The sequence below is a fragment of the Symphalangus syndactylus genome, chromosome X, assembly GCF_028878055.3.
Source record: "Symphalangus syndactylus isolate Jambi chromosome X, NHGRI_mSymSyn1-v2.1_pri, whole genome shotgun sequence".
Lineage (NCBI taxonomy): Eukaryota > Metazoa > Chordata > Mammalia > Primates > Hylobatidae > Symphalangus > Symphalangus syndactylus.
In genome coordinates this window covers 44,684,225-44,828,403 of record NC_072447.2, presented here as the reverse complement: position 1 = coordinate 44,828,403, position 144,179 = coordinate 44,684,225, and the positions used below count along the sequence as shown (strand labels likewise).

The 144,179-nt window shown below is 40.5% G+C and overlaps 2 protein-coding genes and 1 pseudogene across 10 annotated transcripts; all 3 read right to left on the bottom strand.

The window, feature by feature from the left end:
* Positions 1-29,403: 29,403 nt before the first annotated feature.
* GK (glycerol kinase) lies at positions 29,404-107,025 on the bottom strand. 9 transcript variants are annotated; one of them, XM_055267665.2, is made up of 21 exons: positions 106,763-107,006; positions 95,303-95,376; positions 92,761-92,867; positions 83,413-83,490; positions 70,003-70,079; positions 66,658-66,795; positions 65,044-65,153; positions 64,489-64,555; positions 63,429-63,446; positions 60,743-60,778; positions 60,283-60,350; positions 53,609-53,651; positions 53,125-53,205; positions 42,360-42,438; positions 41,468-41,564; positions 40,888-40,972; positions 40,241-40,361; positions 39,987-40,130; positions 36,509-36,589; positions 33,160-33,246; positions 29,404-31,275 (listed from the first exon to the last, which is right to left on the bottom strand). In XM_055267665.2, exons 1-21 carry the CDS (start codon positions 106,838-106,840, stop codon positions 31,265-31,267), a joined length of 1,680 nt encoding a protein of 559 aa, XP_055123640.1. In that variant the 5' UTR covers positions 106,841-107,006; the 3' UTR covers positions 29,404-31,264. The 9 variants fall into 9 exon arrangements, with proteins under 9 accessions (XP_055123640.1, XP_055123639.1, XP_055123641.1 ...); XM_055267664.2 differs by lacking the exon at positions 63,429-63,446 and adding an exon at positions 73,608-73,691 and having other exon boundaries at positions 106,763-106,985; XM_055267666.2 differs by lacking the exon at positions 63,429-63,446 and having other exon boundaries at positions 106,763-107,025.
* Positions 107,026-131,205: 24,180 nt separating this feature from the next.
* Positions 131,206-132,044, bottom strand: LOC129475821 (ferritin light chain-like). Its single transcript, XM_055268207.2, has one exon. It carries the CDS (start codon positions 131,862-131,864, stop codon positions 131,370-131,372), a length of 495 nt encoding a protein of 164 aa, XP_055124182.1. The 5' UTR covers positions 131,865-132,044; the 3' UTR covers positions 131,206-131,369.
* Positions 132,045-143,111: 11,067 nt separating this feature from the next.
* Positions 143,112-143,884, bottom strand: LOC129476296 (cyclin-dependent kinases regulatory subunit 1-like; annotated as a pseudogene).
* Between the last annotated feature and the right edge of the window lie 295 nt (positions 143,885-144,179).

Below are 144,179 nucleotides of genomic sequence, written 5' to 3'. Positions count from 1 at the left end.
GTAGAGGCTGCAGTGAGCCAAGATCGTGCCACTGCGCTCTAGCTGGGCAAGAGACAGAGATCCTGTCTCAAAATGTTTTAACTAACAGTGAGGTATTTTGAGGTTCAGAGAGAGAATTAACTCACCCTGTTCAAGAAGATAAAAATTTGGCCTGGTTGGCTTAGATGAAATTTTTGGATAACTTCTCTAGAATACAAATTGATATGCACAGTTTTACTGAAAAAAAAAAACTTAATTTGTTTCATAAGAATATATCAGCTTATATATGAGGCAAGGCAAATACAGCTGACCCAAATCTGCTTCCTTGCCTCTCCTGAGACCCTTGGTTAGTCCCTGTTCCCCCGGTGGCTGAACATCCATACCTGAGTGCTTTTCAGTGCCTCACATGCAGCAGGCTTCAAGCTCAACTTAACTCTTCCACCAGACTTGTCCCAGGTTTGTTCGTTTGTTTGTGATGCCACTAGCCACCCTCCCCACCGAACTAGAGGTCATACACATTTGGGTTCAAGTTGTGACTTTGCCACCCCTTTAAGTTTGGCGTATTTTTCAAACTGTCTCAAGCTTCAGTTTTCTCTTTTGCGCAATGTGGAGAACAACAATTATCTCATTAAGGATTGGTGTAAAAATTAAAGGAGACACTGAGTATAAAGTGCTCGGCAGACAGTAGGTATAAAAAGTTTCTTCTGGGCCGGGCGTGGTGGCTCATGTCTATAATCCCAGCACTTTGGGAGGCTGAGGTGAATGGATTATTTGTGGCCAGGAGTTCGAGACCAGGTTGGGCAACATGGCGAGACCCCAGCTCTACTAAAAATACAAAAACAAAAAAAAAATAGCCGGGTGTGATGGTGCACACCTGTGGTCCCAGCTACTCATGAGGCTGAGGTGGGAGGATTGCTTGAGCCCAGCAGGTGGAGGTTGCAGTGGGTCAAGATCACCCCACTGCACTCTAGCCTGGGTGACAGAGTGAGACCTTGTCTCAAAAAAAGAAAAAAAAAAACTTTCTTCTGGCCAGGCCCAGTGGTTCATACCTGTAATTCCAGCACTTTGGGAGGCCGCAGCTGGAGGAAAGCTTGAGGTCAGGAGCTGGAGACCAGCCTGGGCAACATAAAGACCCCATCTCTACGAAAAGTTTAAAAATAATAATAATTAGCAGGGCATAGTGGTATGTACCTGTAATCCCAGCTACTAAAGGAAAAAGGCTCACTTGAGCCCTGGAAGTTGAGGCTACAGAGAGCCACTATCATATCACTATACTCCAACCTGGGCAACAGAGTGAGACCCTGTCTCAAAAAAAAAAAGATTTCTTCTATACGCTTTTTTTTTTTTTTTTTTTTGAGATATGAGACAGGGTCTTGCTCTGTCCCCCCAGGCTCAAGTGATCCTCCCACCTCAGCCTCCCAAGTAGCCAAGAAACTACAGGTATGCACCACTATGCCCAGTTAACTTTTTAAAATTTTTTGTAAAGACAGGATTTCCCTATGCTGCCCAGGCTGGTTCCTGAACCCAAGCAATCTCCCCACTTCAGCCTCCCAAAGTGCTGGGATTACAGGCGTGAGCCACTGCGTTCAACATATACACTTTTTGAAATGTTAGTCACTCATGTTCTTTTCTTGGATTTTGCACTCCACATCTACTTAGTCAATAACTGCTGTGATTCAGCTTCTGCAGCAGGCTTTGATTCCAGCGCATCCTTTCCATCAATGTGGCCATTCCCTTGTTTCTTCCCTGAATGGCTGCAATTATTCCCCATCTCTTCTTCCTTCCTCTAACTGCTTGCTTTCTGAGCCATCTTACTACAATTTTGCTCAGAAACCTGCATCTGCTGTATTTTGTTAAATCTATTAAAATCCCACTCAGTTGGTTGTGTTTGTTGATCAAGGCTTTTCAGTCTTGGGCTGCAGGGCCCTGCTACCTCTCTAAGCCCATCTTCTACTTCCCTCATGGCCTTTATACTTGCTGTTTTCTCTGCCTGGACCTAAGGTGTTTCCAAAGGTAATTTTGACTCTACATAATTTCGCCTCATAAGTTGACTTCCCTTTTTGCCAATTATATCTAGTGGAATATAAGTTATACATGTGTATGACATGGCCCCTTTGTGTCCAGTTATTTGGGTCATTATCCCTTCCATCTGTTTGAAAGCTGGCAGGAATGGGTAGTCAGTGGCATACAATAGGAAAGATCAGAGTTTCCAAAGGAGAAAGATCAAATTCAGGTTTGGTCACTGCGTAACATAACCTTTCTGTGTAATAGACTCCAAAACTTAGTGGCTTAAAACAATAAGCATTTATCATTTCTCACAATTCTGTGGGTCTGCTGGGCAGTTCTGGTCCCGGTTAGCTCATTTGACTCCTGAAATCATTTGGAGCCTCTGTTCAGACTGGATATTTAGTACGGCCTTAGGTGTGTGGCAGTGGTGAGGCTAGTATGTCTCATGTGCCTCAGCTGTGAGGGCTTATTTCTGCTCCACATGGTGTCTTATCTTGCAATAGGCTAGCCCTGTCTTCTTCACATGGTCGACTCAGGATTACAAAGAACAGTAAGAGGGCCAGACGTGGTGCCTAATGCCTGTAATCCCAACACTTTGGGAGGCCAAGGCAGGCAGATCACTTAAGGTCAGGAGTTTGAGACCAGCCTGGTCAACATGGCGAAACCCCGTTTCTACTAAAAATACAGAAATTAGCCGGGCGTGGTGACAGGCATCTGTAATCCCCGCTACTCAGGAGGCTGAGGCAGGAGAATCGCTTGAACCCAGGAGGCGGAGGTTGCACTGAGCCGAGATTGTGCCACTGTACTCCAGCCTGGGTGACAGAGCGAGACTCCGTCTCAAAAACAAACAAACAAAAAAACAACAACAGCAAGAGGACAACCGCCAGTGTTCGAGACCTTTTCAAGCCTCTGCTCATGTCCTATTTGCTAATGTCCCATTGGACACAGCAAACCACATAAGATTTGCTTTTTAAAGGGTCATTACTAACCAATCTAGCCCAGCCACTATGTAACATTGAGCAAGTCATTTGCCTCTCTGATACTTTATCTGTAAAATACAGAAACCATTTATATCATAAAGTTCCTTGTAAAGATGAGTAATTTTAAATTCTTTACATGTGTTTATGATAATTCCTTATCTCTTGCAATGCTTAGCATTGTGCCTTACACTTCAAACCTTTATGTGTGGTTTTTGTTTGTTTTGTCTTTGAGACAGGGTCTCTTTCTGTTGCCCAGGCTGGACTGCAGTGGCTCAATCACAGCTCACTGCAGCCTTGACCTCCTTGGGCTCAGATGATTCTTCCACCTCAGCCTCCCAAGTAGCTGGGGCTACAGGCACATGCCACCATGCTCGGCTAATTTTGTATGTTTTGTAGACACAGGGTTTTGCCATGTTGCCCAAGCTGGTCTCAAACTCCTGGGCTTAGTGATCCACCCGCCTCAGCCTCCCAAAGTGCTAGGATTGCAGGTGTAAACCACTAAACCTGGCTGTTTTTTTTAAACTAGGAGCTATGGAGGATACAAGGATAAATGACGGCAGTAAATATCTTCTGCTTTTATAGATTAAATGATTGTCTTGAGAAATGGAATGACTTTAAATGTCCTTTGCCATAAATGCTTTCTATTTTAGTGTCTTTTTTCCTTCTGATTTTGCAATTTATGTTCACAGTAGAAAAATAAGTTCAAAGAGGAAAGCAAAATTAACTAAAATTTCATTGCTAAGAGATAACTACTGTTAACATTTCAGCAAATTCCTCTTCAATCTTTTTTTTCTATGGATTTCAATCTTGTTAATAGCTTCCAAGCAAAGTTAAGACTTCGGAAAAGGAGAAATACATTTAACTATTCCCCACTTTGAAAACTTACTAAAAACATGTGCTAGAATAAAAACCAACTGACAGGCCATTTGACAACAGAGTACAAGAATGGTGACGGAAGGAGTCGCTAGGAGATACAGCACTTACTTGCTTGTTTGGCAGCAAATAAGAAGTCACAGCCATAAAACTCACAATTACTGACAAGTAATAAATAGTTCCCATTTGCTTTTTTTAAAAATCCATATAATAAACATTTCCTTTACTTCACTCATTACATTACTTGCCTTTTGACAAGAGTACCTCCGCTATGCAAGAATGTGCAGCAGATGCCCCAGGGCCTCCACCTTTTTGAAGAGGTTTTGGGTTTTGAATAGACTATATTTTGTTCTTTCAGCAGATTCTAATTTTTCATGTGCTCCTTATTCAGCTCGTGGCTGCCCTGATCAATTTCCAAATGACTTTCTAGTAGGAATTTTAGCAAGTATATTGGTTTTTCCATGGGGTCTTTCTCACCAAAATTGTTACAGATATACATGAGACACATAAATGTAGTTTAAGTTGTCTCCATTTACCAGATTTCTACTTCATTACTGAGACTATACACATGGTAAAAAAAAAAGTAATAACATGGACAAATAGAAAGAACATTACCCTAGTTACAGATCTGCTATTAATCTAACATGATGACTTCAGAGGCATCGAGTTTCTAACTCATTGGAAGAGGAGGAGGAAAAAAAGGATGAGAGAAGGAAGTAGTAAGTGAATTCTAACTTCCTTATGTAATGGTTTAGGCCATCTTTCTATGTCGATGTCTACGTGAATCTTCTTGGAATGAATTTTGGAAGGTAACCCAGTGAGCTAAGACTACTGTTTCAGTATCAGTCACGATGGAATGGGTTCTTGGCTGCTTATTTCTATTAAACATAATTGCATGGTTCAGATTGTCTATATCCTCAATTTTATTTTTTAGGTTTGGGGTACATGTGCAGATTTGTTATTTAGATAGACTCGTGTCACAGGGGTTTGGTGTACTGCCTATTTCATCACCCAGGTATTAAGTCTAGTATCTATTAGTTATTTTTTCTGCTGCTCTCCCTCCTCCCTGCCTCCACCCTCAGGCCCTCAGTGTCAGTTGTTCCCTCTATGTATCCATGTGTTCTCATAATTTAGCCCCATTTAAAGGTGAGAACATGTGGTATTTGGTTTTCTGTTCCTGCGTTAGTTTGCTAAAGATAACAGCCCCCAGCTCCATCTATATTCCTGCAAAGGACATGATCTCATTCCTTTCTATGGCTGCATAGTATTCCATGGTGTTTATGTACCACATTTTCTTTATCCAGTCTACCATTCACAGGCATTTAGATTCCATGTCTTTGCTATTGTGAATAGTGCTGCAGAGAACATACGTGTGCATGTGTCTTTATGACAGATTTCTATTCCTTTGGGTATATAGCCAGTAATGGGATTGCAGGGTCAAATGATAGTTCTGTTTTTTAGGGCTTTGAGGAGTCACCACACTGCTTTCCACAATGGTTGAACTAATTTAGACTCCCACTGATATGGTTTGGATTTGTAACCCAGGCCAAATCTCATGTTGAGTTGTAATTGCCACGTGTTGGAGGAGTGGCATGCTGGGAGGTGATTGCATCATAGGGGTGGAATTTCCCCTTACTGTTCATGTGATCATGAATTCTTACAAGATCTGGTTGTTTAAAAGTATGTCACACTTCCCATTCACTCACTCTCTCCTTCTCCACCATGTGAAGATGTACCTGCTTCCCCTTTGCTTTCTGCCATGATTGTAAATTTCCGTAGCCCTCCCCAGCCATGCTTCCTGTACAGCCTGTGGAACTGTAAGTCAATTAAACCTCTTTTCTTCATAAATTACCCAGTCTCAGGTAGGTCCTTATTGCAATGCAAGAACAGGCTAATACACTCACCAGCAGTGTATAAACAATCCTTTTTCTCTGCAACCTCACAAGTATCTGTTATTTTTTTACTTTTCCCCCACCCCCTGAGAAGGAGTCTTGCTCAGTTCCCCAGGCTGGAGTGCAGTGGCACGATCTCAGCTCACTGCAACCTCCACCTCCCGGGTTCAAGCGATTCTCCTGCCTCAGCCTCTGGAGTAGCTGGGATTACAGGCGCACACCACCTATGCCCAGCTAATTTTTGTATTTTTAGTTGAGACGGGGTTTCACCATGTTGGCCAGGCTGGTCTCGAACTCCTGACCTCGTGATCCACCTGCCTTGGCCTCCTAAAGTGCTAGGATAATGGGCGTGAGCCACTGCACCCAGCCTTGACTTTTTAATAATAGCCACTCTGATAGGCATGAGATGGTATCTCATTGTAGTTTTAATTTGCATTTCTCTAATCATCAGTGATACTGAGCTTTTTTTCATATGCTTGTTGGCCACATGTATGTCTTCTTCTGAAAAGTGTCTGTTCATGTCCTTTGCCCACTTTGTAATGGGGTTTTTTTCTTGTAAATTTGTTTAAGTTCCTTATAAATGCTGGATGTTAGACCTTTGTCAGATGCATAGTTTGCAAATATTTTCTCTCATTCTGTAGGCTGTCTGTTTACTCTGTTGTTAGTTTCCTTTGCTGTGCAGAAGCTCTTTGCTTTAATTAGATACCATTTGTGAGTTTTTGCTTTTGTTGCAATTGCTTTTGATGTCTTCCTCATGAAATCTTTGCCAGTTCCTATGTCCAGAATGGTAGTTCCTAGGTTGTCTTCCAGGGTTTTTATAGTTTGGGTTTTAAGTCTTTAATCCATCTTGAGTTGTTTTTTGTATATGGTATAAGGAGGGGGTCCAGTTTCAATCTTTTGCAGTTATCCCAGCACCATTTATTAAACAGGGAATTCTTTCCCCATTGCTTATTTTTGTCAGCTTTGTCAATGATCAGATGGTTGTAGGTCTGTGGCCTTATCTGAGTTCTCTATTCTGTTCCATTGCTCAATGTGTCTGTTTTTGTACCAGTACCATTCAGTTTTGGTTACTACATCCCTGTAATATAGTCTGAAGTTGGGTAGTGTGATGCCTCCAGCTTTGTTCTTTTTGCTTAGGTTGCCTTGGCTATTTGGGTTCTTTTTTGGTTCCATATAAATTTTAAAATAGGGTTTTTTTTTCTAGTTCTGTGAAGAATGCCATTGGTAGTTTGAACAGAATAGCAATGAATCTATAAATTGCTTTGGGCAGTATAGCCATATTAATGATATTGATTCTTCTTATCTATGGGCATCGAATGATTTTCCATTTGTGTCATTTTGATTTCACTGAACAGTGTTTTATAGTTCTCCTTATAGAGATCTTTCACCTCCCTGGTTAGCTGTATTCCTAGGTATTCTATTCTATTTGTGGCAATTGTGAACAGGATTGCATACTTGATTTGGCTTTCAGCTTGACTGTTGTTGGTGTACAGGAATGCTAGTGATTTTTGTATGTTGACTTTGTATCCCGAGACTTCGCTGAAGTTGCTTATCAGCTTAAAGAGCTTTCAGGCTGAGACCATGGGGTTTTCTAGATATAGAATCATGTCTGCAAACAGAGATACTTGACTTTCTCTTTACCGATTTGGATGCCATTTTTTTTTTTTTTTTTTTTTTTTGAGACTGAGTCTCACTCTGTTGCCCAGGCTGAAGTACAGTGGCACAATCTCAGCTCACTGCAACATCCACCTCCCAGGTTCAAGCAATTCTCCTGCCTCAGCCTCCCAAGTAGCTGGGACTACAGGAGCATGCCACCACACCCAGCTAATTTTTTGTATTTTTAGTAGAGATGGAGTTTCACCATGTTAGCCAGGTTGGTCTCGAGCTCCTGACCTCGTGATCCACCTGCCTCGACCTCCCAAAGTGCTGGGATTACAGGCATGAGCCGCCATGCCCGGCCGCCCTTTACTTTTTTCTCGTCTCAGTCATTGGCCAGGACTTCCAATACTCTGTTGAACGGGAATGGTGAGAGAGGGCATCCTTTTCTTGTGCCAGTTTTCAAGGGGAATGTTTCAAACTTTTGCCCACTCAGTATCATAGCTGGCTCTTATTATTTTGAGGTGTGTTCCTTCAATACCTAGTTTACTGAGAGTTTTTAACATGAAAGGGTGTTGAATTTTATCAAAAGCCTTTTCTGCATCTATTAAGATAATCATGTGATTTTTGTGTTTAGTTTTATGTGATGAATCACATTTATTGACTTGTGTATGTTGAACCAATCTTGCGTCCCAGAGATAAAGCCTACTTGATCGTGGTGAATAAGCTTTTTGATGTACTCCTGGATTCAGTTTGCTAATATTTTGTTGAAGACTTTTCCATTGATGTTCATAAAGGATACTGGCCTGAAGTTTTCTTTTTTTCTTGTGTCACTTTCAGGTCTTAGTATCATGATCATGCTAGCCTCACAGAATTAGTTAGGGAGGAGTCCCTCCTCCACAATTTTTAGGAGTAGTTTCAGTAGGAATGGTACCAGCTCTTCTTTGTACATCTGGTAGAATCCAGCTGTCAATCTATCTGGTCCTAGGCCTTTTTTGGTTGGTAAGTTATTACTGATTCAATTTATGAGCTTATTATTGGTCTGTTCAGGGATTCCATTTCTTCCTGGTACAGTCTTGGGAGGATGTATGTGTCCAGGAATTTATCCATTTCTTCTAGGTTTCCTAGTTTGTATGCATAAAGGTGTTCATAATATTCTCTGATGGTTATTTGTGTTTCTGTGGAGTCAGTGGTAATTACTGCCTCCCCCCTACCGCTTATTTTTGAGACAGAGTATTGCTCTGTCACCCAGGCTAGAGTGCAGTGGCATGATCTTGGCTCACTGTAGCCTCTGCCTCCCGGGTTCAAGTGATTCTCATGCCTCAGCCACCCAAGTAGCTGGGATTACAGGAATGCGCCACCACGCCCTGGCTACTTTTTGTATTTTTAATAGAGATGGGGTTTCACAATGTTGCCCAGGCTGGTCTCAAACTCCTGGCCCTAAGTGATCCACCTGCCTTGGCCTCTCAAATTGCTGGGATTACAGGCATGAGCAGCCATACCTCGCCCTTGGTTAGTATTTTTCTTCAAGAATGTTGAATATAGGCCAGGCCCACACCTGTGATCCCAACACTTTGGGAGGCCGAGATAGGCAGATCACTGAAGTCCAGGAGTTCAAGACCAGCCTGGACAACATGGCAAGACCCGTCTCTACTAAAAATACAAAAATTAGCTGGGCATGGTGGCATACACCTGTAGTCCCACCTACTCAGGAGGCTGAGGTGGGAAGATCACCTGAGCCCAGGAGTTTGAGGCTGCAGTGAGCTGAGATTGTACCACTGAACTGCAGCCTGGGCAACAGAAGTGAGATACTGTCTCAAAAAAAAGATTTGAATATTGGCCCCCAATCTCTTCTGGCTTGTAGGGTTTCTGAGAGGTCTGCTGTTAGTCTGATGGGTGACTTGGCTTTTCTCTCTAGCTGCCTTGAACATTTTTTCTTTTATTATGACCTTGGAGAATCTGATAATTATGTGTCTTGGGGATGATCTTGTGAAGTATCTTACTGGAGCTCTCTGCATTTCCTGAATTTGAATGCTGGTCTCTCTAGCTGGACTGGGAAGTTATCATGGATGATATCCTGAAATATGTTTTCCAAGGTGCTTACACTCTCCCCCTCTCTTTCAGAGACACAAATGCATGGTACATTTGGTCTCTTTTTATAATCCCATATTTTCAGAGGTTTTGTTTGTTCTTTGTCATTCTCTTCTCTATTCTTGACTGTCTTATTTCAGAAAGCCAGACTTTAAGCTCTGAGATTCTTTCCTTCACTTGGTCTATTCTGCTGTTAATACTTGCAATTGTGTTGGCCAGGCGTGGTGGCTCATGCTTGTAATCCCGGCACTTTGGGACGGCCAGACAGGTGGATTACTTGAGGCCAGGAGTTCAAGAACAACCTGGTCAACATGGTGAAACCCCATCTCTAATACAAAAGTTAGCCGAGCGTGGTGGTGCATACCTGTAATTGCAGCTACTCCGGAGGCTGAGGCACAAGAATCACTTGAGCCTGGGAGGCAGAGGTTGCAATTAGCCAAGATCACCCTGCTGCACTCCAGCCTGGGTGACAGAGCAAGACTCTGTCTCAAGAAGAAGAAAAAAAAATACTTGCAATTGCATTATAAAATGTTTGTGTTTTTCAGCTCTATTAGGTTATGTACTTTTATATTCTGGCTATGTTCTTCGTCAGCTCCTGTACTGTTTTACTGTGATTCTTGGACTGGGTTCCCATGTACTCCTGCATCTCAATGATCTTTGTTCTTATCCATATTTTGAATTCTATTTCTGACATTTCAGCCATCTCAGTCTGGTTAAGAACCCTTGCTGTAGAGGTGGTATAGCTCTTGATAACCTTGACGGTTTGATTGTGGTATAAGGTGAATTCAGTCAACTGGCTTCATTTCTAGAAGATTTTAGGAGCCATAGGTTCAGCTCCCAACTCCTAGACTGCATGCTCTAACTCTGGGGTACTGGTTTTGGGCCCCAACTTTGTTTTCTGGCTCCTCGAAGTTAGGAACCCACTGTTCTGGGTTGTGGGGCTGAGGTACTCCCAGACCACTGGTCACAACACTCTGATGGATGGTGCCAACCAAAGCGTTTCATAGGATGGTGGCAGTGGGATCCATTCCCGTTCATACATGCCAGCAGCAGCGGAGCTGTGTGCACCCTTGTTAGCTGCAGCAGGGTGCTAGCAGGTGCCAGACTACCAGCCTCTGTGTGGGCATTTGCAGCTGCAGTGGAGCTAACATGGCTCCAGGGGGTGGAAGAAGACCTGCTGGCAACCATGTGCACAGGTTGAGATAGTGGTGGTGTTAGCATGGCACGTGCAGGACTGTGTGCTTTCTCTGTGCATGTTCCCACAGGCAGAGGTAGCCGCTCAGGGTTGGGGAGGGTCCACTGTTCTCTGTGCCTAGTTTCAAGCGGGTGGCAGTGTCAGCACAGGGGTTGGGTGCTGGCGGGGGACAGCACTGGTGGGCTCTGTGCCCATCAAGGCTCCAACTGCAATGGTGATACGGCAGGAGGAAAGGATTGGAGTACACTCACTACATCAGCAGTGGCAGGGCAGGGTGCATGTACACACGCATGCTGGTGGGGCAGGAAGGCAAGATCTGCCCCTGCACACAGCAACTGCACTGGCAAAGCAATGTGGGGTTGGCTGGGCTGGTGCATGGCCAAGATGCCCTCTCTACTGGTCAAGCATAGTCTGCCAGTGCAGGAGCTATGATGTGGGCCCCCAGTGCACATGAGGCCTGCATCAAGTGGTACTCAAGTAGGACCAGCCCCATCTGATAAGCAAGACCATCCTACAGAGTTGAGATCTGACAGTTCTCCTAGGGCTAAAGTCTCCTATGGAATCAAGTTGAACCTAGGAGGATGGACCTCACTGGGGCCATGCTCCACTACAGATGCTCCCCTGTCAAACCCTCTGGCTCCACACCAGCTGGAGTGCTGCCCCTACTACTTCTCTAAGCAGGTTTCCCGGCCAACTCAAGTTTCCTTGGTGGTCGAGTGGCCTCCTCCTGCCAGGATTCCAGAGGCCCAGGGCGAGATCAGGTTTCTCCTTGCCTGTTCAACTCACCCATTCCTCCAGAGTCGTTGGGGGCCAGGTATGAATCCCAGTGTGCAGTAGCTCCAGCTTCCTCCTCCTTCAGCCCAGCTTCTCTATCTTCCCTCCTTCCAGTCTCAGTGCCTTCCCTCTGAAGATCGGCTAGGAGTACACCAGTTGTCCTGGTCTTTTGGTGGCAGCTGTTCTACCTGGCTGTGTTTAGCCAGCCATCTTATTTTCTTGATATAGTAAACTGAGCAAGTAGGTTAGTACCTCCCACTATAATTATGGGTTTGTCTATCCTCATATTTCTGTCAATTTTTGCTCTATATATTGGGGGTCTGTTATTAAGTACATAAGAGTTTGTTATAACTTCTCAGAAAACTGGAACTTAACAATGGCCATTTAAAAAGGAGTCTTTGGTAAGGCTTTGCATTGTATTCTGCCGTGTTTAGATAGCTTGGCTCACAACTGGATTATAGGCTTTATTTGGAGAATATTTGCTATCTATCTTGACAAAATGATCTTTAGGAGGCTGCTCCTACCTCACTTCATCCATGTGCTTCTGGAACTGCTGCTAACTGTAGTCTCTTCATCCCATTGTCACAGTAAGTCTGAGGGGTGGGCACGTGGCTCCAGTTGGGCCAAAGTTCTTCCCCAGACCTTTCTGGATTGCAGTTGGAAAGGAAGTCTTCCTTCTTCATTGGCCAGAACACTGTAGAGATGGGCACCCAGAGTTTTCAGGTCAGATACCCTTTTCTGGGGAGGATTCTCTCCGATTCCGTCTGCTGTGAGAAAGATCACTGATGCCTTTGTGGCCATGAATCTAGCTCTAAAGCTGATAGGTTACATGAGAAACTTCTGCTCCACATTTCTCCCCCTTTAAGGTGGTTTGCTCTATCCTTTGCAATACCCTAAATAACATGCTTTTAAGAGGTTTTAAATGTTCTCACCAGAAAACAGGATAAATATTTGTGAAGTACTTTAAATATTGCTCTGGAATTTTGGCCACAGAAGGTAGTATATTAGCCAATAGCTATCCTCATCATTATAATTTTCTAAAATGTTATTTGGAAAGAAAGTAGTGCTTTCCTGTTTGTAAGCATAAACATGCTTACAAGAATATTTTAAATATATGAATATACATAATTGGTACTTTTATAATATGCTGGGCAATGACTTAAACATATTTAGCCAAGAAGACAGTTTTTAAACTAGGGAGGGAGGGACAGGTTACCAGAGGCTGGGGGCTGGCGGAATGGGGAGATGATTGTCAAAGAGTAAAAAGCCTCAATCAGATAGGAGAAATAAGTTTGATTTTTTTTTGAGAGCTATTGCACAGTGTGGTGATTATAGCTAACAACTGAGTACTGAACATTTCACTGTCACTAAGAGTAAATCTCAAATGTTCTCATCACAAAAAATGTCAAACATTTGAGGCGATGGGTAGGTTAGCTTGACTTAATTATTCCACATTGTAGTTTTTTTAAATCATACCAGTTTGTACTCTATAAATATATACAACTATAATTTGCCAATATATAAAAGAAGGAATGTACCTCAACATAACAAAGGCCATATATGACAAGTCCATAGCTAATATACTGAATTGGAAAAGTTGAAAGCTTTTTCTGTAAAATAAATAAATAAATCAGGAACAAGACAATCATGCCCATTCTTGTCACTTCTGTTCTACTTTTCTTGACTGGAAGTCCTAGTCAAGAAATAAAAGGCATTCAAATTGGAAAGGAAGTTAAATTGTCCGTTTGAAGACAACATCATTTTATATATAGACAACTCCAAAGACTCTTAAGAACGGTTAGAACCAATAAATGAGTGTGGTAAAGTTGCAGGGTACTTATTTTAAAAACTCAATAACAGGCTGGGCATGGTGGCTCATGCCTGTAATCCCAGCACTTTGGGGGTCGGAGGCGGGCAGATCATGAGGTCAGGAGTTCGAGACCAGCCTGACCAACATGGTGAAACCCCGTCTCTACTAAAAATACAAAAATTAGCCAGGTGTGGTGGCATGCACCTGTAATCCCAGCTACTAAGAAAGCTGAGGCAAGAGAATCACTTGAACCTGGGAGGGGAGGTTGCAGTGAGCTGAGATCATGCCACTGCACTCCAGCCTGGACAACAGAGCAAGACGTTGTCTCAGAAAAAAAAAAAAAAAAAGAAAGAAAGAAAAAGAAAAACTCAACAACGAAGAAAAATCAGCAATGATTCTCTATACACTAGCAATGAACTATCTGTAAAAGAAATCAAGAAGACAATCCCACTTACAATAGCATTAAAAAATAGTTGGGAATATATTAAAACAAAAGTCAAAGGTCTGTACAGACAGAACTATAAAACATTGAAAGAGGCCAGGCATGGTGGCTCATGCCTATAATCCCACCACTTTTGGAGGCTGACGTGGGAGGATCACTTGAAGCCAGAAGTTTGAGACCAGCCTGGGAAACATAGTGAGGCCTGTTTCTAAAAAAAAAAAATTAACCACTAGCCAGGTGTGATGGTGCATGCCTGTAGTCACACCTGCTTAAATGCTTAAACCCAGGAGTTGGAGACTTCAGTGAGTCATGATTGTGTCACTACCCTCCAGCCTGGGAAACAGAGCAAGACTCTGCCTCAAAAAGAAAAAAAATTGAAGACACAAATAAATAGAATATTTTTCACAGATTGGAAAAACAGTTAAGATGTCTGTACTACCCAAAACAATCTATAGATTCAATGCAATTTGCATTGAATTAGATAGAAGGAGTTGAGCTTTTAATTTGTATTGCTATCAAAATTCCAATGTCTTTTTCACAAAAATAGAAATTATAAAATTCATAGGGAACCATGAAGACCCCAAACAGCCAAAGCAATCCTGAGCAGAAAGAACAATGCTGGAGGTATCACACTACCTGATTTCAAAATCTACTACACAAAGCTATTGTAACCAAAACATTATAGCACTGGCATAAACAGACACATAGATCAATGGAACACAATAGAAAAACCCAGCAGTAAACCCAGAATATATGGTCAACTAACTTTTGATAAGGGCACCAAGATGACACCGGGGGAAACAATAGTCTTTTCATTAAGTAAAACAAGGAAAACTGGATATCCACGTGTAAAAGAATGAAATTGAACCCTTATGCCACACACGCATGAAAAAACCCACCCAACCCAAAATGTCTTAAAAACCCAAACATAAAACCTGAAACCATAAAACTCAATACATAGGAAAAGAGTTTGACATGGGTCATAGCAATGATTTTTTTGATTATGACATATCAAAAGCACAGGCAACAAAAAACTAAACAAGTGGGATCACATCAAACAAAAAAGGCTTCTGAACAGCAAAGGAAACAGTTAACAAAATGAGAAAGCAATTTATAGGTTGGGAGAAAATATTTGCAAGCTACATGTAATAAGGGGTTATCAACGAAAATATATAAAGAGCTCACCTAACTCAATAGCAAAAAAAAAAAAAAAGATAAACTGGTTTAAAAATGGGCAAAAGACCTCAATAAACATCTGTCCAAGAGGACATAAAAATAGCCAGTATGCTAATTATCAGGGAAATGTAAACCAAAATTATGAGATCATCTCACATCTGTTAGGATGGCTTTTATCAAAAAAACAAGAAATTACAAATGTTAACAAGGGTACAGAGAAAAAGGAACACTAATACACTGTTGATGGGAATGTAGATTAGTGCAGCCACTGTGGAAAACAATAGGGAGGTTTCTAAATAAATTAAAAGTAGAACTGGCCAAGGCACAGTGGCTCACATTTGTAATCACAGCACTTTCGGAGGCTAAGGTGAGAGGATCTCTTGTGGCCAGGAATTTGAGACCAGCCTGGGCAACACAGGGAGACCCCATCTCTCTCTCTCTCTCTCTTTTTTTTTTTTTTTTGAGACAGAGTTTTCACTCTTGTCACCCAGGCTGAAGTCCAATCTCCGCTCACTGCAACCTCTACCTCCCGGGTTCAATCAATTCTCCTGTCTCAGCCTCCTAAGTACTTGGGATTACAGGGGCCTGCCACCACGCCCAGCTAATTTTTTTTTTTTTTTTTTTTTTTTTTTTTTTTTTTAGTAGAGACAGGGTTTCGCCACGTTGGCCAGGTTGGTCTTGAACTCCTTACCTCAAGTGATCTGCCCGCCTTGGCCTCCCAAAGTGCTGGGATTACAGGCGTGAGCCACTGCACCCAGCGGGAGACTCCATCTCTACAAAAAGTAAAAAAGTTAGCCAGGCATGGTGGGGCACACCTGTGGTCCCAGCTACTCTTGTGAGGCTGAGGACCACTTGAGCCCAGAAGGTCAAGGCCACAGTGAGCCATGATTGTGCCACTGCCCTACAATGTGGGCGACAGAGCAAGACCCTGTCTCAAAACAAACGAACAAAAAAAGAAGTACCATATAACTCAGCAATCCCACTTCTGCACTCCTGGGTATATATCAAAAGGAACTGAAACCAATATGGCGAAGGGACAGCTGCAATCCCGTGTTCATTGCAGCACTATTCACAACAGACAAATATGAAAACAAATGTCTGCTGACAGACAGACATAGAAACAGAGGGTAGGCCGGGCACGGGGTGGCTCACGCCTATAATCTCAGCACTTTGGGAGGCCAAGGCAGGAGAATCACTTAAGGTCAGGAGTTCAAGACCAGCCTGGCCAACATGGTGAAACCCCGTCTCTACTAAAACTACAAAAAATTGGCCGGGCTTGGTGGCCGGCGCCTGTAATCCCAGCTACTCTGGAGGCTGAGGCAGGGGAATCGCTTGAACCAGGGAGGCAGAAGTTGTGGTGAGCCGAGATCGCGCCACTGCGCTCCAGCGAGGCTCTGTCTCAAAAGAAAAAAAAAGAAAGAAAGAAAGAAACGGAGGATAAAATGGCGGCAGCGGCGAGCATAGGAAAAAAAAAAGTGGGAGAAAGTACTTCAAAGGGTTAAAAAAAAAAAAAAAAAAAAAAAACAGTGGATCCGAACTCCTGTTTTGGTCAACATTTGACTTTTTAATTGCTTACCAGATACAAGCCTTTAAAATATCTTCATCTTTTATTTTGTGCTGACATCCATATACTTAGTTCTGGTTGTTCCTGAGGCCCAAGTACATCCAATCGTTCTTCTACTTAGCTCAGTCTCAGAACACACAGGGTCGTCCAACAAATTTTCTTTGTTTTAAGTTTCGGAAAAAAACAACAACAGCTAAGTAGTTAGCTTTTACTGCGTCACTCCGTCCATTACGACAGTGGCGTAAAGCCAGCATTTATTATCTCCTGATAATGTGGGTCAGCTAGAGAACTCTGGGCTGGGCTGCCTTAGTTGATCTCACCCGTGCTAACTCATGCATTTGCGGTCAGCTGGCAGCTGGGTTATCCAGAGGATGAACTCACTTATGGGTCGGCAGGTGGTTGTCTATTGGCTGGGGTGCTGTGGAGGTGGGGGAGCCATGTTATTTGTTTTCAGTAGGCCAGTTCGCCTTCTCCACGCGGCAATTGCAGGATTCTGTTTGCTGCTAGAGAGGGCAAGCCTCAATGTGCAAGCACTTTTCAAGCTTCTGATTGCATCACATTTTTTAGTGTCCCATTGGCCAAAGCCAGCCACATGGTCAATCCAGGTGCAAAGGTTGGAGAAATAGACTACACCTTGGGAAGGGAGGAAAAGAATTTTGATAGTTTGCAATCTACTATAGCTAGTTCAATTTGGATTTCTGTCACTTGATCAACTACTGATAAAAGCTTTTTAAAAATTGTTAAAGTGGGTCAGGCGCCGTGGCGCAGGCCTGTAATCCCAGCACTTTGGAAGGCCGAGGTGGGCAGATCACCAGGTCAGGAGTTCGAGACCAACCTGGCCAACATGGTGAAACACCGTCTCTACTAAAAGTACAAAAATTAGCCAGGCGTGGTGGCGCATGCCTGTAATCCCAGCTACTCGGTAATCCCAGCTACTCAGGAGGCTGAGGCAGGAGAATAGCTTGAAACCGGAAACCAGAAGGCGGAGGTTGCAGTGAGCCGAGATCACGCTACTGCACTCCAGCCTCGGTGAAAGAGCGAAACTCCGTCTCAAAAAAAAAACAAAACCTGTTAAGGTGTTAGTATGGAATGTTTACAATCATATATCATTGCCACAGCAATCACTTACAACTAATCAGGCAAATTTTACGAGACATCTATTTCAAGTCTTCAACAGTAACTTCAAAGCAATCCCCTACTGGCATCCTACTGGCATTTTAGCTGGGTAATCCCATTTTTAAGGACGTTGGATAAGATATTTAATTAATGATCTCGGAGATGCACATTGTATATATTTCTTCTTTGTCCTGAAACTACATCCTTTGCAAATCCAGTTGGTAATACTCCAAAGTGCTTTTCTGCTAGTAGGCTGAGGGACAGTTCTATAAATTCTCAGTTGTGGAAAAGGCAGTAACAGTTCCCTGTTGCAATAGCAAGTGGTTCTGATTACTTTGTCACACTTCATGTGAGTTTTACCAGAAATTCTGTAGGCTTAAACTGAAAACTCCTCCCAAAGTGGTACAAGTGGCTCCACATATATTTAATCTCCCAGCTCAATAAAACATTCCTATTTCCTTAAGCATTGATGAAGCCATCTGGAGCCCAAAATGACCAGACAAATGGGCAACATTGGTTACTATTGCTTCTCCTCAAGGAACATTAACTAAAATATCCTTTTAAAGTAAAACATCTGGACCTATTTATCACTATTTAACAATGTGAAGGGGGTTGCATCCTAAACACAGTATTGCACTAAGATGCTAAGTATGCATCAAAAAAAAAATTCAAGGAGAGAATGAGTACAAACATTTATCTTTTCCTAAGACTTAGAACTCTGTCAATGTCATGTATGGCAAAAAGAAAAGAAAAGAAAAATCCCCAAAAGTCTAAGGTTAAAACTTGCCACTAGATTAGATTCTACAGCAACATATGTAATTTAATGGACACTGAGCCATTCTCTGCCCCAAACACGTGCACACACAGACACACACACACACACACCCCTTACCAAATTCCTGAATGAATCTTGACTTTTCTTCTGAGAGAGACCTCCTTGGCTAGTCCCTGGTTCCTAAGAGATGATGGTTCTTGAAGGCTTTTAAGTAATGGAATGACATATCGGATTCATGTGTAGAAAACTCTGCTACAGTGGCAACATTGGGGCAGTTAGTTTTTGCTGAGTAGCAAAATGAACCCCAAACATAAAGGCTTAAAAAAACAGTCATTTTATTGCTCATGATTCTGTGGGCAAAGCAAACCACATGGTCAAGCCCTGATTCAGTGCACTTGTGCACATGGAAACCAATCAAAGTCGTGGATACAGAGAGGTCTGACAAAACTGGGGCCCATCATTGCAGCAATCTATAGCAGAGGGTTTCATTGTATCACCTGTGGGTTATTTCAAACTTTGTGGGCAGATTTTCTGCAGCTCGGGTGACTTTTTAAACATCTGTGTACATTTGAGAGCTGATGAGGCTTTAAACAAGGTTAAGGGGGACAATTAGGGGGACAGGCTAACATGTATGTTCTATTTTGATTTTTATTTATGTTTAGGAAAAGTTGACTATAGTTTGTGCTCATTTCTCTACTGGGAAGATGTTAGTGTTGTACAAACCTAGAAAATTCATCCTGTAGACTGTATAGAAATGTAAGGTAATTATGATCCCAAGGTATTGTCCTATAGAAACCCATCACTGTTTCCAGCTCTACAGCCAGAGAGGTACCCATTTAAATTTACTTTTTGTTTGCAGATTAGTTTCATATCTACACAAAGGAGGCCACTTAATTCATGATTATTTCAAGTATAAGGGAAACAAATTATTGTTCTCTTGTTGTCCATATTCCTATTTATCCCTTCAAAATTTCCTAGTTAGTTGTTCATTCTGAAAATACTTATTTGGCTTATTATGTGCAAGGAGCAATGCTACATGTCATGTAAGATATGGTTTCTTAATTGCCAGCCCCTCCTCATTCCCGGCTTATTCACTCATTCCATATTCATTCAGCAAATATCTATTATGTTTTGTATGCCAAGTACTACAATTGCAACTCTGCATATCAAACCATCCATTCCATCAACAAATACATACTGAGTGTCAGTTATGTGTCAGGCACTAGGCTTGATAGGTACAATGCCTGATATTAGAACTCTACCGGTAAGCAAAATTCAGCATTCTTTGCTTTCTAGAGTTTATACTGTAGTTGGGAATACAGACATCAATCTTATGATTATACAAATGTAAGTATATCCAATAAAAAAAAAATTGAGATAAAAGTACAAATAAAGGAGAAGAATACAACCTGGACCTGGGGGCCAGAAAAGGCTTCCCTAAGTGATGCCTGAGATGAGATGAGAAGGTGGGAAGGAGAGTGGGGAGAAAGAGGTGCAGAATCCAAGGCAAAAGCAAAGCACACAAAAAGGCTCTATGGCAGGAGGAGCCACCACCCTTCAGCAGAACTGAAGGAAGGGCTTGAGGCTGGAGATGGGGAGCAGCATATCCTGGGAAGGGCTGTAGGTCCCGGAAAATAGAGGTTTTTATCCTAAGATAAATGAGAGTGAATGAAGGATCTTAAGTTGGGGGAGAGGGCATGGTCAGATTTGCTTTTAAAATGATTGTTCTGACTGTTGCATGGAGAAAAGATCTTCAAAGTGGAGCCAGGGTGGGTGCAGGGGGATGGGTTAAGAGGAATCCCTGGTTACTACTCCAGCTGAGAGCCTGGACTAGGATGGTGCCAGTGGACATGGAGAGAAGGAGTTCAGATGTATAGGAGATAAGAACAACAGACTTTGGTGATGGGTAGATGCAGGCTGAGGAAGGAGTCAAAGTTGACTCACATATCTCCCCAGATTTCAATCACATTTTTCAATCCCCATATTTCAATCACAGATTTCGATCCCCAGATTTCAATATTATCTTTATTACGGTTTCTACCAACTTCTTAAAGGTAAAAACAAGCTGCACTTTCTTTTGGATAAGAACTGCAAAGGCATTCACATGAGGTCACTCACACAGTGTATCAGGTAGCTTTTACTGTATAATCACCCCCCAAGATGTAATGGTTTAAAACAACAATAATCTATTCACTCACAATTCTGAGGCTTGCCAATTTGGGCTGCGCTCAGATGGGTAGTCTGCTCCACACGATCTGCTCATCTTCCAGGAGGCTAGCCTGCTGATATGGTTTGGCTGTGTCCCCACCCAAATCTTACCTAGAATTGTAATAATTCCCACATGTCAAGGGTGGGGCCAGGTGAAGATAATTAAATCATGGGGGCAGTTTCCGCCATACTGTTCTCATGGTAGTAAGTCTCATGAGATCTGATGGTTTTACAAAGGGCAGTTTCCTTGCACATGCTCTCTTTTGCCTGCTGCCATGTAAGACATGCCTTTGCTTCTCATTTGCCTTCCACCATGATTGTGAGGCCCCTCCACCCAGCCATGTGGAAATGTGAATCCATTAAACCTCTTAACTTTATAAATTACCCAGTTTTGGATATGTCTCTATTAGCAGCATGAGAACAGACTAATACACCTGCTCTCTTTTACATGATGGTATCAGAGCTCCAAAGACTAGCCAGCCCCAGAGTGCTGTCAGTTTCCCTGCTTTCATTTGCATCTCATTTACTGTTGTTCCATTGGACAAAAGTCACATAGTGAAGTCCACAATCATTGTACAAGCGGACCACTTAAGGACACAGATATAGAGAGCTGTGACCAAATTTGAGATAATTACTGAAACAATCTGCCACATATGTTTTTATTGTTTTAACAGTGAATGGCTTCAAAACTTGTAGGAGGATTTTCTACAATCCCAGTAATTTATTGACATTTATGTAGTCAATACATTAGCATATGCCCAACAATGATTTGATCTAGTGTTCTTGACCTGGTGTCCAGCTATGTTAACATTATTTGTGTCCTCAGTAGTCAAGACCAAAACATAGAATTGACTGATGCTCAGTCATTCCATGGCTTTGATGCACTGATTCCCTAGCAGGTTCTCCAGCCACTGCAGTATCACTTCTTGTGGCTTTTGTGATTCTGAGAAAACTTTGAATTGTATTTGGTCTGTCCAATGTCTTCTACTTGATTCAAAGTATTTCATGGGCCACTATACATTTGCTTATGTAAGCTTTTCATTTTTAAAAAATATCCTTTCTTTAGAACATTTAGAACAGATATAATTATTGTATCAGTCAGCTATCGGTAAGTAATGACAAAATGCAACGTTTCTATGGCATACAGCAATAAACGTTGATTTTGCTTACGTGTCTGCGGGTCAGCTGGGGGGTCTGATGGTTTAAGCTGGATTTTCATTAGCTCCATATGTCTCTCATCATCCTTGATTCAGAGAGTTAGCCAAGGCACTTCTTGTGATGATGCAGGGGGCACAAGAAGACACACTCAACTGCACAGGCACTTTTGAAGTCTCTGCTTGTGGCACATCTGTTAACATTCCACTGGCCCAACATGTAGCCAAGTTCGAAGTTAAGATGTGGTGAAATAGAGTCCTTCCACAGAAGTAGAGGAGAGGAGAGGGATGGAGTATTTTTGCACAATAATTTATCATATTGACTTTGACAGTGAGCTAATAAGGGTTTTTTCAACAATGACTTGTCTTTTCAATCTACTGGCCACATTGAGTTCCTGGGTTGGTTGGTTTGTTTTCTTTTTCTTTTTTTGAGATGGGGTCTCACTCTGTTGCCCAGGCTGGAGTGCAATGGCGTGATCACGTCTTACTGAAGCCTCAACCTTCTGGGCTCAAGTGATCCTCCAGCCTCAGCCTCCCAAGTAGCTAGGACCACAGGTGTACACCACCACACCCAGCTAATTTTCTAATTTTTTTGTAGAGATGAGGTCTCACTATATTACCTAGGCTGGTTTTGAACTCCTGGGCTCAAGCAATCCTCTTGCCTTGGCTTCCCAAAGTGCCAGCATCCACCATGCCTAGCCATTTGTTTTTTAATTTGCTTCTTTCTCCCTCTCTCCTCTTTCTCCTATCTTCCCCTGTTCCCCCTCCTCTCCCTCCTCCACCTCACATTTAAAATGTGGTTTTAAAAAGTTTTAAGGCGCAGAAGATGATTTATTTGACCTTTTATTTCCAATTTTTTCCCTAAATGATGGTTAGATTTATCTGAGATGCCTTCTCCTTTATTTTGTTTATAAAACATATACAAACCTTTTAATTTATCTATTATTTCTACATGTGTATATTGCCAGAACAGGTGGGTAAAAAGTTTGTTCATTAAACTGAGCTATCAAATATATCACTCACTGTGCCCCCTTTACCCCAACCATATAAAGAGATTATTTTCTTGTCTGGTTTTTAATTATTATTCACAGAGGAAGGATCACCTTTCATCCTTATCTTTAAATAAAAGTTGTAGACATTTATCAAACATCCAGCACTTTCAAAGACTGCTCAGTCTATTTCTCCAGTGAGCTGCGAAGCAATGGCCATGAAAAGCAGCTCTGGAATCCCCGCCCCCCACAGAGAATCAGTGATTACAAAATGAATTACTCCTGGAACAAATAAATCTTCTGTGGTTGATAGGATAGAAATTTGATAATTTAGGGTCACCTACTTTGGTACAGTCATGTAGGCTTTATGGATTAATAATAAATATTAATGGCAGAAGCTACTGAGGTAGAAAATAAAGGCTTGGAAGTAAATATACCTGCAAATATCGGTCATGGCAACTTTATTGAGTGGAAGTGGCCCATGTTCCTGGAAAGTCTGTGTGTGTCATAGACTAGAATGTGTAATCTAAGCTATCCTACTAGAATGTCAAGGTAGATGGCTGAATTGCACCTGACCATGTACTGTCCCACTACCATTTCTTGGTAACATTTTTGAACATATGCATCCCCCAACATATGCATATGGCAGAACAATAGTTGATCATGTTCAGAAGAGGGTCAATGATGCTAAGAAACTTGGGGGAGTGGTTAAGAGGTTTGGCTTTGGAGTCTGACACTTGGGGTTGACTCTCTGTCCTTTGCTTTTTTTTTTTTTTTTTTGAGACGGGGTCTCACTCTGTTGCTCAGGTTGGAGTGCAGTGGTGTGATCTTGGCTCACTGCAACCTCTGCCTCCTGGGTTCAAGCAACTCTCCTACCTCAGCCTCCCGAGTAACTGAGACTACAGGTGTGTGCCACCACACCAGGCTAATTTTTGTGTTTTTTTGTAGATACAGGGTTTCACCGTGTTGCCCAGGCTGGTCTCAAACTCCTGACCTCAAGTGATCCACCCATCTTGGCCTCCCAAAGTGCTGAGATTACAGGCCTGAGCCACCATGCCCAGCCTCCTTTGCATTTTTTAACAGTTTTATTACCTGTATATGCCTCCAGCCATTAGCGCCTGCAAGGCCCATGTCAGTTTTTGAACAGAGACTATGCTTTTCTCAGGGTGGCCCCTAGCCAATGACTGAGCGTGAGGTATATAAAGTATATAAAGAGATTATTTTCTTGTCTGGTTTTTAATTATTATTCACAGTTGTACTTTCATTGTTGTCTAAGGAAAATCAAAGATGCAAGAGCGTAAACAGATTGTTGGATTCAGTTAAGCCTCTGGTTTTTACGATCTTAGCATGAAAGCATTCTGTACATCTCCCACGGTCACTACAATGCTTTCACTTTACTATGATTACCAAAAGCCAGTACAGAAGCAACTTCTGCTGATAGGAAGAATGTCTAAGCCCGACTGTGGAAAGTAGCGCCACCTAGCGGCCGAATTTGTTTCTTACAAGAGACCAGCTTTTCAAAAGGTAACTGGGTCACTAGAGCCTATTCTATTTACATGGCCTTTAGCAAGCTGAGTTTAGGCTGAGTGTGGTGGCTCACACCTGTAGTCCCAGCATTTTGGGAGGCCGAGGTGGGATGATCTCTTAAGCCCAGGAGTTCAAGGTGAGCCTTGGCAATATAGTGAGCCCCCATCCCCACAAAAATTTTTTAAAAAATTAGCTGGGTGTGGTGGCACGTGCCTGTGGTCCCAGCTACTCAGCAGGCTAATCCTGGAGGATGGCTTGAGTCTGGGAGGTCGAGACTGCAGTGAACCGTGATTGTGCCACTACACTCTAGCCTGGGCAACAGAGCAACACCCCATCTCAAGGAAATAAATAAAACTTAAAATAGTTTAGACTACAAGTGATGGAGTTGGAAAATAAGGGAAATTTTTTTTTCTCTAAGCTTCTGATTCTCTGGTTGAAAAATAGGGGAATCTTGTATGGTACAATTCCTTAATAAATGTTGATTGGATATCTGAGACATTTCAGTAGAAATGGTTCAGCATCTGTCCACATTAAAATCACTTAATATTGACATTATGGTGTCTAAAATACAACTTAATAATAATAAACACAACCATTGAAGTCCTGTCCACTATGATCTAAATGTAAGAAACCTATGTTAACACTTGTAGCTTCACCAGTTCTTCGAGTTGGGCACAGAAATCCTTGGCTTGAGCTACATAAGCGCTTGGCTCAAGCCAAGAATCTGGGGCTGGATAATGGTGTGAATATTTTCTTTCCTTAGTTTTGAAGGGCAATCTTCTTTTGGGAAGGCTCAGGTGGCTAGCAGGGAGTGCAATTCAATTAGCCAAACACAGTTCTTGGAGCTAATTAGGAGTCAATAATAAACAGCTGCAGGCTTCAGCATATCCAAAGCCCTGTGTATGACAGGCACGACCCTGCCCACGCCTGCCATCCATGGGTGTCTCTCTCTGAGAGGGAGAGAAGGGGAACATGGTGTCTCTGATGAACACCTGTATACACGGGAGACCTGACAAAAAATCTCCTTCCAATAGTTTTTATTATTCCAGTCTTAATCCATAGAAGATAATAGCTCTGGTTTTGTTTATTCTAAATGAACCTGCTTAATAGCAAACATTAAGAATCTCTCTTATACACATTTCTGATTATCCTGAACAAAAATATGTACTCTGGCCGGGCACAGTAGCTCATACCTGTAACCCCAGTACTTTGGGAGGCTGAGGCGGACGGATCACGAGGTCAGGAGTTCGAGACAAGCCTGGCCCACATAGTGAAACCCCGTCTCTACTAAAAATACAAAAATACCAGGCATGGCTGCGTGCACCTGTAGTCCCAGCTACTCCAGAGGCAAGGCAGGAGAATCATTTGAACCCGGGAGGTGGAGTGCAGTGAGCTGAGATCGTGACACTGCACTCCAGCCTGGGCGACAGAGTGAGACTCTGTCTCAAAAAAGAAAAAAAAAATGGACTGTGTGTGTGTGTTGGGGGTGAGTGTATATCCTTGCAGGATACACATTTATTTAACATATAGAATTAAAGAATTAACTGAACCTGTGGGATGGAGACAGAGATAACATTGAAAAGTCATGGAAGAATCCTAATAACTTAGTTTTAGTCACTAGTTATGTCTCTTCCTTTAAAATCGGTTAGATAATGCAACTAACTAGCAGTAACGTCTCCCTGAGTGTGGGCAAGGAGAATTAAAATATCAAACCATACTGGGGGAAAAACCCAGCATAGGTGAAATTAGAGAATTGTTCCATTTTAGAGTCAAGTTTTCCCTTCAATAGCAGGTTTTAATCACTTTGATTATCACCCTACCGTTTTAACCACGTTTTTGTGGTCTTTTAAACACATATTATAAAGGAAACAAATGTCATTCCATTTTATTATTTAGTACTTTCTTTGGACTGTAATGAATTAGAACCCAGAATACAATAAAACAAGTCTCATGCGTAACTTAAAATCTAATACGATAATCACAATTATTTTCCCTTGGACATTATACTTAAATGTAGAGTCAAGACTTTTCTGTCTAGAAACTTTCTAGCCTTAACACATAATTACAAATATGGTGGTCTTACAGCTATGCAGTTATCTATTAAAATTCATGGAAGGTACTATATAGAAAACAAATGGGCATTTCTTTTTTGAGTCTTCTAAATTCTGTTCATAACAAGTGAATGGCTAAGTAAGGATGTAATTTCTTTTTTTTTGTTTGTTTGTTTGTGTGTTTTGTTGTTGTTAGAGATGGAGTCGCCCTGTCACCCAGGCTGGAGTGCAGGGGCGCCATCTTGGCTCACTGCAGCCTCCGCCTTCCAGGTTCAAGTGATTCTCTGGCCTCAGCCTCCCAAGTAGCTGGGATTACAGGCGTGTGCCACCATGCCCAGCTAATTTTTGTATTTTTAGTAGAGATGGGGTTTCACCATGTTGGCCAGGCTGCTTTCAAACTCCTGATCTCAAGTGATCCGCCCACCTTAGCCTCCCAAAGTGCTGGGATTACAGGCGTGAGCCACTGCGCCCGGCCAGGATGTAATTTCTAATACACATTATTTCTTCTCTATATTGATGCTTCGTAGGAGGTGCTTGAAATAATTCTGCCAGAAGATCAATAAAATTTCAATCCTTTTAATTGGGAAGGCTGTCAGTACTAACAAAACTACACTGATAGACAGACAGTGACTGATGAACTTAGATGCACACAATCAGGAGCAACACACCTTATATTTTTATTATGAAATATATGGAGCATACAGAAATGTAGAGGATATAATAAAGACATGTGTACCCACCGCTAAGCAGCGCCAAATCTGAAGGTATTGCTATATTTGTTTTAACTCTTAATTTTTTTAGAAACACAACTTTCCAGGTTTCAGCAAAGTCCCTTCCCCTGACCCCATTCTCCTCTTTCAGAGGTAACCACCACTAAACTTGGTATTTACCATCTCTATGCCTGTTTTATACTTTTAGTTCACCTGTGTCTACATACATGACAGCACTGACTTTTGCACGTTGAAATTTTTATAGAGTTTATGAACACTCAAGTTCTATGAAATATTCCCTTAAAGTCTGAGGAAAAATCAAAATAAGCACAGGGATCATTTTAGGACTATGGGTGACTTTCTTCTCTTCTTTCTAACCTCTTTCTTTTTCCCATTTTTATAAGAGGAGTAATATTCTCATTTCCAAGCAAACAGTTTTATCAAAGAAATAAAGTGGACAGACCGGGCATGGCAGCTCACGCCTGTCATCCCAGCACTTTGGAAGGCCAAGGGAGGGGGGGGGCGGGAGGCAGATCACAAGGTCAGGAGTTCAAGACCCACCTGGCCAACATGGTGAGACCCCCGTCTCTACTAAAAATACAAAAATTAGCTGGGCGTGGTGGCGTACACCTGTAGTTTCAGCTACTCAGGAGGCTGAGGCGGGAGAATTGCTTGAACCTGGGAGGTGGAGGTTGCAGTGATCCCAGATCACGCCACTGCACTCCAGCCTGGGCAAGAATGGGACTCCGTTTCAAAAAAAAAATAAATAAATATATATATATATACACACACACACATACACACACACACACATATATGTATAGTGAAATTTTTTCCCACCCCTTTCTCCCAAATGCCTAATTATCAACCCTTTCTGTCCCAGTGGATAAGCACTATTAACAGCTTTTCTGTCCTTCCAGCATAGGCAAACATTCTAGTTTCTCTCTGTCTCTCTCTCTCTCTCTAATAGAAGGGTAGCACACTTACATGCTACTCTGCACCTTGCTTTTTCACTTATCCCAAATACCATATCTTTCTAGACAGTGTCCTCATTCTTTTCTAAAGCTACACATTTTCTTTGTATGGCTGTACCAGAATTTATTTAACAAGTTTCTCTTTGATGGATATTTTGGTGATTACTTAAATGATTTCATATTTATGAAATCCACTTGTAAACTAGTCATACAATAATAAGAAACCTATGAGATAGATATTATCAAGTTCAATAATAAGGAATAAAATAAACTACTTAATTTTAATACTAAACAGGAAAATTGAAAGAGGCCTGAAGCTGCTTTTTAAAATAAAATATTGTCATCCTCTCAACTGCTATGCTGTCAGGTAGAACTAGTTATTTGAAATAGAATGAAAACTGGCAAGTAAAGATATTGGCCTAGTTGAGAAACTTGTTTTTAACCTAACTTCTCCTTCTCAGAATATTTATCTTTATGGTCCTCAAATTTAATTTAATGGGTCATTTTCATTAAATTTGATGACAGGGAAATCTCAGGAAATACCTGTGAGAGTTTTTTTGTCTACGATACTTGGCACAGGTTATATTTAATTATAAGGCCAGAATTAAGATATGTACCTATAAAGTATACACAAAGTAGAAATCAGATTGGCTTACAAATTCACTCAGTTTTCTACTAATTGTTTATTGTGTGAACTTATTATTAAAGTTGTTAGGTTGCAAAAGCAAAGGATCAAGGAAACTTCATTATTTAAATATTACTAGATAAAACGAGCTATTAAAGAGTTATAGTTAAAAAAATTTTTGTACTTCTATCTACTATGTTGTAAACACTACAGAGTAAATACTACCTACTACACTGTCAACGCCGTTAGGTTCTGTGCTATCACAGCTTTCATTTGTTGGTTTCTCCAAAAACTTTCATTCTTCACTCCCACATGATACCAGATACCCAAAAGACATCCCAAAGAATTGGGCTTTGCGCACTTCAAAAGAAGCATACTAAAAATTCTAAGATATCATTACAGAAGCAGAGATGCATTACTTATTTTACTGATCAGTTGGAGAACAAAGGATTGAGGTGTTGCCTATCAGGTTGAGAGAACAATGGTGGTCAAGGTTAGCCATGCAAGGCCCTGTTGATAATGGCTGCTGACCTTACCAGCATATTTTATGCAAATGCTGAGATGGGACAGTGTAGTTTCTTCTAATAGAATGATTAAGGTGTTCATCATTACAGAAATTACTTCTTTGGCCGTTGGTTAACTCTTCAGAGTGTGCCCTATCAAGTGCTAACAGCCAAGTTTCACATTTCCTGAAACATCTTTTTTTTTTTTTAGTACAGATAGGGTTTCTCCATGTCGGTTAGGCTAGTCCCGAACTCCTGACCTCAGGTGATCCGCCCACCTCGGCCTCCCAAAGTGCTGGGATTACAGGCGTGAGCCACTGTGCCCGGCCTCTGAAACATCTTTCTTAATTTAACTTTCAACTAAGTTCTAGTCTGTAAATGAGAAATGCAAGTAAGAACAAGGGGTCAATTTATTTTAAGTAAATTTGTCATTAAATATCAACGTGTACAATTTCAAACATTTATAAATCTTGCAATTCATAGAAAAATTAATGTAATCTTAAAATTATTTGAACAGTGGCTTTCACAATTATTTACAATGAACTCAACCTACTTTTGTAGAAACATTCATGTTTAAAAGTACCCCTGCCACAAAGTGATCATTTCACAGTAACTTTCTATAATATTTATGTCACTTAAGTGGTGGCTGCATCAATAAAACCTAGCAGATTCAATAATTTAGAAACAGCACAATCAGAACAGTAAATAAAGCTATCATTAATTCCAAACAAAACAGAACCTTTTATAGTAAGATATAAATGTTTTTCCATTCAGCACTCTTGAAAAAAATAATTAGGAGGCAATCTTTTCTTCACTGTTTACTACAAAACAAAGTAATTTTAAGATATTTTAAAAAATTGATGTTAAGAAGCTGGATTAGGTAACTTCTTATAATATGTGACATTAAATATTTTGAGAAATTCTTGATTTCATTGGAAGGCATTTGTAATGATAAACCTTTTTTTCAGTTATAATAAGATACTAAGCAGAGATAATTCTGTCATCCCAGATAGCAATTTCTTATTAACAATTGATAACATTTGAACTGAAAGAGATTCTTGGCTTTATTTCTATATTTTTTTCTACTTAGGTATTTAACTTTTTTGACATCCTCTTATCCCCTTAATAGGATCCAAAACATGTCTAAAATTAATTCAAAAGAAAAATAACTATTTGAATTATTGCTTGTGTTTGAAAATGATATTTACTGTAGTATTCCACAGTTTCTTCTTTTTTTAAGCTAAGACAATTAAATAAAAATGTAAGGGATAAGAAATATAGTTGAAGTCACAAAAAGTATATTTTCTTTTATTGCCATAAAACATAAATTTTAAATGTTGGCTCTTTAAGAAAAAAATTCTCCTGGTAAATATTATGCATAACCGTTGCCCAAAAATGTATACAGCTGTTTTCCAACATATTTATATACACAGTGGTTCACTTAAGACCAGCCCTGTTAGAACCTTCTGAATATAATGTGCTCTTAATTTATAAATGGGCTACCCTCAGTGTATAAAATATATAGGCATGTATGTTATACATACAAAGTAAAAAATATAAAAAGGAAAGATGGAAGAAAAAAGAAAGTATCCTTTCCTATAAGATCCAGACAGAAAGTCATTATAATTAGTGGGACCATGGAAAACATCTGAAGGATTTCAGTTTTGGCAAATAACTTTTCGGAAAAATATCCAAGCTGTAAGAACACTAAATGTCTATTTTAATAATTTAGTAGAGGTTTCTATTCAAACATTCAGTGAAGATGTTGCCATCTTCAACTATGTAGAAAAGAAGACTTTTAGGGTGTCTGTTAAAAGCAAAGAGCTGCTGATTTTTAACAGGTTAGTAATAACCTTTCAATCAAGTATATGTCATGCAGAGACTCAAATCCTGGTCCAATAGTGTTTGAGTATATTTGATGGAAGATTCCAATGGTGAGGATCCGAATTCTTCCTACATCTTAGAGGGAATGGAGCAGGATGTTATGGCAATGGAGGGGGTCAGCCCCAAAGGTAGCTGGCCCAACCTTAACTGTAGATGTTTAAAAAAAAAATCACCAAATATTTCTATAGCATTCTTTTTGCTGCATTTTCTTTATTTTAAGCCACAGGTCTACTTGGAGGGTCATGCAGCAAGTGGCTTATAAATAAAATCAAAGTCTATGAATAGTGTCATTGCATTAAGAGACAGAATTGCTGGGTTCTTTCATTATGTAAAAAGCTCACATCTTGGGAATCCATGAGTGGGTAGGTTTTATGGAATACCTGAAATGGGGAACAAAAACCATATATGTCAATAATACATGCATACAATTCAGGAGTTAAAGCAATGAAGATGATTCAATCATTTACTAAGCTAGAAAGTCCATATGATTTCTAAATTATGCCTCAAAATTAAAATGCAACAAACAGGGCCAATTCCAAAATTAACAAATATTGCCACTGTTGCTAATTGTTTACCAAGGCAAACAATTTCCAGCCCTCTCAAATTGCAGTGTATGTCACCAAAGAGAGAACCTAAATATAGTGACCACATGCATCTTAGAAGTCTAAGAATCTAGACACGTAGCCCATCTTTTAGCTTAGAGAGATGCAACATGTCTCAATTTTCATAGAAACAAGGCCTTTTCATGCTGTCATGATACCAAGGGGGAAACAAACAAACAAACAAAAATCAAAACTTCCAGCTGCAATGTTTCTTTACTTTTCCAGACCATTGTTATGCAGCCCAAAATACTCAGGATAATGAAAAGTAACAGAACTTTTTCTAAAACAATGTGTGTTTCTTTATAGATTTAAATTACAGTTCTCATGGGAATGTTTAGTCTTCCACCAAACATTCCTGAGAAGCAGAAAGAACAGATTCCATATAGATTTATGTATACAGAGGCCTTTTATAAGGTAATTCAAAGAAAAACTTTATTTGGACTAGTGGTTGTGTTTTTGGAAACACAGCATTTACTATAGCATTCCACAGTTTTTTCTTCTGTTACTGATACCAAATTAAGGTATTGTTAGTACAGAAGGAGACAATTTGAACAAATTTATTCTGAATATGCTTGAATATTCAGAATATGGAAAAAAGTAACATAATCTAGTTTTAAATTCTCATGCAAGTAACCCAAATTTTCTCATTAAAAGATAATCTAATGTTCTGCAAATAATTTTCTGTAAATAATTTTCATTCTACATTTATGTATAGCACTAAACTGATAATGACAAGCTAAATAAATATTTGTCAGATCTTGACAAACAGATGTTCCCTCTCATATCACTGAAGTTTAAATTTTACATCTTAAGCTCAGGTCATTATCTTATTAATTAAGAGAGAGAATTTAACTCTTTCCCTAATTGTGAAGTTTTTTTTTTAAAGTTTCACTTTCATGGGAACATACAGAATAAGAAGCATCATTTCCATTTAAGCAGTAATTTTAAGAAAAATTGAGCTATCATCAAGAGCAGCTTCCAAAAATGGCTATTATAAATTAATAAGATTATGCAATATATTTCATAACATGCTGAGCCATTTTACTTTTATTAAAAAAAGATTATTCAGTATAAATTAATGTGGAAAAATAATTCTGTTTTCATTTCAACCCCTTTATTTAAGGAATCATTTTTAAAACTTCAGTTCACAAAATTTTAACTAAAATCAAAGTGACTATAAATCTTCCCTGGCTTTAGGGTTTTACAGGAACTCTGCGGACATGCTCTGGCTGAAACTCTTGCCAGAATTGAAAAGTTAAGACTTGGTTAGCAAATTTTCAGGAGTATGAAAAATAATTTATATACATTTGAAAGGCAATTTAATTAAGGTCAAAAGTATACTTTAACTTTCAGCAGTCAGTATGAAAGTCCTTTCATTTAAATATTAGTATTTTCACTTTTGCTTATTGCTGCAGCTGACAGCAGAATGTAGTCCCTCTTAAAGAAGTCATCACATTAAAAATTTAAAAAGGTTAAGCAGAGTCACAGTTCTTACTTCTAACTGCCCCCAAAGATTAACTGGTCTAACTAATTAGACCTTTAATTGATTTTCCAGCTTCCTAGACACAGAAAGAATGAAAAACACTGAAAAATTTCTGCTAAGTTATACACGAAAACATTAAAGCTAACTAATAGAGTTGTCTAATTTAAAGAGTAACTAACCTGAGATGTACCTTGCTCCGATTAACATTACCATGCTACTCACTATAAAAAAGCCCAAGGGCAGACTACAGAAGATACTAGGGTCACCTGTGGTCATCCAAGCAGAAGAGAATTCCAGTCAAGCAAACCAAAAGAGAGACACATAATTACAATATTTGTGTTAAGAATCACAAGATAGCAAAACAAAATAAGCTATAAAAATAGTATATCCATAAAAGCTAGCAAAGAGTTATTACTTCAAATCAAAAATATAATCAATATTGAAGGCTTATGACAGTTAACAAACAATACAGATAGCATGCCACACAGCCAAGAACATAATACATATAGACTAACATTAGCCTTCCACTGGCAAAGCCAGAGACAGCCTATGGATAACTTTTTGGGAGGCTGTTAATTTTAGCTTTCTTGATTCTTCCCCCAAATATACTAAATGATCTATTTAATTCCACCCAAGTTCAAATTATAGTTCTCTTTTGGCTATGAGAGAAGAGTTATATTAGTGTCCTAAGATGAATTTAAAACCCTATTTTTGCTAAAATATTAGTTCAGTTTTATTTTTTTAATAGAATTTGGTGCGTAACAAAATGCACCTGACAATACATTTTAAACACGTATGAAAAGTATGTTAAAAATTGTTTACAAAGCATTCAAATATAGTCACAAACAAGAAAATAATTATGATTGCTTCAAAATTGGCAAATTGCTTTGAAACTTAAGCAAGCCTCATATTCTTCCCATAGGTTAAGATACAGGTAGCAATTATAATATCCTCTCAAGTTTATTAAAATAGGATTCTATCTATATTGCTATTATCATATAACTTATATAGTTATATAGCTTAGATTGCTTAAAGGAATACAACTAGCATTTTATTACTATTCCAAGTTTATTATACAGCTTAGAGAACCTCAAAATATTAACTATTAGAGTGTTTTTCATAAATCTATTCAAAAAACATTTTCAGGCCAGGCGCAGTGGCTCACGCCTGTAATCCCAGCACTTTGGGAGGCCGAGGTGGGCGGATCACCTGAGGTTGGGAGTTCAAGACCAGCCTGACCAACATGGAGAAACCCCATCTCTACTAAAAATACAAAATTAGCCGGGCGTGGTGGCGCATGCCTGTAATCCCAGCTACTCGGGAGGCTGAGGCAAGAGAATTGCTTGAACCCAGGAGGTGGAGGTTGCGGTAAGCAGAGATCGTGCCATTGCACTCCAGCTTGGGCAACAAGAGCGACACTCCATCTCAAAAAAAAAAAAAAATCAAACTGGCTTAAATCCACTGCAGCCTAACTGAAATAAAAACAAAGTTCTTTAAAATATAACTCTCAAAAGATCAAATTACTTTTATCATTAAGGCTGATAGCAGAAATTGGAGCAATCATATCATTTTTTTGTTTATCAACTTTTTCTTAGTATTTTAAATTCATTGATAGTAAAGTACACAAACAAGGAAAAAATGATCAGTTGATTTTGTGGGAATTTTGCAGTTAAAATTACATCCTCAACTGCTAGTGAGAACTGTGTATCTGTGTGTAAGGCATGGGGTTGGAGGCAGGGAGACAGGAGGACTAAAATGCCATTTTAAGGCCGGGCGCAGTGGCTCACGTCTGTAATCCCAGCACTTTGGGAGGCCGGGGCGGGTGGATCATGAGGTCAGGAGTTCAAGACCAGCCTGGCCAACATGGTGAAACCCCGTCTCTACTAAAAATACAAAAAATTAGCCGGGCACGGTGGCAGGCACCTGTAATCCCAGCTACTCAGGAGGCTGAGGCAGGAGACTCGCTTGAACTCGGAGGGCAGAGGTTGCAGTGAGCACAGATCCCACCAGTGCACTCCAGCCTGGGCAGCAGAGTGAGACTCCATCTCAAAAAACAAAAAACAAAACAAAATGCCATTTTAAACATGCCATTTAAAGTGCCATTTTAAAACATCCAGCTAGTTAAAGAAATCATGTAACTCACCTTCTTATAAGCAATAATTAAGGGCAACTAGAAAAGAAGTCAAGGCTTACGTCTGTTATATCTCACATAGCAACTAGCACTGTGCTAGAAAAGTACTTATGATTGAGAAGTTTAGTTGTAAAGGGTCTCTCAAAATTACAGTCTTAGCAAGAAAAACTTTGCCACCATCTTGGAAAAGGAAGCTGAGTCTCACAACAAAAGATATTAAGCTTATTTAGGAGAAAAACAAAAGGTTCAAATAGGAACATCCGGGACTGAAAATACAGACCACAGTTATCTGTGGCAGTAGATAGTTCTGGAAGCTTCTCCTAAAAAACAGATACATTAACTTCGGGGTTGGAAGGCAGGTATTATTTCATTTGTCAACTCTTCCCCATTAAAGTATATGCTCAAGCCAGGTGCAGTGGCTCACACCTGTAACCCTGGCACTTTGGGAAGCCAAGGCAGGCGGATCACTTGAGGTCAGGAGTTCCAGACCAGCCTGGCCAACATGGTGAAACCCCGTCTCTCCTAAAAATACAAAAAAATTAGCTGGGCATGGTGGTGGGTGCCTGTAATCCCAGCTACTTGGGAGGCTGAGGCAAGAAAATCATTTAAACCCAGGAGGCGGAGGTTGCAGTGGGCCAAGATCATGCCACTGCACTCTAGCCTGGGTGACAGAGCGAGACTCTGTCTCAAAAAAAAAAAAGTATATGCTTCAATAAATTATTTGCCATTGTTCCATTCATTATGCTCCACATCTTGCATTTAGCAAAAAATTATAATACTATGCATCTTAAGGCTGTTTAAATCTAAATGGTTTACTTGAGCTCTTGACCTTCCTAAGTGACTGAAAGGTAGAATAGTCCACTATTTTTTCTGCTAAGAGCACTTCCCAATCTATTTATAAGAGTTTGAATTTACTATGTTTGGTATATTTCTTTCTCTGATTCCAAAGGAATTCCCATTATGTACTTGGAATCAGCCTAGGAAGTAGCAGAATATATTCTGAAATCAATATAGCTTTCAGTTGCTTCAGGTCATAAAGACAGCCCCCCAAAAAGGTAAAGTAAGAGGAGAGGGGAAAAAAATGAAGACTCTAGTTGATTTTTTTTTCATTAAGAAGAAACTAGAAATAATTTTACTCTTGGAAGACTAAGTTGTCAATTGAAGCACCAAGAATAAACTAATAAGGAAAGATATGGCAGGATAAAGTTAAAGTATGTATATCAACCTGATAATTTACATTTTGTGTTTAGAACTTAAAAGTGTTTTCAAAATGTTAGACTCTCTGGACATATGATAATGCTTTTCTTCACAGCAGCCTGGCTATGTGTAAATGCCTAGATACTTAAATATTTAACATACTAAGAAAATGTGGCAATAATAAACAAAAACATTTTTACCACTTTCTGGAGACTGAGTTGTAACCCAACCCATTGACTTCATCACAGCTTTCTTCCATGTAGAATAACGAATTTCACTTTCTAGAATTAGAAGGTAGAAAAAACACATACGAAAGGTAGTTTGCTGAGATGTTCTAAGTACCATACTTATGATCACTCAACATTCTTGACAAATTATTGCACACATTAAACTGCAGTAGGGCTTTAGCAGGACTCAGATTTGAAAGCACATGGTTGCTGATGACTGCCAGTGACTGGAAGACATGCTTGCTTGGAAGTTGGAGTGAAACAGGACACAGGGAGGCTGGGTGCAGTGGCTCATGCCTGTAATCCCAGCATTTTGGGAGGGTGAGGAGGGAGGATGGCTTGACCTCAGGAGTTTGAGACCAGCCTGAGCAATGTGGTAAAACCCTGCCTGTAGTACCAGCTACCTGGGAGGCTGAAGCAGGAGGATCATTTGAGCCTGGGAGGCGGAGGTTGCAGTGAGCCAAGATCACACCACTGCACTCTAGCCTGGGTGACAGAGCAAGACGCGGTCCCAAAAACAAACAAACAAACAAACAAAAACAGGATAGGGGAAATTCAGCAGGGTAAAGGGAGATTGGCAGACAGACTGCCTGCTATGCAGACTGGGCCACTCACAAACAAGTGGTAATGAATTAGAAAGGGGAATCCTATTTGATCTGTTTTCTCTTCTTTTTGGGGGAAAGGGTTTGAGGAAAAGGGTATGCTGTAATGTGGGAAGACTAGAAGGAGACTTTTTTATTTCCTTTTTTTTTGAGACTGAGTCTCGCTCTGTCACCCAGGTTGGAATGCAGTGGTGCCATCTCGGCTCACTGCAAGCTCTGCCTCCCAGGTTCACGCCATTCTCCTGCCTCAGCCTCCCCGGTAGCTGGGACTACAGGCGCCCGCCACCATGCCCGGCTAATTTTTTGTATTTCTAGTAGAGGCGGGGTTTCACTGTGTTAGCCAGGATGGTCTTGATCTCCTGACCTCATGATCCGCCCGCCTCGGCCTCCCAAAGTGCTGGGATTACAGGTGTGAGCCACCGCGCCCCGCAGGAGACGTTTTTATTTCAGTCACAGGATTTAACAAATACTGATTTCTCATAAGATTTGAATTGCATTCCTCTGAGACAGCCCCATGCCCCCCAACCCCAGCATCTTAAAGCAAGATGTTTTAAAGGTGGAAATCCACAATAGAAAGTCTAAACAAAAATGAGCTTGATGCTGTACACTTCTAAGGGTGCTGAACCCCATGTGGGGCTACCTTTCTCTCAAGCCTCCCAGACTTTCCATAGCACCTGAGGCCTGCAACACCCGGGAGAGAAGACTCAAGAATCACTCACTTCAGAAAGCTTTCCAGTGCCCCATTTCTATCCCCCCTCTCTCTTCACACACACCCCAGGATGTCAGCTACCACAGTGAATTTTTATGGTTTTGTCTACTGCTCCCAATATACTCTAATCTTCTGAAGGGCAAAACAAGATAAGAAGATAAGGCCTTATTCATCTCTATATTCCCACATCAGTACAGTCTCTGGCCTGTGGTTGGCTATAAACAACTGTTTGCTGGCAAAATGTACTATCTATATCTAGGTGCCCATTCACTTATGGGGAGGAGTGAGGGCTGGTGAGAGGGAGGACAATAGGCCATGACTGATCAACCCCAGGCTAAGGCCTTCAACACCAGCAAAGATGGCTCTCCTAAGAATGGAGATGGCTCTCTTGGCACAGAACTTCCTTGCTTTAAGAGTGAGATTGGCATTTAGAGGCCATATACCTGCTCTGGACATTATTTGCATATTATAAAGTTGATTGTTTTTGAAAAGTAGAAAAATCTTTTGAACTTCATATTTTATCCAGTATTGCAAAAGTTAAAAATGACAGAATATCAGATGTTGAAATACATTTCTAAATCAAGGTACATGGTATAATCTGACTATAAAATTACTAGTATTATAATTCATTTTCTTATATGTTAAAAGAATGAATAAAATTGAGAAACACTGGCATATTCTCCCAGGAAACCAAACAAAAATGCATTTGAAAGCTTATTCCCAATACCTCAAAATCCACTTTGATGCTTTTTTATTTTTTCTTTTGTTTTTTTAGAGACAGGGGTCTCATTATGTTGCCTAGGCTGGACTCGAACTCCTGCGCCCAAGCCAAGAGATCCTCCTGGGTAGCTGGGACTATAGGCACAAATTACCATTCCCAGCTGATGCTATTTTATGCATAGGTTTCTAAAGGGTTATAAAACCAATTCTAATATATAAAACCTTATTTTTCTACATTTATTTAAATTTAAGAACTACATCACTACATTTTAGTAAAAGTGCTGATCACAGCTTGTGGCTTAGCTTAGTTAGCACAGTGAATCAGATATCTAATGTTCACTTACTTAAACTGTTGCTGCCTTCATCAGGTTAGTCCTGCTGTGACTAAAAGTTACCAGAGTGTCTCTTAACCCAGATAATTATGTCCTAAAACTGGGCCACTGGCCCCAAAGATGATCTGGTGTAGACATTAGGGATGAGTGACTGATATACCTTCCTTCTCACTTTAAAAAAGGCTATGGCCGGGCACGGTGGCTCACGCCTGTAATCCCAGCACTTTGGGAGGCCAAGGCGGGCGGATCACAAAGTCAGGAGATCGAGACCATCCTGGCTAATGTGGTGAAATGCTGTCTCTACTAAAAATACAAAAAAAAAAATTAGGCGGGCGTAGTGGCGGGCACCTGTAGTCCCAGCTACTCGGGAGGCTGAGGCGGGAGAATGGCGTGAACCCGGGAGGCAGAGCTTGCAGTGAGCTGAGATTGCGCCACTGCACTCCAGCCTGGGCAACAAAGTGAGACTCCGTCTCAAAAAAAAAAAAAAAAGGCTATTCTAACTAGCTATACCTGACAGTGTGGTTGTATTATTATCCTAAACTAAAGGACCATAAACAGTAAAAGCAAACGGTTTTTAAAAAGTGATTTTTTTTTTTTTTTTGAGACGAAGTCTTGCTCTGTCGCCCAGGCTGGAGTGCAGTGGCGCAATCTCGGCTCACTGCAAGCTCCGCCTCCCAGGTTCACGCCATTCTCCTGCCTCAGCCTCTCCGAGTAGCTGGGACTACAGGCGCCTGCCACCACGCCCGGCTAGTTTTTTGTATTTTTAGTAGAGACGGGGTTTCACCGTGGTCTCGATCTCCTGACCTCGTGATCCTCCCTCCTCGGCCTCCCAAAGTGCTGGGATTACAAGCGTGAGCCACTGCGCCCAGCCACTAAAAAGTGATTTTAGAAGTTCTTTTGATAAGCAACGATTTCTTTCATTCACATTTATTCAGTAAAGCCCAATATGCTTGGTAGCTGAATCTGCAATGACAACATTTACTATTTTACTTGGTTCCTTAACTTTTAACTAAACAGAAAAACAAAACTCCCGTGCACTAAAGTCGTTTTCACAGTATATCACTGAACATTTCATTCTTTAAATGTACCCTCAGCATTAATCTGAGGTTCAAACCGCTCCATCGTGACGGCAGACAAATCCTCGGGTTCGAGACTCCATACGCCGACTCCTTCTGCAGCCCCTGCTGCCATGGCAGCACCCAGTGCAGTGGTTTCGGGCATTGAGGGCTTCACTGAGGAGAGAGAGTTCCATCAATATCTTTGTGGTTACATATGCCCAAAGAACTAGTTCTTCCACAAGAAACATTACTCCAGGAGTTTAAAGGAATGAAGACTTACTAACCGACTGGTATATACAGAATGTCTGCTTGTAGCTGCATAAGAATTTTGTTGCTGGTCATTCCTCCATCTACCTGCAAATGACTGAGTGGAATTCCACAGTCTCGATTCATGGCATCCAAAATCTTAAACAAACCAGTGCAATTAATGTTATACATCTATTTCATAGTAACATCTCTGACAATGGCAATCCTCCACTCAAAAACTCTCAAGAGCTTCCAAGAGCCTATGGAATAAATTGAGACTTCTTATTCTGGTCTTCTAAGCCCTCTTTGATCTGGGTCACAGCCAATCTTTTCTCTCACTACACCTCTGCATTCACCTTGATATTCAGCTAAGCTATACAACTCTATTTTGCACCCTGTTTTTCTGCCTTGATGCCTATGTTTGTGCTGTTTCCTTTGCCTAATGTGTGCCACTCAGCCTCCCCACAACCATAAAATTCCCAGTGCCTGACAGGGAACAGGAACTTAGAAGGTAATGACAGCTGGAAAAAGAGGAAAAACCCTGCTTATATTTAGATTAGTATTTAGGCAGCCTTAATATTTGATTAACTACATTTTCAGTACTGAATAAATCTCGGGTGTTAACATATAACTTAAGAGTGACAAAAGTGAACTAAGTACAAGAAAACAGGCCCATATATGTTACCTCTCGAGTTTGGAAACAAACAGCTTCTAATGCAGCAAAAGCAATATGGCATTTATTGGTGAACTGAGTGAGTCCACAGATTATCCTAAAAATATACACAAAGATTTTCAGATTAGAATGGTATAAACCAATCAATTTGAAATATCTCAAATATGAAAATGTCAAATTTGGTAGACAGAAATGTCCAGGAAGAGAAAATTGGACATAATCATTAAGTAACTCAGAAAGTCCTTATATTTCACAATTCTGCATTCATGTATGAAAAAATTCATGATGCATTTGAAAAGATGATGGCATCATAAAACTGAATCAATATTCATTATGATGATGTCCCTTCACTATACAACTTACAGACATCTTGAAGATAAAAGATAACATGAATATGGATATGGCAGGGGTTATTGTCAGCTGATTCATAACTTCTTGGAGCTTAAAGTTTCTGAAATTATATTCTCCAAAAAGAAAAGGTTTTCTCAACACATTACAATTATTTGAAAATAGATAAGAAACTAATTAGTTATTAACGACTTTGGTAAATCAATCAAGATCCCTAAAAGCACTCCATATTTTCAATACTTACCCTCTTGCGCTGGGCTCCCAATAAGGTGCATATAACCCCGAAAATGCTGGGACGAAGTAGCAGCCATAAGAAGTACCTACTTCTTTAGCAAGTTTTTCTAACATAAAAAACAAAACAAAACAAAAATCACACAAATATTGTATTATTAAATAAGCATACCTATTTTAGAAATCAGAAAAATTAGGACAGGGGTTTTGGTTTCCAATTCATTGGTAAAGCAAAATGTTGCTAACTACAGTAGAATGCTAGGATCAACAGAAATGAGTTTCTCTCACATTAAATACCTCCCACTAAAATGTAGCCTAGCTCAAGAAATCAAGGAACCAGATTCGTTTATTTAAGGTATTTTAGCTCATTTCCACTATTTTTAAGGTTGCTGACTAGGAGATGAAAAAGTGGCCTCTAGTGTGTCCTTAATCAGAAATGTATTTCTGATTGTCTCACCTTCAGGCAAAGTTAAGCAAGTGGATGAAAGAGTGAGTAGGTAACTTCAAACTAATTATCTATAGACTGAAAACAGCCCTATTAATACTTAAATTATAGGTACCAGAGTTTTAATGCTCACTCTAAGAGTTAAAGCTCTTTCTCATCAGATAAATTTAACTCAACTTCTCTATCTACAGGTTCTGGCAATCTCCAGTGTTCAATTTTACACTTGGGTAATTTTTATGCCCTACATTGCCAGTTTATTAACCACCACCACTTATTACGTCAATTCCTTGTTTTATAAATCTTCACAAAATAGTCTTTTGCATAAGTCAAACTCATAATAGGGATCCATATAATTTATGGATCACATTTGGGGCAAAGCACAAGTATTTACTTTGCAGAGATAAAATACCAAAATGTGTAATTTTTCAGATTTTCTAACCCTTTGTTAGAACACACTCACCAATTTCTTCTGAGGTCTTTATAATTCCAAGATTGTCTCTTAGCCAGCGAATAACAGCACCAGCTATAGCTACAGAACCCTGAAGAAAAAAAGGAATTCAAGACAGAATATATTTTATCACTATCCAAGGTTTTTATTGAGCATATTCTGTGTATGACACAACCAGATGGACAGAATTCAGTTTCCATTTTGAGACTCCGACAAATATGATAAACCAGGTCTTCTAATACAAACACAGTTTTGTCTAAGTCACTAATAAAAGTTTTTCACGGGATGGGGAAAAGAAGTGACCCTTCCAGCATACCCTTGGATTTGTCCCCATAGGTGGACACAGACCTTTGATCAGTTTGCTTCTTGAACAATCTTCTGTCTGTTGCTAAGCTACTGAGGCATGTTATCACTTAGAAATATATTGCCATATTATTCATAAAATTATTGGGAGAAGCCACATTAAAAGTTTTTTCAAGTCTGTTTCCCATATCTAACAGTATTTCTTGATTTACTAATCAAGAAAACAAAAAGCAAAGAAGCTAGCTAGTAAGAAATTTTTTTTAAAACAAAATCACCTAGAGCTGTGGCAATAACGATAAAAACATATTTCACAGTTGGATAAACTGGCTTTGAGTCCCAGTTCTAGTACTTAATTGCTGTGTAATCTTAGTAACTAATCTAAGTAACTTAGTCAGTTAATCTTAGTAAGTTAATCTAAGCAACTTGCCTAAGTTACTCAGGCTTTCTGAGCCTCCATTTCTTCACCTATAAAATGATCACTATGACAACACTTACCTAAACAAATTACTGTGAGGCTCAATAGGAGAATATATGTGAAGGTTCTTACTAAATGTAAATATTGACTTCACTAATTTCTTTAATGTTAAAAAAGTATCAGCCAAATACCACTGACTGATGAATAGTTAAAATGCAGTATCTCTACACAATGAGTATTATTGGACTATGAAAAGGAATGATGTCTTAATACATGCTACAACATGGATGAGCATTGAAAACATTATGCAAAGTGAAAGAAGCCAGGCACAGAAGACCATATATTGTATGATCCCATTCATATGGAATGTCCAGAACAGACAAATCCATAGAGACAGAAAGTAGATTAGTAGTTGCCTGGGCTGGGGGATAGGGGGTGGTTATGGGGTTTCTTTTTGGGGTGGTGACAATGTTCTAAAGTTAGATTGTGGTGACGGTTGTAAAAATCTGTAAATATAGTATTACTATAAACCATTGAACTGTATATTTTAAAAGGGGAAATTGTGTGGAATATGAACTATATCTCAATAAAGCTATTATAAAAAGGTCCTGAAGGCAAAAAAAAAAAAGTATCAGCACAAACCATTAGGAATACCAAGAAAATATTTTTAGCTTTGATAGTTCATTCATATAGATTATTAATGTAAATTACTCCCACAGAGTCACTCCAAACCAAACGTCAGGTGATATTAAATGTAGGGACCTGTCCCCAGTTCTATTAACTGAATTACAAATGGTCATGCCTTCTTGTTGTCAGTTGTCAAAATGTAAGTAAACTAGAGAATGAATATGCTGGTATATTCCATCATTCATAGCTTCTATGAGAAGTTACTATGTTACTGCAAAGCTACAGAATGCCACAATTGTTGTTTACACATTTTTATATATGTAGACATACATACAGTACTCTGTATCACTACATATATAAAATGGCTTTTTAACCACAAGAAGTATTTGAGGAACAGATCTGGCACAGCTGTGCAAATATGACAAGGCTTTAAAAATGGGACAAAAACAATTCAACAAATACCTTATAAGGGACTCTAACACAGCTCATTCCCTGCCTGAAAGAAGTTGTTGTACGTATTAAGTTTGACACATTTACATATTTAGGTACTTAGTGGGATCATTGAAGAGAACTAAGTAAAATTTTGGTTTAAAGAGATTTAAGAACTTTACTCTCAAATTTCCTTTGGAAACAGACAATTCAGAGATAGCAGCTGCCAAATACTAGTAAATATGTAAGAGTTTCTAGACCAGTGCTGTCCAATAGAAATATAAAGTGAGTCACGTATGTAATTTATATTTTTGCCACATTAAAAAGGTAAAAGGTAAGATTAATATTTTAACCCAATGTATTAAAAAAATTTCAACATGAAATCAATATTAAATTATTAAGATTTTTTTTTGTACTATCTTTGAAATCTGGTATATACTTTACACTTACAGCACATCTCAATTCAGACTAGCCACATTTCCAGTGCTCAATAGCTGCATGTGGCCATGGCTGCCATGGGCAGTATAATTCTAGACCTAATTGAAAAACAAAAACAAAAACAGGTGTCCCTCCTCCTTATACTCTCAAGGACACTGTCCTTAAATAGCATCTAACTAAGAAATGCATACATAATTGTTTTAGGCAAGTAGAGTTAAACTATGAATTTTTAGAAGCCACTGCGCTAGGAGTCTAGTAAAGTGATTTTGTGGCACAGCTGGTGGGACTTTATACTCTAGGAAACCACATGCTGATATACCTCATTTCCATTGAAAAAGATAGGATGTTACATGCTTACACCATATTTTTAAGAGGAAGCAATATGATTTTAGCAAAAGGAAAATCAAGGTTTTGATTAGAGGTAACTAGCTGAGAATCAGAGTATTATTTAGATTAAAACAAAAGAAAAAAAATAGTCACTGTTAAGGCTCCAGGAGATAATTGTTTTAAATTCTGTCATCAGGAATATACAGAAGTGTTTTGTTGTGATTGAAAAACTAGATTCAATATAACACAATAAAAGGTGGATAAAAACACTTATCTGAAAAAAGTAAATAATTTTGCTGTCAGGATATAATACATGGTATGATTTAGCCTTTAAAGAAATAAAAATGAGAGACATCTCTAAATTCACAAAAGACATGTGGTCTTCTGAATTCAGAGGCAGGAAATAAAATGGAAGATGGTAACAATGCTTCAAAGCTGGACGGGAAAAGAGTATAGCAGCCAAAACCTAAAATGATCAATAGAAGGCGACTGTCTACTTGTTATCAATTAAGTTACCATAAATTACACCCTAAGTATAAAGATCCAATACTTTAGTATATCATCTACAAATTTGAATCAGCCCTTGTTCTAGGTTATGACTCCCTGGAAAAGATGCATGCAAGCTTAATAGTTGTACACTAAGGGAGATGCAATGAAAGTGAGAGGGTGTAAAGAATAATAAGTTAAATTATAACAGGGTAAGAGGAATAAATTATTTTAAAACTAGACATGTAGCCTGGAAAGTGAAAGGCTAATAAACAGGCTATAGGAAGATTGAATTAAAAATAATCAAGTAGATCTGATATAATGTCATAGCAGGCAAGCATATTTTTCTTCAAAAGCTCCTTGACATGAATGCCACTGCCACAAACAGTATAAAAATAAAGCAGGATATTTCAGGATGCAGTAGAATTGTAGCTTACAAGGCAATTAGGGTGAAAATTGGTGAGTATGAAGAAAAATCAGGTAAAGTAAAGATTACCCTAAATTGCTTACAATCATTCATCAGGCATAGCAAACACAGTTTTGTGTATACTACAGTGCTATGCATCTGTACGTATATAGTTTACAATGTAGTTAGTTTGTATATATTAGATTACAAATGCAGTGTCTAACTCTATAGCATTTTTAATTGCATAGAGAAAGGGAAGAGTTGAATTGGAGCAACATTATTTTTGAAATGTAAAAGATTTCATTAATACTTCATAACAAGTTGGGGAACTAAAATTAAAAGCATTTACTGCTCACAAAGTATACTTTTCAAGAAAGAACATTATAAAAGTTCATAAACAATGTTTATATGCTTGTGGCAGATAGACTTTTAATTAAGGTGGCTCTCATGATCCCTGCCTCCTGAGGTGCATACCCTTGCGTAATCCCTGCCTCTTGAGTGTGGTGATATCTGTGACTTTCTTCTACCCAACAGTACATATCAAAAGTGATGGGATATGTGTGGTGATGTGTATGTGCTTCCATTACATGATTTACTGTGCCTGTCTTGCTGGAGATATTCCCTCCCTTCCTGACTTTAAGGAAGCAGAGGACCACTGGGGGTCCCTCAGGTAGCAGGGAACTGCAGGTAGCCCTAGGAGCTGCGGGTGGCCTCCATCTGACAGGTAGCAAGAAACTGAAGTCCTCAGTTCCACAACCACAAGGAACTGAATTTTGCCAATAACCTGAATGAACCTGGAAGCAGATTAAACCTCAGATGACAGCAGAGCCTCAGTCAACACCTTGACTGCAGCCCTGTGAAACTCTGAGCAGGGTACCCAGCTAAGCTGTGCCTGGATTCTGAACCCATGGGAACTGAGAAACAATAAATGTGTTGTTTTAAGCCACTTACGTTTGTGGTAATCTTGTTACACAGCAATAGATAATCTATTATATAGGTTTATACCTAAAATCAGGATTTAGCTCAAGAAGGATGAAAAACTCTAAAAAGGAAATCTTAACGCTATAATCATTAAACCATACCAAAGAAAAGATAGGGGAAGAGATATTTAAAGAAACCAATGAGGCGATATAGGGAACCCTCTTTGAAGCTCATATTTAAAAAGAAAAAAATGGCCTAACATAGGATTTGGTATTTGAACAATATTTAATGGGTATGTATTATCTGCCAGCCTGCTGGGACAGAGTGGTAAACAAGATAGACAAGTACCCTGGCCTCAGGAAATCTATATTCTAGTGACAAAACACAGAACATGGAAGTCTCAAGTCATAAGTAAGCTCAGGTTCATACTCATATTAAAAGTTCCCAAAAGGATTTTTGTTTTGTGAAACAGTATTTGGAAAAAGAAGAGGAACAAGGATGCCAGAGGGAAGTCAGAACCACTCAATGGCTCTATTTTGCTCCAGTGTCTTCCACTACTGATAAATATTTTCCAACTAGAAAGGGTGGGACAAATTTAACCAGTTTAATATGAGTTTAATGTCACAGAACAACTTAAGGATCATGAACACCTATTTCTTTTTACAAATAATGAAAATGAGAATTTAGAGGTATTAAAATGTCAGGTCTTACTATCACTTGCCAGGGGCTTCAGAGAGAGAAAAAGAGTTCTCTTGGTGATGAAAAAGAAGATGCAGATGCTTACATGAGCAGAAATAATGAGTTTGTACTTCAAAAATCCCCTTTGTTCTAACCACAGAGGATAACAGACACGATATAAAAGAGAAAACTGAAACAACACGCTGACTCAAATACAGAATAACATCTATGTGGACAGAGACGGAAACACATAACCAAACAGGACTGAAGCCACAAGCATGATGGCTTCTGATTTATTTTTCTATTTGTGTCAGGGAGTAGGAGTGGTGGCTGGGAACTGGTTCCTCCAGAAGAAAGGGGTCCAAAATGTTTCCTGCAAGACAGGGAATAGAATCAGGCTCAATGCTTGAAGCCAGGGGCTAGGTGGCGCTCTCTTACTTGTGTAGGGATGCTAGAAAAACAAGCAACTGTATTTGTTGACTGAGGCTATATGGCTTAATGGAAGACAAGGCTGGAAGTGACAATTCTAAACTATATGAAGAAATCTTGTATTAAGAAATCCAACAAGGCCGGGCGCAGTGGCTCACGCCTGTAATCCCAGCACTTTGGGAGGCCGAGGCAGGCGGATCACGAGGTCAGGAGATCGAGACCATCCTGGCTAACACGGTGAAACTTTGTATTTTCAGTCTATACTAAAAATACAAAAAATTAGCCGGGCGTGGTGGTGGGCGCCTGTAGTCCCAGCTACTCGGGAGGCTGAGGCAGGAGAATGGCGTGAACCTGGGAGACGGAGCTTGCAGTGAGCCGAGATCAGGCCACTGCATTCCAGCCTGGGCAACAGAGAAAGACTGTCTCAAAAAAAAAAAAAAGAAAAAGAAAAAAATCTAAAATCTTAATAGCTGGACTAGAGTTCATTCCAGCCTAACACAGATTTTAAAATACGTATGCTTTAAGTATTTGGAGATAAATTAGGAAAAGACTTCCATTTTAAAAACAAACAAACAACAAACTAAGAATCAAAAAAAAAAAAAGAGAACTGAAACAAAATCAGGTGGATGTGAAAAATAACCAAATAAAAACTATAGAAATGAAAATATTAAATAAGATGAAAAATGTAATAGATGGGGTAAACTCTAGACTAGATAGAGATGATGAGTAAATTAGCACTCCCCCACATTGCCGGTAGGAGTGTAACTTGCCACATCTACTGTGAAAAATGGTTTGCATTATCTACTCAAAGTGAAGATACACATAATCTATGGCCTAGAAATTCTACTCCTACAGAAAGGTAAATACATTTACATCAGGAGGCATATACAAAAATGTTCATAGCAGCATTTTTCATAATAGCCAAATACTGAAAACAATTCGAATGTCATCAACAGCTGAATACTAAACTTCAATAATTTCATATAGCAATAAGAAGCAATGAAAAAAACAGCTATGTATAATACTGTGGATGAATCTCACAAACATAATGTTGAGTGAAAGAAGCCAGATCAAAAAATACAAAAAAAAATACATACTAAGTGACTCAGATATGCATGCACATGCTCTCTCTTTTCTTTTATATTTTTAATATATCAAATATTAAACACATGCAAAACTAAACTCTGGTGTTCAGGGCTGCACATTTAAGTGTTAGAACTACAAAGAAAAGTAAGGAAGTGATTATGATAAAAGTCAGGCTGATGTTTATCTCAGGGAGAGGGAGGAAGTTGTGATCGTGGGGCAAATAGAGGTTCTTGGGATTGGCAGCGTTCTAGGAACAAGTTACATGAGCCTTTATAATAATTTTTCGAGTTGTACCTTGATATTTAATGCATTTTTCTGTATGTGTCTTATATTTCACAATACAAAAAAGGCTTTTATGATTTGTCTTGTTTGTTTTAAAGAGAGAATTTGGAAATGGAAGGTAGATACTGAGAAACTCACCAGGGACGCAGCACAGAGAAACAAAGAGATTAAAAAAATATAAAAGGGCAGTTAAGAGACATGGATGATGGGTTGAAAGGTTCCAATATTCATCCAATAGCAATTCCAGAAGAGGATGGAGGTAATGGTAGAGGAGCAATATTTGAAGAGATAATTGCTGAGAACTTTCCAGATCTGAAGACAGACTTGGATCCAAGTACCTAACAGGATAAATAAAAATAAATCCAAACCCAGGCATATCATAGTAAAACTATAGAACATCAATGATAAAGAGATAATGTTAGAAACTCCCAGACAATAAACCAGATTATCTACAAATGAACCACATATTGACAGCAGAGGTCTCATCAGCATCGAAAATGGCCAGAAGGGATGTGGGAAAAACAATTGTTAATATAGGCTTTTATACTCATCCTCAGAGTGAGGGCAAAATAAAGACAAACCTAAAAAGAATAGGCTTACTATCCCACACTAAAATTAAAAGAACTATAGAAGGATGCCCCTTAGCAAAAAAAAAAAGAAGAAAAAAAAAAGGAAAAAAAGTAGGTGGGAATAAAAAAGGTGTGAGACCAAAGAAATGATACTGGACACAGAAAGCTAAGAAAAATAAGTCAATAAATATGATTTACTGTGGACTGCAAAGAAAACAATAGTAATTATTGCATGTTGAACAAAATGGGGGAAATGAAAGCTTTAAACAAAATAACACAATTGGTGATGGAGGCTGTAGAATAAAATATTAGAGGTCCTTATCATGGTTGGGAGATTAAAAATACCAAACAATGACATACACTCTTAGAAAAATATATGGTTAGGCCGGGCGCGGTGGCTCACGCTTGTAATCCCAGCACTTTGGGAGGCCGAGGCGGGCAGATCACGAGGTCAGGAGATCGAGACCACGGTGAAACCCCGTCTCTACTAAAAATACAAAAAATTAGCCAGGCGTGGTGGCGGGCGCCTGTAGTCCCAGCTACTCGGAGAGGCTGAGGCAGGAGAATGGCGTGAACCCGGGAGGCGGGGCTTGCAGTGAGCCGAGATTGCGCCACTGCACTCCAGCCTGGGCGACAGAGCGAGACTCCGTCTCAAAAAAAAAGAAAAAAAGAAAAATATATGGTTAAACAATATCTTAAAAATCTAAGGGTATACACAAAAGAAAAAAAATCAACAAAATAAAAACATAAAAATGTATCTTATTGCTCCCAAATTAGCAGAGAAAGAATGGAAAAAGACTAAAAGACTGAAGATGGGTAGCTATAGTTTTAGGTTTTAAAGAGCATAAAGACTAAAATTTTCCGGTCTCCAACTTCTAAGCCTAACAACAATCGATCAAATGAAAGACAATATTATTAAATATATACTTTGTAAGCATTTACAAAAAAAGGAATTAGTATGACCAAGTGAAATTAGCATGTGTTTACTGATAAAAAGTTTTACCAATCTAGCATTATTCCCCACCCTTGTTTTTTGGTTTGGTTTAATTTTTTTTAAATGTTTGTTAATTGTAAAAAAAAAATTAAGAAAACAAAGAAAAAAATTCTAACTACACCATTAACATATTAGTATGCATATGTGTGTTGTTGTTGTTGCTGAGACCGCTAGGTTAGCAGATGAAGGAAGGGACATAAGCTAGATGCAGTGACAACACTGGACTTGGGAGACTGGAGCCCAGAACTTCCAGACTTACACGGAAGGAAATGGTACAGCAGGGTGGCCTAGGCATCAAGGCTTTGATGTCCAAGCATCTGGATCTGCTACTTACTGTTGTCATAAGTTACTTGGCCAAGGGACTCCAATTTCGCTTTTCTAATCTCAGTTTCCTCATGTGTAAAACAAGGGGATAGGAGGGTATATTGTCATATGATCTAGCGTCTCTCTCAGCTTTTACAATTCCAAGCATCTAAAAGCATTACATAAATTGAAACAAAATCATAAAGCATATGCTTGTTAAATCTCTAGATGAGACAAAACTGAAAGAGTAACAGTAAAGTGTGAAAACGAATTCAGACTATATAGGAATAGGCTAAAACCACTATTATGAAATTAAACAGGAAGAAACAAAGACCTGAATTTAGATTTAACAAAAAAAGTACACAAATACAGAATGGAGCAGACTTGGTTTGACAATGATTCATTTGAAAACAAGCTAGGTTTTTTAGCATATGCTCCCAGGGCCAATAATATGAAGTCTAAATTAATATTAATTATTTTAATTAATAAATATTAATTTAATAAATATTAGTCTAAATTAATGAACTCTCAGGCTAGGGGAGCAAAAGTAGTGCTTATGGTAGGAGAGGCACAAATCATCCTATTGATTGAGTACAGGTCAGATTAGATGTAGAATATTATATTCCATTCTGAACAACATGAATTGCAATGCACCCAATGAAGGGAGCTCAGAACTATAAAGCATCCAGAAACCATGTGAGATAAAGGCATTGGGTCAGTTTACCCTAGAGGAGGAAGACCCAGAGAAACTGACCACAGCATCTAATGTTGGAACGCTTTTGACGACCAATGCAGGTCCAGTGCTAGAGGTGTTATTAAGAAGCAACTCTCGGTGTTGTCTTCAGATAGAAGTTGGATGGCTACTGGTAAAGGAGACAGGAGAAGGTTTTTCATATTGGGAGGGGAGTTAAGATCGAGTGACCCCTGTCCCTGAGGCCTGTTCCAGGTCTAAGGCACCTGTATTCTAAAGCACTAATTGTTTCCTATGCAAGAAGACAAAAAGCAGAATCATATTCTTCTTATTATATTACAGGTAATACTTATCAAGTGCATATTCTAAGTGCCTAGTGTTGTGCTATGCACTCTCCACAGAGGGAAAGTAGAGAGAGAGAGGGCTTGTAGGATTTTAAGTTCTGAGAAGTGTTAAGATACATTTAATATACAGACTAAGTTTTCACAAATGCTTCCATCCATAGAAAAGGAGCTGGGGAGAAATATAGTGTTTATGGGTTGGGGAAGGGAGAAAAATAGAAATAAACTAATATTCTTCATGTGCTAGGCATAATGACTAATGAAATGTTTTAACTCTAACTAGAAGTCTTTAACTTGTGACCAAATTATTATCAGGCACTCCAAAAAATGAGCCTCAATGAGTTTGCAGATCAAGTGTATACTTGTGCATTATAAGGTAGCCATTTCAAAATTAATTATATAGAAATGCTTATAAGAAATGTATCTAATTTTACAAAAAGAATATTATTTCTTTGACTTTATAAATAGATGTTTCTAACACTAACTTACCATATCCTATAGGCTTAGGCTGGCGTATTCCTACTGTAACATACAAAAATGTTTGAAACAAATGTTTCCAGTGATAAGTGGCATAAATCTCCTCATTTTCTTTTCTATATCAAAATGTTACACAAAATTTATTTTTGTGAGGAGACAAGTGAAGAGAGTTGTTCTGCCTTTTTGTGCCCAGGGTTCTCTTTGGAACACTGGAACATTTTATTTATAAAAACAAAGAATTTTCAAGATGAAAGAAATGTTAGAGAGCACGTTAATCCAATTAAACTTTAGAGATTAAAAAAAAAAAAACCTTACATTGTAGAGCTGTCAAGTAATATGCCTAAGGTGACATGATTAATTGGCATAAGAACTGAGGAACCAATCTAATCAAGGTCTCCTGTGAGTCCTGACACCCAGATCAGTCTCAGGTTCCTTCAACTCAATCAAATGCCAAGAAAGCAGAACTTTTTGAGTCCTCTGTATTAAGATTTACCAGAAAAGTGTTAGAAAACACTGTCATTTTTATTAGCTTTGAATGTTTGTCATATTATCCATATTGATTAAAAAGAACTTACTTCCAAAGCATAATATACTGGTTTGTCTCTGCCAAGTTTGTAAGCCACTGTGGTGAGAAGGCCATGATCAGAAAATACACACTGTAGGAAAGAAAAAAAATTAAAATAACATAGGTATAAAACAATGTAATCAATAAACCAATTTTTTAAAATAAATCTTTATAGTCAAAATGATCAGAATTAAGAACACATTTAAGCTGTATAAAGTTTTTTGTTGTTTCAAATTAGATTTGCATTAAGAATTTGACGAGGTCTCAGTCTAGATTTCCCACCAACACAATTAAAAACACACATATAAAATTCAAAGAGCCTAAAATGGTTCTTATTAGAATGATTCAAATTTTGTATTGAGCTCTAAATTAAACCCTGATAAAGATTAAGTAAAAGCTAAAGACTAAAAGTTATTTAATAGTAAATTATGTTCAAGCATTATTTATATGAACTTAAAGACTTTTATATCAATTTTTTAATTTAAAAAACCAACCTTATGGCCTGTATTACATAGTAAGAAACATCCTGTTCCATACCTATAGTTGAAGGGAGAATGAATAGTAAGACAATTTTATTGAAAGCAAATAATGAAACATTAATAATACAAATGATCAAAACTGACATATACTTTAGTCCAAAAAAGTCATTATAGTTTTATAAAAGTTCCTAGAGTTAACAAAAATCATATATCTTCATGGAATAATGTTTTAGAAATCAGCCTAGAAGAAAATGTACTTAGTGCAATCTTTTTTTTTTTTTTTTTTTTGAGATGGAGTCTTGCTCTGTTGCCCAGGCTGGAGTGCAGTGGCACAATCTTGGCTCATTGCAACCTCTGCCTCCCGAGTTCAAGCGATTCTCCTGCCTCAGCCTCCCAAGTAGCTGGGACTACAGGCATGTGCCACCACGCCCAGCTAATTTTTTCTATTTTTAGTAGAGACGGGGTTTCACCGTGTTAGTCAGGATGGCCTTGATCTCCTGACCTCGTGATCCACCCACCTCAGCCTCCCAAAGTGCTGGGATTACAGACGTAAGCCACTGTGCCTGGCCAGTGTAATCTTAATAGAAAAATGCAGATATAGTATTTAGTGTTTAGTCAGTCCTAGGCCAGGGCTGTGTTTATAAAATACCACTGAATTACAACAAATTCTAAGTTCTGTCATAGTTATGTTACTACTAATCCATGTGGAGTGAAGCATCATGACTGACAGCCAGCTTAGCTCTATCATTAATACAGTCATAAAATGAGAAACACCACTATCTTCTGGCAGGGTGGGGAGGCTGGATACAGAGTGTGGGAGGGTGTAGTTGGAAAGCTAGGACAAGAGTGGCATGGAACGGAAGGCAATTTAAGGTCTGCCTTTGATAATCAGAGCCAGAATGTAACATGGCTGATACAGAAGAACTGAATTTATTTTGTGGCAGCCTTATCAATATAAACTTTGGACTCTGCAGCAAGTCTGGCCCTTGGACATTAATAGGTAGTTTTGACATGTGCCAGGCAGATAAGTGGCCCAAAGTGATACCAGTAAGGATCACAGAGGAACAGTTAAGCTTGGGGTAACAAGGTTGCTACAGTCACCCTTGCTTGGCTCTGCCCAAGCTGAGCATTCCTTCCCCGTGGGCCTTGCTGCTGTGCCCTGCACCACCAGGGTTCTAACTGTGCTGGTGACATTCCAGCAACTGAAAGATGGGACAGTGCTCAGTCCAGGAGCTGGCAGAAGGATCCCAGAAGAAGCTACTACCAGTCAGCACTAACTCAACAGATCCCGTCAGCTGCATTTTGATTGTGCAACAAACACAAAACCAAGGGAAATTGTTTTCTGACATTTTTCCAGGTACCATTGTTCTGAATAAGGATTAGCCTAGGATAGTCTATCTCTTCTCACCCAAATATATTCTTGGCCTGCTTGATGAGCAGGTGACAAATTCAAGTAGCATGGGACTAATATCTAATTTTGTAAAGATACTTGTCAAATAACACTAGGTACAGGTAATACATTCACAAACTAAAACACAAAATCACTATACCGTTTTATTGCCGCACACTGAAAAAGCTATATATTTCAAGTTAATCTACTGTGATAAATATTCATAAAAATGGAAGTTAATTATCTATTTCATGCTTTTTAAAGGAGAAATCTGTACCAATTTAGCATCCATATAAACACTATACTGAACAGTTGCATACGCGTCTTAGTGCAAAATTGATGAGAAGACTCAAGGCACTTAATAAAAGTGAATTCTTAAGTGAGTATACTTAGTAAGCAATTAATGAGTATTAGCAAATATGAAGAGACTTCTTTGCTATATTTAGGCCACAGCTTTTAAAGCAGTATACAGGCAAGTATTTTTCTCTTAAATTTTATTGTTCTTTCTTCCCAGTCATCAAGCACATATGGAGCTTTCAGCATTTACGTGATCTACCTCGCCTTCCTCATTGTACATTGTACTCACAGAACACTGTACTGTGTTCAAACATCCCAGAAAGATGTCTCACTTTTCTAACTTCTACAAAGGTAAAAGTTGCTTGCTCTCCTTCATGACTATCACATCAGGACTGAGCAGCCCAGAGAGGTGTGACGAAGATGGCGCATAGGGGCAGGGGGGTTGACCCCAGAGGAAGCTGTGAGGGAGGTAAAAAACTTTGTCACACCCAGTCAGCACTACTGGACAAATGAGACAGCTATCTCAGGTGCTCTTTCAGAAAAATAAAATTTAATGTTCAAATAATTTTTACATTCTAGAAAAATTGGAAAATATAGCTAAGCTGAAAGAAAAATTAGAATCATCCATAATTTCTTCCCCCACTCTGAAACAGAGATGGGCTTTTCATTGAATTCTGAGCTGACTGTCATTTTCTCCCTGCTGAGGTTGGGAGAAATTAACTAAATTTTCAATCCCAACCTCTCTAACCTCTTACTTGGTCTTGCCCATCACTTATCCCCCGTTTATTTTACAACTTTCATCTGTTCTCCGCTCAGACTCCAAAGAAACATTCTCTGGTCTTACCATAACTTACAAACAAAATCAAACAAAATTCCCAAAATGTTACATAATCCTGTTAACCTCACAAACTATGTCCTTCTCTCACCATTTCTGGATGGTTGTATTTTTGCAAAGCACATGTCTTCGATTTCCTACCTGCTTACATCTCTTTTGACCATTTGCAACCAGGCTTCTATCTTGAGCATTCTAGTACAACTTCACTCTTGAAAGTCACAAAATGGCCGGGCGCGGTGGCTCATGCCTGTAATCCCAGCACTTTGGGAGGCCGAGGTGGGCAGATCACGAGGTCAAGAGATCGAGACCATCCTGGCCAACATGGTGAAACCCTGTCTCTACTAAAAATACAAAAATTAGCTGGGTGTGGTGGCGGGTGCCTGTAATCCCAGCTACTCGGGAGGCCAAGGCAGGAGAATTGCTTGAACTTGGGAGGCAGAGGTTGCAGTGAGCTGAGATTATGCCACTGCACTCCACCCTGGTGACAGAGCGAGACTCTATTTCAAAAAAAAAAAAAAAAGTGACCAAATGAAGACCTAACTTCTATGTATAATGGTCCATTCTTGGTACTCAGCCTCTATGACCTCTTAGTAATGTTTTACGCTACTGACCATGCCTCCCTCATAAATATCTCTACCCTGGATTTCCACACTAATGAATAATTTCAGGCTAGGTGTAGTGGCTCATGCCTATAATCCCAGTAGTTTGGGAGGCTGAGGCAGGAGGATTGCTTGAGCCCAGGAAGTTGACACAGCCTGGGCAATATAGTAAGACCCCATCTCTACAAAAAATTTAAAAATTAGCTGAGTGTGGTGGCATGCACTTGTAGTATCAGCTACTCAGGAGGCTGAGGGGGGAGGATCACTTGAGCCCAGGAGGTCAAGGTTGCAGTATGCTGGGATGTCACTACTGCACTCCAGCCTAGGTGACAGAGCAAGACCCTATCTCATATATATGTATAAAACAAAAAATGATAACTGCATTGTTTTTCTGACTTCTCCATCCCCATGCCTGCTACTTCTACTTGTGTAAATATCTCCTCTACTTTTATATTTTTTCTCGGTAATTTCATCTACTTCTGTTGCTTCAAAAACCCCTCTATCTAGGGAAATTCTAAAATTTCCATCTTTTTTTTTTTTTGAGGCAGTCTCACTCTGTCAGCTAGGTTGGAGTGCAGTGATGCAATCTCGGCTCACTGCAGCCTCCACCTCCCAGGTTCAAGCAATTCTTGTGCCTCAGCCTTCTGAGTAGCTAGGATTACAAGCACTCGCCACCACACCCAGCTAATTTTTGTATTTTTAGTAGAGACAGGGTTCTGCCATGATGGCGAGACTGGTCTCAAACTCCTTACCTCAAGTGATCCACCTGCCTTGGCCTCCCAAAGTGCTGGGATTACAGGTATGAGCCACTGAGCCTGGCCAAAAATTTCTATTTTTATACTGAACTTATTCTACATTTCCAAATGTGTGCAACATACAGCCTGCCAGCACCACAAACACGCTCTGAACAGAAATTCTTCCACTTGGACCCTTTCCTTACTTTGGCTAAGCCTAACCACAGGGTCCAGGTACCTAGATGACATACATACTTCCCCTCCCTTTCTCCTCTGCAGTGCCATGCACATTCACTCATGGCCTCCCTCTCTGTCTCCATCCTTCTGAGCCCATGTGCTCATTACCAGGACACTATAGTGGCTTCCTCCATGGCGTCTTGGCCTCTAGTCTTTCCTCACTTTCACCCAAGACTGCTACTGACAACTCTAGTCATCTCTGAACACCAGCTCATAAACCTTCAAAAGTTTCCTATTGCCTATCAAGAAAAGCTCCTTAGCCTGAAATATAGGGCTTCACAACATGATCCTAGCTTTATATTTTTTGTCACTTCCCTACTCTAATGTTCTCTACATTCTCTAAATGAAGTCTTCTATTTCCCCATACATATCTTTGTTCAGTGTTCCCTGTACCCTCCAATACTGCTCATTTTTCAAAGCATCTCATTACTAAGATAATCTCTTGTGATTTTTCTTTCCTCCCATGGAAACCCAACAGCTTTGCTTCAAAGTTTCTCATGGCACTTGATTCCAGCTGCCTGGAACCCAGATTCCAAGAATGTTTCCAGACTCAGGCTGACTCAGATGCTCTTGGTCATGTAACCTCAGATTACCATGACCTGCAAAGAATTCCCATATCCCTCCTCCTCAAAAAACTCTCACACAAATAATGTCACACTCTTGCATGAGAGCCACTGACCCTGCTAGACTACAAGAACGTTTAATCTAGAAATGTTACACATTCCATTATTCACAAAGGAAGAACTTAACCACTGAAGTTAAAATCGATGAGATAATTAGGAAATCCTCAAGAAAAGAACCAATTAAATGTAGCCTCTTGCCAGTTGTATGGAAATCTTTTCCATACAGGAGGTAGTATAGTACACAGGTTAAGAACCCTGGCTAAGGAATGACATGGATCTGGGTGCAAATATTGCATCTCCCACTTACTAGTTGTATGCTGTTGCATAAATTTTTTTCTTTAATTCTCAGTTTCTTGATCTATAAAATGGCAATAATAGGATCTATATGTGGATTAAATGATATCATGTGTTTAAAGCACATAAACATTATAGGTAACACAATAGCCATTGGCTAAGCTTGTGTTATAATTGTCAGTATTAATTCAGCTGTTGAGGCATATTTAATTTTGTTCATGAATACGTATAATTGGCAGGTAGCTTTTTTAATATTTAAAAGATTACCTTGGCCAGGAGCGGTGGCTCACGCCTGTAATCCCAGCACTTTGGGAGGCCAAGGTGGGCAGATCACCTGAGGTCAGGAGTTTGAGACCAGCCTGACCAACATAGAGAAACTCCGTCTCTACTAAAAATACAAAATTAGCTGGGCGTGGTGGCGCATGCCTGTAATCCCAGCTACTCGGGAGGCTATGGCAGGAGAATCGCTTGAACTTGGGAGGCGGAGGTTGCAGTGAGCCGAGATCGCGCCATTGCACTCCAGCCTGGGCAAGAAGAACGAAACTCCATCTCAAAAAATAAATAAATAAATAAAAATAAAAATAAAATAAAAAATAAAAATGAATAAATAAATAAGAAGATTACCTTCAAATAAGTATAATGATTGGTGGAACAGAAAGAAAGAGTGCCAGATTCAGACTCAGAAGGCATGGCCTTGAGATCTGGTTCTGCTTTTGTGTCAAGGCTATGACCTTAGGCAAGCTCCTTGAGTATCCATTTTCTCATCCTAAAGTGGGAGTCATCTTCTTATTACTCTTAGATATGGGGCTTGTTCCAGACTCTGCATGTGTGAGTAGTAAGAAGATGAGATTGAGAGAAAAATATACCAAATCTCTACTTCTATCATTCTTTCTGCTTCTTGTCAAAGGAGAAACTTCAGATAATGGAGAGAAAGCACAATGCCAGGAAAATAACCTTGAAAATCCTACAAAAATATAACTTTACAGTTAGTGAGAAAGACTTAATATGCCAAAAACTATACTTTATATTATGGCTCTTCCTCACTTCTTCCCATCCCTCTCACCACCCCACCAATCTCCCCAAAAAGGCAAGAATACTTTGAACCAAAATTTAGTTTTTAGGATACAAAAGGTAATGAATTTTACAAATTAAGGTTTTGTTTATTTGTTTGTTTTTGAGACAGAGCTTCGCTCTTGTTGCCCAAGCTGGCGTACAATGGCGTGATTTCGGCTCACGGCAACCTCCACCTCCCGGGTTCAAGCGATTCTCCTGCCTCAGCCTCCCGAGTAGCTGGGATTACAGGCATGCACCAACATGCCTGGCTAATTTTGTACTTTTAGTAGAGATGGGGTTTCTCCATGTTGGTCAGGCTGGTCTCTAACTCCCGACCTCAGGTGATCCACCTGTCTCGGCCACTCAAAGTGCTGGGATTACAGGCGTGAGCCACCGCGCCCAGCCTACAAATTAAGGTCTTTGTAAGCTTCATCAGTGTGCATATGTATGGCATTTTGTATTTTATTTAAAGATAATAAAAAATGGTAAAAAGTGTATATATGCATATTGGAGCTATTAAGCTATTGATTTTCATCCTGGATGAACTTCAAAAGCTTTTCCTTATTCAAAGCACCAAGTAGAAAAAACAAAACAGCACTGGTTTTTAAGTCTGTTTCTTAAACTCACGTATTTTTGGCTTGTCCAATCTGGAAGCACATTTGTCCCACCAATGCAGCAGACTGGTCTCCTAAACACTGAAAGTATAAATGACAATAAAGAACACTGACTAATACAATAGTATTAATTTCCTTTTTAGAAGAGCCATAGGATATATTTCTCATTTTTTATTTATCAAAGAATGAACTGTCTATTTCCTTGCATTTTCTCCATTTGGCCATTTTCCCCATTTGTTAATACCATTTGTTAATATATAAGATAATAGGTATGGGAAGGGAGAGTTAAAATTAATTTATTCAAAAGATTCTCAATGGCCCACAGTATGACATGTAAGAACAAGAATTAGCCAATTTTGCAACTTTTACTTGTTTTCCCTAGTTTAAAAAGAGGCACACTGATGAACTAAGAGGAGGAAAGCCATAACATGGAAAAGGGTGGGGATGGGGAGATACTTGGTGATGAAACTTACCCCAGATATTGGCACACCTTCCAAGGCCCCAGCTTTCTAATAAAATTTTAAAAAAGGATTATGAATAGTCACAAAATTTTGGCTCTAACATAACTGCAACAAGAGTGAACACAAGTAGCAATGTGCCAGAGGATGTGAGCAGACAAGACAAAGAAAGCATTTCGACTAAATGAATGATAAAGAGACAGATACTACAAGTATTCCTAGAATGACAGGAAGAGATGTGGCACTGGAGAATGAACATAAAACGTTAGACTGGGAGCCAGTAAATGAGGGCTCTACTCTTGGTTAGTTAGTTAGTATTAATCTACTAGGAGGCTGTTGAAACCTCTCAATACATCACATTATTTCTCTACAAAATGGAGATTGGGCTACGTGATTGCTCAAGTTCATTAGTACTTTGCTATTATTGCCATTATGAAGAAATGACTAATATATTCTTCCAATAGCTATCAAACCAGTATGAAACATATTTATTTTGCAAGGCCATATTTTAGCAACTTTTCTTTCTACTCAAGCTGCTCTAAACACAAGAGTGTTCAGGTATTGTATATTATTTGTTCATAGCAAACATCTTTCTTCAAATTTAGATAAGCAACAGTTAATTTATGTCATAAATACTGGTTTTTATTTTGATCATGATGGCCAGCATTCTAGGAAGAAAAATGAGATTTCAGTGGCCGATTGTAGACTTTACAACCTTAATTTAAAAAAAAGACACATTAACTCAAGGCAATATTTAATGATATTAAGGAATTAGGAGAACTAAGAAACAGGATCCCTGGCCGGGCACTGTGCCTCATGCCTGTAATCCCAGCACTTTGGGAGGCCGAGGTGGGAGGATCACCTGAGGTCAGGACTTGAAGACCAGCCTGGCCAACATGGTGAAACCCCATCTCCACAAAAATACCAAAATTAGCCGGGCATGATGGTGGGTACCTGTAATCCCAGCTACTCAGGAGGCTGAGGTGGGAGAATCGCTTGAACCCAGGAGGCGGGGTTGCAGTGAGCCACGATTGTGCCATTGCACTCCAGCCTGGGTGACAGAGTGAGCCTCCATCTCAAAAAAAAAAAAAAAGTGTGTGTGTGTATATATATATATATATAAAATCCCTGAAGTAGGGGTGATGTACTAGGATGAGCACCAAACTAAAGTTTTGGACCTGACTCCTTGGTCTGTCATGTATGAGCAAGTCTCCCAGGCTCTGGGAGCTTTAGATATCCCATCTGTTAAAGTGAGGGCAAGAATAGAATTCACCTCACATAGCTATGATAATGAAGAAATAATAGCATAAATGTAGAAACTCTTTACAAAATAGAAAATGTCCTCTAGATAGCTGGTATCACTTTATTTCTTTCATGTTTTCTGGTTAATTCAAAACCTGCTATTTTCTTTTCTTTTTTTTTTTTTTTTTTTTTTTTGAGATGGAGTTTCACTCTCGTTGCCCAGGCTGGAGTGCAATGGCACCATCTTGGCTCACCGCAACCTCTGCCTCCCGGGTTCTTCAAGTGATTCTCCTGCCTCAGCCTCCCGAGTAGCTGGGAATACAGGCATGTGCCACCTCACCTGGCTAATTTCTTTTTTTTTTTTTGAGACGGAGTCTCCCTCTCGCCCAGGCTGGAGTGCAGTGGCGCGATCTCGGCTCACTGCAAGCTCCGCCTCCCAGGTTCATGCCATTCTCCTGCCTCGGCCTCCCAAGTAGCTGGGACTACAGGCACCCGCTACCAGGCCGGGCTAATTTTTTTGTATTTTTAGTAAAGACGGGGTTTCACCATGTTAGCCAGGATGGTCTGGATCTCCTGACCTTGTGATCCGCCCACCTCAGCCTCCCAAAGTGCTGGGATTACAGGCGTGAGCCACCGCGCCCGGCCGACGGCTAATTTTTTTGTATTTTTAGTAGAGACAGGGTTTCACCATGTTAGCCAGGATGGTCTCAATCTCCTGACCTCGTGATATGCCCGCCTCGGCCTCCCAAAGTGCTGGGATTACAGGCGTGAGCCACGGTGCCCAGCAAAACCTGCTATTTTCATTCACTGTATATATTCTTTGAAAATCTGAACCTGGATATTAAGTAAAGGGTAAATTTCATAAAAGGCTTAAAGTGAATCTATAGGAAACCTAGAGGCTATATATCTTGATATATTTAAGTATTACAAGAAGTCTTTGCTTATACTTGCAAAATTAACAAACTATCAACAGCATCTACAATGTGTGTTCAGGCATGTAAAGTGCTCTTTTTTCTTCAGAGGGAGGGACCTCTGATGCTCCTCCTGGAGCATCCTTGATGAAGCATGCAGAAAAAGTAACAGTGCATTTCCAACTAACTAGTCTGGAAAGGTGGTCAATATATCATTTAAAATAGACATTTCAAACTATATCTATCTAACTGCCCTATTATGGTAAAGCCCAAAGCACATCACAGTTGTACTTTATGAGAATATCAGAATCTCTCATTCCAGGAAACTACCTTAGTCTTTTATTTTAGAACATTACTCTTTAAAAACAAACAAGATTAAGTTTTTTTTTAAATTAAAATCTGACTAGAGCTCATAATAATTTGGAAGGTCACGGAAATTCTAGATATATATGTTTAGTAAATGGACTTCTGCTTGTCTAAAAATAAACGGAAGTGCACTGTATCTTTTCCAAATGAATGGGTACATAATTGGTGGGCAACCTACTCACCAGGCTATGAGAGATTTTCTATAGTCAGCAAGGGGGAAAAAGAAGGATAGAAGCATAATATTTTAAATACAAGAGAAAACTAGGCCAGTTCAACGTTTTTTTTCTAACCATCCTCTGAAACTATTTCTCAAGCATCGTTTCTTTTTCCTTGACCCAAGTCAGTTTGCAGACAGCCATGAAATGATCAAAGCATTTTTACTGTAGATAAGCAGTGACTATGGCTCCCTTAAGAAATTCTATGTTGCCTTAAAAAGCTTTATTATAAATGAAACAGTTAAAAATTCTTGCTCAAGCTTTATCCAGAGCACTTAGTGTTCATCTATATTATTATTAACTTTGTAAGTGAAGTTTCTCATATCTTTCACAAAATGTCTAAGCAATACTTTTTGTAATTTATCAGACTTATTCCTGAGTCTCATCATAAATTCCAGATTTTTGTGCCCAAACACCAGTGCAAATCCTCCTAGAGGTTTTCATTCCTGATGTTTAACCACAGACTCTTAATGATGCTAGGCACACTTTTGCTGAAGCTATGTCTTTACTGGATTTCAGTGAAATCAAAAGTAAAAATGTCCATTACAGAAACTAGTTTAATTAGCAATCCCAGATCAGAAACAGACTCTTTGCTTTCAGTTTCTTTGCTAAATTTTGCTCAGGCAGACAAAGAATCTAATATATAACATAGCTTGGCCATAAAAAAGATTCAACGGGAAAAAGAACACTACTAAATATGCAGAGTCTCTCCGGTAAATTAAAAGCAGACACCACAGCTACCAAACAGTTATTTGGATTCAAAGAATAAATTGGCTCATGCCAACATCTAAAGTTAGAGTATCCCATCAATTCTTTAAAAATAATAACACTCAAAAACCAATTAAAGTTTATAAATGCAAATCCATTGATAAGGACTGTAAAGTTTTTAAGTTACAAAACATAACACAGTTGACTTTTGAATTATGAATAGTAAAGTTGTTTTCTAATAAAAAAACTTTAATTATTAGGTGGTTTTTTTTGTTTTTTGTTTTTTTGTGTGTTTTTTGTTTGTTTGTTTGTTTTTTACCATTAGGCCATAGATCTCAGAAGAACTCCGGACATTTGGAAGAATTTCCATTGGAATTCCAAAAAATCTGAAAAACAAGAAGATTGGGTATTTAACACTGTTTTAAATAGACATCTAGAAACATTTATACGTATTTAAATGCAAAAAGCATAAATAACAATTAGAAATGGATGTTTTTGAGCATGGAGTAAGATAGCAATAAATACGTAAGCCAACAGAACATAGCTGTATTCTTAGATATTTAACATTCTAACTTTATGCAAGCCAATCAATAAAAATTAGAAAGCACACAGAAATCAAAGTACTTTTATAAAGGAACTTCCATTTTATAAAGGAAGTTATTCAAACTTCCGTGAAGAATAATTAATTTGGCCTGTTTATTATATATGCAATAATAGTCTCTCTTTAAAAAACACACAACATAGATTTGCATATTGTAGTTGAAATATCAACAGTTAAATTTTGGTGCTCTACTGACATCTGAAAATAGTAAGATTTCGGTTATAAATAGGTAGTGTATTGGGAAAACTATATTTAGAGCAAAATAGAACTTACTCGCAGAGTTGTTTATCCCATTCCAAAGAATGAATGTTGAAAAGCATAGTCCTACTTGCATTTGTTACATCTGTACAGTGGACACCTCCATTGACTCCTCCTGTCAAACTCTAGGTGGAGTAAAAAAGTCAGGTTAAATTTGTACTTATTTGCAATTTTATTTACACATTGTTAAGGATCATAATCAGCAGAGCACACAAAGCAAAGGAATGGAATATTACATTTTTTACCTTCTTTTTTCTGTACTAAGTCTTTGAAATCTGGTGTATATTCCATGCTTACAGCAAACCTCAATTTGATCATATTTCAAGTGCTCAATAGCCAAATGTGGCTAGTGGCCACCTTATCAGCACAATTCCAGTTACTTGATGGATAAATAAAAAATCAGTTTTGTTTTCATCCTATTATGTTTAGAAAACTCAGAGTCTTATTAAATTCGGCAAGACGAAATAAATTGAAATATCTGCCTCATAAGGATTATTAGAGAATTGTGTGCTGTTGTTATCTCTTTGGTATTTTTTGTTGTTGCTGTTGTTGTTTAAATAACAATTCGCATCATGCTGTCTACACTCACCTAAGCATATATCCTGAAAGGAGAGTTTAAAACTTTCTTTCTCAGGTATACCCACATGCCTGAACTGAAGGCACCGCTGCCTTCCTTTACATGGAAGCAATAAGAGGTAGGAAAGGCACACAGGTTGATAAACAGCATCTAGTGGGATATAGCCAAAATGTGCTCCCTTGAGTCTCCTACAGCTCACAGTTTCTACATTTTGCCTTACTCTGGTTTGATGCAATTGTCAAAGGTACTCATTCAACTGTGACTGACACACGTGAAAATGGCTGGCCATGAACACAAAGCACATTCTGCCCTGGTCAAGCACATGGAGAGGTGAAGAAGGTGCCTCTTTCTGATATGGGTTCTGAAAGACCTGCTCTGTGGATCTGGCAAGTGAGAGTGGGGACAATATTTCCTTGACATTCCCTTGAATGTTGAAAAAGATCATTACATACTTACTGAAATATTTACAAATAAAATGAAATGTCTGGCATTTGTTTTAAAATTATCTGTGGGGAGAAAGAATATGTGAGTATAGTAGAAACAAGATTGGCCATAGGTTGACGATTGCTGTGTGTTCAGCTTAGGCAAAAAGATTCTAAATAGAAATTTCCAGTATGATTTAGTTTCATATTATGGATTGATTATACAAGAGACAGTTGTGTAATGTTGAAAGCAAAAGATAAAAGTACTCTAGGTATTTTATCCTGCTAAATAGTTATTGTGTCTAAGACATGGCTAGTGGGAAAGGAGTATATAACAGACAATAGGGAAAGGGTACCTAAATTACTGATCCTAAAGTTAATAGATATTAGATAAAGTTTTGGTAATTATCCTTCATTTTCACTGAAGTAAGACAAGAAAAAATAAAGAGGAAGTAGGCAAAAATGCTTCTCGAATGGAAGCTGAAATGTTCTCCTGTTGCTTCTTCAGTGGTTTTTCATCATAATGCTGCTAATTAAAAAGTCTGACCTGCTAGTAGAAAACAATAGGCAAGGCAGTCTAGAAAAAATTTCTGAAAAAATTCTCTATATATCCATTATACTTAAACATACCCAAATAAGCCATGAATCAATAGTCCCAAAAAGAGCTCGTTTTTCTTCAACGGCCTTTTGAACTTTTCTCACATTGTCAAGGAGCCAACGAAGTTTCACTGCACTGAAGTAAGTGCTAAGTGGAAGGCCTGTCTTGGACTAAAACAGTTGTGAAGTTCAGTTAGCAAATGAAATGTGTAACAGTTTAAAACAAAACCACCAAACAAAAGAACTCAACAAATTACAAAATATTCAAAGACCCTGAAGGCAATCCCATAGTATTATGAATAAAAATACTTTTCCTGTCTCATGGCACAGGAAAGCATGTTCATGAACAAAGATTAGGGTGACATGTTTATAGTTCAAAGGGCATCCACGTAGCAAGGTAAAGAGAAAATTAAATGACACAACATCCTGTAATTAGATAGTGACAATGTAGATGTTGATTTTTGCAATAAATTAGTATTGTATGTAGAACCTAGCCCAAAACTATGCTGTTTATTTTATATTCCATAAAAATGACATTTAAACTATTAAAAATCAGAGAGTATACCAAATCATAAACTAATGATCATAACCAGAAAACTTTTAAAACAATAAGACTTAATAATACATTTTACATATATACACACACATGTTCAAATAACATAACATGAAATTAGTAGACACTAAAGTAGAGCTCAAAGCTATGCCAAATTAAAGCAACACAGGGCCAGGTGTGGTGGCTCATGCCTGTAATCCCAACACTTTGGGAGGCTGAGGCAGGTGGATCACTTGAGGTCAGGAGTTCAAAACCAACCTGGCCAACATGGTGAAACCCCGTCTCTACTAAAAATATAAAAATTAGCTGGGCATGGTAGCGCACACCTATAATCTCAGCTACTTGGGAAGCTGAGACAAGAGAATCACTTGAACCTGGGAGGCAGAGGTTGCAGTGAGTTGAGATCGCGTCACTGCACTCCAGCCTGGATAACAGAGTGAGACTCTGTCTCAAAAAAAATAAAAAATAAAAAATAAATAAAGCAACACAGAATTACTCTATCTAAAACAGCAGTTGCCTAAATTTAGCAAATATATTAAACAGAGGGAATGTGAACTGAAGAAAGATTAATGGGTAAAAATGAAACATGTATGTGCTTACCAATCTTCCTTGAGAATGGGTCAAACTCAACTCATTTGTGGTTAGTATATTAAACACTAAATGTATATAAAGGCTGATTAAAGTTAACTAGTTAAGAAAATATGCCAGGCGCAGTGGCTCACGCCTGTAATCCCAGCACTTTGGGAGGCTGAGGCGGGCGGATCACGAGGTCAGGAGATCGAGACCATCCTGGCTAACATGGTGAAACCCCGTCTCTACTAAAAATACAAAAAATTAGCCGGGCGTGGTGGCGGGCGCCTGTAGTCCCAGCTACACAGGAGGCTGAGGCAGGAGAATGGCATGAACCAAGGAGGCGGAGCTTGCAGTGAGCCGAGATGGCGCCACTGCACTCCAGCCTGGGCGACAGAGCGAGACTGTCTCAAAAAAAAAAAAAAAGAAAAAGAAAATACATATACAAAAATAATGCAACTATGTTTCCCCTCCCCATCTCTATTCTTATTTATCACCTAACTACAGAAAGTGATAACTTTTTCCCTCATATCTCATATGAGTATGGTTTTGTAAGAAAACTCAAACCAAAGGATTTAATACTTTAATGCAACCTGTAAATTAAAAATCTCAACTCAAGGTTTCCTAGCTTTCTTTAAAAAAAAAAAAATCAATGCACAAAAAGAATGGAAGGAGGCCGGGCGCGGTGGCTCACGTCTATAATCCCAGCATTTTGGGAGGCTGAGGCGGGCAGATCACCTGAGGTCGGGAGTTTGAGGCCAGCCTGGCCAACATGGTGAAACCCTGCCTCCACTAAAAATAGAAAAAAAATTAGCCGGGCTTGGTGGTGCTTGCCTGTAATCTCAGCCACTGGGGAGGCTGAGGCAGGAGGATCATTTGAACCCGGGAGGCAGAGGTTGCAGTGAGCAGAGACTGTGCCACTGCACTCCAGCCTGGGCAACAGAGTGAGACCCTGTCTCGAAAAAAAAAAAAATGGAAGGAGATATTTTATGGAAATATTATTTACTTTGAAGGACCAAGGGTCATCCCAAAAGATGACCTGGGAAGATCTCACAAAGTCAATAGCGAGGTAGTACATAATATCTTATTTTCATGATGGGGGTAGAAAGTGTAAAAGTTGCCTAAGATGACATCGGAGAGAAAAGCATGCATCCCTCGAAGCAGAGTGCAGCTGCAGGTGAGGATGAGGACTGGGCAGGGTGATGAAGGGAACAGAATAGAAAATGATTTATTCAGGACAAGTCTGAAGTTATTGTAGGGGGACGGAATGGTCAGATTACTGCAATTAATGGGATTTCAACAATAGTTATAAAAGAAAATGACACAAGCATCCCACTGACAAATAAAAAGGGGATAAACAACAACAACAAACAAAACACAAAAAACAAAAACAGAAAAAGGGAACTTCCTTTTAGATGCTAGAACTTGGCCTTGACCTTGCTAAAAAAAATTCCTTGCCTATTTTAAAAATTCACTCTCCCTTCCTTTATGTGAAGAGGGATCTATATAAGGACTGAAAATTAGGCAGTTTTATTAGCCTTCTTCATATGAACAAAGTGGAAGAGGGGTTCAATAAAGGGCTAAAGTGTCTTTTACTTTCTCTCTCTCTGAATCCAGATGTTTAAAAACTCAAAAGCAGCCAGAACATTTTTTGATGGGCAGTAGAAAAAACAGGGATAGATTTGGAAAACATAGTTCAATTATAGAAAGCACCCCTCCCACCAGCACTTTGGGAGGCTGAAGTGGGTGGATCATGAGGTCAGGAGATCGAGACCATCCTGGCTAACACAGTGAAACCCCATCTCTACTAAAAATACAAAAAATTAGCCGGGCACGGTGGCACGTGTCTGTAGTCCCAGCTACTCGGGAGGCTGAGGCAGGAGAATTGCTTGAACCCAGGAGGCAGAGGTTGCGGTGAGCCGAGATCGCACCATTGCACTCCAGCCTGGGCAACAAGAGTAAAACTCCGTCTCAAAAAAAAAAAAAGCACCCCTTGGGAAGTATGACTTAAGCCACTGGGACGCATTATAATCTCTTCCAGCCTGTCAATTTTGTGGTATCATTGTTCCAATCCACCACAAAGCAAGAAAGACGGGAAGGTAAAGACTTGAGCTGGCCTCAATTATCCGGGAAAAAGATTCTATAAATTGTATCAAGTAACTATTGTACCACAAGATGCTTCTTACTAGTGAAATCTGCAAACTTTTTTTAAAAAAAGAAACATTCTTACAGTATACTTCTGAAGAAATTCTTACCTTGACGAAGTTATTATTTCCTGGAATTCTTTTACTAAGACTCTCAACAGTAGACTGGGTTCTTAGATCAAGCCACACTATAGACCAAAACAAAATAATATACATGAAAAACTTCATTTAAAAAATAAGAACTTACTGAAATCACTATCAAGGATAAAAGACGGATTAGTTTCTATAAGGAAATTAAATGCTATAGCTTTTAAGAGATAGAAATTAGAAAATTAGAAATGAATGGGCATATTGTTAGATAAAAATAAATTTATGAGAGGATTTAAAGCTTTTATGCAAAATTACAGACCAAGTTAGGAGAATAATACAAACCTTAGAGTGCTTATTTTGTATTATTTTTATAGAACAAAACTACAAAAAATATTTGGAATATAGATTTTCTAAGCACACATGAGGCCAGAGAATATCTAAAAGCTAGGCAGGCTAGTTGGTAGCACAAAATGCAAAACCCAGGATCATCATACCATATATAAAGTGTGCATCTTAACAAACTAGGGAGCAATTTGTGACTAAGACAAAGTAGATAACTTGATTCTGTTATTAAGGAAACAAAAGATTCCATCTGTTATGTATGAAATGCTTATTTACATTGAAATCTTTCCAAGTATGCTAGACCCGGAATCATTAGAATACTTTTAAAGGCACCATTCTTTCTCTCTGCTGGAGTATAAAAAAAAAAAAAATCTCCATTTTAACAGATCAACATTATCTCTACTAAGTAGCTATTATCTACTTTCTAACCCCCTGGTGGAAAGGATTTCTGTTTTGCTTCATGATAGTAGGCTTGAGGAAGAGGAAACATTAAATAGTACATAAAGTAATTGTGAAAGGCAGCCAATAGAATCAGCTGAGCTTTATTCGCCAGATTTAAGTTTTGTACTTAAACTTTGATAACTTTTAATCTATTTGTGGTCATTTGATATTTTTAGGACACTGACTGCTCAGATACCTCCTGAAAAGACTCAGTTTTATAGTCTATTTAAAGGACTCCAGGGAAGACTATACAAGCTTGCCCACTACCACATATTTGAATGCTAGCAATCATTGTGTAGTTTGGTTAACTCTTCTATATTACTCCATTCTCTTCACTAAAAAGCAGTTATTTCCTATAGTAAATTTTAATCAATTCTTTCTAATTACTTATGCTGTCATTTCCCTGGAGGGCCCTGCACTTCATTTTGACAGTGGCTACTTTCCACAAGATTTAAACTGGGGACTTCAGGACAAGATACTGGTTTCTGCAGGTGGGAAAAGCAGCAAGAAAAGACTCACCACAACCAAGAAAACAGGAGGGAAAAGAGAAAGACCATGAAAATATATGGCCTATGATAGATAACATCTGCATTTGCTGCCCAGTATCTACTCCTCCTGCATCTGTTGGGGAGAGGTATTTCGAATTCTTTTTAGGAAATCGGCCCACCCTCATCCTCAGCCATGTAGTGTGCCTGAGATTTGATCTTACTCGCAGCTCCAGGAATGGGTCTGGGCCCCAGTGACTGGATCAGGAGACAACATGTGGTCAAAGAGATTTGTGCTCAGTCTGCAAGAGTCCCTCTTCTCAGTTGACCTTGGCAGTGTGTGGCTTGGGACTGCTGCCCTCATGAAGGGAGAGGTGAATATGCCACATCAGGAGCCATCCCAGAAAAGGCAGGCTTGAGGGGGATGCAGGTGATACTGTCTGAGTCTGGAATCAAACAGCACCTAAACTTAGCTACCGTCAGACTGCTGCTTCCATGAGCAAAAGAACTGCCCCCTGCTTGAAACTTCATTTAGTTGAAATAGAATTTTCTATTATTTACACTGTGATTGATACAAGCCATTAGTGACATCATCATGGAGGTGGCAAGATCTCCCATGCCCAGGGAACAAGGGAAGTCTACTTTTACACAGTGGCAGTACTGTATGACTGTGACAAAAGTGGACCTTCCTCACAGGTACAATCCTAGCAGGTGTTACTGGCTTACAGAAATAACTAGAAAAAGTAGAAGAATTAGACAAGTTTTAAATCTATGATAGGTAAAATTAACAAGCACATCTCAATACTCAGTGTTTCAAAATAGAGTGAGCTATGAGTTTAAAAATGAATTTAGTGAGTTTTGATTACCTACTTTAAAAATTGACATAGGATGAATTAGAATGGAAAATATCAGAGTTCAGTGCACTGGGTAAGATAAATATTGATTTGTGAAACTTTTGTTTTAGTTATGTGGATTTGCTGAATCATTATGTAAAATGTAATTCTTACCAAGGGGCATGAACAAATACATTTGAAAGCCACTGCTCTAGGCTTTTTTGGTTAATGACTTAAAATATTCTAGACCAGTGTTTTTTCATATTTTAATGGACATAACATTCACAAGGGAGCTTAAAGATGGGCTCCATCCCCATAAATTCTAGGATAGTAGTTCTGGGAATGAGGCCCAGAAATCTGACTTTTAAATAGGTGCCCCATTTTGAGAAACACTGCTAGACTTCACAGCAGTGGTTCTTTCCTATAAAGCATACCAGGACTACCTGGAAAACCTTAAAATTCAGGCCCTACCTTGCATGATTCTGGTTGCAGGTCTAGGCAAGGCCTGAGCTCTGAGCCTCTGTACTTTTGTTACAAGTGTCTCAAGTAATTCAGTATAATACTAAAACATGAGAACCTCTTTTCTTTCTCTCTCTCTCGCTCTCTCTCTCTCTCTTTTTTTTTTTTTTTTTTTTTTTTGAGACAGAGTCTCTTTCTGTCGCCCAGTCTGGAGTGCAGTGATGCGATCACGGCTCACTGCAGCCTCCGCCTCCCGGGAGAAACTCTTTTCATCTTTTCAAGAGCATGTTCTTTAAAATACTAAGTGTGTTCCAATTATATGTTAAAAAAAATCTAAAGAAACCCCCCCGATAATCAGATGGTTCCCCAAGTCCCAGTGTCCCTGTGATTCTATTGCTCCTTGGCAAGGACCACTTAGGCACTTTATTCCTCACTTGAAAGTTTGCAGCTATGACTGACAATAGTGGTAAACACAGAGTTAAATCCTCACCACAAAGAATCAAAACACTGGATGTGAAATCAGGGAGACCAAAATTCAATGTTTGGCTTTGCCACCAATAAGCTATGTGACTTAGGCAACTCATTTTACCCTTCTTGGTCTGGATTCTCTAAATATAAAACAAGGAGGCTGGACTAGATGGTCTCTAAAGTCTTTCTCCTTCCACTGTTCCATGATCATAGAAACCTGTCATAATAATTACTGTGTTTTTATAGACAGACATTAAGGCAGTTAGAATACATGGAATGCATTAGTAAAACTGCCAAAGAGAAAAATATCAGTGGTTGGTACACTACCAAGCAATTCACAAATGCTCAAAATTAATTGAATTAAGAACAAAAAAATTAGAAAACTCATTAAAGAAGCTAAGATGGCAGAATTAGATTTGCAGAGAGACCAAAAGCCAAAGAGAAGACTCCCAAGCTGGAGGACCAAGCCCCTTGTGTAGGTAATCTCTGAGAATAATCAAAAGGAATGACAGATCCAGATCTGGCAGCAGAAGTCAATTTCCCCCAACATATAGGACTTGGGAGGCTGGGAAGTGAGCAATAGCCAGAGTACCAATACCTGAGGAAGTACCAGGAGCTGGAACTGAAGAGCCAGAGGGAACAACAGCAACTGGAACTGAAGGGCCAGGAGAAACTGGAGCAGCTGGAGCATTAGAAGAAATAAGGGCAATTCATGCTAGAGATGGCCAGGTTCAAGGTCTCTTGTTGACCATTTAGGAAATGGTAGATCACTTGGGCAAGTTCATCAGAATGAACATTTTTTCTACACATTGGTGTAGAAAAAGAAAAGGAAGAGGAGGCAGGGAGCAGAAAGGGAAAAAAGGAAGTCCAGTATGAATCTCTGATTCAATAATATTTCCATTTGGATGAAGACCAGGTAAATACCTGCTTCTTGTTTAGGATGACTCTTCTCTATCTGGCAACATATAGGCATCCTAATTAGAAAAGTGGCTCAGGTTGTAATTGACTACTCATTCAACCACTAAATTGAAATGATGGATGATGTACTGAGGGAGCACAATCCTAGAGGATGTTAGAAAGGAATGGCAAGGAGCATGCTACAGTCTGTGTTGTGGCCATCTACACTAAGACATGAAAGGGCTGCTTTGGGAAGGCAGGTCCCCAAGAAAGCACTTGCCTGGTAAGATAGCTGGGAGTAAAGGGCACCTCCACAGAAGGGGGCAACGTGTCTAGAGGGAACAGGGGATTGCAAACTTCCAAAGTAATTAGGAAAAAAATAGAAGGAAAATTGATGCTAGGGAGTCCAGAACACTAGACAGCCCACTTCTAGAAGGTATGTCCCTCCCCTTATCTACACCGAGTAAAGCAGAATTAAATGGTCAAGCCCATCAAATAAGTAAGTTAATAAAAATAACTTGGATGATCTGAACTTATTTGTATTAAATAAAGTCACATCCAATCTGTCTGGTAGATTTAGTTTGTTCTGGAAAAAAAAAGTTTGAAGAGTGAAAATAAATGTAGTTGCCTCAATCCCCATGGGCTAGAGTTAGTGACATAGTAACAAACAGTACAGAGGAATAAATTATTTTTTAAATATTTAGAATAATAAAACCTCATAACTTTCCAGTTTTTCGTTAGTCATGACAATAGAAGGAAAAACAAAACAAAGTAAAAAAAAACCCACTAAAATCATCTACCTGTTGCCAGTTGACTAGAAACAAAGGCAAATAATAAATCTTCTCTGAGATGGTCTGTCATGAGCTGCTAGGGTGACAGGAAGGGAGGTGAAGGTGAGGCTCCAGGTCACGGAACGCATCCTAAGCACAGACTGCTGACAGTTATACGAAGTGTTATTGGGTTGTTTCTCCCACAAAAGATATGATAGTAAAACAGATTTAGTTATGGCATTTTACTATTTGTCAAAAGCTAAGCTATTAATTAAGCTGGGTAAGTGGTCATTTGCAAGGTGGAAGAGACTATATTGATGGCTGCCCCTCACCTGATGACATTCTCAGAAACAGGTGGGGCCAAAAGTAAAACAGAGTTGGGAAGGAAAGATTGATTTACATATATGCCAAAAGGCGGGGGCTGAAGCCAATTTCAGCTCTTGGGTATAAAATGCCAAAATATCAATGACTGACTTGAGTGTGGGTGATCCCAGGTAGGCTCTGCATTTCCCCTAGGAACACCTGTCATGTATAAACCAATCATTTCATCTGGCATTACTGGATGAAAAAGGCTATCAGCCAATTCAGAACAGTGGCCCTAGCTAACAATTACTGAAGCCTTATAGTCCGTCAGGCCCTGGCTTAAGTATCCTACATGGATTAACTCACTGATCTACACCTCAAGTCTATAAGGTCTATGCTTTTCATCTCCCCAGTTTAACTGTTAAGGGAACAGGCACAGAATGGTAGGAAGTGGAAAAGCCAGGATCTGAACCCAGAACCCGAATCTAGAATTAAACCTCTAGGTAGGTAGAGCCATGATGACATCACAGTCTTAATGGGATAAAAATAATTATTAAAGATTGGAGAACTCAAAGTTGAAAACTAAGTCAGTTTCTTTTTATTTGGCCAGATTTGAATAATTCAATCACTGCAAAATAAATACAGCAGTATTTCTTTACCCAGGATTGAGGGAGATGTAAGGTTTTCAAAGAATCCTGTAATAATGGAATTTTTTTAATGGAAAATAAGTGGATCTTAATAAAGCTGAAAATTCTAGATTTTACAAAAGTGAAAAACCTTCTCCCACAAAGAACCAATTAAAAAAATACTTTATTGTTTAAAGTTAAGTGTGCTTAGGTGTTTTAGGTGGTTTGTCATCTATGGTTTTCTTTTCTGCTGATTCTTTGAAACATAAGCCAGTTTCAGAAAAGATAAAAGGATTGAGCTCAAGGTTCAGATCTCAACTCATGATCACATAGGTTTAATAATTGGCCCAGTATTAACCAGTATGTTTAAAAAATGTAAAAATGATAACCAATATTTAAAATTGCAACACTCTGCATAAAGAGTTATGTGTGCCATTGGGAACTTTAAATACAACATCTTAGAAAAAAATGTTTGCACTACCATTTAAATATAGAAAAATGTTTCAGGGACAACGAAATATTTTTTGTGGGCGGTTTTCTTTAATATCCTAAAAGTGTTAAGCCAGGGACTCTTGCCTTGCTGGATTAGTCCCTACTGTGAATGCTTTTTTTTTTTTGAGATGGAGTTTTGCTCTTGTTGCCCAGGTTGGAGTGCAATGGCGCCATCTCAGCTCACTGCAACCTCCGCCTCCTGGGTTCAAGCAATTCTCTTGCCTCAGCCTCCCGAGTAGCTGGGATTACAGGCATGCGCTACCACGCCCAGCTAATTTTTTGTATTTTTAGTACAGACGGGGTTTCTCCATGTTGGCAGGCTGGTCTCAAACTCCCGACCTCAGGTGATCCGCCCACCTCGGCCTCCCAAAGTGTTGGGATTATAGGCGTAAGCCACCACGCCTGGCCTATGAATGGTATTTTTATATTAAATCAAGAATTGTGCTCTACAGAAAGCTACCAGAGTGAGGGTCATATTGCTCTATACTTACCATGCATACCAATCAACTGCAGTGGTGAGTGAGCAAACTTGGTCAATTAGGGGGAAATACAACTAGGCCATTCTAGTTCGGACAGAACATTTCCCTGGTAGCATCAGTAGAATGTGTGTGTAAACATACTAAACATCACTGATTCAAGCCTTCTCCCGCTTCACATTTTAACTACTTGGGTAGTTTTGTGCTTCTTGGTCAGTTTAGTCTGTGGCTTATTTACTTTTTCAATAATAGTTAGAAGACAACCAGTTATGTAGACCATTAATAAAAGCTGCTTTTGGAAGGAAAAGGCTTAGAAAAATGGGTGGGTAGAGGAAACCCCGTGGAAGGGAATATTGAAGATAATGCTAAAAGGGAGAGCAAGAAGTACCAGGAAGACTAGGGCAACTGAAGAGAGGCAAGAGAAGCCCAAGGCCCGCTTCGGTTCCAGGGCCACAAAGCTCTTGCTGATCCACCAATGAGGTCATTATTGTAAATGCCAACATCATGGCACAGTGGCTGGAAAGCAGTGATGCAAAGTAACACTTCCCCATTTTAGATAGCACATTAATGTTTACCTTATTAATCACATAATTAACAGATAAATTCTAAAAATATATAGAACTTGTAAATTAGGCCATCTCTTCCTCAACGGACCCATTTAAATTTTTTTCTGTTTATAATTGTATCTGATAGAAAAGATGTCAATAAACAAACACACCTTTATTGCAAGCAAAAACAAATAGCCCTTCTCAGTCTTTACCTTCATCAAGCCTATGCCGTGGCCACCATTGATATCCTGAGGTTCTCCTATCTTGGTTTTTCTGTTACTGTAGTGGGGGTGAGTGAATTATTGCTTATCAAGTGTCCCTGAGCCATAAAGAAAGGAGGCCACATAGAAGTTTTTAAAAAGGGAAACATAAGGTGCTCCTCTCATATGCTTGTTTGTAATAAATATTGCTCATCTGGCCGGGTATGGTGGCTCGCACCTGTAATCCCAGCACTTTGGGAGGCCAAGATGGGAGGATCACTTGAGGCCAGGAGTTCAAGACCAGCCTACTCAACACAGCGAGATCCTATCTCTATTTAAAATATATATATTGATATACAGCTATATATATATGCATGTATCATCTGTTGTATAATTTAGTAAGACAGAAATAAAGAGGAGGACAGGCCTAGAGTTACAGAGATTTACAAGAGACATAGACAACGAAGGAAGAAAGCATACAAAGAGAATGCTATGGACTGAATGTATGTGTCTCTTCCAAATTCATATGTTAAAATCTTAACCCCTAATATGATGGTATTAAAGATGGGACCTTTGAGAGATAAATTAGGCCATGAGGGTGGAGCCCTCATTAATGAGATCAGTACCCTCATAAAAAGAGAGAGCTTACTTTCTTTTTATCACTGTCTGCCATATGAGGATGAGAAGACAGTCATCTGCAAACCAGGAAGAAGGTCCTCACTAGACACCAGATGGGTAAGCACCTTGATCTTGAACTTCTAGCTTCCAGAAATGTGAGAAATAAATTTCTAATCTATAAGCCACCCAGTCTATGATATTTTTGTTAAAGCAGCCTGAACTGAGACAGAGAAAAAAGTATAAAACCTAGAGTGTGATATAAACAAAGCAAAAGAAGTTCAAAGACAAATATACGTGAAAATCTCATTGTTTCCATCCATCCTACCTTGTGTTGCTTTAGAATAAAACTGCTAAAGATTTAATATTATGTTGATATTTTCAACTGAAGACCTACATGGAGATATGACACTTCAGTGTTTTCCTGGATGAAATAAAACTGGAGGCAGACTCTATCCTTGTCATTTCTTAGTGGCTCTCTTCCTTTCCTATTTCCCTTTCTCCTTCTAGCTTCCAACTCCTATCCTTAGTTTCTGTGGCAGAAAGGCAAGTACAAGGTCTTCCTGGTTTGTCACTATATGCCAAGGGTTATCACAAAACCTAGAACACAGAAAGGCACCTATTCTTTCATTGAATTAATTTTATATTAATTACTATAGTGAGTTCATCCATAATAAATTGAGATTATCACATTTATGTTATCAATTTTCAAGTCTACATTTGGAACCATCTAATTTCTCATTGCCCAGAATTAGCTTCTATTACAAGTTCAATACTTACCTTGTTGAAAACAAGGCCATTTTTTCTCTCAGGTTGGTACCCCCTAAATATTATTTAATTTCCTTCTGTTCTCTCAGGCTGAAAATCTCACAGGCCTGCTTTATTTTCTCCCTCCTCCTTATGCCCTATCCAATGTATAAACAATAAAATTTTTGTTGTTTATAAATTATCCAATCTAGGGTATTTTGTTATAGTAGCCTGAATGGACTAAGAGAATGGGTTAGCTGCCTAGTGTATCAAGTCTACGCTACTCTGCATAGCTTTTGGTGACCTCTATATCCTCACCAACTCCTAGTATATTTCACTTTCATTTCTTAATTTTTTCACTGGATATAGAACTGTATGTGGAAGTTACTTTCTTTGAGTACTTTAAAGGTTTCATTCCATTGCATTCTGACTTCCTTTGTTTCCATTGATAACTTAGCTGAAAGTCTTAGGGTCACTCTTTTGAAGGTTATATATCTTTTTTCCTCAGCTACTTCAAAACTTTATATCTTCATATCCCAGCGTAAGTATGGTCTTCTGTATATTTATCTTGCCTAGGGATTATAGTGCTTATTGAATCTACAGCTTGCTATCTTTCATTGGTTTTGAAAAACTTTCTCCCATTAGCTGTCAAATGTTATTTCTGCCTCGTTTTTTCTCATTCCTTTCCTTTTGGAAGTCCAATTACAAATATATTAAACTTCTTCACCTTTTCCCATATTTCTCTTACATTCTTTTGTGCCTTTTCTAAACTTTTGTTTCTCTGTGCTTCAGTCTAAATATTTTGCTCTCTCTCCCAGTTCTGATTTATCTTCCAGCTCACAAATTCATCTTCAGCTATGTCTCCTCTGATGGTAAAACCCCATCAATTGAGTTCTTAATACAGTTTTAGAATGTCCATTTAAACTGGACTTCAATTCTTTGCCAAGATTATCAATCTCAATCTTGTCAATTAATTCCTTGAACATATTAATTATGGCTATTTTAAAGTCTAAAAACTCTAACATCTGAATTTCTTGAGTCTGTTTCTAATGTCACTTGTTTCTGTTGCTTTTCAGTCATGTTTTGTTTTGTATGCATGGTTTCTTTTTAATAGAAAACTAGATAATGCATATGAAAAATTCTAGAGATTATGTGAGGCTCTAGATGATGTTGTCTTCCTCCAGAAAGGATTTACTTTTATTTCTGAAAGGAAGTTAGGCCACTAGCATTAGCAATCTCAGATCATCTTAATCCAATTAGTGTTAAAGATCATTTGAATCTGGGCTTCAATTCCTATGAGGGTTGGTTTATTTTCAGTTTACCTCACTTCCAGGATTTGACCTTTCACAGTTCCAGTCCAAAGTTTGGGATTTTACCAACACTCATCCCCACACCCTTGGCAGCCCTTGACTTCACCTTTTGCTTCCTTATCTTTATGGACCTGCAAAAGTGTGGCTTAGCCTGTGAGATACTCCTTTCGGAACCTACCGATATCTCCAGGAGATAAGCAACACCAAATGCTAGGCTTATGTCTCTGGGCTTTCCTTCTGTCCTCACTGCCTTGGTAGCCTTCCAGTTCTTCAGAATTTTATTTCATTTTCATCCAGCTTTTCTGGCTGTTCTCAGCATACTGGTGTGTTTGAAACAACCCATTCCACCATCATGGGATGGCTAAACTCTCCTTTATCATCTGTTTTGCCTCAAGCTGCCCTGTGTTTTAAGTCTACACTACACTGCATGGCTTTCAACCCCCTCTATATCCTTACCAACCCCTGTCTACCCAAATTAGAACACAAGCTTTAAGGTTGGAGAGTGTTCATGCTTAAACTGTGGCTTTACTCTACTTACAGCTACATGCCATTGGACAAGTTATAGAGCTTTTCCACAATTAATTTATAAAATAGGGGTAGTAAAATCTGTTTCACAGGGTCAGTGAGATTAAATAATATGGGTAAAATACGTAGCACAATCCCAAAGTAATAGCAGTTAGCACTTACTGAGTATTATTATCACTGCTAGTTCTACTAAAAATAAAAAATAAAAAAATGAGTCAACCTATGCATGAAACTCATCCATTTCTTTACTCTGGCAAAATACGTGTACACATTTTCACCTTCATAGCTTGTTCACATTATTCCTCAATTTTCTCTTTTCCTAATGCAATCCAATATACGCTTCAAGGCCCAAGTGAAGTTCAACCTCCACTGTGAAAAGTATGCTAAAATTTCAAAATCCATACTGATATGTACTTGCTCTAAGTCCTATTCAACTTATCAACACGATTTATCAACTATTCCCTACTTTTGTTTTATGGATTGTTCCCTAATCTAGTTTTCTGTTTCCAAAACTAGATTATAAAGTGCTTAAAAAAACAGCCAATATAATTTGTATCCTTTATAGTACCCAGCATAACATCAAACATGTAAGAGGTTCTCAAAACATGTATGTGGCTCAGGATAGAAGAAAAGAATTCCTCATATCCTATGAACATTTGAATTAATACTGCAAAGCACGTAGAATGGGGGAGGGGTGCAGAGGGACACACGCAGAAGAGAAGGAAATAACTAAATAAGCACATCACAGAAAGATTTTCTAGTAAAACATTTACTTAAATCTTTACTGTAAACATAACTTCAGCTTACCTAGTTGCATTATTTGAAAAATAACAATTCAAAGTCCAAAGTTCCATTTCCACAATTCAATGTTTAGAATTTAACTGGAACTGGCCGAGAGTGCCAAGGTTGGCAGATCACCTGAGGTTGGGAGTTTGAGACCAGTCCGGCCAACATGGTGAAACCCTGTCTCTACTGAAAATACAAAAATTAGTCGGGCATGATGGTGCACACCTATAATCCCAGCTACTTGGGAGGCTGAGGCACGAAAATCACTTGAACCCGGGAGATAGAGTGAGTCGAGATTGCACCACTGCACTCCTGCCTGAGTGAAAGAGAAGACTCTGTCTCAAAAAAAGAAAAAAAAAAGCTCAGAATTTAACTGGAACTTTCTGGTTTGCCTGAGTAGGCTCTTCCTTTCATTAAGAAAACAAAAGAAAATAAAATCTTAACTAGTTCAGGAAGTTAGCTAACATTGCTCTATCAAAGGATACTCTCTTAAATACTAGTTATTAAATTGTCTTATACTCAAAATGAATTATTCATGAGAATGAGAACAAAATAAACATTTAAAAGATGTACTTCTGGCTGAGCGAGGGGTGGCTCATGCCTGTAATCCCAGCACTTTGGGAGGCTAAAATGGGTGGATTACTTGAGGTCAGGAGTTCAAGACCAGCCTGGCCAACATGGTGAAACCCCATCTCTACTAAAAATACAAAAAAAAAAAAAAAAATTGCTGGGCGTGGTGGTGGGCACCTGTGATCCCAGCTACTGGGGAGGCTGAGAGAGGAGAATGGCTTGAACCCAGGAGGTGGAGGTTGCAGTGAGCCGAGATTGTGCCATTGCACCCCAGCCTGGGCAACAGCAAGACTGTCTCAAAAAAAAACAGAAAAAAAAAAAAACACAGAAAAAGATGTACTAAAAGGATCTTTAGTTGTAATTCTTTCAAATTTTTTGAGAATTTAATTTTTTATCATAAATACAGAAAACATACTAAATGCTTTCTTATAATACAATAACATTAAATACTTTAACTTTTAATAAAGATTATTCCCCCAAAATTATCCCCTCTCTGATAATTTGATTCCACTCCCCATCCCACAACTTAGTATTTTATTGATAAAAAATTGTGCTTTGCTATCTGACACAATGAAGTCTTTTAGTGATTGTAATTTAGAACAAAATTTTCCTTTCAGGAAGTGGTAGTATCATTTGGTGTTCAACAACTTGTCATGCTAATAATGATGCTAAAATATACTCAGGATCATTTACACCTAATAAGTTGTGATACCTAAAAGTGGTATATTTGAGATTTGGGGTTTTTAAATCCCTGCTCAAATAGCCATATTTGTAGCAGAAGCAGCTAAAATTCCAGTATTCTATTTTTATAACCTTAGAAGAATAATTCAAATTCCTAGATGGAAAGACAAACACACAAGTACTTTATAGAAAAATGACTGTGAACACACGTAATTTTAATTTTTTGAGGGTAAGGAGGTAAGATCTCTTTTAGATGTCGCAAACAGCAGGGGTTATAAAACAATTTAGCAAACATTCACTCATTTGTAAGACAATCAGCAAGAGGAGAGAGCATGGGAGAGTTAATTCAATATGTGAAGATGTATGATCCAAAAATGGTAAATATACAAGAGTTAATTTCTTAGCAGACTCTTCTGCCCATCCCGTCAATATTATAGGCACCATGACTGCATGTGTTTTTTTTTTTCTTTCTTTTTTTTTTTTTTTGAGACAGAGTCTCACTGTCTTGCCCAGGCTGGAGTGCAATGGCAAGGTCTTGGCTCACTGCAACCTCTGCCTCCCAGGTTCAAGCAATTCTCCTGCTTCAGCCTCCCGAGTAGCTGGGACTATAGGTGTGTGCCACCACACCCGGCTAATTTTTGTATTTTTAGTAGAGAAGGGGTTTCACCATGTTGGCCAGGCTGGTCTTGAACTCCTGACCTCGTGATCCACCCGCCTCAGTCTCCCAAAGTGCTGGGATTACAGGCGTGAGCCACCACGCCTGGCGACTGATGCTTTTTTAGCAAGATATTTTAATATGACCACATTTGCAATGTGAAGAAAGGCCCTACATTTGACATCCATGCATGACAGCTTACCCACAGCATTGTAGAGAGGCTCTCCAGTTATCTTGTCCCAGACTACAGTGGTTTCCCTCTGGTTGCTGACACCAATAGCTTTAAAGAGAAAGTTAAACAGAAGGAAGTCGAAAATTTAACGAGTAGGAAACTACTTCAGGAAAACAGCTCTCATCTTACTAGAGACACAACTAAACATAGCAAATCAAAAAAATTTGAAACATTTGTAGTGATATTAGTTTATTTTCTTCAAGTGGCTCCAGAAAAAGTCAATACCCAATGCCAAGTGTTTCTTTTCATTTCTACATACTCCTTCCAGCTTTACTACTAGCACACAATGATGGACCCAGATCAATACCCAAATAAAAGGCACACTGGTTGCTTTAAGGAATGCAATAACTTTACAAATTTATAATACCCAATTTATTATTCTGAGCAGACCAATAATCAACTCATTCATTTGTTTACCAATTGCTACAAGAAATTTTCCTCCCTATGTGTGTGCATTTGTGTGTGTGTGTGTGTGTGTGCATGCCTACATTTTAAGAAAATAGCTATGGACAAAATCCTTCATGCTGAGCATCCTTATATTATGGTTTGTTAGAAATTCAGTTTTATTCCTGTATTTTAATATGTCACAATACATAAGAATTTGAATCAGGCATAAATATAATATATAATGGCATTTACATTATATTGACCTACATAAAACAAGTACTGTATTTAGTGTAAAAAACACTAACCCACACTATCTTATTCAATTCAGCTTGGTTGAGCTAAATTGGAGGTTTCAGACTTGATTGTACTTTAGAATCAACTGAGGAGCTCTTAAAAAATACCATGACCAAGCCCTGGTCAAAACATTCCAATTTAACTGACCTGGGATGGGATGTGAGCATTGGTAAGGGGGGGGGGGGGTCCTAAAACTTCCCCAGGTGATTCTAATGTGCATCCTGGCTAGAACACACTTGGCTAAAGGATCCAGCTCTTCCAGAATTTAAGATTAGGACAGACCTTAAAGGCTGTATAAGCAAAAACACTTCTCAAGCTCAAATCTTCTCTAGAGTCACCTGTCATATGACCATCCAGACAGCACTTCTAGTGACAAGATATTCACTACACCTCTCAAGGCAGAGCAATCTCTATTGGACAACTTTGGTGCTCTTTTTCTTTTCGTAAATCCACCAGACCGGAAAATGTAGCAAGACCTCATCTCTACAAAAAAATAAAATAATTAGCCAGATGCGGTAGTACACAACTGTAGTCCTAGCCACTCGGGGCTGAGGCAGGAGGATGGCTTGAGCCCAGGAGTTCAAGACCACCCTCGGCAAGGTAGCAAAACCCAGTCTCTATAAAAAATTTTTAAAAATTAGCCAGATGGCCTGGCATGGTGGCTTGCACCCGTAATCCCAGCACTTTGGGAGGCCGAGGCAGTTGGATCACCTGAGGTCAGGAGCTCAAGACCAGCCTGGCCAACATGGCAAAACGCTGTCTCTACTAAAAATACAAAAAATTAGTCAGGCATGGTGGCATGTGCCTGTAATTCCAGCTACTCAGGAGGCTGAGGCAGGAGAATCGCTTGAACCCAGGAGGCAGAGGTTGCAGTGAGCCGAGATTGCACCATTGCCCTCCAGCCTGGGCGACAGAGGGAGACTGTATCTCAAAAAAAAAAAAAAAAAATTAGTTAGGTGTGGCGGTGTGTTCCTTTAGTCCCAGCTACTCAGGAGGATTCCTTAAACCCAGGAGTTCAAGACCAGCCTGGGCAACATAGTTGGACCTTGTTTCTACAGAACATTTTTAAAAATTAGGGGGGTATGGTGGTGCACACCTGTAGTCCCAGCTACTCAGGAGGATTGCTTCAGCCCAGGAGTTTGGGGTTGCAGTGAGCTATGATGGTGCCACTGCACTCCAGACTGGGCAACATAGTTAGATCCTATCTCAAAAAAAAAAAAAGAAAAAGAAAAATCATTTTCTGTGGCCGGGCGTGGTGGCTCATGTCTGTAATCCCAGCACTTTGGGAGGCCGAGATGGGTGGATCCTGAGGTCAGGAGATCAAGACCATCCTGGCTAACATGGTGAAACCCCATCTCTACTAAAAATACAAAAAATTAGCCAGGCGTGGTGGTGGGCACCTGTAGTCCCAGCTACTCGGGAGGCTGAGGCAGGAGAATGGCATGAACCTGGGAAGCAGAGCTTGCAGTGAGCCAAAATCGGGCCACTGCACTCCTGCCTGGGTGACAGAGCAAGACTCTGTCTCAAAAAAAAAAAAAAAATCATTTTTTGTGTAGCTTCCACCTCCCGATCTTAGTCATATTCTTTGGAGATATATAGAATAAGGGTAATCCTTCTACATGCCAGTCTTTCAAAACTTGAAGCAGCTCTTTTGTACCTCAAGTCTTCTCTTCTGCTGTGTAGGCTAAACAATCCAATTTCCTTCAACTGACCCCACCTAAACACGCATGGCATGGTTTAAAGTCCCTTTATCATCACGCCTAGGAACATGCAAGTATATGTCCACATCACTCAAATTGTACGCCCAGAATAAAACACAATACTCTAGGAATGTGCTGACCAGCACAGAGCTGAGGGGGAACATCAGCTCCCTTGTTCTAATACTATTTATCCAATGCAGATTGACTTACTTTATTCAACATCTTTTCTAAAACTACCTATTGGGTGGTATGCTCACTAACTGGGTGACGGGTCTGTACCCCAAACCTCAGCATCATGCAATATACATACATAACAAACCTGCACATGTACCCTCTGTATCTAAAAGTTTATATATATATATATATTTTTTTTTTTTTAATATTTTCTAGAGATACAAAGATGATTGAGATTCTCCTCCAAAGAAATTTAGAGGCATAGGGTATAGGGAAGAGATTCTGGGTAAGACAAAAATGTTTATAAAAGTAAATAAAGAAGAGAAAGGAGAATGAGGGGATGGATGGGGCTGGGAATCAATGGGGACTTGGTTCTGACTGATGTAGTGACAGGAGAGGATGGATTACCAGCACAGGTGGAGGGAGGAGCTCCAAGTAGGGCAGAAGGCTATTGCTGCCCTTGTGATGAAGGAAAGTTGGCAGGAGATCCAGATATTAAGCACAGGAACAAGAGGGTGAGGATTTAAGGCCGCAGAGCCTCAACTTTCTCCATGAAGCAGGAGGTAGGGTTATCTGCCAAAACAGGGCAAGAGTTTGGGGCACCATTCAGTAGAGCTCAGGCTCTGAGGCCAGATACCTGGGATTCCAATTCCAATTCCTGTGCTTCCTAGCAGTGTGACTCTGGGTCTCAGTTTTGTGTCTTGTGAAATGGAGAGAATAGTTCCAACCTCACAGGGTTACAGTGAGGAATCAGGGTTACAGGGAGGAGTCAATGTATATTAAAACAGATGCCTGGTACACAACAGTAAGCACTCAATAAATGTTACCTACTGCTGCTGCCATGGTCATCATTATGGAGAAGAGAGTAGAGTAACAGTTTCAGAGAATGGGACTGAGCTAAGCAGGGCAAATAAAGGAATTCTGCAGCAGCTCTATGGGTACATACTGTGAATGTAATTTCTGTGTCTGTGTGACAACTTTACAACATGGGATCACAATGAACTCGTGGTCAAGTAAAATCTCCTATTCCTCCTCACTCTGTTAATTTTACCATCAATAAGCTGGCTGCTTTCTTACAATCCTTGAGTCACTATTCTACACCTCTCATGCTACCTATCTTTACCAGGTCATTTTAACTTTTCTTCAGAATCTAATCTAGAGCTATTTAAATCTGATTCTTCAGTCACGGGTTCCTCCCTGGGAATTCCTTTTTTCTCTTCTATCTTAATTGGATTCCTTCATGCCAAATAAAATTGCTTTACTTGCAGACAAAGTCCAGTGAAACAGATTCCCAGGATTCTCTGCCAGCCACAAACATGTCTTTATTACCCATTTCTCCCCAGGGCACACAAGTCTTATGTGTGAACTTATCTCTGAACTTTTTCAATGTTCCAGTGTCTTGTCATTCCTACCCTAAAATCCTCTATGTTTTTTAAAGAAAACGTTGCCGACTGCTAATCTCAGCACATGTGCCATTCCTAATGGTTCCTAATTTTAATTCCTTCTTTCTTGGAATAACACATTCAGGTTTTATAATTCTCCACTCCTCCTCATGTGCACCATTTAAGATAATATGAAAGTCACATACATAAAACATGTATTTCCTGGCCTCAAAGTCTTTCATTTACGGATATCATAACCATTATCATATATTGTATTGGTCTTGCATTTGCCAGCTTCATACTTTACCCACATATTCTCTTTGGGGGCACTTTTTTCTACACTGAATGTCAGTAGTAAAATTAAACTAGTTAAAAGCTACACTCAAAATCTCTGGTTAATTTTTCTTAAAATTTTCCGTGAAGTTATAATCACAGTTAAGAAAATATACCTTAGAAAAAAGAGCCTTTGAAAATACTCCAGGATGTTAATAATTGTTGTCTTGGTAGAATTAGGAATGAGATGCATCCTTTTTTAAAACTAAAATAATAACGTATAATTATAACACATTTTTTGGGAGAAAACTAAAAACACACAGAACAAAATAGTAAGAGCTTCAGAGGAAGGTTCTCTGGCTACAAAAAGTAATACCATGTGGGAAGAGAGATAAAGCTTTTTATTTTCCTTTTTTTTTGAGACAGAGTTTCGATGTTGTTGCCCAGGCTGGAGTGCAGTGGTGCAATCTCGGCTCACCGCAACCTCTGCCTCCCTGTGATTCTCCTGCCTCAGCCTCCCGAGTAGCTGGGATTACAGGCATGCACCACCATGCCTGGCTAATTTTGTATTTTTTAGTAGAGACAGGGTTTCTCCATGCTGGTCAGGCTGGTCTCGAACTCCAGACCTCAGGTGATCCGCTTGCCTCAGTCTCCCAAAGTGCTGGGATTACAAGCGTGAGCCACCGCGCCCAGCCTGATAAAGCTTTTTAAAACAGGCTCTGGAAGATGTGCACTTGAGGTGGGTTAGAAAAATTGCAAATGAGATGTGGCTGCTGCTGGAAACATTTTGGAGAACGAGGTGCCTTCCTGAAACCCCTGAGAGGCCCCTGACAGTATGAGTCTAAGAGGTGGTAGAAATGTATGTGAATATGTTGGGTAGGGCAAGGCAGTGGAGGAACGGATATGTGGGTTTCCCTTTTCTCTAACAGGGAAATAATTGTTTTAGACACAAGATAATCTAATCTCTGAGAATTTTATGCTCTCAATTTTGAAAGAGTTTATGTTGTGTTTTGGTTCTATCACATGAATGAATATGTAACTCATTTTTTTTTTTTTTTTGAGACGGAGTTTCGCTCTTGTTGCCCAGGCTGGAGTACAATGGCACGATCTCGGCTCGGTGTGATCTCGGCTCACCGCTACCTCTGCCTCCTGGGTTCAAGCGGTTTTCCTGCTTCAGCCTCCCGAGTAGCTGGGATTACAGGCATGAGCCACCACGTCCAGCAATGTTGTATTTTCAGTAGAGACGGGGTTTCTCCAAGTTGGTCAGGCTGGTCTCGAACTCCCAACCTCAGGTGATCCACCCGCCTCGGCCCCCCAAAGTGCTGGGATTACAGGTGTGAGCCACCATGCCCAGCCATAACTCTTTATATTTTGTAATTGCTACTGTAACTCTTTATACTTTGTAATTCCTTGAGCCCAGTGACAGGCAAACAGAGCTGACTCTACTGCTAGAAGGAAAGAAGCAGTCTATTTAATTGCCTTGGGCTAGTGTGTGCTGCTCAGTTGGAGAGTGAATTTTAATTTTGGAGGCACTGTTCCTAGTGACCTGAAATCAACAAACCTTCTGTCAGATAAGGACAACAAAACCAATGAAATGGAAATTTGCCAAGGAAATACCAGACATGAAGAACTCTTAATGACTGTCAGGTAGGACTATAAATGATACCACTCTTCAGTTGGCAAAGTCAATTTACTTGCCACACAATAAATAAAAACAGAAGTGGTTTGTGAGATTATCATCAGTGTGGCTCAGGAAAAAGAATACTGGTCTAGGAGTCAGGGGAGCTATGCTTTAATGCTAATCCACCACTAAAAAGCTACATAACCGGCAGTTAAGTCCTCTTCCCTAATTTGCAGATAGAGGGAGCTGGTCTAGTTGACTGAAGATCCTTTACAGTTTTTTTGTTTTGTTTTGTTTTGTTTTGTTTTGTTTTTTGAGATGGAGTTTCACTCTTGTTGCCTAAGCTGGAGTGCAATGGTGCCATCTTGGCTCACCGCAACCTCTGCCTCCAAGGTTCAAGAGATTCTCCTGCCTCAGCCTCCCGAGTAGCTGGGATTACAGGTGTGCGCCACCACGTCCAGCTAATTTTTTGTATTTTTAGTAGAGACAGGGTTTCACCATGTTGGCCAGGCTGGTCTCGAACTCCTGACCTCAGGTGATCTGCCTGCCTCAACCTCCCAAAGTGCTGGGATTACACACGTGAGCCACTGTGCGCCCAGCCTTTTTTGTTGGTTTTGTTTTTTTGAGACAAAGTCTTGCTCTGTTGCCCAGGCTGGAGTACAGTGGGGCAATCTCGGTTCACCACAACCTCTGCCTCCCGGGTTCAAGTGATTCTCCTGCCTCAACCTCCCAAGTAGCTGGGATTACAGGCGCCCACCACCACGCCCGGCTAATTTTTGTATTTTCAGTAGAAACAGGGTTTCACCATGTTGGCCAGGCTGGTCTCGAACTCCTGACCTCGTGATCCGCCCACCTCGGCCTTCCAAAGTGCTGGGATTACAGGCGTGAGCCACTGCACCCAGCCTCCTTTGCAGCTTTAACAGTTTGTGATATAGAGTTCTATACAGGCAAGCAAAAGCTTGGCCCTTGGCAATGCCAATTGGATAAATTTTCTGGGAAAAAAAAAATAGTACAACTGGCCTGGTATGGAGGAGCTTGTGGGATGTTCTCTTCTGTGGCCAGAGGATGGTAGTTGTACAGATGGAAGTGCTGGGTCACTTTGGCTCAGATGTGGACTTCACACTGGCCAGACACAGAGGAGTATAGAGAAGCTGCCTGTTCAATTCTTAGACCAGGTAGTGCAAGTGGAAGACAAATCACTTGGGCAGGAGTTGTGTGTCACCTTCACATAACCGTAAAAACAAGAGAAAAAGGAATAGCATCCAAGTGGGTCCAGAAAGCCAACACATCACAGCCTACCTTACCTGTAAGGGAGGTAGAATGATGTCAAAGCCATGGTCAATCACCCTGGACTCTACATTCTAAACATGGCTTTAAGCTGCCTGGATTACCTATGTCTTTGGTAATTTTGACAAGAGTGTGCTACTGATTGCATATTATTTGTTTGCACTGTTTAGACTGTGAGAAGTGCAAGAACAGCTCAAGGAAATGATCAACAACAATCACTAATGCACAACGCATCTAAAGTTCAGGACTGCAACCCTAATAGAAGTTTGAAGCCCTTCCACTTAGATGTAGGGATAAAAGGAGGATAGGATTAATATGTGCATGATATTAAAAGTTGTTAATAAAATATCAAATTATACTTTTAAAAAATCTGCAATAACAGAAATAACTCTATTATTTTATGCATTTCCATTTATTTGTGATTATCAGATTAACATGTTTTCTGCACTTAAGCATTACCTCCATTGTATCCTTAGCACATCTGGCACATATTAGGCACTCTATAGATTTGTAGTCTTTTTTTTTTAAGTGAGTTTTAATTTATACAAATAGGAGAAAGGCTCAGGAGCGATGGTAAGTATCAAAGCCAAGATGATGGCAATCAAGCCACCACCACCAACTGATGTTCTGTCTATCTATAGTCAAACTACCTAAGGAGGAAAAAAGAGCCCTTGAATGGTGACTTGAAAATTTTAGGCTATAAAGTAGACAGCAAACTTCCACACTATGCTTCCACCTTTTATGCTATTATATTAATCTTGGGTGGCTGGATTTTTTTTCCCTATATGAATGATGAAAAGCCAAACATAGATATTCAATTAAAACTACTAGGACTTCGCTGGGCGCGGTGGCTCACGCCGGTAATCCCAACACTTTGGGAGGCCGAGGCGGGTGGGTCACGAGGTCAGGAGTTCGAGACCAGCCTGGCCAGCATGGTGAAACCCTATCTCTACTAAAAATACAAAAAATTAGCCGGGCAGGGTGGTGTGTGCCTGTAATCCTAGCTACTTGGGAGGCTGAGGCAGGAGAATTGCTTGAACCTGGGAGGTGGAAGTTGCAGTGAGCCGAGATCATGCCACTGCACTCCAGCCTTGGGGACAAGATCGAGACTCCGCCTCAAAAAAAAAAAAAAAAACTACTAGGACTTCACAGAGAAATCCATAACAATCTAACACCCTCAAGCAATTATTTCAGGGAAATTTTAGAAGTGAAGAGTTTGGATTCCAAATACCCCTTCCCCACAACCTACTCATTCCTCTACTCTTTCTCTCCTTAGCAAAAGGCATCCTCATCTATCCAGGAGCTCTGGCAAAAACCCAAGCATCACCTTTGACCAATCTCTTCCCTCAGCCCCACTACTCTCTCTGTTACCCCAACATCCAGTCTATCAGCAAATTCTGGCCCTTTTTCTCCACCTCTACTGCTACCATTATTGGTCAAGCCACCATCCTCTCTCAGGACTTCCATAGCAGCCTCCGCACTGGTCTCCCTGTGTCCATACTTTTGCCTTTACCTTCTACTCTACACACGGCAGTCAGAAAGTTGCCTTGAAACTGCAAGTCATCCCTTGCCGCCTTGCTTAAACTTTCTCATGGCTCCCTATGATACTAAGAATAACATCCAAAATCCTAAATATGGCTGATGAAGCCCGACCCACTTCCACAATTTGATCTCCTACTGAAACCCTCTACCCAGTCTCACTGCTCAACATTTTTAGTCTTCTTTTGACACACTGGCCTTCTTTCTGACCCGGAAATGTCCCAGGCTTATTCCCACTTCAGGGCCTTTGTACGTGCTGCATCCTTTTCCTCAAACACTCTTCTAGACACTTGCATGGCTGACCCCTTTTGCCCTCTGAGAGCTCAGCAAAAGTGTCACATCCTCAGAAAGGCTTTTTCTGGCCACCTAATCTAAAGCAAGCCCTTCTAGGCACAACCCACCACACCATTTGGTTTTTATTTTTTGGAATGGAACTTTTTAGTATTTGAAATTATATTTGTCTGCTTTTATTATCTTGCCCCCATCCAAATAAAAGCTCCATGAGGACAAGAACTTAAATCTTCCTGTTTAGTGTTGTATCCTCAAGTTCTCATAGAAATGCTTGGCACTGCATAGGCACTCAATTATAAGCTGAAAGAATAAATTAATGAATTTGATTGAGAGAGTCTTATTATGTGGGTAAAATATTCTATTAAAATACCTTTTATGTTGGAAATATCAATATTGAGCTGTCCAAGTTTCTCACATGTTTTCTCTATACACTCATAGACAGAATGTAGAATTTCCTTAGGGTCCTGTTCCACCCATCTTTGAACAAAAGAAGGCATTTGGTTAGTAAGAAAGCAACACAAATATAACTTTTTTCTATAGAAATGTTAACTTATGAGGGTGTGGCTGGTGCATACATTAAAGAAAACCAGATTAAGCAAAGCAACTTATATTCCACATTTTAAAGAAATGATTTCAAGAAAAGCCTATTTCCTTACAATTTTATTATTCTCCACATAGTAATTAATCATTTTCAAGGAGGTAACTAATAGCAGGCCATAAACAGCAAATATCTACCTATTTTTAAATTATTTTTCCAAGTCTAATAAGAAATTAGTTCCCCTTCTTTATATCCTGCAGATTTAATTAATTTTGATAAATTATCTGCATGTTTCACTAATCGCTGGTTATTTCTAAGTAGACGGAAATATATTTATTATTATTGAGAATGATATATTTGGGAAGCAAAAGGAATTCTGAAAAGTCAAATAAGTATACTATTCTGTTTTGCTACTTTTTTCCCAAAATGTTTTGTTGGAATTTAGGGAGAAATTTAAAACTCCTTTTAAGTATTTCATGTAGATAAGTGATTGGTCCAAGTTCTCAGACCCAATCTCATTACAATTTTGGTAAAGTACCAGGGCCTCAGAAGGATGAAAGCCTAATAGTAAATGAGAAGGGTGAGAAGCCTAGGAGAAATATGGTAATTTGAGGAAGTCCAAAAGTAGAAATGATACAAACTAAAATGATTCTACCATAGGATCCAGAAGTAGCAAGGGAATTCCAACTGCCTTTCTTCTCTGCCTTTCTCAGGCCTAACTAAATGCTTCCCTTTCCTGGGCTTTGAATTCTGTCTCTAACTTATTTATTTTTTATTTTTTTATTTTTTTATTTTTATTTTTTTTGAAATGGAGTTTTGCTCTGTTGTCCAGGCTGGAGTGCAGTGGCGCGATCTCGGCTCACTGCAAGCTCTGCCTCTCGGGTTCACGCCATTCTCCGGCCTCAGCCTCCCGAGTAGCTGGGACTACAGGCGCCCGCCACTACGCCCGGCTAATTTTTTGTATTTTTAATAGAGATGAGGTTTCACCGTGTTAGACAGGATGGTCTGGATCTCCTGACCTCGTGATCTGCCCACCTCGGCCTCCCAAAGTGCTGGGATTACAGGCGTGAGCCACCGCGCCAAGCCATCTCTAAATTATTTTTAAAAACCCAGTCTCCTTCTGTGTGTTTATAATTTTCATCTAGCCAAGACTCAGGTATCTTCTTTACAAATTGCTCTGGGTTCAGGCTTGTGGACAGTCATGCTAATGCTGCTAACGTATCAATAACTTTTATTATTAAACAAAGGAACTCTAAAAAATTAGAACATTTTTTCATGTGAAGAAGACAATACAATTTGGAAACACATCAATTTTTTTCTCTCTTTCTTAAATTGAGGTAAACTTTACAGTGAAATGCACAGATCGAAAGCGTACAATTTGCTGAGTTTTGACAAGTGGAAATACCCATCTAACCAACACCCCAGTCAAGATACAAAATATTTCTAGCATCCCAGAAAGTTCTTTCATGCTCCTTTCAAGTGAATCACACACCTCACAGACAACCACTTTTCTGATTCCTATCATCCTAGATTAGCTTAGACTATTATAAAATTTCAGATAAATGGAGTCATGCAGTATATACTCTTTTGTATCCAACTTTTTCATTTTCCATATTTCTAGTGACATTCCCTCGTGTTGGTGCAAGTATCTGTTCACTTTTTAAAAATTACTAAGTGGTATTCCATTGTTATCCATCTTACTGATGACAGACATTTGGGTGGTTTCCAGTTTGGGGCTACTTTTAATAAAGTAGCTATAAACATTCATGTGCAAGTCTTTCGATGGGCATATGCTTTTATTCCTCTTGGGTAAATTCCTAAGAGTGAAATGCTGCAGGTGTATGGTTAGCTTTGCAATAAACTGCAACACAGTTTTTCAAAGTGGTTATATCACAAACATCATTAAATTTTAAATAATATACTTAACATCATATTTAATCACAATTACTACATATGAATACTATTCCCAAAAATGTGATTTTAGTATTAGATGTTAAGATATGTGAATACTTTTTAAAAAAGATACCTTTATTATAAAACAAACCTGACACTCAAATCAGTAAAGCAGCATTTTTGCAATAATAGGAACACAGAACTAAATGACTTCAAAGTTAATGTGAAATTTCTGATATTTAATACTCTTTTGCTTTATTACTTTATTATTCATTCCTTATCTGTAACTGAATTCCTAAGTCATCAATTCCTCACATGTAAGACATACCAAGTTATTGCATATTTTCTTGACTAATAACAACCTTTCAAATATTTTCAGGAGGATGTCTGACCAAGTTTACTTTACAAATCCACAGGGCAAGTTGGGTGAGATGGACTAACAAACATAATGTGTCTTTACATATTAAATTAGGAAACATACCCTTCTCTTGGGAACTCTTGTTTTATTTCTACTTGATGATGACTAAGTAGTTCAGCTGTTTTTGAATTGAAAACCTGAAAAAGATATTGTAATATTAATGTAAAAATGCAGGCAGATATCAAGGATGTTTAAAGTTATTCAGTAACTGAAGTTCTTGTTCACTGGTAGAAAAAGTCCAATTAGATGAAATCCCATATAAGATGTTCAACTTTCTTTTCATATGGATTCATAAAAGATATAAGGCAGCATCAGAAATAACTTCTATTTAGGTAAAAAGAAACCTATTGAAGATAAAGGTAAATTAAGAGGCAATTCCCTACTCCTTAAAAAACCAAAATGGTTCTCGGAAATTTAACACATTAATTAATAGTATGGATTTCTTTTACAGAACAGGAAAACCAAGAATAATAAAAGAGAGCTGATACAATACTAATAGCAATGGTGTAAGTTTCCACTCCATATATCTTGGACGTGGAGACAGAAAGGGTCACAGATACTCAGGCACATAGATGAGTACTGTGTAGATTCCTTTGAAGGGAAGTGCGGCTACACATCTCGCTCTTATAAAAGAGAAATAGAAGGCCAGACACGGTGGCTTACGTCTTTAATCCCAGCACTTTGGGAGGCCAAGGCAGGCAGATCACTTAAGGTCAGGAGTTTGAGACCAGACTGGCCAACATGGTGAAACCCCATCTCTACTAAAAATACAAAAAATTAGCCAGGCATGGTGGTGGGAGCCTGTAATCCCAGCTACTCAGGAGGCTGAGGCAGGAGAATTACTTGAACCCACCCAGGAGATGGAGGTTGCAGTGAGCCGAGATTGAGCTCCACCCTGGGCGACAAGAGTAAAACTCTGTCTCAAAAAAAAAAAAAAGGCAATAGAGTCCTTGTTAGTAGAGGGATAAGTATATACTTGGCCCCATCCAGCTGAGTACTCTCTGTGACATGCTTGTCATAAATTGCTGACCCTTGATATAAAACATTAAAACCAATGGATGAAAACTAACAAAGAAGTGTAATACGATCCTCTACAATTTTAGCACTACTAAAAACAACACTTTTTAAAATACAGCAAGTTTTGCTGGGCATGGTGGCTCATGCCTATAATCCCAGCACTTTGGGAGGCTGAGGCAGGTGGATCATGAGGTCAGGAGTTCAAGACCAGCCTGGCCAACATGGTGAAACCCCGTCTCTACTAAAAATACAAAAATTAGCTAGGTGTGGTGGCGCATGCCTGTAATCCCAGCTACTCAGAAGGCTGAGGCAGGAGAACTGCTTGAACCGGAACCCAGGAGGTGGAGATTGTGGTGAGCCGAGATCACGCTATTGCACTCCAGCCTGGGCAACAAGAGTGAAACTCTGTCTCAAAAAAAAAAAAAAAAAAAAAAAAATATATATATATATATATATATATAGAGAGAGAGAGAGAGAGAGAGCAAGTTTTTCATATATATTGTTTCCATGTTGTAGTATCTATATTTGAGTACCAAAGTACTTACTCTTACAGAGTAAGATGCATATTTTGATTAAAATTAACTTCCAAAATTACTCTAATTACAGCAGTGAAGTCACTTCCAATTAGTAAAGTGTTTCCATGCCTAGGTTTCCTGTGGGAGAAAATTACCTGTTCAATGCAGACTAAGAAAATAAAAAGCGTTGAGTGTTGCCTTCCTCCTTTTATATCACACACACCCCCTTTCCTCTTTTCTGGAGGAAATAATAAACATAATGAAAGCAAGAGGGCAAATTCTGAAGTCCTTTGAGAAGATAAAATATCTTACAAGTCAAAGGTTAACTTGACACATCATACACCATGTGATAGCCCTGTGATTTACAAGGTAGCATTAGAGTATGTCTCTAGGATGCCAGCTCCATTAGCATTAGGGTGTGTCTCTAGGAAGCCAGTTCCATTTGCCCTGTTTTATTCACTGAAGTATCCCTAGGAACTAGAATAGTGCCAGGCACAAAGTTGGTGCTCAATAAGTATTTGTTGAATGTCCAAAAAATATGGTGTATTACATGTACTTATTCGGACAAAAATTATCAGATAAAATGAGAAACACTTATGTGCAGAAAAACTTCACTACAATAGGAAATTCCAGCTGTATTACTGTTATTCATATTACTGCTGCTCCCTGCTACTCTCAAATCCCTAAAGGACTCTAGGTTAAGAAAACAAAGTGTTGGCCGGGCACAGTGGCTCACACCCGGCACTTTGGGAGACTGAAGTAGGTGGATCACCTGAGATCAGGAGTTTGAGACCACCCTGGCCAACATGGCAAAACTCCGTCTCTACTAAAAATACAAAAATTTGTTGGGCGTGGTGGCGCATGCCTGTAATCCCAGCTACTCAGGAGGCTGAGGCAGGAGAATCACTTGAACCCAGGAGGTGGAGGTTGCAGTGAGCTGAGATCACGCCATTGCACTCCAGCCTGGGACACAGGAGCGAAACTCCATCAGAAAGAAAGAAAGACAGAAAGAAAGAAAGAGAGAGAGAGAGAAGGAAGGAAGGAAGGAAGGAAGGAAGGAAGGAAGGAAGGAAGGAAGGAAAGGAAGGAAGGAAAGGAAGGAAGGAAGGAAGGAAGGAAGGAAGGAAGAAAAAGAAAGAAAGAAAGAAAGAAAGAAAGAAAGAAAGAAAGAAAGAAAGAAAGAAAGAAAGAAAGAAAGAAACAAGGTGTCCCTTTTTGCTGGCTGAATTCATAAAAACCTCAATAGCAGACCTATGGGGCTCTGAATGGAGTGAGACCCCTCTTCCATCACCTCCTAGTTTTAACTAGGGCAACGTCAAGGCCCTTATGCTAAAAAGGAATTCATGGATCTTTGGAAGAGACACAGAAAACAGAAGGATTTTGGTAAATTCTATTTGCCGTATTAGACCATGAAGCCACCCAATCAAACAACATTTGGATGTACCAGGATGGAGCCTAGACCTCCCTACTTCATCAAAGCTCTGAAACTTAGGAGACTAACACCACCTCAGTGTAGCCCGTCCAATAGAAATATAACCCAAACCAAAAATGCAAGCCACATACTAATTTTAAATTGTCTCATTAAAAAATAAAAAGAAACATATAAAATTAATTTTAATAACACATTTAAGCCAATATATCTATAAACTATTGTTTTGACATGTGATAGATATAAAATATTAATGATTTGTTTTTACTAAGTCTTTGAAATCTGGTATATATTTTACACTTACAGTCTACTCAATTCAGACTAGCCATATTTAAAGTAATCAGTAGCCACATGTGGCCAGCGGCTATTGTACTGGACATGAAGTTCTAGAGTACTTTTTTCCTCATATATCTAGGTTCACATGAAGCCTTCTGGCCATTGATTTGTCTACAGACGGACAAATGTACAAAGAAGGCTAATGATGTTTCCACAAGACTCTATGGTAGAGGATAATTAACTCCACATTAAAACACAGTACCCAGAGGCAAGAATGCTAGTCTGATATTTTCAAGTAGATTTCAGAAATCATTGTCAATTAAAGATAGCAGTGGCTGTATCATTTGCTTTATACAATGTCTAGCCTGGTCATTTGGTTTTTTGTGGGGGTGTTTGTCTTAGACAGGATCTGGCTCTGTCACCCAGGCTGGAGTGCAGTGGCACAATCTCAGCTCACTGCAACTTCTGCCTCACATAGGGCTGTCAGGGCTATGAAGAGGAGAAAGGACATGTAACCCAGAATTACGAGGGTCCGAGAAGGGCTCTCAGAAGTGGTAACTTCTAAACTAAGACTTCAGGTTGAACAGAAGGGAGTCCATGCAGGACAGTGGGCGTAGGAGTGTAGGGTGTACAGGTGGGCGAGGGTACACCGGCAGTACTTGTTGATGAGAAAGGATTAGAGGGAGGCAAGGCTGGGACAGGAAGAGCAGTTGCAATGTGTCTGCAGTCCAGGTGAGACATAAAGAGGCCTCCACTAGGAGGGCAGCTGCGATGGGATTGATAGAAGTGAAGTGCAAGTGCAGAGAGATTCTTAATTCAGGAGGTACAAGCAGGAAAAAGAGCAACACTCAGGGATGACAAGTTACAGGTCAGCGCAACTGAGTAGGCAGTGTTTACCAGACAAGGGATAGGGTAGGAGCAGTAGCTTCAGGACAGGAACGCATAGGAGATTGCAAATTTTGTTTTAGATAATGTGTGTTTGAGGTGTTGCTTCGGCACAGAAGCGGAGATATCCAGTGATCAGTTGCTTCTATTTTAGGTTGTAAGCTTAAAGGAAAAGATCCAGGCTGGGCACTGTGGCTCATGCCTGTAATCCCAGCACTTTGGGAGGCCGAGGTGGGCGGATCACGAGGTCAAGAGATCAAGACCATCCTGACCAACCTAGTGAAACCCCGTCTCTATTAAAAACACAAAAATTTGCCAGGCATGGTGGCACGTGCCTGTAATCCCAGCTACTCAGGAGGCTGAGGCAGGAGAATCGATTGAACTCAGGAGGCGGAGGGTGCAGTGAGCCGAGATCACGTCACTGCACTCCAGCCTGGTAACAGAGCGAGACTCCGTCTCGAAAAAAAAAAAAAAAAGAAGAGGGAAGGAAAAAAAAAAAAAAGATCCGTTCTCAGACTTTTGTGTGGGCCAGAAAGGTAGTTGAGAACGTCATGCTTGGTGTGATGTAGAGGCAAAGAGCACACACAGACCCCGGAAGCACAGAGAGCTGGGGGACATGGAGCTCCAGCCCTGCCCACATCAGCTATTTGACATTTTTTTTCTGAGCCTCTATGTTTTTCATTTGTAAAAGGATAACAAAGGAATTTATGAAGAGTATTTAGCACAGAATAGACACAGAGTATACATCCAAAAGCTGTCAACACTATGATTGTTGCTACTACCGCTACTAATTTTATAATTACTATTATTACAATTACTACTCCCACCACCACTAATAGATGACAGAATAAGGATTAGAAATCACTCATTCTGAATAATGAATGTAGGAAGCCAGTCCTATATTCATCTCTAAGCCCAAATCATGTCTCAATTCCAGATTTTGTTTTGGGTGAAGGGCAATTTAAAAAGGAAGAAACAAGGAAAGTGAACATAGGATGAGAATTTAGCTCAGTGCAGACACAGTATATACCCAAAAGATGTAACCAGTGCTGTCACTGCTGCTACTACTGCTATGTTATTATTATTATTATTACTATTACCTATAAGTGGTAGTATTACAATTGGAAGTCACCAGGTCTATATTCAGCTCTATGCGCAAACTATGACTCAATTCCAGATTTGGAGGAGGAGAATAATTAAAAACTGAAAAAACAAGGAAAATTGTTTTTATAAAAAAGTGTTTGGCCGGGCCCGGTGGCTCACGCCTGTAATCCCAGCACTTCGGAAGGCCGAGGTGGGTGGATCACCTGAAGTCAGGAGTTCAAGACCAGCCTGGCCAACATGGTAAAACCCCACCTCCACTAAAAATACAAAAATTAGCTGGGTGTGGTCGTGCACACCTATAATCCCAGCTACTGGGGAGGCTGAGGTGGGAGAATCACTTGAACTCAGGAGGTGGGAGGTTGCAGTAAGCTGAGATCGCACCATTGTACTCCAACCTGGGCAACAGAGCAAGACTCCGTCTCAAAAACTTAAAAATTAGCTTCTGAAACAACACATGTATTCTCTGCCTTATAAGAAGGAGACTTGTGGGGAGCTGAAATGCTCTCTTTACTAAGTAACTGTCCCGTAGGCTTGCCTCACTCATCTTATGACTAATTCATCTGTCCTATCATAAATGTGCACATTCATTTCCCTCCCCATGTGATTTCCCCACTAGCCTACTCTTTTATGACACACTAAACTTTACCATGTGATAAGACATTATTCAGAAATGTAAACTTCCTCTTGAGAACACCATGATACTACATAAATGTGAGTGACTGAAAATAAAAATATTAGCCACATATATGTTCCATGCCAAATTTGACTAGAAAAGGCATCTTCCAACAAGCCACAGAAGTAAAGAAAACATAGCAAATGAAATTATGTTTTTCTTAAAAATGAAATTGGCCGAGCACGGTGGCTCACGCCTGTAATCTCAGCACTTTGAGATCACCTGAGGTAGGGAGTTTGAGACCAGCCTGACCAACATGGAGAAACCCCATCTCTACTAAAAATACAAAAAATTAGCCAGATGTGGTGGCACATGCCTGTAATCCCAGCTACTCGGGGAGGCTAGGCAGGGGAATCGCTTGAACCCAGGAGGTGGAGGTTGTGGTGAGTTGAGATCACGCCATTGCACTCCAGCCTGGGCAACAAGAGTGAAACTCTGTCTCAAAAAGGAAAAAAAAAAAAAAAGAAAGAAAGAAATTGTAGTAAATGGCATATACATACATCAAATACAGCTATAGTTTCTGATTTTGACTTTTTCCAAGATGCCTCAAGTTTTATCGGTCTATTCCAATCCAAGCGTTCCAGTCAACACACCTGAGTCCTTGTAGGTCCCTTGCTGCTAATGTTGATTCATGTAACGTGTCTACCACATGCCAGATGCTGTGTCAGACTCTGGGGAAGAAAAAGGACATGGTTCTATCCCTCAAGAAGCTCAAAATTGAAAGCTCTTACCACTTAGTCTTGTGACAGACAAGAGTGGGTGGCAGCTCTCTGTTGAGAATGTGTTCCTGGTACTTGTGTAATGTGACGGGCAAGGAAACAAGCAAATGTAGTGGAGAAAGAAAGAAACAACAAAAGAACCACAACTTGGCCGGGCGCGGTGGCTCACGCCTGTAATCCCAGCACTTTGGGAGGCCAAGGCAGGCGGATCATGAGGTCAGGATTTCAAGACCAGCCCGGCCAACATGGTGAAACCCCGTCTCTACTAAAAATACAAAAAAATTAGCCGAGCGTGGTGGCGCACACCTGTAATCCTAGCTACTCAGTAGGCTGAGGCAGGAGAATTGCTTGAACCTGGGAGGCAGAGGTTGCAGTGAGCTGAGATTGTGCCACTGCACTCCAGCCTGGGCAACAGAGTGAGACTCCGTCTCAGAAAAAAAAAACAAAAAGAATCACAACTCTAGTTATCACAAGAGTGGCCTCATTCCAACTGTGAGCCAAATCAGTTTTACCAAATGTATTGTTCATTAGTCCCTGGCCCATAATGGGTGCTTAATAAATGTGTTGAATACATAAATGAAGGAAAGAGGAAATCCATCTGTGAGCCTTATGAGATCTCTAAGTATGATGGGACAGCTGGGGCCAAGGGAATGCTTCCTGCCAAAACAAGCACTGAGCAACAATTCTAGTCATTCTTTATATGTATTGTCTGTTGAAACAAAATGATTATGCAACCATTATCCACAGTGACACACCTGAGCCCTGCCTAGGACCCACTGAATTTGAGTCACAAGATGATCATAACCCACAGTATTCATTCAATATTTTTATAGATTGCAAAACCAATTTATAAGTATGTTTTTCTTGGTGAAGATTCATTCGTGATGATAATCAGAACTGACACTTGATTAATAGGTGACAAGGTGGCCTCCCCCTTCTCTCATCTCCCCTTCACAGTACTCTAGACAGCTGGGGAACCCAAGACAGTAGTCAGGAGGACTGGTTTCAGAGTATAACAGACCTGGACTTGAATCCTAGCTCCACCAGTTACTCTGTGACCTTGGGCACAATCCTCAGCCACAGTGTAATCACCTGTGTAAAGAAGCTTACTAATATGATCTACATCACAGAGTTATGAGGATTAAAAGAGATAATGCTGGAAAAGTCTTCAACATAGTACCTGACACATTTCAAGCCACAACACATTACAAGTCTTTTAAAAAATCATCATAGTGGGGAAAATATTAAGTTACCAAATTAAAGAAGGAAGTTGATTGTTTAAGCTGAAACTTTTGTCTTACAAAGAAATGGCCCCTCCTTAAAACCTGTTACACTAATTCTCTTTCCAAGAAGTTCCTACTCTGCAATCTGAGTTACCATGTGCCAACCCCAATTCACTTTCCTATCAGATAAGTTGGAAATTTTCCGCTTGTACAAAGCATATGCATGGGGTCCCAAGATTAATTCTTCAACAATTTGATGAGGAAGTGAACATGTTCTATTGTATGTCTACTACTAAAATGTAAGAAGAAATTAAGTAACCAAACGTACACAAGAACATTTTAAGAGGTAAGAAAGAAAACCAGAATTAAAATTCAGTTAACTTGGCCGGGCACGGTGGCTCAGGCCTGTAATACCAGCACTTTGGGAGGCCAAGGTGGGTGGATCGCAACGTCAGGAGTTGAGACCAGCCTGACCAACATGGTGAAACCCTGTCTCTACTAAAAATATAAAAATTAGCCGGGCGTGGTGGCACACGCCTGTAATCCCAGCTACTCAGGAGGCTGAGGCAGAAGAATCACTTGAGCCTGGGAGGCAGAGGCTGCAGTGAGCTGAGATCATGCCACTGCACTCCAGCCTGGGCTACAGAGCGAGATTCTGTCTCAAAAAAACAAAAAATAATTCAGTTAACTTATTAAAGAGAAATAAAAATCTACTCAATAAACATGTATAAAATACTCTCTGAACAGTCTTTAAGTGCTGTTCATCTTTGTATTTCATAAAACATCTTAGTCAACATGACAAATAGCTTAAAAGGAGGTCCCTGCTCAGATAAAGCCTTTTCTCTTTATGGGAGAAAGCTATATTGCTAACAGAGAAAAAAGAAGAAGAAAGCTTGCAGAGGTTATTGGTCTCAGGAAAGTCAAGTTAAATATGCAAATTTAATAAATAATAGTCAGGAAATTACTTAAATATCTTTAATTTTATAAGCTTCCTTATGACAGTTCTTATCCACTGTATTCTTTCCTGAGAGGTAAGCAATTATTTTTCAGTCATAATTACAACGTGGAGTAGTATGACCGGAATAACTCCCGGGAATCATCTTGTGATTGAAGCACTTATTCAGCAAATCTTTTATCTGCATTTTGCAGGGAGTGGTTTAGCAACCTCTTTCCTTATAAACAAAGGAAAAAACACCTTGCTAAACCATTCCTAAGTTTTTCACTACTTCACACAGGATCTCTAAGGTTTTTTTATTTGCCTCTAGAGCATTCTTTCATAGTTGTTTCTCAAGGACAGGACAATTTTATTGATCAACTTTTATATATCATTCTCTAAGCAGGATGAGAATCTTCTGAATTTGCATCTTAGCTTACATGCAATGAGACCAGACCTCACAGAGCCCAGTAAACAGGAGCCAATTTTTGAAGTCTCATGTTGTTCATGTTACACACTGAACAATTAATTGTGGTAATATGAAGTTGATCAAGTCCTTCTTCATTGATGTAGAAAGATGTCTTTTGGGCAACAAAACCTGAGGGACCAAGAACAACCTGCAGTGAATAAAGAAGATTGCTGGGCTACATGGACAGCAATAATGAAGAGTCAAAAAGAAGGCATGGACAGTTTAAGCTGACTCCTAAAGGAAGCCTACAAAGTTATGAAATATTTTACCCATTTTCATATCGAGCAAAGGCTGTATAAACTTGAGAACATCTGCCATACTTGGTTTGGCCCCCACAGTGCTTTATAAACTAATTGCCAACATTTAAGAATTGAAAGATTTCATTGAAAACTCTAGACTACCTGCTTTGAATCTGACAATCTGGCAGCACTGGGCTTGTGTTCCTGCTTGGCAGCTACTAGCTGTCCCCTTGGCCTGGATATCTCTCTAGTCTGCCTTCCCCTTTCTACCTGCCTGGTCCCTGCAGGCATTTGTGTGGGCAATTCTTGAATATGGCTTTAAACATCAACCTACAGTTAGTTGGCACATGTCTTAATGGTCTTTCTTAAGTTGGGAAGATGATGATCGTGTATATTATGTATTAATCAAATCCAGTTTAGCAAACTTTCTTATGATTCAGGATTACTTTATAAACATTTCTATGAGTATAAGACAAAGTGAAACCTGCCCTGGGTGATCAAAAGATAAATAGTGCAAGAGACAGTGGAACTATGCTTGGCAGCTCAAACCAGGGTAAGTCATTAAATAAGATTCAAACCAAAATTAGACTGTCTCACTTTAGACAAAAAAAGATATGTCAGGATCAAAGCACAAATGCAGTTTTTAGTCAAGTGCCAGCTTTGACAGAACTTTGAAAAAATATATACATTGTATGTATAATGCATATGTATAAATATACACATATGTGTATATATGTATAGATATATACATACTAAATAACGCAGGAAAACATGATTTGCGGTAAAGTGAAGAGCTAAATAATCATTAAATATTTACATCAACTTGCCAAGTTGGTCAAATATCCATTGAAAGCATGGGCTTTTATCAGCAGGCATTCATTTCAATTACTTTTATTTATTTTTTATTTATTTTTTTTTTTGAGACAGAGTCTCCCTCTGTTGCCTAGGCTGGATTGCCCAGGCTAGAGTGCAGTGGTGCGATCTCCGCTCACTGCAACCTCCGCCTCCCGGGTTCAAGTGATTCTCCTGCCTCAGCCTCTCGAGTAGGTAGGATTACAGGCGCCTGCCACCATGCCCAGCTAATTTTTGTTATGCCAGGTTGACCAGGCTGGTCTCGAACTCCTGACCTCAGGTAATCCACTCGCCTCAGCCTCCCAAAGTGTTGGGATTACACGTGTGAGCCACCGCGCCCGGCCTCAATTACTTTTAAATTATCTTACTGAACTCAGTGCTAGGTCACTTTAAGAGCAAGTTTACTAATTGCACAAAAATTAATCAGCAGAGTCACTTAAATAGCAATCTTCTGCGGTAAAACTGTGCTGTCACACATGGTAAATAAAAAGAGAAACAGAATTTCCGTCTCGCATTATGCTGTGAAGCACAGTAAGGACAATCATTTGTTTATAATGGGCAAAGTCTCAGAACTGAAATTTGCGAGTCTTCGGAATTAAATAAAGATTATGGCAAAAGCAGTGTAGTGTGTTTCCTAATTTGTTCTGCCACCCTCCCCAGTATTCAACCCTCTGCAATTTTTGTGGGAGAGGATGACAATGCATCATCACTCCAATACTTTATTCGTTCTACTGCTGGAAAGGACGCTGTGTTAGCTACCACAGCCGTGACACAGCTTTCCCCCCATCCAAGGACGTCCTGTGTCTCGCAGGCCAAATGCTCCTGGGGAAGACCGCGGTAGCCGTCAATGTGGCCACCTGTCCCCTCCTGCAAGCGGGCCGCTCTGCGCGGATGCTCGGAGAGTCCCTGCTCCCTTTGGGGGAAGAGTCACCCCATTAGTAGGTGACCCAGCTCCGCCACCAAAACTGCGACTGTTCAACTCGGCCGTGGGAGTCATGAGAGGCCGAGGTCCCCCAGGCCTGGGTGGGGCATCCCCAGTGTGGCAGGTCCCGTTCCGGCCTCCCTCCCTTGCCCAGCGGCCGGGGCCCCGGGCCGGAGAGATGCGGGATGGGGACACAACAGCCACCCCCTCCGTCCCCCGACTCCCGCCCCGGCTCAGCGCTTCTTCAGATGTCACCCCGGGCTCACCAAAAAGCGCGTCGAACTGGTGCCCTGGTCCACTGCCCCTACCAATGGCCCCAAAACTGCCTTCTTTGAGGCTGCCATGAAACCAGCTTCAGGTCGGCCGGCGATTGCGGCCGGTTTCCTGGGTGACGGCGGCGGGAGGGGGAGGGGCGGGTGACGAGTCCAAAGAGCGAGGCCGCGCGCGTCCTCTGAACGCTCGGACCGCACTCGAGGCGGCCCCTTTACCCGCGCGCAGCCTTCTCACCCCGCCCCTCCGGCCCAGGCCCCGCCCCCCACCGCGTACCCCAAGGCTCCAGGGGCGTGTCAGGGGGGTGGGGGTGGGCGCTGTCACCTGGGCTGGCCAATCAGCAAACGCAAAAGAGCCGAACGCTCGGACAAGCAAAGGGCGAGGAGACGTCACGGGGGCGGGGCCTGGGCGCGGTGGAGGCGGCGGCCCGCGCAGTAGGTCACGTGGGGGCCCAGCGAGCCGACAGCCGAGCCATCCAGCTGCATGGCTTGGGGCGGAGACGAGTACTGCCCTTTGGCAGACAGCGCTCCTGGCCGGCGAAAAGAGCGCACTTCCACTCGTGTCCTGGGGCTCGCCTCCATAGGGGTCCCAAAGTGTGTAGAACTGCTTGTTCCCTCCGGTGGGCTGTGCAGAGTCGCGCAGCGACGTGAGTCGCTGTATGGACCTACCCGGCCCGGCCTTCCCGCGTTTCCCACGCCCCGCCCACCTCCCTGCGTCTGGCCCCTGGTAATCGTAATCATTCCTTTGGCTGGGACTGACCCCATATAGGGTCACCTCAAGGAGCAACGCGAATCCTTCACCGTTGCAAGCTTTTCAGGGACAAGAAACGCGGAAGTTCTTTCGGTTTAGCATTTAAGGAAAGCACCCAAAATCAACCTCCCCAAGTTCCTCTATCGACCATTCAGGCAGAAGGCGCCCGGCACCACCCAGTCCTGACGCGCCCTTGCTCCTCGTTTGGCCTTACTCTCCCCCACACGCCATTTCCTCTCCCTCCATTAACTGCTTTGGATGGCAGGGGGACAGAAAAGGGACTCTCCCTTGACCTTGAATTTCAAACTTGGAACCAAGACCCACACTGTGAAAGAGTTTACAAAACGAACCCAGGCTCCAGTGTGTGTGGGCGGGGAGCACATTTGTAGTTACAATTGTTACACATGTAAATACATGTTATATACATCTAATATACATTTATGTATATATAGAAAAACTTTCCAAAACAATATTTGTCCTTCCACAGTATGCATTCTGTATTTTTATACTATGGCATATCGTTTTTTTAATGCTGATTGAAAATCACTAAATTGCTTTTGTAACCCACCATGCTGTCTATCAATTTTATTTTATTTTATTTTATTTTTTTTTTGAGACGGAGTCTTTCTCTGTTCCCTAGGCTGGAGTGCAGTGGCGCGATCTCGGCTCACTGCAAGCTCCGCCTCCCGGGTTCACGCCATTCTCCTGCCTCAGCCTCCCAAGTAGCTGGGACTACAGGCACCCGCCTTAACACGCCCGGCTAATTTTTTGTATTTTTAGTAGAGACGAGGTTTCACTGTGTTAGCCAGGATGGTCTCGATCTCCTGACCTCGTGATCCGCCCGCCTCGGCCTCCCAAAGTGCTGGGATTACAGGCTTGAGCCACCGCGCCCGGCCTTGTCTATCAATCAATTTTAAAAGCACTCCGCTATACCCAGTGTCATTTCTTTCCATCCCTTTCCCAAATCTCTGTGTTCTGGAACATCATTTCTTTTCTTTTCTTTTTTTTTTCCTTTCTTACCTTGCTCTACACCACGTCACTTGTCCATCTCTGTTTGTATGGTTTTACCACACATGATCTGAAAGCAAATTTTCCTAAACACCGTCTAGACCTCACATTCTAATGTTCCAGATGAAGCCTGCTTATGGATGTACTAGATTTAATAACTATTGATAAACTGGCTTGCTTTAATTTAAGAGTGAAGATGAGTCAGCATTTCTGAATTTCCTGGAAGAGGAAAAGAGGGAGACAGGCATATATGCAGGAACTAGGCCAACTTGCCTCTAAAAACAATGAAAGGCATTAATTGAGTGAATGATATAGAAAAGGATTTTCTTGGTTCTAGAAGGCAGTAAAAACAAAGCCACCAAACCTACCACATCGATCCATTAAAAAAAAAAAAATCCCTGACCACGTTTGAACTTTCACATACTTTTGACTCTCAGATTCCAACAGGACAGCAAATTATTTGTTTGGCAGCACAATGCGATCAGAATTCAGACATTTCAGAATAAGTTGGGCTAGATGTACATGAGGGATCTTAAATTTGTCAATCCTGTGGTTCCTACAACAATGTGTATTCCACATCCTCATTCCTTTCACCAAAACAAAACTGAAAAGCCAAAATATTGGCCTTTCAGGCGTCACATCTCAGCACCCTGTTAGAGATGAGGTAAAGATAAGGGGAAAGGTATTAGATGGAAGAGTTGAGCTCAGCCTATCTTAAATATTTACTGTGAACTTTTTTTTTTTTTTTCGAGATGGAGTCTTGCTCTTTCGCCCAGGCTGGAGTGCAGTGGCGCAATCTTGGCTCACTGCAACCTCCACCTGCCGGGTTCAAGCAATTCTCCTGCCTCGGCCTCCCAAGTAGCTGAGACTACAGGCCCGTGCCACCATGCCCGGCTAATTTGTTGTATTTTTAGTAGAGATGGGGTTTCACCATGCTGGGCAGGCTGGTCTCGAACTCCTGACCTCGTGATCCACCCGCCTCCGCCTCCCAAAGTGCTGGGATTACAGGCGTGAGCCACCGCGACCGGCCTACTGTGAATTCTTATAAGTCCACTTTGTCTTTTTTTTTTTAGAATTACAGTCAGCCTTCCATACGTATGGGTCTCTTATCCAAGGATTCAGCCAACCGCAGATCAAAAATATTTGAAAAAACGTCAATACAACAATAACAAATAATACAAATAAAAACAATACCATATAACAACTATTTACACAGCATTTACATTGTATTAGGTGTTATAGTTAATCTAAAGATGATTTAAATTTACTGGAGGATGTGCATAGGTTACATGCAAATACTATGCCATTTTATCTAAGGCATTTGAGCATTCTCGGATTTTTGTATCCTCAGGGTAGGGAGGGTGAGTGTGTGTGTGGCGAGGGCATTGGGGGTGGGGTCGTCCTGGAGTTAATCCCCAGAGGGACAAATCCCCTTTTGCTTGACCTTTTTCACTCAAGCCCCAGCTATTGTCCAAAACCTTTATATAAATGTAAAAATCAACCAATAGACACTCTGATTCCATTTTTCATACTATCATCGAGACAGAGTTGGAAGTATTAATAACAATGGGGCCTCTGAGGCCAAGAGCGCATAAGTGACACACATCTTAAGACTAGCCAGCCTCCTGTGGCAGAATCAGAACTAGAATTTCAGTCTCCTGACATCAAACCTAGTGCCCTTTTACAGGAGTCTGAGGGAAGGGAAGCTGAAGGAAGTTAGGTAGGAAACCAAACAAAAAGGAAAAAAAGATAGGATGCTGGTTCACCTTCTTCTCACCACCCACCCCAGATCTGAAGGCAAAGCAATAGAGAAAACACCGGAGTGGGAAGGGAAGGACATTGGTTTGATCTTGGCCCTGCCATTCAACACTTAATCATCATGGGCTTGAGTAATAACTCATTTATTTCCACGGCTTCTTGTTACTTGTTTGTAAAATAGGGAAAATGTCACTGACGTAGATGGGTTAATGTGAGACTTGAATTATGTAATGCCTGCTAAAACACTGTACAAGCAGAACGGTTAATCATGAAAGGCAAGAGGCAGTCTCACTGTCCTATCTCCATCAAAGAAACCCAGAGGTGAAGATCAAGGTCCTTCATGCAAATTAAGTGGCTTGAGTCACCTAAAGCTCACTGTGATGATTTCTGACTGGTAAAGCAGGAAATCAACGTTAACCTCCCTCTTGGAGAGTCCCTAGGTGTTTCACTTATTCTTCCTCTGGTTTTTCCTGTTTTTTGTTGATTTACACAGAATTTACATAAGCAGAAAGCCTACACTTCCCTCGAGAATCTCTGCACCCCCTTTTCCCCCAGAAGTGCTTCTTGGTCTTCACACATTTGCCTGAGAAGTAGCACTTATTTGTTCAAGTTTAGTCGGTTTGGAAAGCTACCCTTTCCTTAACCCCTCCTTGCTAGTCTAATGATTACTTGGATATGGATTGATATGAATATCGGAAGTATAACGTGGAGTTAGTGCCGGAAAGGACTAAAGAGCACAGGCACATTGTTATTTTATGGGATTGGGATTATTTAAGCAGATATACAAAGTGTTTTGCCCAAGGTAGCCGAGGGAGTTAAAGACAGATTCGCGATTCAGTGTTTTTTTGTTTTTTTTTTTTTGAGATGGTGTCTCTCTGTCTCCCAGGCTGGAGTGAAGTGGCCTGACCTTGGCTCACTGCAACCTCAGCCCACCACCAACCTTGAACCACCAGTTCAAGCGATTCTCCTGCCTCAGCCTCCCAAGTAGCTGGGATTACAGGTGTGTGCGACTATGCCCGGCTAATTTTTGTATTTTTAGTAGAGACGGGGTTTCACCATGTTGGCCAGGCTGGTCTCGAACTCCTGACCTCAGACCATCCACCCTCCTCGGCCTCCAGAAGTGCTAGGATTACAGGCGCGAGCCACCGCGCCCGGCCCACAGATTCGGAATTTAAACCTGCTTGATAAAAATAGGCAAATTGGGAGCCTACCCCCATCCCCTATAAATTGAAGCATCCACTCACATGCATGTTAATAATCTAAGTTGTAACTACCTAAAATAATGTTTCATTTTATGCAGCATTGCAGTTGTAATCGAGTCAGGGTTTGATAGTTTTTCTCAAACTTTACCTACTTCAAGCCGGGCATGGTGGCTCACGCCTGTAATGCCAGTACTTTGGGAGGTTGAGGTGGGCGGATCACGTGAGGTCGGGAGTTCAAGACCAGCCTGACCAACATGGAGAAACCCCATCTCTACTAAAAGTACAAATTAGCCGGGCGTGGTGGTACATGCCTGTAATCCCAGCTACCTGGGAGGCTGAGGCAGGAGAATCACTTGAACCCGGGAGGAGGAGGTTGCAGTGAGATGAGATCGTGCCATTGCACTCCAGGCTGGGCAACAATCCGTCACAAAACAACAACACCAAAAAAAAACTTTACCTACTTCAAAACTACCTAGTGGACTTGTTAAAATCCAGGTTGCCAGGCTGCAAACACCCCAGATTTTTTAAGTTTTTATTTTTAATAGTTCTCAGGTGATGCTGATACTGCTGATACAGGGACCACACTTTGAGAACCACCGGACTACGCATATGCTGGAACCTTTAATTTTCTAGTTTGACAAAATTGTGGCAAAACCATTAGGTACGAGAACTCTGTTTTATGAGTTGTTACTGCCCTTTTCTCTTATATCCTAGGTCTCTGCTAACAATCAAACAATCCACTTAGAATATTGGTAGATAACGCTGGGTGCAGTGGCTCACGCCTGTATTCCCAGGGAATAATTTGGGAGGCCAGGATGGGTGGATCACCAGAGGTCAGGAGTTCAAGACCAGCTTGTCCAACATGGCGAAACTCTGTCTCTACTAAAAATACAAAAAAAATTAGCCGGGTGTGGTGGTGCATGCCTGTAGTCCCAGCTACTCGGGAGGCTGAGACAGGAGAATCGTTTGAACCTGGGAGGCAGAGGTTCAGTGAGCTGAGATCTCGCCACTGCACTCCAGCTTGGATGTCAGAGTGAGACTCTGTCTCAAAGAAAAAAAAAAGAATATTGGTAGGTAAAGCTTAAGGCAGAGGTTCTCAAACATTAGTTTATGTCAGAATCACCTGGGGTACTTGTTAAGGACGCATATTCATTCCTTCCACACTCACCCTACCCTGACCTCCCCCTAAATGCAGTGAGCTAGGCTACTTGATGCCAGGGATTTTGCCCTGATAATTATTATATCCCTAGGATCTGGGAGTCCTATAAGTGATGGTTGAATGAATGAATATTGTAGACTGCTACATAGGCTGCTGCTAATGACTAATGCCTTCTAATAATAATGTCCTTGTGTTGTGCCCTCCCATATTGACCCTGAGCTTGGGCCACGTGACTTGCATGGGCAATACAATGTTAGCAAACATAATGCAAGCAGAGACTTGATAAGTGCTTGTGGAGAAATGGGTCTTTCCCTCTTGGAACTCAGTTGCCATGCTGTAAGAAAGATAATTTAAACTGCTAGCAGATGAGAAGCCATGTGAAGGAGAACTAAGGCCCCCCAGCTGACCAGCACCAACTTCCAGATACGTAAATGAAACCATCTTGCATATGTAAGCCCTGTCCGAGGTCCCGGCGGATTGCAGCTGCTGAATGAGTGACCCAGTTGAATGAATGACCTTAGCCAATAGCACCGAGAATGGAAAACAACAACAATGACAACAAAAAAACCACAGCTGAGCCCAACTAGTCCACAGAATCATGAGAAATAATAAATGGTTGTTGTTTTTAGCCACCCAGTTTTGGAGTCATTTTTTTAATGCAGCAATGGATAAATGATGCAATTGGTACATTTTGGTGTGATCTCCATTCCTCACAATCTAATTCTTGGTCATATCTGGTTATAACCAAGGCATTGGGCCTTTTGGAAAAATAAAAATATGAGTATCCAGAAGTTTTCTCATTTTCCAAACATGTTTGAAAAACTTGCTACTGGTGCAAATTGAGAAGTTTTCTTTTCTTTTCTTTTCTTTCTTTTTTGAGACAGGGTCCTGCTCTGTCTCCCAGGCTGGAGTGCAGTGGCATGAACATACCTCATTGCAACCTTGACTTCCTGGATTCAAGGGATTCTCCCACTTCAGCCTCCAGAGTGGCTGGAATCCAGGAGGTCAAGGTTGCGCCACCACACCTGGCTAATTTTTTTTTTTTTTTTTTGGTAGAGATGAGGGTCTTATTTTGTTGTGCAGGGTGGTCTTGAACTCCTGGGCTCAAGCAATCCTCTGCCTCAGCCTCCCAAAGTGCTGAGATTACAGGCATGAGCCACCTGGCCCGAGCAGTTTTCAATTTGAGAACCTGTTGTTTCTAAGGGTCTCGGGTAAGGATCATACTTGGAATGCCCATGAGGTTGTGGTTGGATCGTTAAGGTCAAAGTGGTGCTCAAAGTGGGACCATTGGTAACTTTGGCTGTTTTATTTCCTTCTTCCATATCCCTTTGGTCTTCCAGTTTTACATTCTTCTTGTTTTCTTCATGCTTTCTCTTTTGTGTGCTTGTTTATCTTTCATTTTTCTATGTCCACCTCTAAGCCTCCAGTGGCTAATAGAAGAAAGACAAAAATATATGTTATTTTATTTATTTATTTATTTATTTATTTTTTTCAAGACAGCGTCTCACTTTGTTGCCCAGGCTGGAGTGCAGTGCCACCATCGTGGCTCACTGTAGCCTGGAGCTCCCAGGCTTAAGAGATCCTCCCACCTCAACCTCCCAAGGATCAAGTAAGTGGAATTACAGGCACAAGCCACCACTTCCAGCTAATTTCTTGATGTTTTTGTAGAGACAATATTTCATTATGTTGCCCAGGCTGGTCTTGAATCCCTGGACTCAAGCAATCCTCCCACCTCTACACTCCCAAAGTGCTGGGACTACAGGTGTGAGCCACCATGACTGGCCCAAAGATGTATGTTCTTTTTTATTTTCTGCCTTCTGCCACTATATGTACACATTAAAAAATACGCATACTGATAAAAAAAAAATGTAGCTTTAGCAACCATAATTTAGTTCATGTACTACATTTATATTACATTTATAATCGTGGGACACTGACTTTTCAAGTGCTCCATTCACACATTCAAATCATACAAAGAAAATAATATTTAATGCTTCCTTTGGCAAATCACATAGTAGGCACAAAATATATGTTGAATGGATGTAGGTAATTCACTAATCTCAATGAGGTTACCATCATTCATTTGCTGACTTTAAACAAATATGCTATTGAAAAGAAAAGGTAACTACATTTTATTTGTTTAGGCCTTGTATTTAAACTTTTTTTTAATTAATTTTTTTTTTGAGACAGAGTCGCTCTCTGTCGCCCAGGCTGGAGTGCAGTGGTGCGATCTCGGCTCACTGCAAGCTCCGCCTCCCGGGTTCACACCATTCTCCTGCCTCAGCCTCCCCAGTAGCTGTGACTACAGGCGCCCGCCACTGCGCCCGGCTAATTTTTTGTATTTTTAGTAGAGACGGGGTTTCACGTGTTAGCTAGGATGGTCTCGATCTCCTGACCTTGTGATCTGCCCGTCTCAGCCTCCCAAAGTGCTGGGATTACAGGCGTAAGCCACCGTGCCCGGCCCTGGGGATATTTCTTTGTGAAGACATATATAGATTTTTTTTTTCCGCCTCCCTGGTTGAAGCGATTCTCCTGCCTCATCTTCCCAAGTAGCTGGGACTACAGGCTCGTGCCACCATGCCTGGCTAATTTTTGTATTTTTAGTAGAGACGGGGTTTCACCATGTTGATCAGGCTGGTCTCGAACTTCTGACCTTGTGATCCACCCGCCTCGGCCTCTCAAAGTGCTGGGATTACAGGCGTGAGCCACCATGCCCAGCCTAGATTTAATTTTTATTAATTAAAGGATTGAAAAGAACTTTCAGGATTGCATAGCGCTTACTAGAGATGAAGAAAATGAGGGCAAGAATCAGGGTAAGTTGTCCAAGGTCATTCTAATGTATGATATTGTTCACCCAGTGGTGAGATGCACATGTGTTTTATGAATTACTATTATTCATGAAAAAAGAACTCAGAGTATAAGCCAACCTATAATCAATCAACAGTACTATTCCCCCCAAGTTACTGTAAACATATAAACACTATATGTGTAAATAATTGAGCCGTCATTGATAAAATCTGCAGCCTTTTTCAGGGAGTTTTTCTATCATGCTTTCTATACTTTATTTTCCCAGAGCTCCATTCCTCACCACTGTATACAAAACCCAAGTCTTCATCTCTGTCATCACTCTGTCTATGGTAGAGAAACATCAAATGCTGGAAAGGATGTGGAGCAATAAGAACTCTCATTCATAGCTGGTGGGGTTGCAAAATGTTACAGCTATTTTGGAAGACAGTTTGGCAGTTTATTACAAAATTAAAAAATCCTCTTACATATGATCTAGCAATTACACTCCTTGGTATTTACCTAAATGAGTTTAAAATTTGTGTTCACACACAAACCAGCACATGATGTTTATAAGCACCTTTATTCATAAATTTCAAAACTTGGAAGCAACTAAGATGTCCTTTACTGGGTGAATGGATAAACAAACTGGTACACACAGACAATGGAATGTTATTCAATGCTAAAAATATATTAACTATCAAGCCATGAAAAGACATGGCCATTTTTTTTTTTTTTTTTTTTTGAGAAGGACTCTCACTCTGTCACCCAGGCTGGAGTGCAGAGGCGCGGTCTCGGCTCACTGCAGCTTAAATGCGTATTATTGAGCGAAAGAAGCCAATTTGAAAAGGCTACACATTGCATGATTCCAACTATGTGACATTCTGGAAAAGGCAAACCTGTGGAGACAGTAAAAAGATCAGTGGTTGCTAGGAGTTGGTGGAGAGGAGTAAATAGGCAGAGCACAAAAGATTTTTAGGACAGTGAAACTATTCTGTGTGATTCTATCATAGTGGATACATGTCTTTATACATTTGTCCAAACCCTAACATAAACTATGCACTTTGGGTGATAATGATGTATCCTTATAGGTTCATCGATAGCAACGAATGTACCACTCTGATGGAGGATGTTGATAATAGGGGAGGCTGGCTGGGCGTGGTGGCTCAGACCTGTAATCCTAGCACTTTGGGAGGCCGAAGCAGGCAGATCACCAGGGGTCAGGAGTTCAAGACCAGCCTGGCCAACATGGCAAAACCCTGTCTCTACTAAAAATACAAAAATTAGCCAGACATGGTGGTGCGTGCCTGTAATCCCAGCTACTTGGGAGGCTGAGGCAGGATAATTGCTTGAACCTAGGAGGTGGAGGTTGCAGTGAGCTGAGATTGTGCCACTGCACTCTACTCCAGCCTGGGTGACAGAGCAAGACACTGTCTCCAAAAAAAAAAAAAAATTGTAATAGAGGAGGCTATGCATGTGCAGGGACAGAGGGTACACAAGAAATCTCTGTACTTTCCACTCAATTTTGCTGTGAACTTTAAACTGCCCTAAAAAATAAAATGTATTTAAAAACACCATAGGCTGGGTGCAGTGGCTCACACCTGTAATCCCAGCACTTTGGGAGGCCAAGGCAGGTGGATCACCTGTGGTTGGGAGTTCAAGACCAGCCTGACCAACATGGAGAAACTCTGTCTCTACGGAAAATACAAAACTAGCTTGACATGGTGGTGCATGCCTGTAATCCCAGCTACTCGGGAGGCTGAGGCAGGAGACTCGCTTGAACCGGGGAGGCGGATGTTGAGGTGAGCTGGGATCACGCCATTGCATTCCAGCCTGGGCAACAAGAGCAAAACTCTGTCTCAAACGAAAACAAAAACAAAAAAACACCATAGAGATAATTTCAATAGATTTGGATGGTTCTGTTGCCTACTTATCCTCTTCAGCTGACTGCACGTTACTGGGTGTTCATTGCCTTGGTTTAGATATCATCACTCTTTCTCTGCCATTGCTACTTCCATTCCCTGCTCTTGACCTCTCTTACTGTTGGCCACATCGTCTGCATTGGTATATTTCCTTGCTTATGATAAAATAGATTTTATTAGAAATTTTTAAGTTATATTTAAGCAATCATATTAATTTACTAATTTTTATTTTATTATTATTATTATTTTTGAGATGGAGTTTTGCTCTGTTGCCCAGGCTGGAGTGCAGTGGCGTGATCTCAGCTCATTGCAACCTCTGCCTCCTGGGTTCAACTGATTCTCGTGCCTCAGCCTCCCGAGTAGCTGGGATTAGAGGCGTAGCCACCACACCCAGCTAACTTTTGTATTTTTAGTAGAGATGGGGGTTTTGCCATGTTGGTCAGGCTGGTCTCGAACTCCTGACCTCAGGTGATCCGCTTGCCTGAGCTTCCCAAAGTGCTGAGATTACAGGTGTGAACCACTGCACCCAGCCTTAATTTACTAATTTTTTTTTTTTTTTTTTGAGATGGAGTTTCGTTCTTTTTGCCCAGGCTGGAGTGCAATGGCATGATCTTGGCTCACTGCAACCTCTGCCTCCCGGGTTCAAGCGATCTCCTGCCTCAGCCTCCCGAGTAGCTGGGATTACAGGCATACACCACCATGCCTGGCTAATTTTGTATTTTTTAGTAAAGATAGGGTTTCTCCATGTTGGCCAGGCTGGTCTGGAACTCCCGACCTCAGGTGATCCGCCTGCCTCGGCCTCCCAAACTGCTGGGATTACAGGCGTGAGCCACCACGCCCGGCCTAATTTACTAATTTTTAAAAGCTAAGGCTATTTTAAGTATTTTGTAAGCTATTGGCACAACATGAAATCACTGACTTAAGTAGAATAATTTTTTTCTTCTTTTGAAAACAGTTGACTCCCAAATCTGTGCAATTCAGGACAATATCAAGTACATTTTCTATTTACATTTTCAAATGTACCTTAACTTCTCTACCCCCACCCCTGCATATCCCTTCCCCTAATTGCTGGTTAAAGACATTACAGTACACAAATGGAACTTTTCTCTTTCGTAGTTTGTGTCTGACTGCCTGGAAATGATGATCTCACAACTGTTGGTTTGAAGTTAGGCAACATAGCAAGAGGAACCTGGTTAAAGAGGAAATAACTTCTGTTTGTAAATTTGTATTTGTGCAATGGGGAAACCATATGTTTGTATAATTTTCCTCTCATGACTCTCTCTTCTCCTAAATGGGGTGATGTCTCTTGCTTTGAAGATGACTTGCTTTGATGTAGCGCCTATGTTAGATACTTTGGGACTTGCATATTCTACAGGAGACAGAGCTCATATTGCTTTGACCATTGGAGATCTCCAGTCTGCCAATTTCACACTGATATGGGCACTCAGACTGGCATATGTGTTCAGGAATAGGGAACAGAGTGAACACTTTTAACTTATGATTCACAGATATGTGGTTCCAAAGTTTAAAGGAACAAGCCCCATTTCATGGAAGGGTTTTGTGCTTTCTGTGGCATCCCCTGGTGAAGTGTTTTGCAGCAACATAGTTTTTCACTCCATAGCTATGTTTTATTATTTGGGATCCTTCTGTGATATCAAGTCTAAGAGAGCTTGTTAAGTGGATTGTATTCAGGAAAGAGTTTATTTTCATTCTCTTGATATTTCTCCTGTTAATTCTACTGAAATTATATTTTTCTAAAGGAGGAAAGGAAGATTATGTATTCCAATGAGAGTGGAAAGCCTGTAGGTAATTACTGTATGTTTTATAACTATTTAGACTAGTGTTTTTATGGCTGTAGAATCATGAGTCCCCAAGTTAAAATCTTATACACTTCCAAAGATATGTAAGGCCACTTTACAACAAACTGACTCACTCCTGTAAAAACACCATTACCTTGGCCTTTGGCCTTTACTCGCAGGACATTCTTTAGCAGTATTTTTCCCCTCCCTGTACATTATATTGCCACAGTAATGGCCCCCAATGTGCTCACTCCTCCCTGTATCCAAGTCCTTGCTTAGTCCCCATCCACTCTGAGTCTACGCTTGACCAGGTGACTCGCTTTGGCTAAGGGGGCACTAGTAAATACGACATGAGCAGAGAGTTAAAATGAGCTTCTTCAGTAGAGCTAAGCCTCCTTTGTAGTTCTTTTGGGAATCCTCAAACCACCATGTGAAGAAGCTTGGGCTAGCCTGTTGGAGAATGAGAGACCCCAGGGAGCAGAGACAAGTCATTGCCACTGAGGCCCTACTAGAAAAACCAGCTTGACAATCACCAGACATGTGAGTGAGGCCATTCTAGAACATGGAGTCTCAGCTCAGGTAGCCTAGACTAGAAGAGCCATCACAAACATCACAAATATCCCATCTATCACAAGACAATCCACAAAATTGTGATCTAAATAAAATATTCTGTTGTGCTAGGCCCCTAAATTTCACAATTTTTTTTGTTTGTATTTTAAGTTCCGGGGTACATGTGTGCAGGATGTGCAGGTTTGTTACATAGGTAAACATATTAACCCATCATCTAGGTGTTAAACCCAGCATGCATTAGCTATTTTTCCTGATGCTCTCCTTCCCGTCACCTCCCCGACCAAAAGGCCCCAGTGTGTGTTGTTTCCCTCCCTGTGTCTTTGTGTTCTCATTGTTCAGCTCCCACTTATAAATGAGATCATGCAGTGTTGGTTTTCTGTTCCTGCATTAGTTCCTGCATGAGAATAATGACCTCCAGCTCCATCCATGTCCCTGCAAAGGACATGATCTCATTCCTTTTTATGGCTGCATAGTATTCCATGGTATATATATATACCACATTTTCTTTATCCAGTCTATGATTGATTGGCATTTGGGTTGATTCCATGTCTTTGCTATTGTGAATAGGGCTGCAATGAAAATACTCTTGCATGTATCTTTATAATAGAATGATTTATATTCTTTTGGGTATACACCCAGTCAGGAAAAGCTAAGTGGCACATGTCCCATGTGCACAGTGAGTTCCATTTTCCACTATGTGAGGGAATATCAATTACATACCTGGTTGCCCATCTTTTCTCTTCTTCCATTATGGAAAGTATCTTAGTCAATTCTTCAGTTGCAAGGGAAAAAATATTCATGTAAATTAGTTAAAAACCAAACTCTGTGCGTGTGTACGTGTGTGATTGCATGCACATGAGCACAGAGGTATGTGCTGAGTGGGAAGTAAGAGATGGTTTTGATAGTAAAACAGAGAATCTTTTTTTTTTTTTTTTTTTAAGACTGAGTTTTGCTCTTGTTTCCCAGGCTGGAGTGCAATGACGCGATCTCAGCTCACTGCAAGCTCCGCCCCCCAGGTTCAAGCGATTCTCCTGCCTCAGACTTCCAAGTAGCTGGGATTACAGGCATGCACCACCACGCCTGGCTAATTTTTGTATTTTTAGTAGGGAAGGGTTTTCACCACGTTGATCAGGCTGGATGGTCTCGAACTCCTGACCTAGGGTGATCCACCTGCCTCGGCCTCCCAAAGTGCTGGGATTACAGGCATGAGCCACTGCGCCTGGCCTTGAACAGAGAACTTTTTAGACACAAGACCAGCAGCTCTGCCAGGCTTCATGTTTGCAGGTGCTGGGAAGCCCCTGAGGACTGAGTCTACTCTCCACAATTTCTATTCTTCATTCCCTCTGGGACTCTTTTGAAACTTTTTCAGTATCCATTCTGTTTTCCTACTTCACTCTGAAGATTGGCTTTCTCTATTTACTCATCAGGCTGTACAGGGTTCCAAATGACACCTCAGTCTCCAAGTCTAGAAGACTCCATCCTTTATTGATTATAATCTGTTTCCAAATACAAACCCTCAAGAAGATCTGACTGGCTCAACTCATTTGCCTACCACCTTTAGTCAAGTAGCCACCCCTGACCTAGTGAGAAGTGGTGACATGGGACAGATGGGGTGGGCAAGAAGATTTTATACATCTGCTGTTTGATTGGAGTTCTGCAGATGTAGGCTGGGCTCAGCTGGGTATTGCTGCTTCAGGCTGTGCTAGCTGTGATGGCCCTTTTTCTCACTGTAGGTTGCATATTGGGTAGAGTGGCTTTCTCTGTGAGTGTTTTCTTCTTTGGACCAGTGAGATAGCTTGTTTTGGGTTATGTTCTTCTCATGGCGATGGCAAAAGTGCAAGAGAACAAGTGGAAACATGTAAGCCTATTAAGGCCTAGGCTTGGCCGGGCACAGTGGTTCACGCCTGTAATCTCAGCGCTTTGGGAGGCCAAGGTGAGTGGATCATGAGGTCAGGAGATCGAGACCATCCTGGCTAACACGGTGAGACCCCGTCTCTACTAAAACATACAAAAAATTAGCTGGGTGTGGTGGCGGGCACCTGTAGTCCCAGCTACTCAGGAGGCTGAGGCAGGAGAATGACGTGAACCCTGGAGGCGGAGCTTGCAGTGAGCCGAGATCGCGCCACTGTGCTTCAGCCTGGGCAACAGAGCAAGACTCCATCTCAAAAAAAAAAAAAAAAAAAAGCCTAGGCTCGATATTGTCACACTGACACTCCCTTCAGGTATCATTCTCTAAAGCAAGTTACATGGCTAGGCCCAAAGACAAGGGGCAAGGAAGCACTCTTCATCCATGATGAGACCATGGCAGTGTCTGCATGAAGGTAGGGCTGAAGAATTAGGGCCAATAATGCAACCTATCACACCTTCTTTTCAGGTCTTGTGTTGGGAACAGGCCCCCCCAAATCTGGCCATAAACTGGCCCCAAAACTGGCCATAAACAAAATCTCTGCAGCACTGTGACAGGCTCATGATGGCCATGATGCCTACGCTGAAGGTTGTGGGTTTACCAGAATAAGGGCAAGGAACACCTGGCCCACCCAGGGCAGAAAACCACTTAAAATGTTCTTAAGCCACAAACAATAGCATGAGTGATCTGTGCCTTAAGGGCATGTTCCTGCTGCAGGTAACTAGCAAGAGCCCATCCCTTTATTTCGGCCCATCCCTTTGTTTTCCATAAGGAATACTTTTAGTTAATCTATAATCTATAGAAACAATGCTTATCACTGGCTTGCTGTCGATAAATATGTGGGTAAATCTCTGCTCGAGGCTCTCACTTCTGAAGGCTATAAGACCCCTGATTTCCCAGTCCACATGCTATATTTCTGTGTGTGTGTGTCTTTCATTCCTCTAGTGCCGCTGGGTTAGGGTCTCCACGACCGACCTGGTCTCGGCAGTCTTGAATGCTCATCTTTGGACCAGCAGAGATGGTAGTGGCAGTAGCTAATGGTAAAGAGCTAGAAGAAATGGGTCCAGGGGATAGAGGCACTAATTTGTCTATAAGAATGGCTTTCAAGGTTGTCAGCAGTCAAAACTACAGAATTTAAAGGGCTTGCTCTGGATCAATACTATTATTCCAGGAGTTCCAATATGGTATCATAGCTGAAATTGCTAGGCATAACATGGCCCATAGTGGAAAGCTAGCCTGACAAGTAACTCAGGGCAAAGCTGTACCCCCTGGAATGACAAAACTGCTGTGCACATCAGGAAAGCAACACAGCTACACAGTTATAGATCAGACCAACACAGCAGAGGTCACGGCAACGTGTGAGCATGACAGCGAGCACTGGTCCAAGACTAAGAGAGCAAGACCACTTCAGAATCCAGAAGATGCGCTTTGGTCAGGCTTGAGTAAGGCCAGAGACACAAGGTTATTAAAGGTCCTCAGGGCCCGCCAGAAAAATGGGACTGATCCTGCTACATCACAGTGCTTTTCTGTCTTTTTCTGTAATTTTGCCATTCCCTGCCCCATCCCACCCTACCATGTTATTATCTAAATGACTTGGTTGTCAATTCATTATGTTACACCTTATCTGTTCCTTTAATTTGTCATGTGTGGATCATGTGAAAGATATTGTAACTATTTTTTAATAAAATTCAGATCAGGCCCATGCCTCTTTGTTTGATCTTGATTATTTAAGAAATCAGGGTTACAAAGTCAGAAGACCCAATAAGTGTAAACTGATGGTAGGAGGAAGAGGTAATAAAAGTAAGTCATGTGCAGGGGTTTACTCTCCTTCCAGGAAAGGCTCCTGATGCAAGTAAGTTACTGATGGGGGAAAGGAGGCCGTAGCCTGACTGTATTAGGAGAAACAGGAGAGGAGCTCTGTCTGAGCATTTAGGAGAAGTCCACATAGGCCAAGCAGCTTGTGAACTGTTTAAACTTCCTCATTTCTGAATTCAGAGTAAGCTCCTGTTTACTTTTCCAGCCTCATCTCCCACAACTTCCCCATCTGTACTTTACCCACTGCCATTAAGAGTGGTTTCCATTTTCCAAAGACATCCTGCTCTTTCCCTATTCTGTGCCTTTTACTGTATTGTTCCCTCCATCTGGGATGCTGCCTTTCCAATTTCTGCCTATCAAACTATTCTCATTCTTCAAGGCCTATCTCCACTTCCACTTTTTATTTATTTATTTATTTATTTTTTGAGATGGAGTCTCACTGTGTTGCCCAGGATGGAGTGCAGTGGCACAATCTCAGCTCTCTGCAACTTCTGCCTCCCGGTTCAAGCAATTCTCCTGTCTCAGCCTCCTGAAGAGTAGCTGGGACTACAGGCATGCACCACCATGCTTGGCTAATTTTTTTGTATTTTTAGTAGCGAAGGGGTTTCACCATGTTGGTCAGGCTGATCTTGAACTCCTGACCTCAGGTGATCTGCCCGCCTCAACCTCCCAAAGTGCTATGATTACAGGCGTGAGCCACCACTCCTGGCCTCCACTTCTTCTATGAAGTAGATTCCCGAAGCAAATATGACCTGTTTCTATTTTAACTCCCACAGCACATTTCATAGTCAGCCTTGTATTATCATTTTACCTGGACTTACTTTCTCCATCCTTTCCCCCTAACTTCCTTCTGTATTAGATATCTATTGGACATCCTGTATTTTATCTAAACCTATTAAGATGCATGTTCTGGCTCTTTTTTGTTTTTTGCTTTTGGAGACAGGGTCTCACTCTGTCACCCAGACTGGAGTGCAATGGCATGATCGTGGCTCAGTGCAGACCTCCTAGGCTCAAGCAATCCTTCCACTTTAGCCCCTTGTGTAGCTGGGCCTACAGGCATGAGCCACCAGACCCAGCTAATTTTTGTATTTTTGTAGAGACGGGGGTCTTACTATGTTGCCCAAGCTGGTCTCGAACTCCTGGGCTCAAGCAATCCTTCCACCTAGGCCTCTCGAAGTGCTAAGATTACAGGCACGAGCCACCACGCCAGGCTAGTTTCTGCTCTTGAAGACTCCAGTTGCTCTAGAGGGAGATGTAAACATGTAAATAGGAATTGTAACATGTGGTAAAGACCAAACAGAAGGAAGCATAAGCGCTATGGGAATCACTAAGGAGGAAACTCTAACCAGTCTTTTAGAGTCAGAATCCTAAAGGTAAAGGACAGAAGTCATTCCAGCACAACCAGCAGCATGTGCAAGCGCCCTGGAGTTACTTACAAACTGCTGTAAGGAGCAACACATTAAATATTATGCTTAAATCTCAATAAATGAATAATCTAAATGTATAAATTATATAAATACTTTCCTGTTTATGTCTTTCAGCAACCTTCAATTAACCATCATTGACCCCAATTTATAAATGAGGAAACCAAGGCTCAAAGTTTAAATGATTAAGTTGGAGTGAATCAAAATCAGAGTGGCAGAGTAAAGATGACAACATAGGTTTTCTAATGCCAAAGCAGTGCCCTTTTCTCTACATTCTGTCTCTCAGATCTGGTTCTCCCTAATACGAGAGAACTGGGCAAAAGGTCAAGCAGAGGCTGCAGGAGAAAAGTTAGGAGCTAGAGGAAAAATGATACGACCTTTACAGTTTTTACCCAAAGGCAAACTACTTAATAAAGTATACAGAATCCAATGTTTAGTAGTTAGATCAGAGTGCCTCAATACCTTCCTATGAACTCTTCTCTGCTTTCAATGGTCGACACTGTCATTCACATAAGTAATCAAGGTGGGGAGGTTCAGGATGACCTCTAACCTACTTAAAGAACTAATGTGGATGCAGTGATGGTAGCCAACAAAAATGTCATAACATAGCAAATAAATACAAAGAACTGGAGTTGCACAAATCACCTGATTGAAATTCTAACCTCAGTACCATTGCCACCCCAATGACATGCCTTTTTTTTTTTTTTTTTTTTGTGACAGAGTCTCGCTCTGTCGCCCAGGCTGGAGTGCAGTGGCGCGATCTCGGCTCACTGCAAGCTCCACCTCCCGGGTTCACGCCATTCTCCTGCCTCAGCCTCCTGAGTAGCTGGGACTACAGGCGCCTGCCACTACGCCCGGTTAATTTTTTTGTATTTTTAGTAGAGACGGGGTTTCACCATGGTCTCGATCTCCTGACCTCGTGATCCGCGCGTCTCGGCCCCCCAAAGTGCTGGGATTACAGGAGTGAGCCACCGCGCCCAGCCTATTCTTTTTTTTAAAAGACATGTCGGCCAGGCGCCGTGGCTCACGTCTGTAATCCCAGCACTTTGGGAGGCCGAGACGCGCGGACAACCTGAGGTCAGGAGTTAGAGACCAGCCTGGCCAACATGGTGAAACCCCATCTCTACTAAAAATGCAAAACAAATGAGCCAGGCATTATGGCGCGTGCCTGTAATCCCAGTTACTCGGGAGCCTGAGGCAGGAGAATCGCTTGAACCCAGGAGGCGGAGGTTGTAGTGAGCCGAGATCCTGCCATTGCACTCCAGCCTGGGCGTCGCCTTGAGACTCTGTCTGGAAAAAAAAAAAAGAATAGTACCACACTCTAATACAAAACAAAGTTTCATTTCATTTATACTTAAAAAATATACACATACCACACAAAAATATTTAAGAATGGTAATAAGGGTTTTGTAAAATGTAACAAATAATAAGGTTGTTGTAACTCCAATAATCCTGATCGCTGTAGAGACCAGCACTGCCACCCTCAGTAAGAGGTGGAAATTGCAATTATCAAGTAAGAATATTGTATTTTTAAATTAAATGAAAATAGCTCCCCTAATTAGCAGCCTTGATAGACTAATTGTGTTGGAAGAACCCTTGGAGATAACTCCTCATTTTCTACATTAAAAAATAGACTAGACCGGGTGCGGTGGCTCATGCCTATAATCCCAGCACTTTGGGAGGCCAAGGCGGGCGGATCACGAGGTCAGGAGATCGAGACCATCCTGGCTAACAGGGTGAAACCCCGTCTCTACTAAAAATACAAAAAATTAGCCTGGTGTAGTGGCGGGTGCCTGTAGGCCCAGCTACTGGGCAGGCTGAGGCAGGAGAATGGCGTGAACTCGGGAGGCGGAGCTTGCAGTGAGCCGAGATGATGCCACTGCACACTCCAGCCTGGGAGACAGAGCGAGAAACCGTCTCAAAAAAAAAAAAAAAAAAAAAAGACCAAGTAGCTGGTGGTGCACATCTGTAGTCCCAGCTACTTGGGAGACTGAGGCTGGAGGACCACTAGGAATTCAAGGCCAGCTTGGGTAACATAGTGAGACCCCCGTCTGTATTAAAAAAAGAAAAAAAAAAAGATTAAGAGAAATTTGGCGACTTTTCTCAGTAACATCTTTTGGGGATTTCCATATACCTGATGTCATTTTATCTTTGAAACTTTGCAAAGTAGACATGACAGATGGTATTCTGGTTTTGCAGATAAGAAAACTAAAGCTCAGGCCTGGCGTGGTGGCTCACGCCTGTAATCCCAGCAATTTGGGAGGCCAAGGTGGGTGGATCACCTGAGATCAGGAGTTCGAGGCCGGTCTGGCCAACATAGTGGAACCCCATCCCTACTAAAAATACAAAATTAGCTGAGTGTGGCACATGCCTGTAATCCTAGCTACTTGGGAGGCTAAGGCAGGAGAATCACTTGAAGCCGGGAGGGAGAGGTTGCAGTGAGCCAAGATCACACCACTGCACTCCAGCCTGGGCAACAAGAGTGAAACTCCATCTCAAAAAAAAGAAAAACAAAAACTAAAGCTCAAAAAGTTTAAGCCTTGTTCTTTAGCACAAGAGTAATAAATAACCTATGCCAGGATTTTGGGCTTTCTCCTGTATCATGTGACTATGAACTTTTATTGATCTGAAGGAAATGATAGTAAGAAAATATAATAACAAAGAAAAAATGACATTTCAATGTTTTCTTTTTTTAAAACATTTTATTTTATTTTAAGTTCCATAATATGAGTGCAGGATGTGCAGGTTTGTTACGTAGGTAAACATGTGCCACGGTGGTTTCTATACCTATCAACCCATCACCTAGATATTAAGCCTAGCATGCATTAGCTATTTTTTCCTGATGCTTTCCCTCCCCACACACACACCCCTAGCCCTGACAGGCGTCAGGGTGTGTTGTTCCCCTCCCTGTGTCCATGTGTTTTCATTGTTCAACTCCCACTTATGAGTGAGAACATGCGGTATTTGGTTTTCTGTTTCTGCGTTAGTTTGCTGAGGATAACGGCTTCCAGCTCCATCCATGTCCCTGCAAAGGACGTGATCTTGTTCCTTTTTATGGCTGCATAGTATTCCATGGTGCATATGTACCACATTTTCTTCACCCAGTCTATTTATTGATGGGCATTTGGGTTGATTCCATGTCTTTGCTATTGTGAATAGGGCTGCAGTGAAATACGCATGCATGTATCTTCATAATAGAATAATTTATATTCCTTTGGGTATGTACCCAGTAATGGAATTGCTGGGTCAAATGGTATTTCTAGTTCTAGGTCTTTGAGGAATCGCCACACTGTCTTCCACAGTCTTTTAAACTGTTGGTGGGAATTTACACAGTCCCATCAACAGTTTAAAAGTGTTTCTATTTCTCCACAGCCTCGCCAGCATCTGTTGTTTCTTGACTTTTTAATAATCACCAATATGTGGCCAACAAACATATGAAAAAAAGCTCAACATCACTGATTATTCGAGAACTGCAAATCAATGTTTCTTGTGCAACCCACTAAAGGAAGTGGAAAGGGTTCTAGGTTAGGGACTTGAAACTCATTTCCAGCAGTCATTGGCTGAGTGACCTTGGGCTAACTTTTTACATGTTTTTATCTCTGAAGTCACATGCCTGGAGCTTAACTTGTCTCACAGGGTTGTCTCAAATGAGACAATGGTTGGGAAGGTGCTGTGTAAAAAATAAAACGTTAGGTGATGATATGGTCAAAGCAAATTCTGGACCCATTATGCTTTAGAAATGTAGGAGATAATAAAAACATTAGGCCGGGCATGGTGGCTCATGCCTGTGATCCCAACACTTTGGGAGGCTGAGGCGGATGGATCACTTGAGCTCAGGAGTCTGAGACCAGCCTGGGCAACATGGTGAAACCTCATCTCTACCAAAAATACAAAAAATTAGCCAGGCATGGTAGCATACACCTGTGGTCCCAGCTACTCAGGAGGCTGAGGTGGGAGGATCTCTTGAGTTGGGGAGGGGGAGGTTGCAGTAAGCTGAGATTGCACCACTGCACTGCAGCCTGGGTGACAGAGCAAGACCACGTCTCAATAATAATAATAAAATGAAAACATTACCTATTTAGGTACTAATCTAATGAGAGACATCTATGACTTGTAAAGGAGGATTCAGCAACTGTAAGAGCAGAAATAACTCTAAACACAAGAAGTAACACACGTGCTCTTCTTTGGGAAGACAATATGACAAAGAGATATTTCACAAGTTAATTTATAGATTCAATACATTACCAATTAAATTCTCAAGTATTTAACAGAACTTGAGTATCTGTAGTAAACTTTTTGTGAAAAAATATAATTCCAAGCTATATATTTAGAAAAGATAGTGTAAGATTTACTCTGCCAAGGCCGGGCACGGTGGCTCACACCTGTAATCCCAGCACTTTGGGAGGCTGAGGTGAGCGTATCACGAGGTCAGGAGATCGAGATCATCCTGGCTAACACAGTGAAACCCCGTCTCTACTAAAAAATACAAAAAATTAGCCGGGCGTGGTGGCGGGTGCCTGTAGTCTCAGCTACTCGGGAGGCTGAAGCAGGAGAATGGCGTGAACCCGGGAGGTGGAGCTTGCAGTGAGCTGAGATCACGCCACTGCACTCCAACTGGGTGACAGAGCGAGACCCCATCTCAAAAAAAAAAAAGAAAAAGAAAAAAGAAAAGATTTACTCTGCCAAACTTTTTAAAAATCCTCATGATTTTTTGGTACTATCCTAAGCAGAGAAAATAGAATGATGAAGTTGAATAGGTACAAAAAGTGCTCTAAAAACATTTTAAGATATATCAATATATGGCAAATCAGACATTAAGTAATAAACATGAATCACTAATATATTAAGGAAAATAGATACGAATATGGAGAAAAATAAATTTACAACAATATATTTATTACATCCAAAATGTATTTCAAGTTAGTTAAAGTGTTAACTATTTAAAAAGCCATCTAAAAACAAAGCTAGAAAAAAAGGAATCATCGATCTTAGATCATTTTTGGAAGTGAGATAATTTCTTGATAACTAAAGTAATAAAAATGTCCATGGTAAGGCCATGTGCCAGGACACCCAGCTAATTTTTGTATTTTTAGTAGAGATGGAGTTTTACCATGTTGTCCAGTCTGTTCTCGAACTCCTGACCTCAAGTGATCCACCCGCCTCGGCCTCCCAAAGTGATGAGATTACAGGTATGAGCCACTGAGCCCAGCCTGAACTCAATCTTTATAATGACATCAATCCCACCCATGAAGGTAGAGCCCTCATGGCCTAATCACTTCTTAAAGAACCCATCTCTTAATATCATTACAATGGCAATAAAATTTCAACATGAGCTTTGGAGAGACAAACGTTCAAACCATAGCACATCTGTGTGTGTGTGTGTGTGTGTGTGTGTGTGTGTGTGTGTGTGTGTAAGAATTCTAGAAGGAAACATAAGTAACTTTGAACAGTTACCTTTGGAGAGAGGAATGTGGAGGAAGGAAAAGTGGAAAGCTTCCACTTAAAATTTTGTATCAATATGTACAGTATGGATTTTCTGCCCAGTAACATGTATTACTGATATTTAAAAATTGCAACAGAGTTTATGTGGGCTGTGGAGTCATGGGCCAATTATTTGGTTTTGTTTTTTGTTTTCCCTTTGTTTCTGCGTTCAACTTCAGACTTCTCTGTATATTTTCTTCTTTGTATTTCTTTGCTAAAAAGAATAAGTATTTTCACTTTTATATTCAGTTATATCCTTGTGAATTGACCTGGAAAATGTCTGTGGAATAGTAAGTGAAGAAAGCAAGTTGCAAAGTAAAATTTTTCATTAAAAACAACCTGGGGAAGAATAACTGTTATAACTTCAGATGAGGAAGAACAGAAAACCACATTTCCTTTATGCATGATGAGCAACTTATAAAAATCTAATGAAGTAAAAGAAAATTAAAATATCACTAAGAGGTCATATAAGGCCTGTTTAGTTTCCTATAGCTGCTGTAACAAGTTGCCATCAATTTGGTGGATTAACACAACACACATTTATTGTCTTACAGGTCTGAGGTCAGAAGTCCAAAATGGATCTCACTGGGCTAAAATCAAGGTGTTGGCAAGGCTGCATTGCTTTCTGGAAGCTCTAAGGGATAATTCATTTTCTTGCCTCTTCCTCTTCAGAAGAGGTATCTGCATTCATTCCTTGGTTCAGGCCATTTTCAAAGTCAATAATGGATAATCTAGTCTTTTTCACATGATATCATTCTGACACTCTCCTTCTTGCACTTTTGAGGAGGACCCTTGTAATTACATTGGGTCCACAAGGTAATTCAGCATAATTTTCCTTTTTTTTTTTTTCCATCAAAAAGCTTTATTTCCATTTGGTCCAAGGCTTGTTAGGGTAGTTAAGAAAGCTGCCTAGTGGCTGGAGGGAGAGGCTTAGGCAGAAGCCCTGTTACTTTGCAAGGGGTCCTTCAGAAGTCACTGGGCTCAGAAGGCTGTTAGTCATGCTTGAGAGTGAGCCTTTCGAAGAGTTACTCGCCCAGCCCAGCCTCCCGGCCGGCCAGCCTGTGGAGGTTGGTCAGGTGGTCACCCATCTTCTTGATGAACCTCACTTTCTCATCTAGGAAGTGACTCTCCAGGAAGTCACAGAGATGGGGGTCGGTGCGAGCAGAACCCAGGGCATGAAGATCCAAAAGAGCCTGATTCAGTTTTTTCTCCAGGGCCATGGAGGCTTTCATAGCGTCTGGGGTTTTACCCCACTCATCTTCAGCTGGCTTCTTGATGTCCTGGAAGATAGCATGGCTGCCACGCTGGTTTTGCATCTTCAGGAGACGCTCGTAGCCCTCGCACTTTTCCTCGGCCAATTCGCGGAAGAAGTGGCTCACGCCTTCCAGAGCCACATGATGGCGGTTGAAATAGAAGCCCAGAGAGAGGTAGGTGCAGGAGGCCTGCAGGTACAAATTGACCAGGCTGTTGACGGCTGCGTCCACGTCAGTGGAATAATTCTGACGAATCTGGGAGCTCATGGTTGGTCGGCAAGAAGGAGCTAACCACAAAAACGGTGCTGGCAGGTCCCAGAAGCAGGAGATGGCCAAGAAGATGGTCCCGGAGGTTGCAAGTGGAGAGGAAATAGGAGGACGGTCGGAGGCTGGAAGAAAGAGTCCCCGGATCTGTTCTGTCCAAACACTGTTGAAGCAAGAGACAGACCCGCGGGACTGCCCAGCTGCAATTCAGGATAATTTTCCTATCGTAAGGTCATCTGATTAGCAACCTTACCTCAACTTGCAGCCTTAATTCCCTGTTGCCATGGAAGGATACATATTCACAGATTCCAGGGATTCGAGCATGGACATTTTGGGGGTCTCACTATTTTGCCTACCCCGGGACCTGAGAACAGTGGCCACTTCTGGGACTATACAGGGATGTTCCCAATTCCAGAGGAGCTGGAATGCTAGTAATTTATCTGGAGAGGACAGATGTGGCTTCTTTATAATACCCCCTTGACAGTACTTCAGTTTACTGTAATCTGAAGGAAAACTTGCTATGTTAGTTTAGTACCTGAATTAAACCTGAGAAGCAATAAGATTCCTAACTGCTTAATTCCTTTACCTCTTTCCCTTCTTTATTTTGAGGTGTGTTTGCTGCCTCTGCTTCTGCATCAGTGCTTTTGCTCTTTTTTCCTTTTGTTTTGTTTGTTTGTTTTTAACTTTTTGAGACGGAGTTTTGCTCTGTTGCCCAGGCTGGAGTGCAGTGGTGCGTGATCTCTGCTCACTGCAACCTCTGCCTCCCAGGTTCAAACGATTCTCCTGCCTCAGCCTCCCGAGTAGCTGGGATTACAGGCGCCCACCACCACGCCCGGCTGGTTTTTGGATTTCTAGTAGAGACAGGGTTTCACCATGTTGGCCAGACTGGTCTCGAACTCCTGACCTCAGGTGACCCACCCCCTTGGCATCCCAAAGTGCTGACATTACAGGCACGAGCCACCACTCCCGGCCAGTGCTTTTGCTCTTTTACAGAGTCCTTCATTTACTCATACAACTATAGCCTTTGCAGATAGAGAGGGATCTTCTTCTTATGCAGACCAAGTACTCTGTTCTTGGCACACCTCCTGAGAAAGTTTTACCATCCGCCAGATCCTCTGCTATAACACATTTCTCCTCATCAACTCTTCATTGACAAAAAGTTTGAGTTAGCAACACTTACTGTGTGCATGCCACACAGATATACATACACAAAATTGACTCTGGCAGTTTACATGGAAAAAGAAATGAGAATACAATTTGGCTTATAATAGAAACCCTATGCAAAATTTAGTAGTAGAAGTTAATTTGAGGATAATAGAAGAATTGCTTCTATAATTAAATAAAATCATACTGTTCAGGAATATCAATTCTTTTCTAAGGTCTCAAATGCACATTTTCATGACCAATTATATATTTCTCTCCTAAACTTAATCTTCCCTCCTGATTTCATGGCATTAGTAGTATCCAACCCAGAATCTGAAAACATCAGAAAAAAAATTATCATCCAAAGTGAAGCTAATATGAATCAAAATGAAGGAGATTACTAATGAACAAGAGTGACTACATAGAGAGTTGATATGTGTTATTAGGGAACTGAGCCCGAACTTAAGTGCAAATCTTCGAACTTCTAAGTCCAGAAATTTTACTCTTTAAGGTAGAGACAAAATTCTGGCTTGTTGTACCTTGGAGGGATGGGCAAAACTTAAGGCTGAGGTGGCTGTTCACGTAGGAGAATCCCTTATTGTTGTCAAAGGACAGGGTTAGTCTCCTGTTTAGGAGGGCACTTCCTGTATTTGTTCTATCTGGCATTAAGTAAAGGTATGGCCTCATAGCAGGCTCTCAGCAAATATTTACTTGCTGCTTGAGAAGTGTTTTTTCTTCAGTATAATATTTTTTTAACCTGGTTTCGACCTAGATGACAATCTCCACAATGGTTGGTTCTTAAGGAAATGGTATCAGAAGAATGAGTGCAGGGTGAGGAGGGTTTGGGATTGGATTAGGAGTGGAAATTTTGCATGGCTTTGGGGATGTAAATACAGGGAAAGGCAGCTGAGAGGCACACAATTATTGTGTGATTTTCAAGGCAATATAATGAGCTTCTTTCATCTGAATGGAGCTGCTTATGTAATGTGGACGTGGGTGTTGGGTTGGGGGGATGAATAGGGAGCACGTTCATGCCTTTCTCCAAGCAGACCTATAAGAACATTCCTGTCACCCCCTACCTCTTTCTCTCTTCTCCTTTCATTCTACCCACTAAGAGGAAAGACAGGAAGCAACAAAGTCCACTTCAAATCACACTAAGTAAAAAGCCAAGTATCCTTGTTTACTTAGCAAGTTATTTAAATACGTTGCTGCTGATGATGACATATCCTGAAAAAGTTACACAAGCTGGTTGTGAAATGCATGACAAAGAAAGGCAATATCTTCATTGGCAATTGTCTATAAGTTGCACACTGTAGGGACCAAGGGAAAACATTCCCTTCACCCTCTGAAGGTTTGCTGAAAATCACCGACAAAAGACAGATACCAATTTATTTGATCATAATTTTACATGAACATGAGAGCATTCACAATGAAAACTCAAAGATACAGGAGAAACTGTCCATTTTTCTGCTAAGGTTCAACAAAGTACAGATAGCTGTGTAGAAATATGATTGCACAAGAAATGTGGGGAAACCAAGTAAGGCCTGTCTGTCAAGATTCTTCTTGGCCTCTGAGCATGCATTCCTTCCTTCTGGGTATGAGGCAGGTCCCTCTCTGGAGTGGGGGTCTCATGACAGTCAAACAAGATAGATCAGATAGTTTGTCTTCATGGCCAGTTTCTACACAGAAAGGCAGGGAGAAAGTTAGAGTAATAATTTTAGGTTTTATGGCTGGCTTTGGGAGAAAGGGGTTCTGGCTTCTGACTCATTTTGGGGAAGAGGGATTCTAGTTTCTGTAGCTAGCCTTGGGGGAGAATGAGAGGCCAGCGATAGGAGGGCAGGAGAAAGTCAGAGATAACTGCTTCTGAGACCTTCATTTTGGGGTATCATTTTCTGAGACCCTGCAACACCTATCTTTTCCTTTCCTCAGAGGTGAAAACCAACTTGCCCATCAACTTCGGAATTCACAAGAATGGGCACAGCAACTGAAAGACAGGTGTTATTATTCTTTTAAAATCCAAAGAAGGCCAATCCCAATGACTTTTATAAAGCTGTATTTCCTGAGTTAATGAAAAGAAAACTTTAGTATTAGAAATTTAACGGTGACATGCTTTATTTTCTCTTATCCAAATAAGGTTTATTTCATAGCTTATCTTTCTTGTCTGTGTCCTTATTTTTGGAAGTTTTAACTTTATAGTACATTTATCCGGACTACAGATCAAAACCAGTTAAATGCCCTTTAGTGAAGAAGAACATACTGAGAAATCACAAATCATTGCTGTGTTTACATTTCTATTATAAGAGTTAACTATTTGTTTTAAGTAAGGGATTATTACTCTTAGTTGCTTCCTAATGAAGGTTGTTTAGCAAAGCCACTTCAAAGCTGTGAGAACATGAAAATTTTGCATCTTTCTCACTTCGTATTTTATAGCAGGAATCAAAGTTCAGTTAGTGCTCTAACTTGCAGAGACCGCCAACTTAGGTTAATAAAGAACTAGTTTTTTGTGTGTATTTTGTCTTTGTTGGGCAATATTTAATGGACTTGCTAATAGTTCTCTGGAAATTAAAGAGTTAGTTATGGAAGACCAAAGGAAGGGCAGGGAAAACATTACTTGGGTGAAGTAGCCTGAAAACTTAGTTCTAAGGCCATAACTTATTAACTGAATGACCTTGGGCGAATCACCTTGCTGAAGTGAATTATTGGAATTGCACTTGAATTGAGGAAAAGGTAGCCGAAAAACCCTAACATGGAACAATTAGTGTATTGGTCCTGAGCAAGCACTCTGGAATCAGACTGCCTGGGTTCAAATTCCAGCTCAGTTGCCTACTGCATTTGACTTAGAGCAAGTTACTCAAACTTTCCATGTGTAAATTCACTATCTATAAAATGTGGACGAAAATAGTACCTACCACATAGAGTTGTATGATGGTTAAATGAGCTGGTATATGTAGAGCACATAGGAAGTTCTACTACTTCCATATAGGAGTTAGTATGCTTACAGTGGTCTTAATACTGAAATCATTTAACGATCAGTTCACGTACAGAATAATTTGCCATGTACGATGCTTGAATTTTTATTATCATCAAGAAGAAAAAGGCCTTATGGATGACAACCAAAACCATCTACACCCACAGAGCTCACTATTTACAATTATTAATGTGAGTTTACTACTCCATCCTCCACTGTCTTTATTATTTTATTTTAGTTTTTTTGAGACAGAGTCTCGCTCTGTGGCCCAGGCTGGAGTGCAGCGGCGTGATCTTGGCTCACTGCAAGCTCCGCCTCCCGGAGTTCACGCCATTCTCCTGCCTCAGCCTCCCGAGTAGCTGGGACCACAGGCGCCCGCCACCACGCCCGGCTAATTTTTTTGTATTTTTAGTAGAGACGGGGTTTCACTGTGTTAGCCAGGATGGTCTCAATCTCCTGACCTTGTGATCCACCTGCCTTGGCCTCCCAAAATGCTAGCATTACAGGTGTGAGCCACCGCACCCGGCCTCATTGTCTTTATTTTTAAAATCTTAAAATGTTTTCAAATTTTTTATTTTTTAAAAATATTTTATTTGAATTTTGGTGGGTACATAGTAGGTATAATTATATTTATGAGGTACATGAGATATTTTGTTACAGGCATGCAATGCACAATAATCACATCATGGAAAATGACGTATCCATCCACTCAAGCATTTGTGCTTTGTGTTACAAACAATCCAATTTGACTCTTTTAGTGATTTTAAAATGTACAATTAAATTATTATTGACTATAGGCACCTTGTTATGCTATCAAATACTAGGTTTTATTCACTCTTTCTATTTTCTGTGTACTCATTAACCATCAGTAACTTGCCCCCACCACCCACCACTATCCTCTCCAGCCTCTGGTAACCATCCTTCCATTCTCTATGTCCGTAAATTTCATTGTTTTGATATTTAGATCCTACAAATAAGTGAGAACCTGCAATTTTTATCTTCCTTTGCTGGGTTTATTTCACTTAGCAGAATGACCTCCAGTTCCATCCATGTTGTTGCAAATGACAGGACCTAATTCTTTTTTATTGCTGAATAGTACTCCATTGTGTATAAGTACCACACTTTCTTGATCCATTCCTCTGTTGATGGACACTTAGGTTGCTTCCAAATTCTGGCCATTGTGAACAGTGCTGCAAGAAACATGGGAATGCAGATATCGCTTCAGTACTCTGATTTCCTTTCTTGTGAGTAAATACAGTATATCCAGTGGAATTGCTGGATCCTATGGTAGCTCTATTTTTACTTTTTTGAGGAACCTGCAAACTGTTCTCCATAGTGATTGTACTAATTTATTCCCATCAACAGTGTACGAGAGCTCTCTTTTCTTCACATCGCTGCCAGGATTTGTTATTGCCTGTCTTTTGGATATAAGCCATTTTAACTGGGGTGAGATGATATCTCATTGTAGTTTTGATCTGCATTTTTCCATTTCTCCAAATGTTGAGCACCTTTTCATATGCTTGTCTGCCATTTGCATGTCTTTTTTTGAGAAATGTCTATTCAAATATTTTGCCCGTTTAAAAATTGGATTATTGGATTTTTTCCAATAGAGTTGTTTGAGCTATTTATATATTCTGGTTATTAATCTCTTGTCAGATGAGTAGTTTGCAAATATTTTTTCCCATTCTGTGGGTTGTCTCTTCACTTTGTTGATTGTTACTTTTGCTGCACAGAAGCTTTTTAACTTGATGTGATCCCATTTGTCCATTTTTGCTTGTGGGGTATTAAGAAATTTTGCTCTGTCGCCCAGGCTGGAATGCAGTGGCATGATCTCAGCTCACTGCAAACTCCACCTCTCGGGTTCAAGTGATTCTTGTGCCTCAGCGTCCCGAGTAGCTGGGATTACAGGTGCCCACCACCACTCCCAGCTATTATTAATATTATTATTATTGTATTTTTAGTAGAGACAGGGTTTCAACATGTTGGCAAGGCTGGTCTTGAACTCCTCACCTCAGGTGATCTGCCCCCCTCGGCCTCCCAAAGTGCTGGGATTACAGGTGTGAACCACTGCTCCTGGCCTTTCTTTCCAATTGGATGCCTTTTATTTCTTTTTCTTCTCTGATTGCTGGAGCTAGGACTTTCAGTACTCTGAAAGAGACTCTCCTAAGAGGCTCTTGCCCAAGAAGATCATAACTGCAAATAACTGTTGCTCATTCTGGGAAATTTTTGAAAGACATATTGACTCTTCTATAGAAAGCATCAAACAACGATTTATATACCCCAGATATTTTGAATTCCTTTTCTTAAAATCCTCACCTTGCCCTTTCTACCAATCCTAAACTATTATTCTTACCCAATAATAAGACCCCTAATTGAAAGGCCTGCCTTAAGTCAGATTTCAAACTCTCATAAATATCTTAACTTTCCGTTCCCTGCCCAAGATTCTGTCATGGTTTCTTTCTTTCACTTCAATAAGAATAAAGTCAACTTTGTCTGATCAACAAGTCGTCTTGATGATATTTATGGGAAGCCAGTCTTCCACATGGATTAATGGCATTAGCTCTGGATTTGAGTTAGAAGTTAAGAGTTTAAGTCATAGTTCTGCTACTTGGTCCACTAATTTTCAGATACCTCTTCTGTAAAATGTATGTATATGAAATATATACATATATATAAAAGTGCCTAGTATAGTGTGTGATAAAGGATACTTAATAAATGTTTCTTACATTATCCTTACTTTTCTTTTTGGTTCCCTGCTGGAGAAGGGAAAGTCGGGGTGCACACAAGACCCAGAGCAAATACTAACTTTTCATACCTGCAGAGAACTAGTAGCTAATCCGTATGGATGGAGGGCTGAGGAGGACCAGCACTCTGCTACTTTCTATACATAAGAACCTTGTGTGTATGCAGGAGGTGTCCTATGTAGGCATTTCCTAGGCCTTCCAAGGGTTTTCCCCATGAACATCATCTTGCTCACTGACTCCTCTCTGCTTTCTTTCTCACTTCCTGTGCCAGTTGTTGATTCATTGACTCTCAGGTCCATATTCGCCCTTTTTGCCTGCTATGGGAAAATGGGTCTGGGCCCTTTAAATATGCTTCTTTTGCCAGCTGCATAAAGTTCATCTTTGTCAGTAGAAGGTGCTGGAGAGACATTGCAGAAGAAAAGTATTTCATTTCATGCTCTGGTATGCTTGCTCAGGCACTCTCCTGTAGGGCTCTGGGCTTCTGCAGTGTAGGCAGTTTCTCCAGTCCCCAGTCCCCACAGTGCACAGCTGCCAGCAGCATGTAGTGTCCAGCAGCTTCACCTGGCCCCCATCTTGGGTGGTTTTGTAGCAGAGTGCCTCTCATGAGAAACCTCCCTGTAAACATCTTCCTGGGAATCCTTAATGATGGATTCTTTTTTCTAGCAAGTTAACAGAAGGTGGGTTTCTAGCATTAAAGTGTGAAATTTCAACAAATTGATTTTTAAAAATAGAATTGACTTTTATTAGTAATTTATGAACTGGGCATCATCCAGTCTACAAAACAGACAGAAACTCCACTGGGCATAGCAGAACAGTCAGTTTTGTAAGATAAATTTGGCAGGAACAAGGAAGCAGCATAGTGCAAAAGGTGGATTGGTTAACAACAGGTTACTTTTCTTGTATGTCTTAAAGCGGAGAGGATTTTCTTATCCTGCTGGCTCAGGTTGCCTTGGCCCCCTTTGGTTGGTTGCTGTGAATCTCCTGTTTTTGTTTTAGAAAACTGGCCTGTTTGGGAATTTGGCTCTCATTTCTTTCCTGATTTCTTGGAAGGTCAAATCTTACAAGTAAACAGCTTAGGTTTCAGTTTGGTTACATGGAACCTTAGCATGAGTGATTCCATTTTGGGTTGGTCCATTGAGGTATAGTACAGCAGCTCTGTCCAACTCAACTGCCTTCCATAAATTTTATTTAATGCCAGCAAGTTCTGCTGGTGAGACACCACAACTTCTCTGTCAGTGAGTCATAACCATGACTTGCTGACGAGGTCTGGATCTCATCCCTGGGTGAGGTAATCTTCCTTGGGAACTATTTTGGGATGTGTTGTGTCTGCTTCTGTATCTGCTATTCTTATATTCTGTAGTGTTCTCCTTACCTTTTACTAGGCAGTCTCTCATTTCTCCAATCCTGTTTTTTTTTTGTTTGTTTTGCTTTGTTTTGTCTTGTTTCTTTTTTTTTTTTTTTTTTTTTTTTTGAGATGGAGTCTCACTCTGTCACCCAGGCTGGAGTGCAGTGGTGCAATCTCCATTCACTGCAACCTCTGCCTCCCAGGTTCAAGTGATTCTTGTGCCTCAGTCTCCCAAGAAGCTGGGATTACAGGTGCCTGCCACCACCCCCAGCTACATTTTTTTATTTTTAGTAGAGACAGGGCTTCACCATGTTGGCCAGGCTGGTCTCCAACTCCTGACCTCAAGTGATCTACCCACCTCGGCCTCCCGAAGTGGTGGGATTACAGGCGTGAGCCACGGTGCCCAGCCAATAATTGTTTATAATATTTCTTTGTGTGTTTTTCCCCTGATTGAACCCAAACTGACATGCTTCTCAAGCCGTTTCTTTATCTTATCCTCTTTGATTTAATGTGGTATACTAGGCTGTTCTTGCATTGCTATAAACAAATACCTGAGACTGAGTAATTTATAATGAAAAGAGGTTTAATTTGCTCATGGTTCTGCAGGCTTTACAGGAAGCATGCTGCTGGCATCTGCTTGGTTTCTAGAGAGGCCTCAGGGAGCTTTTACTCATGCTGGAAGGTGAAGCAGGAGCAGACATTTCGCATAGTGAAAGCAGGAGCAAGAGAGAGCAAGAGAGCCGGGGAAAGTGCCACAGACTTTTAAATGACCAGATCCCCTGTAAACTCAGAGCAAGAGCTCATTTTATCACCAAGGGGATGGCCCAAGCAATTCTTGAGGGATCTGCCCTATGATCCAAACACCTCTCACCAGGCCCCACCTCCTACACTGAAGATTACATTTCAGCATGAGATTTGGGCCAGGATAAACATCCAAACTACATCACTGGGAAAGGAGACAAGGCCCTGCCCTAAGTATTTGCCAAATCTCCCATTAGAAATAACTAAATCACAGTACTCATCAGTCTTTTCTGGAGCTTTGGAGATTTTGTAGCTTCAAGTACCCCTAATTTCAATGTCTTTTTCTCCTCCTTCCAGTTACCACTCCTCCAAGGCAGACAGTTTCAGAGCCTTGTAGTCTGTATTATGGAAAGAGGCTCATAGGGAAGGGGGGCATAAAGAAGAGGAGCCCTAGTTGATCTTCTAGAGAATTTGGGAGCAAACACATCCTGCCTTCACACAAATTAATTTTCTTTGCAAACTTTCTCTACAAGAGGCAAAAGACCAAGTTATATAAGAAAAATCCATTGTTCCTTTTATTTCCTTTTATTTATTGGGAGCTAGAACCCTGTCTGAATTACTTTAAAAGAGCATTTTGGGCCGGGCGCGGTGGCTCATGCCTGTAATCCCAGCACTTTGGGAGGCTGAGGCGGGTGGATCATGAGGTCAGGAGTTCAAGACCAGCCTGGCCAACATGGTGAAACCCTGTCTTTACTAAAAATACAAAAATTAGCTGGGCGTGGAGGCACGCGCCTGTAATCTCAACTACTCGGGAAGCTGAGGCAGGAGAATCACTTGAACCTGGGAGGCAGAGGTTGCAGTGAGCCGAGATAGCGCCATTGCACTCCAGCCTGGGCGACAGGGCGAGACTTCGTCTCAACAAAAAAAAAAAAAAAAAAAAAAAAGAGCATTTTGCCTTCTCTCAGCCGTAATTTACATTACAAGGCATGACACATTATCTGGTAATGTCTGGTCACAATGATTGCAATCTCCTTTCTCACTGAGATGTGCTGTGTGTGTATTTCCCTGTTTTTTAAATTTAAATGAAACAATCCCAAATTTAAAAAAATAAGACAGGCTACTAACAAAATACATTTAGAAATAATTTATGAAATTGAGAATGACTAGCATTTATTTATAAAATTGCTTCCCCTTTCTGTACTAACTTTTTACTCGATTGAAGTTATTTTTACATTCTTTTAACCCACAAGGCAGCTGCTATTTGACCATGTCCCTCACTCTGTTCATTACTTATGAGTGTTTGTAATCCTCTCCTGCATCTGCCATTCCAAGGCAACCACTGATCTGTTTTCTGCTGCTATTGATTAGTAAGCATATTCTAGAGTTTTATGGAAATGGAATCATATAGCATGTCCTCTTTCTTGTTTGACCTTTATCACACAGAAAAATTATTTTGAGATCCATCCATGTTGTATGCACTGCTAATCCATTCCTTTTTCAGTTCAGCAACTGTATTTCTCAGTTCAAAGATTTATTTTTATTTTAAATTATTTCAATCTCTTTGTTAAATTTCCCTGATAAGTTTCTGAATTGCTTTTCTCTGTTATCTTAGAGATCACTGAGTTTCCTTGAAGCTACTATTTTGAATTCTTGGTCAGAGAGGTCACATATCATCATCTCATTAGGGTCAGTTACTGGTTCTTTGCTTTGTCCATTTGGAGAGGTCATGGTTCCCTGTTTGTTGTTGTTTCCGGTGTTTATATGTCTATGTCTTTGCATTGAAAGATGAGTTATTTATTCCAGTCTTCTCTCTGGCTTTTTTTTTTTTAATTGGATATATTTGCCTAGAAGTTGTTTACTGCTAAATCACTGCCTCCTTTTAGCGCTAGGTGGTGCTTTAAGCTCAAGTTCACCTCTGCTCTAGTAAACAATCGGAGCACTGCCCAACCCAAATGGGGGAGGTCCTAAAGGGGATATCCCAGCATTTTGGGAAGGCTGTCTAGTGGTTCATGCCCAGGGGATCTGCAGGATGAACCTCCTACGGCATGGTGCTGCTGAGCAGCCACTCTGATTTGGCGTCTCCTGCTTATGAGTTTTCAGGTCTGGGGATGGTAGTCCTGCCTCCCACCTTTGTCACTGCCTGTCTTCAGGAATATTTTTCCCTTCAGGCACTCGCGATGCTTCCAGTGGGTTAAGGCAGAAACATCCTGCCCGGGAACCCAAGTTGGTGGGGAAGTTGATTGTGCATCTCAATCTTACTTTTTCCAGTGTAGAAACAGGGAGTTGGGGGAAATTTTTTTTTTTTTAGATTATAAAAACTTCCTCTTTAATCAAGGCTTTTAACATGAACAGATTTCTTGCATAAAATGGAAACTTTCTAGTACACTGAAACATAAATCCACAAGTCACCATGCATACAACACCCGGCGGGAAAAAACAAAAACAGCAAGTTTACATGATCCTTGTAACAGCCATGGTCTCAAACTCAGGTGCTTCCTCCATCTGCCAAGTGTGTTCTGGGTACAGAGCACATCGTGGCTTCCGGGGTCACACTCAGCTGAGGCTGTGGGTCCACAGAGCACTCATCTGGCTGGGCTATGGTGGTGGTGGCTCTACTCAAGAAGCAAAGCAGTTACCAGCACATTCAAACAGTGTATTGAACATCTTTTAAATATCAAAGTGAGAAACAAGAAGGCAACGTAATAATGTTATCAGAAAGATGTTAGGAAGTAAGGACAGCTGTGTAAAGCTTGAAGCTGAAAAGTAGCTTGCCAGCTTCATTTCTTTGGCTTCTTGGGTAGTGGGCGCCGGCACAGCAAGATGTGAGGTTCTGGTTCATGGATCGTATAATGGACCCATCCCTGACTCTGCTGAACGCCAAGATTCCTCATTCAGATTCAGACATCAAATGGGTTTCAGGGACCAGTTGGCTATGTCCTTGGGCAGCGTGACATATCGATACTCAAACTCCTCGTCGTCGTATTTGTCTGAATAGTAAATTTGTTTGTGCGACATGATCGCTTGGTTTGCTAGCCTTCAGCCCCGTGCCGCCAACCTCCAAGCAACTCCCAACAGCACGCGCTCCCACCCACTTTGGCTTCCAGTTGGGGGAAAATTTTCTATGCACTTGGTGCCAGGCAGAATGGGGCAAGGGCACTGTGGATGTTGAAGTCTGATTCTCTTACTGTCGGGCTCAGAGTTTTTTCACTTCTCTGCTGCCCTGGAAACGGTCTCATCTTCATATATAAGATCTGGGATGTTTCTGGTGATAATCTTGGCAATGTATATTTGTTTTTGGTTTTCTGTGGGGAGGAGAATGAAGCGAGTTTGCTTCTATATCACTATTTTGGAACAAGAAGTCCCATTCTTTTTTATGG

Excerpts from the sequence above, each read along its gene's own strand:
- GK (XM_055267664.2), bottom strand. The coding sequence starts at position 106,840 with ATGGCAGCCTCAAAGAAGGCAGTTTTGGGGCCATTGGTAGGGGCAGTG. Across the intron at positions 64,556-65,043 it reads TGGGATAAACAACTCTGCGA|ATTTTTTGGAATTCCAATGG; the intron begins GTAAGTTCTATT and ends CTTGTTTTTCAG. Across the intron at positions 40,973-41,467 it reads TGGGAGCCCAGCGCAAGAGG|GATAATCTGTGGACTCACTC; the intron begins GTAAGTATTGAA and ends GTATATTTTTAG.
- LOC129475821 (XM_055268207.2), bottom strand. The coding sequence starts at position 131,864 with ATGAGCTCCCAGATTCGTCAGAATTATTCCACTGACGTGGACGCAGCC.